This window comes from Peromyscus maniculatus, chromosome 1, assembly GCF_049852395.1.
Source record: "Peromyscus maniculatus bairdii isolate BWxNUB_F1_BW_parent chromosome 1, HU_Pman_BW_mat_3.1, whole genome shotgun sequence".
NCBI lineage: Eukaryota > Metazoa > Chordata > Mammalia > Rodentia > Cricetidae > Peromyscus > Peromyscus maniculatus.
Window position 1 is genome coordinate 164,402,762 of NC_134852.1, and position 144,179 is coordinate 164,546,940.

Here is a 144,179-nt window from a genome sequence, read left to right on the forward strand (position 1 = left end):
TCTGAGTCAGAGCTGTGGTCAACAGGAGCAGGGACAGCGCAGGCCAGCCTGGGCAGCCCAGGAACATGAGTGTTCAAGATCTCCACCCTGTTTTAGCATCACTTTCCACAGCATCCTTGCCTTTCAGTAGCTTCTTGTTCCTAAGCTGCTCCCCTGCTGGAGACATACTCAGAAACTGAATGTTTTCACTAGAGAAACAGACTATGTAGTTAGTTAAATAACTATGGAACTAGGAATCTAGGTTTTTTTTTTATTACAAACCTTGGTGTAATATCATTTACTATCACTCTCTCACTTTTGGTCAGTATCATTTTTAAAAGCCGTGTTAATCAAGAACTGCACTAGTTAGAAATAATTAGTTGAATGCAATCAGTGTACTATTTTGGAATTTCTATTTGCTGAACCCAGTGCTAGCAGAAAGAATATTGAAGTTTTCTGGATCTAGCCACTGTTGTTAGCAGCCGTGAGACAGTAGTCTGTGACTCAGACACCTGGTGTCTCAGATTCCCAATGTCTCAACTTCTTCCTTTATAACCTACAGGAAACAATGTTCACAGAACTGGGTAAAAACAAATCTGATACTCTATGTAAATTATTGGGAATTATGCCTATCACAAGATGAGGACCCAACAAACAGTAATTTGCTAAATTAGTAAAAGATAAATTTTCCATCACACCAAGTACAATTCTAACTCAGAGAAAGGGTTTTGATTTGATCCCACTGGCACAGGCCTATAATCTCAGATCCCCAGGAAGCTGAAACAGGAGGAGCTCAAGTTCAAAGTCAACCTGGGCAACTTAGTGAGACCCTGTTTCAATATAAAAGTAAAAAGATTTCCCGACATCCAACTCACTCACATTCAGTTCAGTGGTAACCGTTTGCCTTGCATGTGCAAGCCCTGGGCTGTCACCCTCAGTAGGGAAAAAAGAAAAGAATGCTTGACATTTTAGTTATGTATGTTATTCTTTTCCTGTGTAAGATCATTTCTTATTATTCACCACCAGGACTATTGTTTTGTGTGCTTCCACCATCACAGAGACCAGAGTGTCAGCTGTGTGAGGAAACAGGTGATGTAAGAGATGTCTTCCATGTTAGGCCTGATGGAATCACAGGAAAGGAGATCCCTCTGAGTTCAAGGCCAGCCAAGGCTACACAGTGAGACCCTGCCTCCCACCTCCCAAAAAGAAGTCTCTCCCTATATCTTTAAGCATTCTCTTAATTCTTACTTCTTCAAAGTCATGTATTTATTATTATGCTTGAACAAAATCTCTTTAAGCTTTAATTTTGTGCTGGCCATTGCTTTTTAAGCAATAATCATCTTAGAAAACCGAACGTTTTATGACCAATCACTGCCGTGAGATACTTGTTTTCCTGTGTTTCAGGCAATCTTCTCCATCGTCTCTAATTTCTGACTCTTTAGAATGGAAAGAAGAATCAGTGAGAGATTTGTGCTTTATGACACTTATCTCCACTTTAAGATAAAACGTTGAGTTAAGTTGAAAAAAAAGTTGAGTTGTAAAAAAAATCAAGAAAGAGACTTACCCTTAAATGGTTGTGTATAGAACACTACATAAATTTACAGGAACATACATACAGTTAGGCACCCATGGGGATGGTCAGCAAATGACTAACTGAGTGTACAATGGTGGTCCCAAAATACTATAATGGAATTTAACAATTCCTATGGCTCCACATTATAGGGGGGCATATTATATTACTCTTGTCTGTGGTGATGTTGTGGTAAACAGCCCATTGACCCGGCAGTGTAGTCAATGCCAATGTGTGGAGTATAAACTACATAATAATAAACAGTTATACGGCTACATTATGTACTAATTGTGCTATGCCATGTCTTGTCATTTTAGCACATACTCTTCTACTTACAGAGAACAGTTTGCTGCAAACAGTATGCATCAATCAAGCAGCAGCTTCATTCATCTTGAATTTACCAACACTCCATTGTCCTTTCTAGTGCTTGACTTAATCTTGTGCTGTTTAACTCACATGGCATAGAGTCTAGCTACGAAGTAACCCATGCCACTGAAGTCTGTATAAATAGACTGTAATGTTTACAAGGTGATGAAACTGCTGAATGGCACACTTTGCAGAATTTATGCACACTCAGCAATGCACAATGGCATATATGTGTAAAAATGCATTACAACATGTATCATGGCTCTCCAAAACACATTGTAAAGCCTAACTAAAAAAAGAAATGGCTTGCCAATTAAAATTAGTCCAAAGTAGGTGCCAAATTTATGATTTTCCTGATTTGTTCTCCCCAAACAGACTAATCTTCTTGAATGTTTTTCTAAATGGCTTCACATTAAATATTTTAAAATTGTGTGTGTGTGTGTGTGTGTGTGTGTGTGTGTGTGTGTGTGAGTGTATTCAGGTGTACCTATGTGTGGAGGCCCCAGGATATCTTTGACTATCATTCCTTGGGTACTATCCACCTTGATTTTTGAGACAGTCTCTCAAATTGGCCCAGTGCTCATCGAATTGATGTTAAATTCTTATGTGCTACAGTAATGCATTAGTGGACATCAGGGAGTTACATTTCCTGACATGTCCTTGGAGGGTCCCCTTGCTTACTGATTCTTTTCTCATCCATTTGAATTGATTTGGCCAATGAAACATCAGAAAATATTGTACAGCCAATAGCTTAATGAACACATAATATTGAGTCTTGCTCTTTGGAAGTCTTAGCTTATTCCTAGAAGAATCTAGATAAAAAGGCTGTGTGGAGAGAAATCTCAGCTATCCCAGTCATCCTGTATGAGTGCCAAAATATCTCAGTGGAATTATATTAGTGCCCCAGTTCCAACTGACAGACAGTGTAGTCACCTCAGTAGACTATCACCATGAAAAGATCTCAGTGCAGCTAACCTGTGAACTATCCAGCCAACCAGAAGGACCTTGAAAAACTACAACTCACTAATTTATTTTTTTTGTGTGCATGCACATATATGCATTTATTCATGTGCCTCAGGACATGTGTGAAGATTACAGGACAATTTGCAGGAGTAGCTCTTTCCACAATGTGGGTTCTGGGATTGAATTCAAATCATAATGGTCAGCTGCAGGTGCTTTTGCTGCCTGAACCAACTGATCCACCTCTCATTGATGTTTTAAGCAAATACATTTGAGTCATTTTAACATAGTGGTATAGGACAGATGTATTAGTTGCTATACTAGTTGAAGTATTTTTAAAAAATTCTTCTTACCTGAAATTATATCAATAGCCTATGGTATATAAAAAACTTATAAATTTTAAATACTAGCAGTGAGATTTTCAGTGCATTAGAAAATGACCCACGTACAATGGGTTTAGAAGGAACTCAAAATTTGTAATAGAAAAGGCTTCCAAAGTGGGTGAGAAAATAAGCTCTAGTTCACAAATTGTGTCTTTCCTTTTTCATATTAAATTGCCTATTTCCTTTGTCTTCTTTTCTGAAAACATATTAAAAAATAGTGATGGATTGTTCCTGGAGCGATTTTAAGAACTTATTTAATCTTCCTTCTGCTGTTTCCCAAATGACAGTCTTATTGGTACCTTGCAGATGTTAGATTTCAACAAACACCATATTATTTGCACAACAGGAAAACATTTTCTGTGACTCCTACATCAAGATTTAATTTGGGTTTCAGTATTAAAGAGAAACAAAATAAACCATTTAGCTCATACGATATGAAATTTTATTTAGAAGATTATGGCATTTTATTATATTATGAGAGAAAGATCACAAATGAAAAGAAAGGACTGGTTCTTTGTCCCTTCACTTTTAAGTACCTTGGTCCCTGGGCCTGACCCCTTGGGCTCTAATCCTATGAAAAATTTATTACTGTTGCCTTTACTTTTTCAGAAGTAGAGGAATGGTGTCTCTGTGTTGAGTAACTGGCTGTGTGCCTTTTTTCAAACTCCTAAAAATTATTTTACATAATTCTTTATTTTTATGGTAGTCTGAAAACATTGTGCCTGTAATGAATTTCCACAGTAAAAGAAAACTTAGAACAATAAAATCAACAATTTGATCCTTTTAAAAAGATTTATTTTTACTTTTTATTTATTTGTGTGTGTGTGTGTGTGTGTGTGTGTGTGTGTGTGTGTGTGTGTGTGTGTATGAGCATACTTATGCAGACAAGCCAGCAGAAGATGTCATATCTCCTAGAGCTGGAGTTATAGGCAGTTGGGAGCCACCTGCTGTGGGTTAGGAACTAAACTTGGATCCACTAGAAGAGCACCAAGCTCTCTTCACTGCTGAGTTCTCCAAACCTGACCTTAATATGCTCTGTTTATACCTCAGTTGACATCATCTCTGTGATACTACATGTGATTAAGTTGTCATCAGGCTATTGGGCCAGCTGATCCGTTTAACTGACTTACAGTAGAGTGAAGGAGCCACATTTACTATGGCATTCCAGAATGTAAATTTCATCTTGAATGGACACCAGGAAATGAAGTAAAAGTAACTGCAGGAACTATTGTGGGAACGTCCTTCCTGTTTTTCCAATTTTGTAGTCTTTCTCCACTGTGGAAGCAGTATCGTCACCAGCATTGTCATCTGAATACCTTTTTATCTTCTCTTCCCATCAGTGAACCAGAAGAGAGATGACATTCATTTGAAAGATTAAAAATCGTGTTTTTGATGTTTTCATTTAAAAGATCCATTCACTTAAACATATGGAAGATAAAAAATCTTCACTGAATGCATTTCTTAATACTTTAAGCATAATATTCAGTTGTCAGGGTTTCCATGACATATGTGTCTGGAGAATAGACTTGAGAAAATAAACCACAGAAGCACCACAGTAATTAGTATTTTCAATGTGTTACCTAATTTCCTGAAGTAAAAGTTCTTTAATAATTCACTTAAACTAGTTCTGTCTTTACTGAATGTGTTTTAAAGATAGGCAGCCCATAAGTCAGTTTCACAGTGGAAGGTAGCTCGGACCTTGATGCGTCCTTCTTATGTACACTGATGAATGGCATGGGTCAATGTAATTTCCTTTTTGTAGTCTGTTAATTTATCCTCTTCTTTGGTTGCTGAACTCATGTTACTATTGCTGTAGTCTATCAGACCACAGTTCTTTCTGTGTGATTTCTCACCACAATTATTGTTTTTATACAGGAAAAAGAGAAAGAGCTACAATGATTTCATTTTGAAACAGAGAAACCAAAGTCCAGAGGTGTCGGAATGACCCAGAGACAGACCTTGGAATCAAGAGCTAGTGTCTCTAGACCCAGGTCCTCCCATCAAGTGTAGCAGTAATGAATTATTAAGAGTTAGTATTACCTCTTATATACCTTCACTTATCAACTTATATATTATTTATCCTTAGACTAATGAAAAGTGAAATGGAGTGTGAATCCTAGTTTTATTTCCTTTGATGGAGTCATTATACAGATCTTTGAAAGGCATGAACATGAGAACCATCAAAGTGATCTCTGGAAAATGAAGGCATGTGTGGCAGTTATTACAATGCTCCATGTCTTACTAATAAAATATGATCCTAACTAATTATAAAATGGCATGGAACTGAACAGGTGGCATGTGAATTAAGATTAAAAATTGAAAAAATGGGAAGTTTGTAATTGATCCTATTATAAAGGTGATTTTAATTGATAGGCAAATCATTTAATTCATTGTAGTGGGAGGAGTGTCAATAAATTTAGAAAAATAACCCCAGATTTATACTTCATGCAATGTATTATTTTTTCAAAAATTAACATAAATATAAAAACTAAAAGAAAATACACATAAGAATCTTATCAAATTATATAAATAAATATTTTTCAGTGTAACACCAATGCAAGGACCATAATTATTGCATGGAGTTGAATAGATAAAAATAAAATTAATGGATATATTAAAAGATTGAATGTTCTTCATACTGACAATGTTATTACAAAGGTGGTAAACTTGGAAAATAATTGTCCAGGTTGGGGGATGGTGAAGTAAAACTATGTATTTGATGGAAAGCCTCATATTCAAATCTAGGAGAAAAAGGGGGACAGTAAATACAAATTTAAAACAATGAAATAAATCACCGGTAAGATTGTCAAAGACTCAGTCTAAATAATTATATGCAATGTTGATAAGAAAATAACAAGAAAAACTGTCATGAAATCTTTATACTAGTGTAAATAAGTGTCAACACTTGGACAAGAATTTGGCATCATCTGTTGTATGTGTAGGAAGAATTGTAAGAATGTAGTTCAAACAGTGAAGTGGTAGAAAGGTTTTCTAGTAATTTTCAGAATAATACTTGTATCTTGATTTTGTTAAAGTTAGTTTGTGGATTGTTTTTCATCCAGTACTGTACTCAAAACAAGAAAGATCCATAATGTTCGACAATCATTTTTAATTCAAGTATCTGTCTACAGGTTTAAGGTTTAAACCTGTCTGTCTGGTTTAAGGCTCCAAGACCATGACCGGAGGAAGGAACAGTACAGCCATCACCAAGTTCATTCTTGTGGGATTCTCAGACTTTCCCAAGCTCAAGCTGGTTCTCTTTGTTGCCTTCTTGGGAATTTATCTCTCCACAGTGGTGTGGAACCTGGGCCTCATCATCTTGATTAGGATTGACCCTTACCTACATACACCTATGTACTTCTTCCTCAGCAACTTGTCATTTTTAGATTTCTGGTACATTTCCTCTACAACCCCTAAAATGCTCTCAGGATTCTTCCAGAAGCCTAAATCCATCTCCTTTTTGGGGTGCACCATGCAATACTTCTTCTTCTCAAGCCTGGGTCTGGCTGAGTGCTGTCTTCTGGCAGCCATGGCTTATGACCGGTATGCTGCCATTTGTAATCCTCTGCTCTACACAGCCATCATGTCCCCTTCCCTCTGTGTGCAGATGGTGGTGGGAGCGTATATCACTGGTCTCTTTGGTTCACTGATACAACTGTGTGCTATACTTCAGCTGCATTTCTGTGGGCCAAATGTTATCAACCACTTCTTTTGTGACCTCCCTCAGTTATTAGTCCTCTCCTGCTCTGAAACTTTCCCCCTGCAAATTCTGAAGTTTGTAATAGCAGTGATTTTTGGGGTGGCATCCGTCTTGGTCATCCTGATATCCTACACTTATATTGTTGCCACAATCCTGAAGATCAGCTCAGCAGATGGCAGGGCCAAGGCTTTCAATACCTGTGCCTCTCACCTGACAGCAGTCACTCTCTTTTTTGGATCAGGACTCTTTGTCTACATGCGCCCCAGCTCTGACAGTTCTCAGGGCTATGACAAGATGGCATCAATCTTCTATACAGTGCTGATTCCTATGTTGAACCCTCTGATTTACAGTCTCAGGAACAAGGACATCAAAGATGCTCTTAAGCGATGTAAGAAGAGGTGCTTTTCTCATTGCCACTGTTAAAGATCTGTCAGGCTAGTGACTCTGTTGACTGGAAGTCTTTATACTTAATGTGATTCAAATATCCTGATGCTGTGGTGGAACTGCAAGTGAGTCACTCCATGGAATTCCAGGGCTGGCACATGCTATGTGAATCCTGTGTCCTGTCTCCTCTTAGTCTTGAAGTTGATTCCTCTCCTGTGCCAGCATGGCCTTATAGAGCAGTTAATACACCATTTCCTTTTTTTTTTTTTTGTGGTAACAGTCTTTTGTTCTTAAGTTCTCAACTCTTACTCTTTCTTTCAGAACTTCAGATCCTAAGCCAAAGAAAACAGGACCAAGCACAAGGCCAATGGTCCTTCTCAGTCACCACATCTCAAACAGGATAATGGCTGCTTTGTCTGAGACTTCAGACTCTTGAGATGTGTCCTGGTTGGTTTTTAAATCAACTTGACACAAGCTGGTGTGATCTAGAGAAAAGAACTGTAATTGAGAAAATGCATCCATCAGGTTGCCTGTAGGCAAGTTTGTAGGACATTTTCTTGATTAATGCTTGGTGTGGGAGGGCCCAGCACACTGGGGGCATTGCAACCCCTGTACTGGTGGCTCTAGGTACTATGAAAAAATTAGACTGAGTAGTGGGGAGCAAGACAGTAAGCAGAATCTCAGCCATGGCCTCTGCTTCAGTTCCTGCTTCCAGGTTCCTACCTTGAGTTCTTTTCCTGATTTCCTTCATGCTGGACTACAAGACATAAGCTGAAATAAATCCTTTTGTTGTTGGTTGATTTTTACTCTTTGATTCTTTTGGGGGCTGCCATCAGCTCCCAAATAAATACAGGCAGAGGCTTATTCTTTCTTATGAATGCCTCACCTTAGCTTGGCTTGTTTCTAGCCAGATTTTCTAACTCAAATTATCCCATCTATCTTTTGCCTCTGGACTTTTACCTTCCTCTAATTCTACATATCTTTTCTTTCCTTTTATTCTATGTCTGGCTATGTGGCTGGGTGTCTGGCCCCTTCTTTTCTTGCTCCTTGATCTCTTCCCAGATTTCTCCTCCTATTTATTCTCACTGCATGCCAGCCCTGCCAATCCTTTCTCCTGCCTGGCTATTGGCTGTTCAGCTCTTTATTCAACCAATTAGGTGTTTTAGATGGGCAAAGTAACAGTTTCACGGAGTTGAATACAACATAAAAGAATGCAACACATCTTTGCATCATTAAACAAATATTCCACAGCATAAACACATGTAACACATCTTAAAATTATATTCTACAACACCCTTTCCTCCCCAAGTCACTTTTGGTCATGGTGTTTTATTACAATAGAAACCCTAAGACATGGTACTTAGACAAGTTCGAAAAATATGAAGATGAGAATGTCGAGAAAGTGTCATTCTAAACTTTGACCTGAATTATCTGCCAAGAAAATATGTAATAGAGGGTTTGTTCTAGAACTTGTATTCTAGGCTTTTATTTTCAGAATGATACATAAATAGCCTGCAAGTGAATGGAGAAAAGGATTTTAATGATATGACTCTACACTTGGGTGAGATCACATCTTTGTTTCAGTCATTGGTGATCTATCTGGAATGATGTTGTGTGACACTGTTACTGGGGAAACCTGAACAAATGTCCTCTCACCTCTAATACAGAACTGAGAACAGACTGAAATACTAATACCAAAGTCCAGCTTGGTGAACCAATGAGTTTTATTGGGGTTACTTACAAGAATATGAGGGATGGACTACTGACATAATCAGAAATGACACAAAGAGAGATGTATCACCAAAACCCACCCCAGCATGGATGACAGATCACAAAATCTGGGAACCTGGAGCATACTGCACAGACTGCAGAGAGCCCACCAAGTCTGAAGGTGTCCTTTCCAGGAGGCACATTTGTTCTGAGCCTCTTCCAGGCAGCTCGGCTAGTCTCTGCATGTTCAAGGAGCCTGGGATTGTTTGAGAGTAACTTTTAGCCATTTTTATTGCTTATAAACTTTTAGTAAGGGATGGACCTAGTGAGTTTAGTCAGTTTCAGGGACATCCTAAAGCTATTTTTTTTTTTTTTTTTTTTTTTTTTTTTTTTTTTTTTTTTGGTTTTTCGAGACAGGGTTTCTCTGCGTAGCTTTGCGCCTTTCCTGGAGCTCACTTGGTAGCCCAGGCTGGCCTCGAACTCACAGAGATCCACCTGGCTCTGCCTCCCGAGTGCTGGGATTAAAGGCGTGCGCCACCACCGCCCGGCAACCTAAAGCTATTTTGAGTTGTTTACTTCCTATATTAAATGAACTTCCCTGCAGAATGAAATGTTTCAATTTCTTGGGAAATTGCTACACAATAGGTGAGTGGACATTTGTTCATGTCTCCCAGAAAATGTTTATAAAACCCTTGGTGCTCAAACATGAGGCATGGCAGAACCCAAGCTTAGTTAGGAGGAGCACTTTCACTGTCTCTGCTGTTGGTGATGAGGCGCTAAACTGAAGCTAAGTTTCCTGAGGGTGGAACAACCATGGGGCAATTCTAATGCAGCCATTCTTCCTAAGGTGGCATAGAATGGCATGCATGCATCTTTGCTGCAGTAGTAATGGCACCATCCCTGCTTTGAATGAGAAGACATGTAACTAAGACAAAATTATCTGAAAGTGGAATATTTGTTGGAGAAAATCCTAGAGTTACTGTCTTCCTATATGTGGAATGGAGTGTCAAGACTCCCTGTAAGTATGAGGAGTGAATATGTGGATGCCTCTCAAATGACTGGTGGACTAGAGGATCTATTACAATCCCTGAAAGTAGCACTATTGGGTGGGATTGTGAGTAAACTGTGGCATCAATTACGTGGACCTTGCTCTTAGAAATAGCACATGCAACCAAGGCTGAACTATCCACTCATAAAGAACTTGCCTGTGTAAGGAATAATTTCGATGAGAAAAAGGCATGCAGATGCTGCCCTCCACAGCAGCCTCTGAACTGACAAGAAAAGGAAGATGAGGTGGAGATGTTGGTTTCATGGGTTCTTTCTGGGAGATATAAGGGAAAGAGAACACAACTTAGATCCATGGTAAATAGACCCTCCTGGGATCCAAAGACATGTAACCCAGGGGAAGAATTGGATAGTGAAGAGGGAGAGAGTGAGGGAGATATGATAGAAGATAATGTAAAAGGGGGGAAATCCATGATACAGCATGCAGAAGCCCTGTACAGGAAACTATGATAATCAGAGACTATTTTTGTCTAAACTGCTTGAATTGGGATAGACTTTAAACAGGAAATTAAAGAGGCTCTTATAGGATATAGTATGTTAAAATCATGAGGATAGATGGGATCAATCTGGTTGCTGTGGAAATGACACAAAAAGTTCCAAAGACAAAGGCTGAATAATGAGTTAACATGAGAGAAGTCAGTATTTGACTGCCTGGCTCATCTGAGCCATGTGGAACACTGGAAAATTCTAGGGCCCCATTTGTTGAGAGCTGTGCATCCTAGTCTCTGAACAGCATATGACTACCTGTCCAGTGGGTTTCCTCTAGGCAAGGCACCTGTGGAAACAGACTCTCACTTGGCAAGGACCAGTAAGTAGTCCATGAGATAGCATAGGAATTTACAAAATTCATTTAGTTTACAGGCTCTTTTCTTTCTCATTATATTGATGATTCTTTGGGTGGTTTTTAGTTTTACTTTGTCAGTTACACATGCAACAGCTGTAATTTTTCCTGGAAATTATGTTCCTTTTCAAATATTTTCCCCCATGTTTCAGTAGGGGACTAATGCTTTTCAAATCCCTTATCTGGAATTACTAACTACAACTCTCAATCTTGGGAACTTTTCTGACTCAATAGAGATAGTTAGGTATATAAGAGAAAATATTTGGAACATTAACCATGTCTCACAGTTCTGGAAAGGAGAGTAATCACAGAATAGAGAAAAGACCTTAGGAATACACATAGTGCCAACTGTGGAGAGGAAGTTCTCTGGACACCAACCACAGAGTCATTGGTAGGATCTGGTATGCTCCAAGAGGAAAAACTACAATGTAAAATGCGGGATGAATAGATCCATCTTTATCATTCATAGGAGCTTATATTGGTGGAAGAAGTATGATATGGTGAGATGGGGGAAAGGTGCTTTATCAAAGCCTGCCTTTTACAGAGAGATTGAGACATGGGACCCGCTTATGGAAAAGGGAATTGTCTAAAAACACGCAGACACGAAAGAATATTGTCTAGGTTTGAATATTGTCCTTAAAGCACTATACTCACGTCTATAACTTTTTAACTTTGTAACCGCAAGGGGCGGCCAGCTGACATAAGTGCTATGAGAGCAGGATGTGTCCGGCTCGATATTCAGTTAAGCTGCAAAAATGCTGAACTCTGTGTCTAGAATAAGGTTATGTAGGGGTGGGAAGGTATATTTGGGGAAGCATAAAGGGGAACAATGGGGACTTTCATAATGATCATGATGTATTCCTTAAATTGTCATGTATTTCTTAAAGTCAAAAATAGAAGTCAGTAATAAAGCTGTTCATGTAACCCTGGTTAAAAAACCCAACTCTGTTAAGTATAAATAAAGATGGCCCAAGCTATTCGGGGCCAGTTGAGTGCAATCCACTTGGTGGTCAGTTTTCCTTGCATCAGTGTCTCTTCCCCATGAGGCTGGACCCCAGCAGGGTGGCACCACAAACAGGGACCTGAAGGTGGTATGTATTGGGACTGAAGGGGATAGGATCTTGTCTAAGGGTGCTGCAGACCTGCCAGGAGAGCCCCTGGTTTAGGGAAGGACAGGTAATCAAAGAACTTTGGAGAAGTGAGTGCCCTGTTCCAACAGAAATGGGACAGTGTGGTTCAAAGGAACTTGCTCTTTATACAGATTTTATTAAGCATATGGTTAAAACAAAAGGTTTAAACGTTTCTACCAGTCAAGTCATCGAGTTTTTACAGTCTATCTAGAAAGTTTGTCCTTGGTTTTCTACAGCGGGAACACCCTTATTTTCTCATTTAGGATCCAAGAAAGAGGCAGCAAAGCATCATAATTCTGATTGGCACTCCCTGCAATGCCTGACTATAAATCATCCCACAGGGCCCCCTGAGAAACTTAAAAAGGGGCAGTGGTGGATCTCTGTGAGTTTGAGGCCAGCCTGGTCTGCAGAGTGAGTTCCAGGACAGTCAGGGCTGTTACACAGAGAAATCCTGTCTCAAAAAGAAAAATAAAAAACAAAAAACCCGTGTGGGGTGGGGGTGGGGGTGGAGTGGGGGGAGGTGGGGCGATGCAATGGGATTTGCTGCCCTTGTGCTGTGTGTCAGGCCCACTAGCAGGATAATTCACTGAGGAAAGAGAAGAAAGAGTTAACTTATGAGATGCTCATGGGTGTGGGCAAATGGCTTGGAATGGTTGCTTGGCTGAATTAACCAAGAAAGCCTTGCTGACAGTGTCTATGGTGCTCTGCCACGACCCTGACACTAAATTAGAAATTCCAAAAGGCGATCCCCTGTTCCTACTTTAATCCCAGCTCTTGGGACAGTCTTACTCATTCCTCTCTCCAGCTGTTTGCTCCCCTTCCTGCTCTAACCACTGGTCTCTCTTCCTACTCCCTGCTTTGTTTACTTTTACTGTGACAGCCAGACAGGAGTGCCAGGAAGCTTCCTTTTGCCCTCCTGGGCTCCCATCACGTGGAACAAGGAGAGGGATTCCTTTACCTCTGAGATTTGGGACATTTCTCTCTGACAAATCTTTCAGTTCCTTTGGAGACAACTGGGTTGAAATTCGCTGCCACTTACATCCTCTGCCTTCGCTTAACTATTCTCAGCTCTTTCCTGGAACTCCTTCATGTCCCCCTAAGAGCTGTCTACACTCTCCAATTCTCATTTAAGCCTGAAACTCTTTCCCTTGTCATTTCTCCCTGCTTTCTCAGGAGACAGCCTTGGCAGTTTGGAATGAACATTTTCCCTTTTCACCTGTGGGGCGACTGTTTTGGTTTCTTTGCTGAGTCCATTTTTCATTCATGGTGCATTATAAAAAGGTCGGTAAGGTTGCCAGTCTCTCTATGGACTGTATCTATGATTAAATGTTTTGTTTTGATACAAAATAATTCAAGATAATTATTTTTAAAGGCTAGTCCTAACAGAGATGGCACATAAAGTCTTGGTATTATAAAAGCTATTAATTTAGTGTAAACTGTTAAGGATAATTAAAAAATACAAGTTAATGGTTAGTCACCTTATAAATGATCAAATTCTTTAATATGTTCAAAATCATGCTATAGTCTTGTTAAATACTAATTTTATTAATTATAAAAATAAGCCCTACTTAGCCCTCTATATATGTTTTCAAAGTTAAGCCTAAAACAAGTAATTAAAAATAAAGTTTCTATTAAAATATATGCTTCAGAGATCTACAAAATACAATATTTAAGTTTCCAATAGTAGACAGAACTGCCCTACTTAGCAGGAATCCTTAAGGTATTCAAAAGGAAAAAAAATTGGGCATGACAACTCTACCTGGATTATGGTAACACTAACCACTGGGTAAAACTGTCCCATGCCTCTCTTGTTGCCAGAGCTTTGCTCAAACTGTGGACACTTTTGGGTTGATCACCCTACTTTGCCTGGTCAAGGTGAGGCCAATGCTTTAAGTTGCTCCTCTGCAGAAGAAAAAAAAAATCTCAGACCTGGTTCTGACAACCAAAGGCCTACGCTGCTCTGTATGACAGCTAAAGATTACAGGTTGTCCTGTATGACAGCCAAAGAACTACAACTACTGCCCCTAACAAAACTATGGAGATCACCAGAGCCTTGGTTAACCTGTCTAAGGAATGTGTCTCAGTCATTTTAATTGATACATAGACTATTTAGATTATATTTCCAGTTATAATTTGTCCTTTTCAGATCTCTGAGGATATTGACTGACTGTAGCTTTAAGAGCATCCAGCACCCAGTTCCTTTTCCAGGACTTCAGGTGCCTTTTCAGTTCTCTTTTTTTGTAAAAATCAGGTCACAAGGCTCATTTCCCTAAAGCTATTGCTAGGTCTTAAAACAGCTTGCTTTAGCCCGGCGGTGGTGGTGCACGCCTTTAATCCCAGCACTTGGGAGGCAGAGCCAGGCGGATCTCTGTGAGTTCGAGGCCAGCCTGGTCTACCAAGTGAGTTCCAGGAAAGGCGCAAAGCTACACAAAGAAACCCTGTCTCGAAAAACCAAAAAAAAAAAAAAAAAAAAAAAAACAGCTTGCTTTGCTACCAGAATCCAAAAAAGAGAACTCCAAACAGGTTTCAAAGTAACTTTTTACTATCCCTTTATTTAAAATAACTTGCTTAACAATAAATATTTTAGTAATCATCCACCTATGTCTCATGGTAAGCAACTGAATAAAAAAGGTGAAAAGTTTATACAAGGTCTAAAGATATAAACATAAGCTATAAAGATCTAAAACACGTTTTTAGGTCTAAATATATATGTAAATACAGGTTATAGATGTCTGAGGACATGAAAGCTTGGTTGATGAGGGTCTGAAAACTGTTTTGAGGTATGTGGATGTAATTTATGAGGGTATAAAAAGATGGCTTAAGGAATATAAAAATGTTTCAGATTTTTTTCCCTCACTATGCTATTTTTACATTAAAACTTCAAAGGTTTAGAGTTCTAACATTAACAAATTAAGTTCTGATAATCTGTTAATCTAGCTCTGGTAAACACTGACTACTGTCATAGTTACAAGCTTAAGATTTTAAATTTCCCTTTGGTTGTTTCTAAATACAGAGTTAAAAATGTTTCTCATTGTACTAAAACATTTTTCTAATCTATATACACCCAGTCTTCTGAAAAATGTTAATGCTTTGAAACAAATTTATTTTAGGTTCACAAACTTTTACTATGACTCAAAGGCATGAGTCTACTGCCTTTCCTACAATGTGAATTTCAGTACAGACTACAAACAACAATAACACTAACATATCTAAAACTTTTGCCTCTAAAAATAAAGGTTCTTTTAAACTTCAGGAGATCGACTTGGGTCCTCCTCTCACAGGTCAAAGTGATTTCAGATAAGTACTGCCAATCAACAACCTATTTCCCCATCTACCTACTCCTGGTGGGGTGGGAACTCTTCTCCTTTCCCTGATTTTGGAACACCTCTCCTCCGGCTGCCAGGACCATGGACCTGGAAGTTTCAAATGTACACTTAAGAAACCCCCTCCCCCAAGTCCTTAACTTTATTCCCTGCCTTTAATATATATCTTTTCCCTATGATTTTGGCCAAACATTGACCTTATCCTGTTCTTCAAAGACATTTATTCAAGTTATTTACAGCCACCAATTATACTTATGTTAGAAGGCCTCTACGATCCTCCACAATCATAAGTGGTCTTCAGGCCTGTGTTATTGCTCCTTTTGCTGTGCTGACAGGTGGAGATTTTGGTTTTTTTGCATATTGTAAAGACTAAAAGACTTCTCCAACTTTGTCTGCACATCCCTAACCTCAGACGGTCTTGCCAGCCTGCTCTTCCAGGACTTGGCCAAAATTCCAGTCTTTTGGGTCCCCAGCGATGCCCCAGTGTCAGCAGGAAGTGGTCACTCATTCAACAGGAGGGCTGGGATTTTGAGTTCCAAACCAGGGACACATGACTGAGGATCTCATGATTGATCAGGGTGGTGAAGTCACTCCTCCATCTCTGATTTTGGCTATGATTGCTCTGCTCCCCATGCAGGTACTGCTATCTTTATTACCAGTGTGTGCTGCTCAGGAACAGTTGTGGACTTACATCCTGGAGCCACCTCTGTTTCACCCTGCAGCTTGGGATTTTGAGGAAATGAGAGTGATGATGGTCCATGACTCTAAGCCGATATAGAGAGGGGAGATAGAGAGGCTGTTGTTCATCATACGATTTCTGTTTCTCCTAAACTATACATGGCCTGCAGATGCCTGGCCTATCTGCTTCTCAGTTGATGTCACTTCTGAACCTGCATATGTTTCCCTCTCTTGTGGGACAAAGGTAGCTGACTCCCCTAGAAGAAATAAGGATAATAAAAGGGATATTTGTTTTAGTCTCTTTTGTCTTGGGGCTGATGAAACCCTCCCAACTCAATTGGCTACCACTAAAGAGAGACCTCCCCAAGGGGTTCTGGATTGCTTGCCCTAGGACAAATACAATTATTCATGGGAGTCTATTGGTCCCATTAAGGGTGTCCAAGTTGGTTTCCTTGTGTTTTTCTGATAGGGGTATTGTTTGTTCCCCTGGGGATGTCCAAAATAAAATTTATAATGGGTCTGTTTCTAGTCCTGCCCATGATTATACATGATATCTAACTATCAATAAACAAGGATTTTCTCAGTGGAACAAACAATTTTTAATAGTGGGAAATATGTATTGGTTTACACCTGAATGGGTTTTCCCTATGTTTTTGGCCAAACATTGACCTCATCCTGTTCTTCAAAAACATTTATTCAAGTTATTTACAGCCATCAATGATACTTATGTTAGAAGGCCTCTATGATCCTCCACAATCATAAGTGGCCTTCAGGCCTGTGTTACTGTTCCTTTGGCTGTCCTGACAAGTGGAGATTTTGGTTTTTTGCATATTGTAAAACCATATATTTCCTGTTATTACTAACTGCATTGATCATACTTTTACTCCAGGTAATTTCCTGATTGTTACACAACCTTTTTTTGTTTTACTTCCTGTAAATTTACCTTTGCCTTGGTTTGATGATCCTGGTATTTATGTCTTAGAGACTGTTTCCCAAGCTCTTTTTCATCCAAAGTGATTTGTTGCAGCTTTGGTTTTGGGCATTACTGCCCTGATATCTATTGTAGCTTCTGCGGCAGCATCTACCACTGCTCTGGTACAGCAAGTTCATACAGCTGATCATGGTAATAATTTATCAAAAATGTTTCTCTGGCACTTGTTACACAGAAAGGCATAGATTAAGTGTTAGTGGATAGGGTTAATGTTTTAGAAAAGGCTATATTATACATGAGCACCTAAATTTGAAATGTATGTCAGACTCGGTCTCTTGTCATGCAGCGTAAAAATAGATTTGTGTTACTCCCTTGCCATATAATGGCACTGATTTTACTTGGAAGCAGATTTAGGCACATATTAAGGAAATTTGAAATAGTTCTGATTTAGATATTAATATTCATGATTTACGTCATCGGATTTCTACTATCTCACATGCTCACTTACAAATTCCTTCTCCAGAAGGAATTGCTGCCTCCTTCATTTCTTCTATCCAGTCTTATGTTTCTTCTGAGGATTTTAGGCCTTTTATTGTTAATCCGGACATTACAGTAGGATTATTTTTGATCCTTGTTCTTTTTCCAGTCATCATCAAACATTTGAGTTCTGCATTGCATGCTGTGACCTGTGACACCTGCCTCATTATTTTAAAAAATAAAAAAGGGGGAGATGCTGTGAGCAGTGCAGTTTAGTCTCAGATCAGCATAAGACTGCCTGTCCAACAGGTTTCCTCAGGGCAAGGCACCCGTGGAAACAGACTCTCACTTGGCAAGGACGAGCAGTCCATGGGACAGTGTAGGAATTTGCAAAATTCATACGGTTTGCAGGCTCCTTTCTCTCTCATTATATTGGTGATTCTTTGGGTGGTTTTTAGTTTCACTTTGTTGGTCACACATGCAACAGCTGTAATTTCCCCTGGAAATTCTGTTCTTTCTTTAATATTTTCCCCGTTAGATTCAGCAGGGGGTTAATGTTTCTCAAATCTCTTATCTGGAGTTAGTTGCTAACTACAACTCCCAATCCTGGAAACTTTTCTGACTCAATAGAGATAGTTAGGTACATAAGAGAAAACAATATTTGGAACATTCACCATGTCCCACACTTCTGGAAAGGAGACTAAGACATGCCTACACAGAATAAGAAAAAGGCCTTAGGACTACACATAGTGCCAGCTGTTGAGAGTAAGTTCTCTGGACACCAACCATAGAATCTTTGGTAGGATCTGGTATGCTCTAAGTGCAAAACTGGAAGAAGTACGGTATGGTGAGATGGGAAAAGAGTGCCTTGTCAAAGCCTGCCTTTTACAGAGAGATTGAGACATGGGACCCTCTTGTGGAAAAGGGAATTGTCTAAAAACATACAGACATGAAAGAACTGTCTGGGTTTGAATATCGTTGTCCTTAAAGCACTGTACGCACACCTATTACTTTTTAACTTTGTAACTGCAAGGGGCGGCCAGCTGACATAAGTGCTATGAGAACAGGATGTGTCCAGCTCGATATTCAGTTAAGCTGCAAAAATGCTGAACTCTGTGTCTAGAATAAGGCTGTGCAGGGGGTGGGAAGGTATATTTGGGGAAGCATAAAGGGGAACAATGGGGACTTTCATAATGATCATGATGTATTCCTTAAATTGTCATGTATTTCTTAAAGTCAAAAATAGAAGTCAGTAATAAAGCTGTTCATGTAACCCTGGTTTAAAAAAAAAAACAACTCTGTTAAGTATAAATAAAGATGGCCCAAGCTATTTGGGGCCAGTTGAGTGCAATCCACTTGGTCGTCAGAAGCTTTCCTTGTACCGAGGCTGCTCCTCCAGCTCAGGGCCTGAACTTGAGCTGAGGCTGGACCCCAGGACCCATGAATATCAGGGACTAGAGAAGAATAAATGAAAAACAAGCATTATCGAGAGAACAGCTCATGGAAGCCACACCTTCTTCAGTGTTGTACCTGCCCATAGTCTTGTATATAATCCTCACCCATGACCCTGCAAGCAGCCCTTAGAAAGTCAATGATTCACAAAGTTAGACTTGAGTGGGATTGGTTCATTGGTCTTTCAGCATGCTCTATCTGGGGTAAAAAGATACTTGCTCATCTTCTCCAGGCAAAGTTCATACACCATAACTTCTATAAAGCAACATAATGGTACTGGGTGGAGTAATTTTCAGAAAATATCTTAAAATATATTTCTGAGCAAACAAAAATGGAAATTTCTAGCACATAAATTTGCATAATGTGAAAACAACAATCCTAAGAACACATATAGCTCTGAAGATAGCTTTCACACATGGGAGGAATCTATTTAACTCTAAAAATATTGGGTTCTGACAGAACATATGGAATTCAAGAAAATGGGGCTACCTGAGAGCCTGATAGGAGACCCATTCACACATCTAAGAGTTCAATGGAATTACACCTCAGTGTGTGACAGAATTAACAGAAGCCTTTGCACAAGAAAGAAAATTGTGATTCTCTCAAGGCTTTCATTTGGGTACAAAGAAAAGTAAGTTGAGATTTTGTAACCATGCTTCCTAGTGGAGGTGTGTGCTCTAATGTCACATGACCTGTCAGTGCACAGAATTTGTAACGGAGAAACTATTTGACAGCGATCTGATAGCGAACATCTTTAAATACAAGACATATTTTAATTTTTATCTAAGTGCTTGTATGTGTGATGACACCTTATGCAGGTGTCTGCAAAGGACAGAAAAGGATGCTGGATCCTCTGAAGCTAGAGTTGCAGGTGTGGTGAGCAGCCTTACAAGGGTGCTAAGAACTGAATTTGGTTCCTCTGGAATAGCAACCAGTGCTTTTAAACACTGAACCTTCTATCTGGTCCCATCTCCTAAGATTCTTATCAGACTTTCTAAGCCTAGAATAAAAAACAGTTCTCCCAAAAATATCTTCTAAAGAAAATTAGATTATGCAAATCTCAAAATGTGTAAAGGCCAAGAAGATATGAATATTAAGCCTAAAAAAAATTTATGAACAAAAGAGATAGTTCAGTGGTTAAGAGTGTGCTTGACTTCATTCCCAGCAGCCATGCTGGGCAACTCACAATTGTCTGCAACTCTAGCTTCAGAGAATCAATCACTTTCTTCTGGACTCTGCAAGTATCTGCACTCATCAATGCATCTCTCTCTCTCTCTCTCTCTCTCTCTCTCTCTCTCTCTCTTTCTCTCTCTCTCAAATAATACTAATAGTAAATAATTTTAAAATTTTAAGATAAAGAGTAAAATATAGTTAAGAGAAAAAATGAGGTTTACTAACGATTTCTGCACCTGGTAGTATTGTGTATATTCATATGTGTATGTATGGCCCTCATATCTAGAATAACTGAAGGACTGGAACTGGAATAAATTTGATATGTATTGTATGTCCTCTGACTTTGTGAAAATGTGGCATAAGCTAGACCCAGAAAAAGCACAGCTGGGCAACCCAGGGAGTAAACAAGTGGGTTTTACGGAGTGGAGGTGGGAGGAGTCCTGACGAAGCTGTAGATTACTAGGCTGAATATGCTGTGTAGACTGTCTGGGTGGTGAAGGGTTCAACACCAAGTCAGAATATGACCCAATGGGTATGAAAGATCACCTTCCTGGAAATTCTAGATGTCCTACAGATTGTGTTCAAGAAATGCAATATGCAGATCCAAATGCTCATAATCAGGAGCCTGGCCATACAAACAGAACTGCGAGACTCTGACTGCCAGAAGGGAAGACCGATACAGGGGGAGAAGAAGGAAGGAGGGATAAATAATACTAATGGTGTTTGACATGAGCCATATGGAAACATGATTTCACATGGACTTAAAATGCACATATATTTTAAATGAAGCGACATCACTTGGGATGATAATGCCAACCCAAAGAGCCATTTAATGACAGGCATAGGAAACCTCCTTTGGATTTGTTGGTCAGGGTAGCCTACGAGACTCCCTAAACAAGATAATCTATTTCTGTGGTCCTTGTTTCCCTCCCAGAATTTGCAGGTCAGACTCTATTGCTGAAGACAACACACACTTCAGATACAGGACTTCGAAGAATTGAACTGGAACTGATCTAGAAGCCTTCTCCCTGAAGACTAGCTCTCATAATATCTGAAAGTGTTATACAAGTTGTCAAGGGAGAAAAATAAACACTACCCTACCCAGCTGTACAGTCTACAAGCTACAGAATTGACCAGTACAGTAAGTTATCCCCAATAGGTCCAGTAGTAGCACATATATCTTGGGGGTAACTGAAAGCCATCTAATTGGACTTAAGGCCCAGTCAATAGGAGGGAATTCATGCAGGGCACTGTAAATCCAGCCAGTTAGCCATGGTTGGTGGGGTCATTGCCGTAGAGGAGAGTTTACCACTGTCACTTACTTCCTTAAGCCATTGTAGTTTAGTTTCTAACTGCATTCTAAATACTTATCCTTATTTCTACAGATAAGTATAATTCTCATCCCTTGTCAAAGAAACTTCTTTGCTTAGTAAACAGAGTCCATTACAAGAATGTACAACCAGAAAAACTGCACAGAACAACTGGCAATGGATTGCCCAACCTCAAACAATATATTTACAACATAGCCCCTACACTTAAAGCTCAGGAAACATCATAGAAGAGGAGGCAGAAAGACTGTAAAAGTCAGAGATTCAGGACTTCTGCTGTGAGATAGTGACACACACACACACACACACACACACACACACACACACACACGGAGTTTTGCCCATGAAATCTCAAAAATATGGTTTCCAAACAGGGCATAAACAATGACAATACCAGTTGACATGCCAACATGGATGGGGAAATCTCACAAGGACCAACTCCTGGATAAATAGCTACCTGCAATTAATGGCTGCCAAGAGAGGGAGAATCAATCTTCTCTAAAGATAAGCCCCTGCCCAATAGATGATTAAATCTGAGGTGTCATCCCTAAATGCATATATATATATATATATATAATATGTAAATGCATATATATATATATATGCAACACTAAATGGACTTAGCAGGCTACATACACATATATATTACATGTAGTAACAATAATTAAAGAAGATGTCATGAACTTGAGAGAGAGTTGGGGGTATAGGAGAAAACGAAAGGAGAATTAAATGGAAATTATATAAATACAGTAATCTTATGAAATTCAAATAAAATGTTATTATAAATCTCCAGATACTGGAATTACCATTAAAGAGAACAAGGCAGTTGAAAATATACAATAAAACACAGAGCAAATATCCCTTAAAAAACCTCATCTTCTCTAACAATGTCTTCCAGACACAACAGGACTGATGTACATATGAACTCACAGAGACTGGCCGCATTCACAGGGTCTGCACAGGGTCAGGCGAGATGGGGTCCTAGCACAGGAAGGGGAAATGGAAACAGCCTCCCATTCCTAACCAAGAAGCTACCTTCAAATGATGCCCACCTGCAAAGGAAACATTAGTTTTCTCCAGTGGACTCTCGCTGCAAAGTATATATCCACAACGGGAAGAAAAGAAGAAATGGAAAAGGAAAGAAAGAAAGACAGGGTGAGGGGAAAGTGAGGGAGGAAGCAAAGGGAGAAAGGAGGAAACCAGGAGGAAAGAAGGAAGGAGAGGAAGAAAGGGGATGGAAAAGCAAGTGGAGAAAGAAGGTAAGAGAAAGAAGAAAGGGAAGGAAAGATTGGACCTGTATCAGACCAAAGGTGTGCAGCTTGGGCAGGTGTCATCCTGAGGTGAGTATCCTTAGAGTTATGGTAACAAGGGAACAAAAAGAAGTAATCTGTGCAAATAATAGATTTAAGCAAAGTTTTAAAATCAAGTAAATTACTAACCCTTAAACCACCAACTAAAAGAGAAACTTCCCTTCATCAGCAGAAGACACATTCGAATCAACCATTCAGAGAAATACACAAGCCACATGTTCTGTGTCACCTGTGGGGCTCTGATGTCTCATATCTCAAGCCTCAGAAGAGCCGTGACCACCTAAGACTATGGGGTTCGCAGCATCCCCCACCTACTGTGCTCTGGAGCAGTCTGTATGTGTCAGGCATTGGAAAAGAGTGTTCTGCCATAGAACAAGCCAGATGAGGAAAGCAGGAGGAGTAGCTAGAAGTAGATATGATGAAGCTAACGTAAGTTCCCCAGAAATAGTCACTGCTTTTTATGAGTTTGAAACATAGCTTGACCTGCGCCAATTTGGATTACTTTTGGGCTATCTCGAGGAACATATAATTAACCAATGAACAAGAAACACTGCATAAAACAGAGCAAGGTTTTCCATACAACTTCTTCATTTGACATAGTGAGCTATCAAAATATGAAATTCTCTCAGTCCTCATCAGAGAAGCATCTTTGTGCAGTGGACAGTGGATAATACAGAACATTATAACTGACCAAAGTACAGGGGACAAATGTCTGTGGAGTGTCCGGTCATAAACTGGATGTCTGTATTGCACCATCTTCCTCACGACTCAGAATCCATCAAGGAAGATTGTAAGAGCCAAAGGTTGAAGAAGAAACAGTGTCTTCTGGACACAACAGGACTGTTGCACTCAGGACCCCACAGTGGATGTGGTTACCTGCACATGATCTGAACAAGATCAAGCTAGTCAACATGACCGCATGGAGCAGGGGCACATGAGCCTCCACTCCCAGCTGAGGAGCTATCGACAGCTGATGGCTGCCAGAGGAGGGAGACTCAGTTTTCTTCCAGGGTGTGGTCCTTGGTAGGCTGACCTAGTTCTAGTAAATGGCCCAACATTCATGCCTTTATGGGCAGCACTAGGTGGACTCAGTGGGTTATATGACATGAAGTTGGGAGAGAGACATGGGATGAGTTCAGAAGTTGGAGAGGGGAGAGAGGAAGGGAATATGATAAAAATAAATTGAATGCATATATGATATTCTAAAGAAACTAATTTAAAAAATTAATTTAAACTCTGTTAGGCTTTTGTTAACCAGTAGAGAGAGGCCCATCCTGAGACTCTCCACTCACAAACAGCAGACAAAGGCATGGGAGTCTGTGTGTAGATAGTGCTCAGTTCCAAGTCTAATGTTTTGTTTTTTTGTTGGTTTTTTGAGACAGGATTTCTCTGTGTAGCCTTGGCCATCCTGGAACTTACCCTGTAGACCAGGCTTCCCTTGAACTCAGAGATTCACCTTCCTCTGCCTCTTAAGTGCTGGCATTAAAGGCATGTACTACCACTGCCTGGCCTAAGTCTAATGTTTTAAATAATACTATGCTGAATTTTATGTGTGTGACCCTTTGGATTTTATATCCACATAGCATCTTCATGACACGTACAGGTGAGGCAGCAAAGGCTCAGCTCACACTTGGTGAGAGTGACCTAGCAAAAGAGCTGCAGATAGTGGTCCAGACACGATTGTGCACCAGGGTCACCCAAGGGGAGAGAGAATATTAACATTCCTATCACATTCATGCAAACAGCATACTATTTTTTTCTAACTAGTTGCTAGTTCAAATGATATTATCCCCACAAATGTCTTAGCATGCATTCCTGAGACACCATGCATATATTATCCTCTCTTCTTTGTGTTGTGTGGGGTTATGATCTCTTATTCTCACATATCTTTAAATAAGTATCAAAACTTGGGCTATAAAAAAATCCTCGAGTTAAGCCACAATCATTGCTCAAATGGCTTCACCCTTTGACTTCCCCAATTCTGCAATGTGAAATCAAAATGGCCCCCTTTCCTGTCTCAGAGGACGCCAAAGGAGGCAGTTTTGTTCTTGAAGTCAGTGTTAAAGCACCTCAATGTCCTCTGCTGCTAAAGTATGTTAATCCATTATAAAGTAGCAGAAAATGTCCCTCATGGCACATTCTGTGACTATTCTTCACAAAAACAACTCCCTCCAAAGTTTGCAGCTGTTTTTTAACTAGAGTTATTGTGGTTTTTTTTTTTTAAAAATTCCTTTGTAGAGTAAAAATCAACACAAAATGGGGTCAAAGATACAAAACTTGGAAACTCCGAGTAGGAAGCACTTCAAGATGTAGGCAAAGGCAAGAACTTTCTGGAAATGACTCCATCTGCACAGGAAATCACCCAGAAGCTTGATAAATGGGAATTACATGAAATTAAAAGCATCTGCTCAGCCGAAGAAATCATCACCAAAGTGAAGATAAAATCCACAGCATAGGGGAAATCCTTGTCAATTATAAGTCAAACAGAGAATTAATATTTAGGATGTACAAAAACTCCCCAAATTAAACACCAACATTCCGATGCTATATCTTCTAGTCAACAAATGATCTAATTACTAGGGTATAACTTAATTCAGTTGTTTATTTGAATTGACATAGCACAAAACTGCCTTCTAAATATGTATAGTTATACCCATAGACAATTGACACTGTCCCTCCTAACTACAGAAGCCTCTTTTTTTCCCAGTGAACTTCAGAAGAAGCTGAGATGCATGGCTGCACAAGGTTCTGAGAATAAGTGACTGCTGAGCTCATTTATACCATCTCCTCTAAGGCTCAGGGAACATTGCAGAGAGAGGAGAGAAAGAATGTAAGAGTCTGAAGACAAGGAGAAGGGCTGTGAAACATCATCCTCTGGGCAAAACGCAGTTCAATAACTGCATATGCCTGCATTGGGTTTTCAGAAGAACTGGCCAGTCAACAGTTGTGCATGGATAGAGAAATTATTTCCTACATAGATAGAGTCAGGGAAATGGAGTCATTGACTTCAATTGTGTACCCCTAATGATGCCATCAGGTTTCAATAGTCCCAATCCAATGGTCACACAGACAGGGCTTAACTGAATGGCTTACACAATAAAACAGAAAGTCGTGCATCTGGGGAAAAGACCGGTAGGGGCAAGTGGGGTGGGAGAGTAAGAAGAGAAAGTAGATGCAGTATATATGTGTATCAAATTGTCAAAGGACTGATTTGATAAAATAAGAAACTGCCTAGATAATTATCTGAAGAAGAAACATAATATATATTTATAAAATCATATAATATCTTTACTCATTAGGGAAATATGAATAAAATTTGCTTCAAGATTCCACCTCACCTCAGACAGAATTGATACTATCAAGAAATAAAAGCCTGAAAGATACTGGCAAGAGAAAGAAATCCTTGTTCTCTGAAGGTGGGCATGTAAGCTAGTGTAACACTATGGAGATCAGTGTGGAGGTTTCTTTAAAAACTAAACATAAAAGTACATATGGCCTGGCTATTCCACTCCTGCGTATATTCCCAAAGAATGCAACATATATCAGAGATACTTACACAACTATGTTTGTTGTTACATTATTCACAAGAGCCAAGAAACAGAATCAGCCTTAGGAGCCTATCAACAGCTGGTTGGATAATAAAAATGTAGTATGTACACAAAAATAGTATTTATATGTCTGTAGAGAAAAATTAAGTGGTGACATTTGCAGGAAAGTGGGTCAAGCTGGAGATGGTTATGTGAAATAACCCAGATTCAGACAAATACTGTGAGCCATCTCTCTTGCAAATTCTAGATTTTAATGAATGTGTGTGTGTGTGTGTGTGTGTGTGTGTGTGTGTGTGTGTGTTGAGACTAGAAAGGGAACCATGAGAGAGGAAGATGAAATCTTAGGCAATGGTGGGAGGGTAATGGAATGCATGGAACATGACAACAAACAGGGGGTAGCTACTGGGGCAGGGGGGTGAAAAGACCCTCTGTAGGAAAGCTGTCCTTTGAAATTCCACATCTGCCTGATGCCAGATACTGTGACAGGCACTGAAATGCAGTGATGAGCAATCAGTCCTAAAGGACCACAAAGAGAAATGGCATACACAGACACAGCTATTACCTGAGCCAGAAATTGATGAGAGGTAACAGGTGCCCTTTAGGAGAACTGAGAAGAAAGGGAAGGCATAGCTAGTTGAGGGGGGGGGGGGTCAAGAAAGGCTATCCTGGGCTCACCTATACTTAGGCAGCACTATATATATATATATATATCCTCCAAGTAGAATCAATACAGATATTAGCTAGAAATAAAGAAAATGTATATATACACAATGGATGCTTTTATTTAAGATTCCTTCCACCATTGTGTGTGTGTGTGTGTGTGTGTGTGTGTGTGTGTGTGCGCACACTCATGTGCACATACTCCTGAAGACCAAAAGAGAGTGTTATATCACCTGGAACTGGAGTAACATGTGGTTGTGAGCTGTTCAGTGTGGGTTCTGGGAACTGAACTTGGTCTTCAGGGAGAGCAGAAAAAGTTTGCAACTACTGAGCCATTGCTTCATCCCCACAATGGAGTGTCATCCACCTACAAAGAATGAAATGATGTCCTTTGCAGGAAAAGAAATGAATTTAGGGATCATAGTATTCAGTGAATTAACCTGACTGATAAAAATAAATATTTTCTATTTTCTCTTATATGTAGAACCTAGAACATATCACACACACACACACACACACACACACACACACACACACACACACACTCGCACAGGATATAAAAATATAAGAGAGACTATCTGGGAAGGGAGGAGTTGGATGGGGGAGGGAGGAGCAGGAGATGAGGAGGAATAAATATAGTCAAAGAAAATGATATATTTGAACAAAGGTCGTTATGATGCCCATCACTTCATATAATAAACATACATCAATTAAAACAAGTGGTTGTGCTGTGCATGATGGCACACACCCTTAATCCTAGCACTTGGGAAGCAGAGGCAGCAGATCTCTATGAGTTTAAGGTCAGTCTGGTCTACAAAGTGATTCCAAGACAGTCAAGGCTACATAGAGACCTTGTCACAAACAAACAAACAAACAAACAAACAAACAAACAAACAAACAAAGAAGAGTTTTGCTAACATAGCTAGGGAGCATGACCGGGGTTGACCAGAAGTTCAAAAGAGCTTGTGTGCAGCAGTGAAGGTCATCTTGAGTTGAGAGACTGTTAAAGTATCTAACCTGTTATGCCGACCAAAAAAACATCCTGACAAAGTTTAATGAAAATGAAAAAAGTACAAAGCCTCTTTGCAGGAAGCTCTTGCAGCAGAGATGATAAGTTTAGGACATTGGAAGGATATAAAGCATGAGAAGTTATGAAAAAAAAAAAGTTCTTGGTGAGATATCCATGATAGGAAAAGGACATCCTAGCAGAGAGACATGGGTTTGAGATCTTAGCAAGTGGTTTCCCACTATGGCGAAGTCTGGGGTGCACCTCACTGGCACGTCCTGCGTCTGAGATGGGGCAGTCTTAAGTCAGTGGAGACAGAGTTAGACAGTGAGTGCCCTGCCAGGGGATTCTGAGAGATGGCCACCTGGAAACATGGGGTTTGTGTTCCTGGTTCCCATCCCACCTGCAGTGTACTGTTCATAGAGGACGTCAAGCCACAGAAGACTAGAAGTGTGCAATAAAATGAAACTGTTCCAGAGAGGAAAGGCAGCTTACAAATATGTGGAGATTGCAATTTGGTCTTGAAGAGAGGACAAGAAGTCATCCTTGGCCAAACCTAATCATGTGATTGCTTCTAAGCTAATCCCCAAACACACTGACGATTAGTTTGACAAGATTAATGCCTTCAGATCATAATCAAAGATACAGGCAGTGCGCAGACAGAAACTTGTCTTTGGTGGTTGCTGCTGTGCCCTGCCCCCCTCTGCTCCATCTGGCAGAGAGAATTTCATGGTTAATTGTTTGGGGCTGGTGACTTTGTCCAGTGAGTGTAAATGTTTGCTGCAGAGGCATGAAGACTTGAGTTCTGCTCCCAGCACCCATGTAAAGCAAGGCTGGATATGGCCACACACCTGCACCAGTAACCCCAGGGCTGTGTCGGGAAGAGACAGGAGGAGCACTAACTAGGTCTTCTTGTCTATCTGCCTAGCTCCAGGTCGGTGAGAAACCCTGTCTCAAGAGAACTATTTGGAGAATGATAGAGCAGGACACCTCAATATGTAGCCCTGAATACACATTACACACATGCAACACACACACACACACACACACACACACACACACACACACACACACACACAGTGACTCACTTTGTATTTTCAGTGCTAATTAATAATTACAAAATAAGCAGATGCTTGAAATGTAAAACTGCCATCTCTCCTTTTCCCTGCTAGCCTTCCCAAACAATCTATCTCCATGTCAACCCAAATGTCTTCCATTTGCCTGGGTCTTTGTGACTTTCTATAGACAAGGCCTTTCCCACCATCTGAGCTCCAGCTGGGCAGGCCTCTCCAGGGACGTCCATTAATGCTTGCCTCCAATCATGGCTGCCTCATCTTAAACTTGAGTCCCACCAGCAAAATGTCACTGTTAAGATCAAGCAAGTTGATGGCCGGGCGGTGGTGGCGCACGCCTTTAATCCCAGCACTTGGGAGGCAGAGCCAGGCGGATCTCTGTGAGTTCGAGGCCAGCCTGGGCTACCAAGTGAGTTCCAGGAAAGGCGCAAAGCTACATAAGAGAAAAGAAACCCTGTCTCGAAAAACCAAAAAAAAAAAAAAAAAAAAAAAAAAAAGATCAAGCAAGTTGAGGGCAGTTGTACTTTGCCAGAGACACATCATGTTCAGCTCTATTTTAGGGGACGACTCAGTGTTGCATAGCCAATTGTGCAATGGAGGCTCGATTCCCAATAGCCACATGCTTGTTGTATTCCTAGTTTCCACATGGCTCTTTAAAGAAAAGTTAAGCAGGCTAGGCTCAGTTGGTAAAGTACCCATTGCAGAAGCATAAAGACCTGAGTTCAGATTCCCCAGCACCCACATAAAAGTTGGATGTGGTCACAGAGGAGACAGGAAAATTGCTAGAGCTCACTGGCTAATCAATCTAGCCAGTCAGTGAGCTCTGGGTTCACTAAGTGACCCTGTCTCAAATGACAAGGTGTAGGGCAATAGTGGAAGACTCTTCAGCTTCAACCTCTGGTCTCATACACATGCACACACATATGCCCATGCACCCCAACACATATACACATACAATGTACACTCACATGCAGTATTCTACACACACAAAAAAGAGAAGTGGAGGGTGGCCTGTCAGTGGGGGATCTCACAGTATTGTGGATTTCCAGAAGAGGCTCTTCACCTTCACTCTGAGAAGGAACAGTCTCTTTGGAGAACAGACAATAGGCACATTGTGTGTGGTGCCACAGATGCTTGGCAGATGTGGCTCGCAGTTCTTTGCTTGGTTTTCCCATGACTGCCTACAGCACTGTTCTGAGCAGATACAATTTCATGGAACTTTTCTCCCTTTCCCCTTTGATTTAGCAAAATATATATAGATGAATTTTTATATTATTTTCAATGATCGGAGACACGCAAAATTCTGAGGAACAGTGTTAACAGCCTACAGATATCTCTATGTGACTGCTCTAGGTCGTTGTCTGATCTGTGTTCTGTTCTTGCTGGTGTCTGTTTTTAGGGAGCCATCTTCTTTCATGTCCAGAGTCACAGGAATTTCTGGCCCTGCCAGTGACAGGATATGACCTAGTGAACAGTGTGGGCTGGCTCATGCCCAAGAGTCCCTCTTTGTGGCCCCTGCCCTTCTCTCCAAGCTTGCTCTGGTTTTGCCAATCTGCACAAACTACTGACTGCACTTACTTTTCCATTTCCTTTTTTAAAAAGATTTTTACTTATTTTTTTTAATCTAGGTATATGAGTGTCTACCACATGTATATGGATGCCTGTAGAGGCCAGAAGAGGGCATCAGCTCCCTTGGAGCTGGAGCTACTGGCAGTTATGAGCTTCCTGAAATGGGTCTGGGAACCAAACTCCAGTCTTCTAGAAAAGCAGCAAGCACTCTTAACTGCTGAGGCGTTGTTCTAGCCCGGCCCCCATTCCCTTCTATTCTTGCTAAACTTACCTGTCTCTTTCTTTAGTACCCAGCCTCACCCAAGTACCCACTGAGCTCATTGCTGCGCCGCTATTTGAGACTGCCTAGCTCCATTCTTCAGTCTATGAACACAAGCTTGGAAGACCACAGTTTCCTAACTTCTTTCCATGTGTTTACACTTTTCTTCTTTGATTTCCTGAAGTATCATTAAGCACCAAGGCCTCTGAGGATGTTTCTGGGACATTCACAAGCAACAGACTAAATGCACATTCTTCAGTAAAGAATAGAAGGCATGGAGAGAGAAGAGGGAGTAAAAAATACCAGTTATGAATTTGTGGAAGACTGTGAACAATCAAATCAAAGTTTTCTGACCCCCTCAAACAATTGCCTGGGGGAAAATTGCATGAGAAGAGATCTCCCTGGTTGAGAATGGATCAAATAGGAAAGAAAAGAAAAGGAGGGAGGGAGGGAGGGAGGGAGGGAGGGAGGGAGGGAGGGAGTGGGAGAGAGAAAGAGAGAGAGAGAGAGAGAGAGAGAGAGAGAGAGAGAGAGAAAGCATTTTTTCTGAAGGGGGAAGGGAGACGGGGATTGTAAACACTACAGTCTTCTACCACCCATACACATTTCACTCTGCAATAAGAAAAAGAAACCAGAAATTTATTTCGGTTTTGTTGTGGTTTTCTTTTTCCTAGAAAATATTTAATTACTTAGAAACAACCACTTTAACTATTTTTTAGTGTCAAGCTTGAAAGAGTCCCCCAAATGTAGGCATAGGGCCAAGAGCTGGGGATCTGGGGGAGAGGATGTACTTGGTTTGGCTTTATAGTATGAGCTCCTGGCCCAAGCAAGGGGAAGCTGCTCAGGCTGTGGGAAGAGAAGCAAACTTGCAGCAGGCTTCTCTCGTCTTCATGGAAGTCAAAGTGAGGCCGACACGAATCGGATGAGTCACAGTCCATGAAAGAAGCCCCGCGTCCCGTGGGTTTGCACAGTGCCCACGTCTATCCTTGCTTGCTCCTCCCTGCAGTACACAAACACTCACATCTTTCCAAGCCAGATGTTTGAGAAGTCAGAAGCAAAGTACCCACAGGAGGGAAGTCCTGTTCTGGTCAAAACCCAAAACTTCTCTTTAAAATTCCCACTCGTGGGTTTTTTAAGGCTATTTTTTGTTGTTCTTGTTGCCGTCTCTCTTTTCAAGAGGCAGTGTGGTGCAGAGGACCAAGAGTGGCCTTTTGATACTGGAAGGATGTTGTTCAAGTTTCTGCTTTGCCAAGAGATGTTTGTGTGACCTTAGGCAAGCTACTTCTCCAAAGTTCCATTTTCTCATGTGAAAATCCACTGCAGATGGCTTTTCTTAGGGGTTCTCTGAGGATATGATGAAGTAAATTGTGCAAGAGATGCTGTTTGCTGTCCATGCAATGAAAAATGTTGGCAACCATTTCTGTCTTTTCCTCTTTATTTTGGTGAATCAGAACCCCAGAATTTAAAAAAGAAGCCACAAAGTCAATTAATTCAGATTCTTGAATGCTAAACCCCTTCATTGGCACACTCTGTGTATACTAATCCCTTTCTGGGACATCCATTTCTCTTTAGGACTATGCTATTGTTTTCCTAAAATCAATCTCTCTCCCTTTCCCTATCCCTCTTCTCCTCTCTTTCTCCATCTCCCTTCTTCTTCTTCTTCTTCTTCTTCTTCTTCTTCTTCTTCTTCTTCTTCTTCTTCTTCTTCTTCTTCTTCTTCTCCTCCTCCTCCTCCTCCTCCTCCTCCTCCTCCTCCTCCTCCTCCTCCTCCTCCTTCTCTCTCTCTCTCTCTCTCTCTCTCTCTCTCTCTCTCTCTCTCTCTCTCCATTCTTTTCTGAGGTTTGCACTAATTTATTCCTAGTTCTGACATTGCACAATTCAAGTAGGCCACAGAAAACACCCACCTTTCTACAAAGGTAACTGTATTATAGGGAGCTGGTGCCCATTGTAGAGCTAAATTAGAATTGTGTTCACTGACTCCAGGGAGCTCTCACTGGAGCCAGATGAGGGACTGGGAATATAAAGAAAGTAGGGGGTGTTGCTGATACCAACTTTATTCAGACAAAGCTGGCATCCTTTTTACTCCTGAGCCCAGGTAGCCAGCCACACTGCCCATTAGGACTCTTGGGGACATATTTCCACCTAGAGAGACTCAACGGCACCAGGAGACAACCTGATTTTCTTTAAATTCCCCCACTCTAAGCCCTTCTCTTGGCAGTCAATTTAACATGGCTACATCCAACGCTTACTTATCTCCTCCAATATGACCTGTCTTCCAGGTTCAGGCAGGAAAGGGCTTTGTTTTCTCTTTGAGTGTATGGCCTCAGTCTGCTAACTGAAGCACAGAGTTGGAAGGTATTCCAGGTGAGTGACCCTTCTGCACTTCCTTGAACTGGTTACCTGTGAATCCTTGGATGGCAAAGCCAGTGACTAAGAGGGAAAGGTGGGCCAGGAAAGATGCTTGGAACTTTGGTCTCACTCTCTGAGTTTAATGAGGGGAGCTGTGCTTTGACTATTTAGGATTTTAGAATTTGGAAAGTGTATTATTTCCTTGAAAGGTTTCTATTACTTACAATTTGAAATGTGAAGAGAAATGAATAAGCCAATACTGATCTAAGTTAATCATTTTTTTTCACCTTCAGAAGAGGAGGAGGTAAGGATTTGGAGAAGGAAATATGCTTTGCAAAGGTCACACAGTAAAGTGTAGGCAAAATAATAATACCAGAATTTAAAAGCCAGTACTTTTTATGTTGCTATAGACTCTTAGGGGTGTGCAATCATGGGTGTGCCCGCAAAGTAAAGGGTCTTTGTGTCTCCCATTGAGACGCCAGGCTTTAGAAGAAGGTGGAGGGTAAAGGGCTCTTCCTAAAGCATGAGACACAAGTTCTAATTTCTCCTCCAGTACTAGTCAGTTATATTGACATTCCCTTTATCTCTTTTGGCTTTAGTTTTAAAATCATAGTGGAGAAAGTCCAAGCTGGCTGATTTCCAGTTATGATATTTTATTAGTTTAAATATATTCTCAATATTTTTTTTGAGTATCCAGGAAGTACTTAAAATAGGGCAAGCCCCATGGTCTTGGGAATAGAACAAGTTTTAAGTGTGGTAACCCTTATTTGGCCAGTGAACAAAATATCCACCAGGCATCTGTAAAATCCAAGCACTCTGATAAATGATGGAGAGAAAGTGATCCATGTAAACACTTTTTCCTCTTGTTGGTCTTTCTGTTTCATTCACCACATCCTACAGAATCCACTAAACTGAGGGGCATGCTGTGTGCCCCTCAGAGAAATCATTTATTTGCAAATGACCATATCACAGATCTATTCCTTTTGATCTTGACACATTAACTTCATTGTTAAAAGTTAATCACACTGCCAAGATTGAGGACAAGAAAACTCTTCATAATCATGCCAAGATTGAGGACAAGAAAACTCTTCATAATCATTTTCAGATACTGGTCCTGTCCAATCACATGGGCTGGGTGAAAGATCACACCTCATGCAGTTGTATGAATGGTAGAGTACCATCAATTGCTCAGATCCACCTCCAGATGGATTTAGACATCAGAAAAGACCACAAACTTGGGAGTCAAGGAATTAAAAGCTTAAATATTGACTCAACAGTTTAATAAATTTTTGTTCTTCCATAATTTCAATATATCTCTTGCCAGCAATATATATTTTAAAAAATTGTAAATTGATGCCATTCAGGTCTGCTAGGTGCAAAGAACTTGGGTTAGAATGCCATCCCATAGCTTATAGTTAAGAAGAAAGGATCCAACAAAAATACAAAGCATGGTAAGTGTTGTGAAATGAACCAATATGATGCTATACAGATTGATAACATGAAAGAAAGTGCCAGTGTAACCATTGCTGTGCTGCATAAATGCACATAGACACAGACACAGACACAGACAGACAGACAGACAGACAGACAGACACACACACACACACACACACACACACACACACACACACACACACACACTTGCATTCAGTCTGCAGATGCAGATAAGAAGTAGGCCATGTAGAGATGGAATGATTTTGGTCAGAATCCTGATAGCGCTGACCATTGGTGAAATAGTGAAATTTTTTTCTATTGCTGCCCATAATTTAAAGTTAAGGGAAATCATAGGAAGAGATTTATGTGTGATGTGTCAGGAGTTGAGGATATAGCTCGATAATAGAAAACCCACCTACTGTGCAATAGGCTCCAAACCCAATTCTCAGCACCACTGGCTTGTCCAGTGTGACAGAACTAATGAATTGAGATGCAAAGATTAGAGACTAGCTCTGCTTTGTATGATTTCCAAGCCCTGCTTTGACTAACCACAAATAGGATAATTGCTGTAGAGATCTAAATAAGCTCAAAACCACAGGGGGGAGACCACTATCAGCACCACAACCACCAACAAAAAAATAACAATTGATGGTAGCACTCAGGCCATGACAAAGATAGAAAGTAGTATTATAAGGGAATTTAGTGGGCCTCGTATACTCTCCTATATCATTGTCTGTAGATAATTTAGGTAAAAACAACCAACCTGCCCACATAGGAATTATATAAATTAATTAGTGGTTAACTCTTACCATATTCTAAACATGTAATCCTAGAAACCATGTCTTGGGGCTGAAATAGGAAAGAATCATATGTACCTGGGTAAAGTAAACCTTTGATAATCACAGCGAATGAATGTTGCACAGGAAAGATGGGCAGGCCTTGCCAAGGGCTTAGCCCAGTGTGGTTTCTTTTTCCTACAGGAAAAGGCTTAAAGGAGCATCAGTTTGTAAATCTGCCTGTCTCGAGCCAACTGTTGTTAACCTTAGCTACTCTATACTTTAGAGCAACTTTCTGGTCGTCTCTCTCTGTTCCCTTTGATTCCCAGTCATCTTCCTTCCTACTTCTGTAAATCTGTTACACTCTGAGTTACACTGAGGTCACAAGTGTTTAGTTGTGTAGTCACACTCTGAGTTACACTAAGGTCACGAGTGTTTAGTTATTTGTAATTGCAGCTAGTTACCTGTTTACAGTAAGGAATCAGAATGTTTAGAAATCCAGAAAGATTCATGTTTTCTGTCTTGACTGCAGGGAAACTGTCAAGCTCTTTAACGTGATATTTGGGAGACCCTGCTCTGTGCTAGGTGTAGGTTTAAGTGTTTGGGGTATTTAGTTAACGAACAAGAAAAGAATTCTAAAATTAACTGTCTTTGCTATGCTTCTGTTCTAGTGAAGGACAGAAAAATCAAGAAACAACCCGAATCTATGCAGCATTCTAAGGTGATTGCTTCTGTCTAAAAATGGAACCACATAAATGGACAGAGCCACATAAATGGATCAGAAGTCTGTAAGTGGAGAGAGGCTGAAATTAAACAGGAATGTACACATGTATGTGATGGCATACGGTTTATGTGATTACATATGTATGTATATTTGCACGTTTATGATTTTTTGTGTTTGAAACAAATGTGTCTTTTCCACCTAAGCTTTCAGTGATCTTTCACAATTTGTCTCCCCACCTCTGGCTTTCAGAACTTCCCTTCTGTGTCTTCTATTCCCCTTTTTATACGCCTTAAATGCTAAGCTTTCTCCCCTGTACTTCTGCAAATGTTCTCCTCCTGCTTAAAATGAATATTTCAGATCTCAGAGCCACTCCACCCCCACTCCCTACCCCCCACCCCCGCCAAGCCTCTCACAGTGTCTTCCATCCTGGGACTCCTTTACTTACCTTTGCAATTCTCCTCACAGGGAATTTTAAAAAAGCACTACCTACTATCTCCAGGCTCCAGGGCAGTGTATAAAGGTTTCTCTAACAGCACTTGTTATGCTGTGCTATTGATCACCTGTTTTTCTGTCAGTGCATTTTTTGAGTGTTCTGCACTTAATATAATGTGTTACTAATATCTCCATCATCAGCATTTAGCTCTAACAAGCACACAGTGCGAGATGGTCAGTTGATAATCTTTGTGCAGGAAAAGCATTCAAGTTTCGCATGGTTAACGTTTTTCACTCTCTGGTTTAGTCAGTATTTTTCCAAGTTTTATCTCTATATGCTTCACTCTGTTGAGATAGAGGGGAGAGGATAAGAAAAACAGAGACACACACACACACACACACACACACACACACACACACACACACACACACGGAGGGGGTCCTGTTCATGAAAGCTGGTTATAACTATAATGATAAAACTGCAACAGGAAAATTAGTTCTCTCCAACAGAGTCTCACTGAGTATATAAAACACATTTAAGGATAGGTCCAATGCCCAGCAGTAGGTGGCCAATACAAAATGAACTTAGTAGTATTTTGTAGATTTTTTTTTTCTCATGTTGCTTTGTTTGGGCATTTTTAAAAACATCCTATTGGTTTTTGTCTTTGTGTATGTTTGTGTGTGTGTGTGTGTGTGTGTGTGTGTGTGTGTGTGTGTGTGTATGTGTGTGTGTGTTTTGTTCTTAAAATTATTTATCCTTTTTTTTTTTTTTTTGCCTATCTGTTTTCTAAAGAAAGAGAGCAAGAAGGTGTGGAGTTGGGTGGGTGGGGAACTATGGAGAAACTGGGAGGAGATATGGGAGGGGAAACTGTAATCAGAATATATTGCATGAATTTTCAATAAAAAACAAAACTAAGAAACACAATTACCTCTGCAAGCATTTTGAGTTTTGATATATTTCTTCTCTTTAAAAAGAAAAGAATACATGTCTAAATCTAAGTGATTTAATAGTCTAGTGCAACATATTGAGCAATCTAAAAGAAGAGAGAGATTGTCAGCTCAAATACTACTAATAAGTAACTCCCTCCACTAACATGGTAGTTGTGATGCTATTGATGCAAAGATTACTATCTTGATATACTTTTACATTAACAAGTTCATCAGATAAGTGGGATAGTGACCTCCATATGTTGTGGAGGGGAATTCTGCATCAGACATTTATTTTGGGGAATGTCTTCTGGTTGTAGGAGTCTATGATTCTTTGACAAAGCAGAAGAGTTTCTTCACCTGGATTTCAATTGCCCCCAGGATTCTATCTCTGGGACTTTGAAGACGGCAGAGCTGATACATGGCTGTGGGAAGGAACATTAGCATGGTGACCAATTTCATCCTTTTGGGATTTTTAGAGCACCCCAAGCTGCAGATTGTCCTTTTCCTGTTGTTTCTGGGGATCTACCTGGTGACCATGGCTGGAAACCTGGGCCTCATTGTCCTGATCAGGACGGACTCACACCTCCACTCCCCCATGTACTTCTTTCTTAGTAACCTGTCCTTTGTTGATGTCTCATACACTTCCTCCATAGCCCCTAAGATGCTCTGTGATTTCTTTAGGGAGCAGAAGACTATCTCCTTTGTAGGCTGTGCTACACAGCTTTTCTTCTTTATTGGAATGGGAGGCACTGAATGCTGTCTCCTGGCAGCCATGGCATATGACAGATATGCTGCTATCTCCAATCCTCTACTCTATCCATCCCTCATGTCACCCACCATCTGTGTGGGGATGGCTATCACAGCATACACAGGAGGGTTCCTCACTGGGTTGGTCCAAACCAGCTCCATATTCCAGCTTCATTTCTGTGGGTCTCGGGTCATTAACCATTTTTTCTGTGATTTGCCACCCCTGATGTCCTTGTCTTGCTCTAGTACTTTTTTTAGCCAAGTAGTGAACTTCCTGGTCGTGTGTGCAGTTGGTGGGACATCAGCCCTGGTTGTCCTGGTCTCCTATGGCTACATCATTGCTGCTGTCATGAAGATTCATTCAATTCATGGGCGGATGAAGGCTTTCAACACCTGTGCCTCTCATCTAACTACAGTGGTTCTTTTCTATGGCTCTGGTCTCTTCTCATACCTCCATTCTAATACTGGCTACTCACAGGACAAAAATAAGGTGGTGTCCATGTTCTATGGTGCAGTGATACCCATGTTGAACCCTATCATCTACAGCCTAAGAAACAAGGAGATCAAAGAAGCATTGAAGAAACTCAAGGAGAGAAAGAAGCGGATGTCCTGTCTCCGTGCTATAATTTCTTAGGTATAAACAGAAGAAAAAACAACTTAAGCCTTTTGTTAAATATAAATAATAAAATAATAGTGTGGCTCAGAAAATTGATAGTAAGTTAGAGAAACTATTTCAAGAAAAAAAAAAAACCCTACCTCAAATTGACATATGTACTGGATAATTGTATTCAATGGATATTTATTTATTTATTTACTTTATTTTTTATGGGCTAGTGTTAGATTTTAAATTTGGTCATTTGGAAGGTAAAATAAATATGGTTTTGATGGTACTCCTCTACCATAGAGTACCAGGTGCTAAGTTCAAGATGCCATGTCTTAGGGATACGAGCCAAAACCTAGTCGTAGGTACATGTAATTCATCAATGTCTTCATTACAATAAAGTATGGTTCTTGCTAATTCACTTACCTATTGGGATATATTGCCTGTTGCTCTTGTCTTGGATTACTACCTATCCAAGGGTTGGTGTTAATGAGAAATATTAACTTTGGATTAGGAACTCCGCTGACATGAATTCAACAATGATGACTCAGAGGCAGTAGAGTAGTAGGGTATCCGTAAACTATGCTTAGGGATAATCAAGGATAATGGGTGTAGTCATAAAGTCTTTGGAGGCCAGATACAAGGAGCTAAGACCACCAACATTTATATCTATACGGTCATGATGAGGAAAGAGTGGGGATAGGACATATGAGGAGGCCCTACAGTGAGGTATACAGGGGTTACCTGCAGCCAAAGATAGAAATTAATATAGCTCAATGCAAAATTGCAAATTTACTTAACTATTATAAGATATTTTTGGAGAATTTTTAAAAATTCAGTTGTATTCTCAATTATGGGTTTTGTAGATGGTTCCATGTTACAATATCAAAAGTTTGGACATACCTGTAAATAGAAGGGCATGAGGTTCATGCTGGAAATCTTGTGACTAAGCATGACCAGTCGGAAAAGAAAAACTTCATCTGCTCACTAGATCTTGATCACTCTTGATCTCATATGGCTGTTAGTCTGTGTCCTGTCTACAGTCTCCCTGAATCTTGATGTCGGGCTTTCTTGCTGTTCTGTTAGCCTTCACTCAATTTCTACATATTCTCTAAGAAGTGTCACCACTCCAGTGGTGACTGCATTCCAGAGCAGGATCCCAAATAAGGCACTTATGTTGGAGAATTTGCTGCAGAATGGAATATGTCACTAAAACCATCTTTAACCACATTTTTCAAGATAATTCTAGAGTAAGTGGTAAATGGAGTCTTATTTCTTTCATGATTGTGTAAATAAACCACAGTGAGTTACAACCAACTCTGAATCACATCTGTCCTGATTATCAGTATTCTGCCTAGTACTCTGGCATTCTACAGTGTTTTCATTTGATCATTTCTATGACTAGCTGAATTATTAGCAATATCTATGTGGGTGGAGATGATTTAGTCAGTATATTCCTCTGTCAAGCCTTCCTTGATTCTAGAGTCCTACAGACCAGGTATAACTACCATGGAAATATATTCTTATAAAATACTATAGGAACCCCCTAATTCCATCTGACACTATGTTTTTTTTTTTTCTGATTATGTCTTTTCCTAAGTTGTTAGCATCCATGCCTAAGCTCTCCTTAACTCTTTCCTCCAAAACACTGGGTAGAACCTTCCACAGACTATGTGCTTAATAAGTATCTGTTCAGTAAACAAATAAATCCAAGTTTACCTGGTATTTAGAGATGTGAAACCAAGGCAAGTAAACAGATTCTTACTAGAAGCTTATGATATGCCAGGCATTATAAACAGCATATTTAAAAGTTGAGTTTCAATTCAACAACATACACAAATCCCTTTGTTAAAAAATTCAGGACTGGATAGATGGCTCAGGGCTTAACAGTACTTGCTGTTCTTCCAGAGAACCCAAGTAGAGAGTACTATGGAGGTAATTACAGGTTAGGAAGGGAAGAGGGAAATATAAAAGAAGTTAGGTAATAAGTCAAGTAGAAGGAAGTTATAGTTCTCTTTACCATGTGTGAAGTTGGTGGTAATTTATGTTTTACTCTCTTTTATTAAAAGCCCCAACATAAAGCAATGGTATGTTTTGAAAGGATGAAATGTTAATAACCTGTTTTGAACATTCAAAATTATGTCTTGTATCAAATTATCATACAATATCTCATAAAAATGCAGTTACTATGTGCCAATTAAAACACAAAGACAACTAAATAACAAGAGTTTAGGACAAACCAGTGGCTACTTAGATGCAATCATTAAGCAATATTCAAGTTATATAAAACCCACTGTCCTAGCCTTAACTGCTAACATTCTTTCCCTGAGTTTCAGATGCCTATCTCTTCCTTGAGTAGACCTTTGCAAGGTTAAGTCACAGATGTTGGTCCCATCACTGAACAGTTTTCATGGATCATCCCATAGATGATGGTCATACCTTTGGACCGTCTGGTTGTGGATGCTTCAGGAGTCTAGTTGTGAATGCTGGCCCCAGCTCTGGTTAACCCCTTTTGAGGTCACATCACAGATCTCGGTTCCACCAGTTTGCAGGGCTTCACATACCTAACATACACCTCCATGTTGGCCGTACCTCAGCTGTCCTTCAGGGGCCAGGCTCTAATGCTCTTCTTCCTACTGTGTGGTCCCTTGCAAGGACAGATTATGGAGTCTGGTCTTGTCTTCACCATCAGTTTGACAATGCTGGCCCTGCCCCTAGGCAGTTGCCTGATGTCTGGCAAACTGATGCTTAGAAGCTGAATCTGTGTTACCCTGCAGACTCCAACCAGGTTTCCACCTACCTGAATACTGTACAGTTCTGATGTAAAGTTTTTTCCTATGGTCTAGAATAATTCTACTGGCTACCCTTTAGCTTACAACGCTGGTGAAATGTGTTCTTGGTTTCCCAGGAGTATGGTTTATAGATAGTCTGGGCCTGCTAAGCCATGACTCAGCAGGGGTCTTTTTTAAAAATGGTGTCTTGCTGTTGATTTGGTAGAGGGCTGAGTAGGGAGGGATTCAGAGGCTTTTCTGTTATTGAGTGCAACCTTTCTTTCTGTCCCTTTCTCTTTAAAATATCTGTTTGGGGGAGTATAGTGTCAGTTTTCTAAGGACCTCTGTCTTAGGCCATAGCTCTGGTTATACTCTTAGTGGGAAAGGAGAGCTAGCTCCCTAGACCATGCAGATTCATCCAGGACAGGCTGGATTCTCCATGTTCTGCTTTGTAAGTTTCCTTCTTTACTTCGATGTTAAACTAGAGATTCCTGGCCATCACCCATCTCTTCTGTCTGACAGCTGCTACCCAACTCTCCCAAGTTTATTCACTAAAGATGCAGGCATGACATCCGTTTTCTTCTGGAAATCGGCCTAGCTTTTTACATAACTGCAAAGAAGCATTTTCCATCACCTTTCTCTTTCTACCCTCCATAATAAAAGGGACTGCAAACCCACTGGGCTCGTCTTTTAGCAGACAAACAGTCCTGGTGGGAGAACTCCTGCTGAAGGGAAAGAGTGGACCAGGCAAGTCCCAGAACATCAAGTTAGGTGTCAGCTATTGAGAAGAGAAAAATGTCACTGCCTCACTGGTACATCCTTCAGTCTAGACTGGAGTTTACTGGAGCTCAAGAAGTCCCGGCTCCCTGTTTTGTGTGCTGAGTTTCTAATGAGCCTCTTAGATTCCTGCAGAACACATAAAATGAGATGATCATGGCCCATGAAATCATCCAAGATGGATGAGGAACTACAGGGATTGGAAACATCTATTCCGGTCCCAAGCCTGCACAGGATGAACATCACACATGAATCATGGTTCCTCATGACATGGTGTCAGAAGCTTGTACGTGGCTTCCAGTTTGTTAGAGGAAATGAAAGTGCCTTTTAGCACCTTAGATGCACACCTTGTGCAGAAGAATCACTTCTCTCTGCTTGAGGCCAGGGTTTAGTGTGTAGCCCCTGGCATTTACTCACCCTGAAAGAATATGTTCTTGCACACATAACTCAATGCAAGAGAGCAGAGGAAATTGTTGGTGGAAGGGGAGAAATAGGAAAATGCCTGTTAAGAACTTACTGCCCTGGTGTGCAGATTTGGGTTGTGTCCCATATTCCCATCATTTATATGATGGGAAAACACAACTCACTAAGCAAAAGAATCACAGAGTCCATAGGCATTTAACAGCCTCAGGCATATGAAAATCCCCAAAGTGATCTGTTTCTTTTTAAAAAGTTATGCATTTCTTGATTATTTTACTGAGTATTGTTTGGCAGTTGCTACTTACTTTTTGCATTATTAAAAACTAAAACAAATAAAAATAAAATTGATAAGAAAAAATCAAAGCAATTGAATAATCCTTACCAATCAGATGTCATTACCATCAATGGGCTGGTGTAGATGCCTCTAGTAGTGGATATTTGTAAATATCTAGTAATATTGAATGCATTTCAGCATTATTTAATATGTTATTAAAATTGTTTGAATAGGTTGTGTTGTAGGGTTGGAGATATGGCTCAGCAGTTAAGAGTGCTTGCTGTGTTCTCAGAATACTGAGTTTTGTTCCTAGCATTCATATCAGGCAGCTCATAACCATCTGTAACTCCAGTTTCAAGGGATCTGATGTCCTCTTCTAGTCTTCATGGGTACACACACACACACACACATATGCACACACACACACACACACACACACACAGAAAGAGAGAGATACATACACATAAATAAAAATAAGTCATTTTAAAGGAATTGTGTTTTCTATAAAATGTTTTTCTTAAAAATCTTAGTGTTTATTTTCTAAACTTTAACTATTTTACTAGCATATATCAATTATACATAATGGGATTCATCATGGCATCCTCATACATAATATACTCTGGTCATAGTCACTTCATCTTGCTCTCTTCCTACTAAAATATTTTGTCATATAACTCTTGCTGGCTTTCATAACTATATTAATTTTCATTGCCTGTGCCAAAGATGAGAAGGAAGACTGTAGCAAAGAAACAAAAAGGCGGACATTAAGTGTTTAGAAACATCTAGATTTAGATCTGCCTACATTTACCTGCTGGTATTCTTTCAGAAGAGTGAGATCAAGAAAAGAGAAACAAAGAATGAGAAATCGCTAGCCTGTCTCCACATGAATGTAGGAGGGAGAGTATTCCGCTACTGATGAGCATCCCTGAAACAGTGTGAAGAGAAAGACTCAAATACAGAATTATTATGATTGCTCAAAGGCATTTGATGGGAGGCTAATACCTCCCTCTCCTGAGGTATTAGCACATAACCACCTGATTATAAACTAAGGACAGCATCCTCTGAGGTGCCTGAGTTTTCCAGCTAAGCATAGCCTAGACATTATTCACAAACTCACCCTTTTTTCTCAGTTGGTATAAGTCAGTTTCCCTAAGCAGGGTTCTGTGCCTGAACAGACACACAATGTGGTATTTCTGTATTTACAGAGCACAATTACGGTTTGAAGAGTGACTAGAGAAACTCAGCTGTGAAGACCAGAAACAGGCCCCATTCCTTCTTAACTTGCTTCTCTGCTACATCAGTGATGACCCAGGATTGTTCAATTCCCTGAAAACTTCAGGTCATACAGGTGACAATATAGATCTATGAATTGAAACATGGCTGCATGTTGGCTCTGGTGTGGTTTGGGGAGCCATGACAGCGCCATTCAAAGTGTTCTTAGCTCCTCTAGGTTCCCTCACAGTGAGTTAATGTACAAAGGCACATTCTAATTATCCTAAACGACTGGGGGAGCTGAGCTTCCTTTAATCCTGATCCTTCACCACTGGGTCAGAAGCATCTTTGCAAATCATTAGTTTAACAGAACCGGCATCAGCACAAAAAGAGAGAGGCAAGGAAATGAAATTATGTTCTTTAAAGCACATAAAGATACATTTTAATTTCTTTAATTTTATAAGGAAAAGCCATATTCATTTTTATATGCCTATGGTGGGTTGAAAAATTTAAAAGTGCAAAAGGTACACTTGCAAATTGAATATACAGAAGAGAAAAAAAGTGTTTGTACACAGGCATACATACTTCTTGGTCACTGTATGTTTTTGAGAAATTAAAACTGAGAAAATGGAGTGGCTTTTGCCTTCTTTGTGATATTTTTATCTGAAAAGAAGCAACTGCTGTGTAAGGTTACTCACTCACATGGAATGCTTAGGACAAGTCAGGCTGAAGTGTCCCAGCATACTGCAAGCAGAACTGTCTTCATCCTTAATCTCAGTCCCAGATAATATCATACACACACCAGGACATGAGAGCTTGTAGCAATGAGACATCATAAAACGTGCATTAGTGCTACTTTGCCCCATTTTTTTCTGGGAGGACAGCCTCAGCCTCAGTAAGCCAATGAGAAACCTAAGGCTTGTCCACGAGGTAGAAATACCCTGGATCTGGTGCAGATAAAAGCGTGTCAAGAAGGGCAGATGTTGCTACTGACCTCTTCATTTTCAGCAAAAGAATCTGGCACTGGAGACTGACAAGAGAACAGAACAGTGAGCCAAGAGACTGGACAAAAAGCCAAAGCAGCCTTTCCAGGTAAAGAATAAGTGAGATGTGGGGTATGCTTCTGAGGACTCATCACTGCGGCAGAGTAAACAGCTGGGTTGGAGAAAACAAGGGCATGAAATGTGGAGATATGTGTTCACATGTATGGTATACTGTATTTTGTTGCATGTCCTAGTGGTCTTAAATACTCCAACCAACTCTCCTTTGCCAATTTCGCAGTTAGAATAGCCTGAAGAGCAACTTATGGTTTTTAGGAGAATTGTTGAATTTTCAAGCAACTACTGTTTAAGCAACTGCTTTCCTTCACATCTTTCTGTTTGTCCCAGGCTTTCTGGTCCAGGACTGGTGTGTGACTGAGATTGTCTGCACCATGAAGAGCATCATTGTCACAATCCTCATCTGGACCACAGCAGCACATGCTGCAACAGACAAGCTTCTCGGAGAGATCAGTGAGACTGGCTTTCGAAAGTGCCAGAATGCTTTGAACATACCAGCTTTGGAAGTGCTACCTGGAGGTGGCTGGGATAACCTGAGGAACATAGACATGGGACGGGTAATGGAGTTGACGTACACCAACTGTAAGACCACAGAAGATGGACAGTACATCATCCCCGATGAAGTCTTTACTATTCCTCAGAAAGAGAGCAACCTGGAGATGAACTCAGAAATCCTGGATTCCTGGGTGAATTACCGCAGCACCACCTCAGCTTCCATCAACATGGGACTCGATTCTCCTTTCAAAATCAACGGCAAGTTCTCTATTGAGTTCCAAAGGATGAAGACCCTTCAAGTGAGGGATCATGCTGTAACTGCAAGAGTTCAGGTGAGAAACCTGGTCTACACAGTGAAAAACAACCCAAATTCAGAGCTCAGCTTGGGGTTTAAGAGGGAGCTCATGGAAATCTGTGACCATCTAGAGAAAAACCAAACAAAGATGGCCACCTACCTGGCAGAACTGTTGGTCCTCAACTATGGCACACATGTAATCACTAGTGTGGATGCTGGGGCTGCACTGGTTCAGGAGGATCACATAAAGTCCTCCTTCCTTAAGAACAGTGAGGGAAATCAGGCCGCTGCGAGTATATCTGCTGGAATTACCTTCAAAAAGATGGTGAACTTCAAGCCTGAGGCAGACGTTGGCTATCAGAATGGGCTGACCATAGGCTACCTTGCTAACAGAACCAACTCCAGGATGCAGAGCATTGGAGGGATTCCATACTACCCAGGCATCACCTTAGAAATCTGGCAGAAGGGCATCACTAACCACCTGGTGGCAGTAGACCGTGCTGGCTTGCCTCTGCATTTCTTCATCAAGCCTGACAAGCTGCCTGGTTTTCCACAACACTTGGTGGAGAAGCTATCTAAGACAGTGGAAACTGCTGCGAAAAACTACTACGCCTTTAACACATACCCAGGCTGCACAAATGTTGATTCCCCCAACTTCAATTTTCAAGCCAATACAGATGATGGCTCTTGTGATGGTAAGGTAGCCAATTCCCCCTTTGGAGGCGTTTATCAGGTGTGTTCTCAACTCACATGGTATGGTGAACTCTGCCCAAAATTGGAGCAGAAGAATCCACTCACTGGTGATTTCTCCTGTCCCTCTGGCTACACCCCTGTCCATTTGCTGACTCAGATCTACGAGGAGGTTTTCAAGCACAGGGTATGTAAAAAGAAGTGCACCCTCAAGATCTTCTGCAAGACAGTATGTGAAGATGTCTTCCCACTGACCAGGGCTGAATTCAAGGCTTATTGGTGTGCAGCCACTGGCCAAGTACCTAAAAACTCAGGACTTCTCTTTGGGGGAGTCTTCACTGACAAGAGCATCAACCCCATGACAAATGAACAATCATGCCCAACCAGCTACCTTTCACTGAGCTTGTTGGAGAACCTCAAGGTATGTGTTTCTATGGATCATGAGTTGGGGCACAAGTTTTCAATCCCCTTTGGTGGGTTTTTCAGCTGTACAACGGGGAACCCCTTGGTTGATTCTTCGACATCCAAAGACTTAGGGGAAGAATCATTTCCGCAAAAGTGTCCTGGGGGCTTCAGCCAACAGCTAGGTATTATCAGAGATGGATGCCAAGTGTCCTACTGTGTCAAGGCTGGGGTCTTTGCAAAGGCATCCCTGGCCCCTGTTAGGCTACCACCTTACACTCAACTACCCGTTATGAGTCAGTCTGATGCCAGCTCCATTGGAGAGGCAAGGAGTGAGAGTGCCACATCCTGGATTAAGGACTCCTCCACCCAGGAGTGGAGGCTGGAGGAGCCATCAAAAGGCATATCAGCAGGAGCCATTGCTGGAATCACAGTTGGGGCGATCCTAGCATTAGGGATTTTAATTGCCTTGGCCATCTATGGCAACCGGAGGCTTAAGAAGAATGAACACAAAGGAATTGCAAGAGCTAGAGCCACCCCTGATGGAGTGTAAGGATCCACATCCAGCTTAATTCTTTCCTAAGAAACCGTTTCTCCCATGTTCAAGCATGGGTTCAAGCAACTCTTTCACTCCTTTCTCCTCCATGTCTGGCCTCCTAAGAAGTACAGCGACAGCTGCAACCAAAGGAAAGTTTTATAACTTTGTGACTGTGTCCATGTCTCTGCATTGGGAATTAAAGAATCTATGCCAACAAGGTAGAGGAAGGAAGACTTGTAACTAATTCAGCAAAAACCAGCCCTGGTTCTCAGTGGTAATGGGAGGTGCTCATTCCCAAACAAGCCACAGGTTGCCTTCATCTGAATCTCTGTGTGAAAAGAGATGGGCTGGGAGCAACAAGATATTTGGGATGAAACTGCATTTGGTCTGAAGTTGGCAGAAGTTTCTGACTTATGTGCTAGAAGACTTTGCCTTCCCTGTATCTTGTTCTGGGTTTTATGCTCCTAGAAGCAGTCCGAACTCTGAAAAGACACAGACAGTTCCAGTGCTGTGGAGCCTCCTGAACTCTGAATTGATGACCGTGTCAAGCCCCTGTGCACCTGGAAGGATTTCGGGCTCATAGCAAGTCCACCTTCTATGTCTGCCCCACAGTTAGGATTTATTTTGCCCAGACCACTTTCAGACTTCTGAGTAGTGTCAACAAGTCTTCAGAAAATATTTTAACTTACAAACTTCTCACAGGAGGTAAAAGCAAAAGGGTGGTGGGAAACCGGAAATAAATACAAAAATGTAAAAACTGAAGAGGACTCCAATGTTCTAGGAACTGCTGATTTCTTCTAGCCAACTGATGTCTACCTTATCATAAATTAGACATTGAAAGGGACTGCTGTTTAGATAGGTCAATTATTATGGTTTAATGGTTTAACCTTCTATGTTACCAAAATTATAACCCTTTCTTCTTCTGTGAATGACATTCACCCTTCATGCCTTCTCATCACAAGTGTGGGAACAAATACAAAGACACATGCATAGATACACCCCATATTCCAACAAGTCTATTTTCCTAGGGGTGAAAAATGCAAAAGTCAAAATAAGCCCCCATTTAAGTATTAATTACTCCCTAAAATTAAAATTAAAAACAAGAAACATTATGCCCTGTCCTTTTAGTTTTGGCATGCTTTCATTTTTAGAAACAGGGCTGATGTGATAAAAGGTTTATGTCATTAAGTTAACTGGAAAAGGCAACCAGTACCACCTGTGACATTTATTTCAATTGCAGGATGACTTCCTTGGGGCATCTGATAGGGTACACAATTGACACCTGGCAGTAGTTGGGGTTTTGCTCAATTTTAATATCTGATTTAATTCTCACAACACAGAAATTCCTCCACAGCTGCTCTAGAAATTATGTATCTGTTCACCACAGCACAAAGATGTTCTCTCCTTAATGTTTACAACCAAGGACTTGTGCACACGGTAGGCCCTTCTCAAGAGCTCCAAGTTTCTGCCTGTGGGAATGTGGGAAAAATTATTCATTTCCAGCTGAGATACAGAGAGGAGTGAATAGCCGAATTTGAACTCTGCCCTCCCAAGTGGGCTGATTCCATAACTTCTTCACCAAACCTGCCCCTTTCAGTATTAAAATGTTCAGTATTAAAACTTTTCCCTCCATGCTTTGTGGGTTCTGAGTGAGTTTTACATGTTTCAGTCAAGCTAATAATTTTTCTTAAAGTACTGACTTTCTTCTGTAAATTCTTTTAAGGATTACTGAATCTGCAAAGCACAGTAGGAGACTCCTAGACATTTAAGGTACAAACTTCCTGTTGAGACAAAAGTATTTCACTAACATATTTCTACTAACAAAAATGTACGTAAATATTCATTAAAATGTGCACCTAGTAACATTCTGTCTGAGTGCTCATCTGTATGATGTCAGCATTTGGGGTTTCTGCTTCACTGTCAAGCCACTTCACAAAGCCACATCCTGATCCCCAAGTGGGATTTTCCTGGCTCTGCTGAGCTCTGGGTTCCTAAGGTTGGAGTCTGTGACAAGCAGGGCCTGGCTTCCGAGAAAGCCACATCCTGTAGGATATTAGAGATGGAGAGAGAATTTGGCAATAATGGAAACTCTTCGTTTCTTTCTTATTGTGTTCTAACCGGTGTTATAATCATTAAAACTAAACATTTACTTGAATGAAAAAAAAATCCACCTACCAATGATGAAAGCATATACTCTATTGTAGTCAAGCACAGTCACTTTCAAGAAGTTAGCCTTCAGGCCCAGAGGGATGACTCAGCAGCTGAGAGCACTTGCTGCTGTCTGAGGTTGTATTACTACCACCCACACAGCAGCTCCCAGCCCTCTGTGACTCCAGTTCCAGGGGACCCACGGCAGGCAAAACACTCATCCACTTGAAATCAAAACAAATAACTCTTAAGAAAAGAGAAGTTAACATTCCTGGTTCTCAAGATAACCATTCTTCCATAGTTCACACTTATTTCCCTTGCCATGTGGTCTGTCTCTTTAAGGGGAATCTAGTCAAGCCAGGTCAAGTGTGTGGGTAGAAGAGACGTGGAAAGTTTTAGAAAATAAAAAGGGAGTTTCCCTTTATCGAGCTATTTGGATTGAGGTTGCCCACACATAGAGGAAGTAACCCACATGCTTCTCAGACAGGTGCCAGAGCACTTCTACCAAAGCAGGCCCTCAGGAGTAACAACAATTTGTGCTTGTTCATTGGCAGTTTATTGTTCTGCACATACACCTCGTGAGCACCAGGGGGCGATGTCCTCTCGTAGAACAACACCAAGAACTTCAAATCACAACAGTTACACACAGAACACCTGACATCTGGACATTCACCAGCCCTCTCCCAGACACCCCCATTCAGATGCTGTTGGTAACAGACAAGCAAAGGAGGCAATAATTGTTCCCTGTGCTGGGTGGATGTGTTCTCAATGCTGTCATGCCGCTGCATGCCAATCTCCTCTGAGGAAAAAAAAATTCCATCTCAGAGGGAAGCTTCTTAAGACACAGAATGTTCTAAGGGGAAAGCAAACATTCCATCTTGTATGTCACACTCATCCCTGGTGGGGAAGTCAGGGCAGGAACTGAAGCAGAGGCCATAGAGGAACATTGCGTGTTAGTGTGCTTCCTATGGCTTGCTCAGCCTGCCTTCAACCGGGACTAAAAGACCAGGGGCAGCCTCGCATCAATATGGGTCCTCTTACATCAATCATTAATCAAGAAAACACTTCTCAGGCTCGTCCACAGGCCAATCTGTTGGGGACATTTTCTTTAAGTTGAGTTCCCTCTTCCCATGACTCTTGCTTATGTCAAGTTGACAAAAAACTAACCAGGACGTTCCCTAAGCTTGGGAAATAAATAACTCAAAAGTTTCAGGAAGTCCCCAGAATTGACCAGTGTGCTGGTTTGAATGAAAATGGCCCCCAATAGGCTCCGGGGGGTGGGGTGGGGTGGGGAATAGCACTATTAGGAGGTGTGGTCTTGTTGGAGTAAGTGTGACTTTGTTGGAGGAACTGTGTCACTGGGGTGGGCATGGAGGTTTCAAATGCTCAAGCCAGGCCCGGTGTCTCACTCTTTCTTCCTGCTGCCTGCAGATCCAGATGTAGAACTCTCCACTACCTGTCCAGCAGCATGTCTGCCTGTGGGCTATCATGCTTCCCACTATGATACTAAACCTCTGAACTGTAAGCCAGCTCTAACTAAATACTTTCCTTTACAAGAGCTGCAGTGGTCATAGTATCTCTTCACAGTGATAAAACCCTAACTAAGATAACCAGGTACATATAAACAGTAAGGACTGGTGAGAGACATTCTCAGACAAGTTGACTACCTAGAAGAGGCTCAGACCAGCCAAGCTGCCTGGAAGAGGCAGGGTGATCCCCGCAGAGTCACCTGGAAGAAGTTCACATCACCTGAACTGGCTAGAAGAGAGTCTCCAAACTGTTGGGCCACCTTCAGGCTGTACACTGTGCTCTAGGTTTCCAACTTCTCTGAGCTGTCACCCATGCTAGGGTAGGTGATGCTGTTGTCTTTGTGTCATTTCTTATCCTACAGGTAAGCCCTCACCCATATTCCTGTAAGAAAACAACAAAATACAAACAAAAAACCCTCTTTGGCTCACCAAGAGGGACTTTGGTGGTATCCATACTTCATTGGTCATTAGTTCCACATTTGAGATGAGTAGACATTTATTCTTGCCTTTCCTGAAACAGTGTTGCACAACATAATCACAAAGCAGAGCAAGACTGGGGCAAGGAATTTTGAACAAGTTTAAAAACACAAGAGGTCCGAAAATTGTAGTTGAAGTTCTCCTGTGTCCTACCTGGTCCACAGCTGCTGAGACCCAAGTAAACATACAGAGGCTTATATTAGTTAAAACTGCTTGGCCATTAGCTCAAGCTTACTACTAGCTAGCACTTATACTTAAACTCAGCCCATTTCTGTTAATCTATATGTCACCATGTTTTCCACGGCTTTACCTATGTGCCATTACATGCTGCTGACTGGGTGGTGGGCTGGTGTCTCCTGACTCAGCCTTCCTCTTCCCAGAATTCTCCTTGTCTGCTTATCCCACCTATACTTCCTGCCTTGCTATTGGCCAATCAGCGTTTTATTAAACCAGTGTACAAAGGCATTATCCTATGGCAGAATGTTACAAAAGGGGAGGGGAATGGAAACACAAAGGCACAGACAACCCCAGATACACCACATAACTTCAAGGGATCAGCATCTCCCAAGCTGTGTCTCCAATTGCATTTGTCATCTCTGGAGTCTCAGAGGGAGAGAACATGGCTGCTGGTGCTGAGACTGTGAAAGGAAAAGCATGGGGTCCCCTGATTGGCCCTGCAGAGCACATTAGGACTTCTTTTGGGAAACAAAGTAGCTAGTGCCCAGGGACTGACCTCCTTAAAATTGAAATTATACTTTTATGGGTTGGCATGAGAGAAGGGGTAAGAGATTCCTCCTGACCCTAAGGGGCTTTCTGAGCCAGGCCAGGGTGCTTGGGGCCTTAAAGGATGTGAGAGGGACACAGGCCACTGGTCTTATGTTCAGTGTTCCAGGGGTTAAGAACTGCCCCCGAAGCCAAGAAGACCTGTATCAACACAGATGTGACTCTAGTTCCCATTAAACCAAACCAAGGAATTAGCATAAGCACCGTGTGAGTGTCTTAGGCCTCTCAGCAAGAGGCAAAGCTAACGACTCAGGGACAGATACCACCACAAGCTGGGCAAACCACCTCACCACAAACGGTTCTGGTGGAAATGAAAGTAAGATTCATAAATCACACATCACACAAAGGAACAAGTCACCAAGAGGAAGTGTTAGCAGGTGCACTAACGGTGATGTACATGACATAAATTAAGAATATCTTCAATTGGACCAAGTGAAGTATCTCAGCTATAGTTTCAAGTGAAGAAGATTGCTACAACTGGCTTGTAGATCCTGGCCCATGGGTCATAGCCACGCTGGAAATGGCCTTTGCAGACTCTGCAGATAGGAAAACAGAGACTCAAAGGCAGAACTGACTTCTTTGGAGCCACCAGCAGCTCAGTGGCAGAATAGGGAATTGAATCCAATCCCCAGGTTCCCAGCTAGCTCTGTGTTACTTTGTGTATGTATTAGGGGGAGGGGTGGTATTCAAGAGTATATGAGTGTGCACAGCTGTGTGGAGGCCAACTGAGGATGTTGGGTATTCTGTCTTTCTCTATTTTATTTATTTATTTTTTATTTTATTTTATTTTATTTTAAATGTGTAGTCCAGGATGGCCTCGAACTCAAGATCCTCCTGCCTCTGCCTCCTTCAGCAAATCCTACCAGTGCGCGCCACCACAACCGGCTTCTTTTTTTTAATTCATTTATTTAAATTTATTTTATGTGCATTGGTGTGTGAAAGTGTCAGACTCCCTGGAACTGGAGTTACAGACAGTTGTGAGCTGCCATGTGGGTATTGGGAATTGAACTCAGGTCCTCTGGAAGAACAGTCAGGGCTCCTAACCACTGAGCCATCTCTCTAGTTATTTATTTATTTATTTATTTGAGTCAAAGTCTCTGACTGAATCTGATGCTAATCATTTTGATAGGCTGGCTGGCCAGTGGGCTCCAGGCATCTACCAGTTTTTTTGTTCTTCACTCAGCATTCAGTTGAAAGGCCTGTGCCCCTTTGCTATTCAGTCTGGCTAGTATAGTATAATAATGAGTGTGGTGTTGCTGTGAATAATCCTTCTGTACACCGTGAATATGTATTACTCTCATTGGTTAATAAAAAGTTGACAGGCTGGTAGCTGGGTAGGGAGTTAGACAGGAAAGCCAGACTGAGAATGACGGGAAGAAGGAGGGAGAAGTCAGAGAGAAGGCAGTCAGCTGCCCAGGAAGCAAGACGTGCTAGAGGATAGGTAAAGCCATGAGCCATGTGGCAATACATAGATGAATAAAAATGGGTTAATTTAAATGCAAGAGTTATCTAGTAACAAGCCTGAACTATTGGCCAAGCATTTGCAATATATAAGCCTCTGAGTGATTATTTGGGACCAGGAGGTCAGGACAGGAAAAGTCCATTTACATTGGGTAGCCAAACTCAGGTTCATATACTTACATGGCAGGCACTTTATTGACAGTCATTTCCCCAACTTACTGTGATATTTTTATGCACACATATATTGAGCATTGATGCACACATATATTGAGCATTGATTGCACCTTCCCAATCTTCTACTCTCCCTCTCCCTAGACCCTTTTCCATTTCTAAAGCTTCCTCCTGTAGAGGTAAGGATATAAGGGCTGAATGATGGAAAGGAGGGCCTTGACACACTGTCTTAGGGCCATGACATGACAGGGCACTCATGAACTCATGACAGTGGCATTTGAACTCATGACAGTGGCATTTGCTAGCATAGGGACTACACAAGACTGAGACAGCAAATATTCGGCCATAAATGGGGAACGAGCTCATAGCTCCCCACTTGAATTCACCCAGGGGAGCAAAGGGCAGCTAAGGATTGCTGAAAGAGAGGAAATAGCTGCTTTTCATGAAGTAACCACTGGCGAGTTCCTGTGCTACAGTGAATATTTTCACACCCAAGCCCACATAAGTAGCCCTGATGAAGCTTGGCCAGTCACAAAACAAAATCAAAATCAAAATCAAAATGGGCCAGGGACTTGGCAGGGGGAAGGAGGAGGACTGGTGGAAGACAAGAGAGGGTATAGGGATGAGTATGACCAGAATGTGTTATGTACAAGTATGACATTGTCAAAAAATGAAGCTTTTACATAAAAGTCCCTCCTAATATCTTCTTGCCCTGCTTGTCTCTGACTCTTCCCATCCCTAGTGCCCCCTATTCATTCTGTGCATCTACAAGCTTGCTGCTTTTCATAAATGATTGAAAACTTAGGTTGTTCATCTTCCATGTAGATTTGTTTACTCTAATATTCTCCAGTTCTGTTCCTTTTGCTGCAGAGGACATGATTTCAGGCTGTCTGAGTCATTACTTTAGTTTCTTTGTTCATTGGTGAAAAGTATTGGCTATTGTGGGTAGTGCTGCAGCAAACTTGAGGTGCAAACATCTTTTCGGTACAAAGATTTCATTTCCTTTGGGTATCATACCTGGTGTGCTAGAGGATACAGAAGTTTTACTTTGAGTTTCTCGAGAAGTATCCATACCGATTTCCATATGGCTATACTAATTTCCATTCTCATCAATAGTGCTTAAGAGTCTCCATTTCTCTGAGTCTTTCTCAGCATTTATTTCTTGTCTTTAATTGTTAACCTTCTTGTTGGGGTGAAATGAGACTTCGTGATAGATGAGTAGAATTGAGGTGTTTTTTTTTCCATGTTTAAGTCCTGACATTTTATAATACAGTTATTCTTAATAAGGGGTCAGTAAGCAACAGAATCCAGGACAAGTCCATTCTGATGCATTTTTGTAAGTAATAACTTACTATAACACAGGCATGACTGTGTTTTTACACATCACATACATTGCACAAAAGACAAAGCTGAAGAGACAATTTTCTGGCACAGCCTGAAATACAAGCTGGTTGGTCATTTACAGGACAACTTGGTCTGCTCCATTCTAAAGGAAGCCTAGAATGAATTATCTGAAAAAGCAAGCCATCAGCAATTCTACTTGGCCTGTGTCAATAACCCAAATGTCACTACAAGCTCACATTTTCCTTTGTTTAGGATATTAATAAAATGTTCAGGCATCCTTCTGAGTTAATATGGTGCTACAGGCCACAGGAATATATTATAAGAACTCAGCTGGTTATGGCAAAGTCACTACCTGAAGAGATCAAGGAATTCCTTCAAAGGAAGCCAAATTCCAAGGAGTATTTGTGTTATTTGGCTTGTTATGTATCAGCTATTGTCTGTTATGAAAAACATGTGTGCCTTCATAATTTTTACAATTGATTTTTCCCTAAGAATTGCTAACAATGTGGACTGATTACTCTTTGGACATACACATTCAAAGTATTTGGAGAACCACCTCAGGAAAGGCTTCCTTTCCCCCTGCCCAACCATTTCTCCCCTTTCAGCACTGGAATCAGATATCTCCCTTCACCACAATCAAGGACTAGCAGAAATAACAGCCCAGGCCACCACATGCTTGTCTCCTGACTTAAGGTAAATTCCACAAGGAGACACTGCCTATGTCTGGTGGACCTTAAGTAATAGCTTCACACAATTTAGCTCAGATCCTCCTTTTCTTACAGTCTTACTAACTTTATAGACTTCTAACTCCTTGCCTAACCACTTCTAGGAATATTTAGATAACCTTCTGCACTGACCGCTATGCACAGTCAGAACCCCAGTTCAAGCCTCCCTGTAATTATCATCATTGGTAGCATCTGGCCAGGTCCATCGCCAGAGGAAAGCACTTTATCAGAGATACCTCTGTACTCTCTAAGAACAGACTTAAGTGTCCAGACCACCTGTTTGAGAAGGCCTGGAGGATGTGTCAATTAAGCTTAACTTCCTCCTTTCCTAAACCTTACCTCCAGTTCTAGATCTCCCTTTAACTATCACCAGAGGCATCTAGCTGTACACAGGTTGCCTAGCGACTGAGCACATTTTCCCCTACCCTGCAGAAAAATGGCAGGTAGCTTGGACAGACAGGAGCCACAGGAAAAAAGAAGGCAGTTTTATTTTCTCCCATTGACCTAGCAATTTATAGATTCTTAACATTTTCTACCAATCACGTTTAAGATTATAACTGAGCACATAAGATCCCTCTTCTTAGATATTATCTGAATTTAGCCTTTAGTTAATTCATTTCCCCATTAGTCATTTCCCTTTTGGGTTGCAAATGATAATTAACAATTACTGCCCCTCTTTGTGATTCTTATCACCCCTCCATTTGACCCTGGAAGCCTGGCTTTGCACTGCTAAGGGATTACTGCTTGTAAGTGTATATATTACCAGGACTCCCAGGGCACAGGAGGATGGAGAAGAAGATTTGAAAGAAGAAGATTTGGAAAAAAGCTCAGTGTGCTGAGATTCTATTTACCAAAAATAGTTCTCTCCGTTCGCAGTTCTCTCTCCTGAGCCTCTGGGATGTATAATATTAAGGCGGGTCCTTCTAATATTATACAAGAAGATGGCTCCCTATACTGCCATAACCAGGAAAAGCAGGATCTTCAGGTCCTCTAACATGCCCTTTTCTAAAACTTGGAAAGAATGAGCTACTAAAACAACCATCAGACTTCCTAGCAAGGTCAGAAAGTAAAAGCTGATGTCCATCAAACTCCCCCCGGTACCATGTGAATGTTCCACTGGTGCCAGAAGCTAGTCCTCTGAGCAGCTTTATCTATTCCTTGCAGACAGGTGCTACTATTTATGTCACTGCTCTGGGGGTGAACGTTTAGGGAAAACCCAGAACTTATGTGATGTCAACTACAGCACTAGGATATTAATGTTATTTCAGTTCTAAAAATCTACCTTTTCACATCCTTATTTGTCAAAATAGCAATTAAGAAACTTGAGTGACTACATAAAACCAAACAAAATCTAGGAACTGAATAAAGCCGCAACCCAGCACACACTGTTAACCTCATTTTTGTTTTACATGCATATACATGCACATGCACACACACACAAACACTCCTCTACTTCAACAGAGGACCCAAAGTTCCCAAGTACCATATATCCTGAGATGGAAGAACCACCCAAGAAAGCCTAAGCTAATGCTCTTGTTTTTATCTTGACCTATTCTTGAATGTTTGGGTAGAAAGAAATATGGTGGTAACTTTGACTTTGCTTCATCTGAAGGCCCGTTGGAGTGATGATAAAAGAAACATTGAAGAAAATGGTATCTCCTCCCACGGGAGCCATGAATAGTCGATGAAAGCTCCTCGGGGAGGGATGGAGTCTCGAGGGCTTCTCTGCTGATGATGGGATGTTGGAGGGCCCAGTCTTATGCAGGTATCTATTGCTGCTGTGTGCTCATGATTGCAAAGGCTGTGTCCTTTCTGGATGACAGCATTTCATGGCATTCTTCCCTGTCCTTTGGCTCTTACATTCTCCCTGCCAAACCTTGGGCCTGCGTGGTGGTGGTACTGATACAAATGTCCCATTTCGAGTTCAGTGCTCAATAAATTTAAAAAATTAATAAAATTTTGCTCACAAAACAGAAAGAAACTATAACGAGTAAAATGCAAAGAATTACAATCCTATAGCAACAAGGTGGAAACAAAACAGACTTGCTGTGGTTCAGAATATTTCCATACATTTACAAAAATTATTCTATATACTTCAAAACCTACTGATTATAACACATGATAAAAATTTTAATTTAAAAGAAACATTGACTGTTATTCTGAATTTTCTTTTGTATTACTTGATAAGAAAACATACATAGAAATATGAAACTTGACAACAGTTAACCCAGAGAAACCCGAAGTTACTCAGTCACCTCTTCTGCCCAAATCTTCCTCAAATGAGAAGTCAAATCGCCAGAAAGAGGTGAGAAGACATGAAGACAGAATAAAATTCTGTGCTGGGTTCCCCAGGCCAAGGTCCTGCTTCCTGCTAAAGGAAGATACAATAGGCTTTTCATAGTAGGCTCTCAGAGCATCACTCAGAAGCCTGAAGAAAAGTGGGGAGGAAAAGGGAGTCAGCTGTACTTGCTCCAGCTTTGTAGACTTGAGTTTGAAGGGGGGGGGGTGAGAAGGAAGTGGGCTGGGGAGATAGAGTAGCTGGTAAAGCGCTTACAATTGTGATGGCTGGAAGTCACATCCCCAGGACCTGCATAAGTGCTGAGAGGATGTGGTGGCTCATCTGCAACCCTAGCATGCAGAAGACAGAGACAGGATTCATCACAGCAAGCTGGCTAACTCGTGTAGCAAAAACAGTGAACTCTGGCCTCAAAAGAAACAGCGCCTCCATAATACTAATTAAGTAGAGAGCAATCAAGGAAGGTGCTCGAAGTCAACTCCAGGCCTCTACACACATGAGTGCGCACATACATCCACACAACACACAAACACACAAACATACCCCACCCCCTCACACACAAATATCTGAAAGATAAGAGGAAGGGGAGACCCTAAGTGTTCACACTATCCTCTTGACTTTTATAATAACATTAAATCTGACATTGGCGACTGCACAATGGCACCTATAATGAATGCTTAACCAACAATACACACTCAGTTTCTGTTTACCTCATAGAACAACGAAAGAGGTTTCCATTAGAATGTTCTGGAAATGTGTATTGGGACTGTGCTGAGGTGGCCTCAGAATACAGAGGCAATCAAAATCTAGTTAGCAATGTCTGCTATTGGAATCATGGAGTGGCAACTAAAAATACCTCTTCAGTCTGTGAATCTAAGTGCCTAGAAAACAAAAACAAAAACAAAAAAGTACCCATGCTAAAAATTCTACAATGCTGATTGATTGTGTAGGAATACCTATGATTAAGGACAGGTAAATGCTACATGTCCAGATCCAAATTATCTTGAGTTATCTTTAGGCTCCTTGGCTGTTGCTTATCATCTATCTCTGTTTTTGACTTCATATGCTTGTGGCAATCAGGTAAAATACTGTTTGGAATGTACACACAGACCACCAGTTTCCACCGACTCAGAGGGTAAGGATGGCAGCATCTTCAGACAGCATCTGAAGCTTGTAGCAAAGACTTCACTTCTCTTGTGTAACCCGCCTATATACCTACCTGATGTTCCTACCAATGCATCTAAAAAACAGCTTTAATTATGACTTTCTTTGTTCTGTCGTTATACAAAGTTCATGAAATCATTATCAAAACGGAACTTAAGGTAAGCTGAATCTGTTTCCCCAGCACATGGTAACTTAGATTTGGCTTCAGAATAAACTTTCATTTTGTTTTTCAAGTAAGAGCTCTGTTTTTGCATGGACAGTTTAACACCTGAACATGAGAACTCAAGGATGATCCATTTTCACTGGAAGAGTCATGCAAACACCTGTGTGTGTGTGTGTGTGTGTGTGTGTGTGTGTGTGTGTGTGTGTGTGTAGACTTTTTAGGGTGAGTTTTGACTGCTCTTTTAAAAACAGGTTTTTCAAGATCCTTATCTTAATCAGACCTAGTTAGGATATAACTCTAAAGTTTGGGGACTAAAGAAAAAAAAAAAACCAGTCATTTAAAACCCTACTCAACCTACATAAAGGCTTACACATGTATGATAAGGCTCACAGTTGATTCCAACATGTTTTACTATTTCATAAATGCAATTTTTCTTTTTTTTTTTTTTTTTTTTTTTTTTTTTTGGTTTTTCGAGACAGGGTTTCTCTGTGTAGCTTTGCGCCTTTCCTGGAACTCACTTGGTAGCCCAGGCTGGCCTCGAACTCACAGAGATCCATCTGCCTCTGCCTCCCAAGTGCTGGGATTAAAGGCGTGCGCCACCAACGCCCGGCTGCAATTTTTCTTTTACAGTGTATTTAGGACAATAACTAATCTCTGTGCCTTTAGCCTTAAGAAAGGAAAAACCACTTGAGTAGAATGCCTATTAAATGACTAATATTCTAACCACAAAGGTAGAAGACAGCTGACTTAAAGTGAAAGAACTGAAAACGGGTGGAGACAGAAATACCTGATTCAAACGAGAAGGACCTCTCCCCCCCACACCTTTTACAACAAAAGCAACTTCTAAATGCCGGTTTTAATAAGATTTAGATGTTTAAGAAATAGCTCATTTAAATTTGTTAAAAGAACACAGAAAAGGCTCACTGTTTTGCCTGTATTTGTAACTTCTAGAATTTAAGATACAATGTATATGTTTTCAGTTGCTGTAATTAAAGGCCATTAAAAATTCCTAAGGTCAAAATTCTATACTTTGTAGAACTGGTACCTGATTTGTTATTTAAAACAAGAACGTTAAAGTATTGATTTTTTCTCATAATGATATTTACAGAAAAACTAGCTCAGAGAAACAAGGTTTTATTAAATAAATAATTTATCTAAAAATTTTTAGATTTATTGATTTTATTTTCCAGATGTTTTGCATGCATGCATGTGTGTGCACCACAGAGACTAGAAGAAGGTGTCGGAACTGCTGGAACTGGATTTACAGACAGTTGTGAGCCTTTATGTGGGTGCTGGGTACCAAATCCAGGTTAAGAACAACAAGTTCTCCAAAGCACTTAGCTACCTCTCCATAGTCAAGGCTTTTACATTTTATCCTTTTATTGAATGGTCCATTTAAAACTTGATTAGATTTTATCCAAATGTGATGTTTGTTATGTTTTCCTATTGAATAAAGCTGGATAAGCACTACCTTAACAGTAGGAATATTTTTATTAAAAAAATGTTCATTTATATAATAATCACGTTATTTTGTGAGCAAATGTTTAAATCTATTTGTAAAATTTGGACTACTGCACAGAGTTGTTATTATGTTTATTATCTTAAATTTTCTACGTTGGTGGATAAATTAAACAAATGTCACTAAATGTCTATATTAACTAAAGTATTCAGCTTCCTTAGCTGAAGACACTTCTGAAGAAGCTAAGATTTACTCTCCATTTGAAAAACGTCCATTTCTCCTGATAAAGTAAGTACTGGGTAGCCTATACATTTTTTAAAGGAATCATGAGTCACCTCTATTAAAAGATGACTTCATAAAATGTTATTAGGGACTTCAAGGTGATCCCTAAAAATTCAATCCACTGTGAACTCCTGAAAGATGAAGAACTTGGAAAATAAACTATGACTAAGCAAGTTAATCAATTTGTTAAAAATAAATACATAACATCAAAACCTTCTTTAGCCTGGAGGGGAAGGGCTGTATTGAACACTATTTTTTTTTTTAATGAAAGAAATGAAGACTGTATTTTTTTTAATCTGTGGAACTCAGAAGTCTAAAAGCAAAGGACACAGTTATCAGAAAAGCAATTTCACCATTTATGGTAATATTTGCAATATTAGAATATAATTAGGTCATGTATGGTCAGAGTCCAAAAGAAACCGATCTTTAGGAAAGCACAGCACACCATGATAATTTTATGAAAGAATACACTTGAACAAAAAGAACACCATGCAAACTTCAAATTTAAGATTATGTAATGAAAGTTTGTCAAGGACTTTAAACACATGCTCTGTTCAAATACAGCTTTTTCTCACATGTAACAAGATGCATTTGTGTCTGCTGTATAAAGCAGTTAAACCTGCACAGACATATGATTTTAGATATGTGCTAATTTAAATATGCACTCTGGATTTATCATTTTCCTTTATCCTTGCTGCAGAAGGAAGGAGAGAAAACAGGCATTAAATACATCACAGTATTTAAGAGCTAAATAGGACAAATGAATCTTTCATCTTCCGTAAACAATTTAAACTCTTTAAAATACAAAGATGTATACTTCAACATGAACTCTAAATTCGAAGTTGTTTCTCAATTTCATAAGTATACCTAAAACCAAAGGGCCTCTTTCCAATGCCTTTTGATACCATAGGAGTTCACAAGTGTAGAATTTTAATATTTAAACAAGCAACCCCATGGGCCAAGTACGATCTGTTACAGGTATGACTTTACAATTACCATATGTACTACATATGAAATTAAACTAGCAATAAATATGCTCCTATAATTACTCTGTGAATGACAGAACTGATGATGTTGTGAAAAAACACCATCTTTAGCTCAAGAAGATTCGGAGGAGGACAAGCAGACCGGGGTATTTTCTAATAGGAAAGGCCATTTTTGACAGAAACATAGAAAGCACTCTTTTTCCACTATGTGGGAATGCTATGGAACATCTATTTGAAACAGTGGACAATGGCAGAACCAGGTGTTCTAACTCCACTGTAACACTTAAGAAATAATACAAACGAAGATCGCCCCTGCAGCACAGTGTAAGATTTCAACGCAGCTTACACAAGGTCAAACAAAACCTAGTATCTGCTGCTGCTCTGTCCAACCCTTCAGTCCTACCCAGGTCAGATCCAAATATTGGTGGTCCCGAGAGATTCACTGAAATAGATCATTTTGAAATAAAACATTAATTTAAAAGAAAGATAAATCAAGATGCTTCACTAACCATATGTCCAACTCAATCAGCTTAAATGGTTTTTATTTGCTTCCCACTAACAAATCTTTATTTCCATTTGTGAGAGCAGTAAGTCGACCATATTCAGCTTCCTTGCCCAGTTATTCAAAGGAAAAATCCCAAAAGATTGGTAAAGAAAAATGTAGGAATTAACACCCCCTAAGTTTTTTAAAAATATGTGTAAGGTTGAAAAGTGTTTCAGGTTTGTACTTCCTAGTAGGAAACACTATCTGAATGAAGACCCTAATGGCAAACCACTGTAAAATGCTCCAGCCGCAGTTGATGCAGAAGGGGAGGGAGAATCTTCAAAGCACCCCAGCTCTCCCGATGAGGTCAGAGGTACGCTGGTTTGTATTATTGTAACATCCAGTAAGGGAGCTGAACTGCTCTTCATTCAGCAAGGGCTCCATTTGGCATGACGCTTGACCTCCAAACTTGGCTGACAGTTTACTGATAAGATTCATAACCTTTGGGTTGCTCTGCTGTTTTGACATATTTGCTGGGTTCTGGGCCACATCCTGGAAAGCCACCATGACTTCTGGATCCTGCATGGCTGCAAGAACCTCTGGATCACTGAGGATTTCATCAAGACCAGGCATTCCTGCCATTCCAGGCATGCCCCCTCCCATTCCAGGCATTCCTCCAGGGAAATTACCAGGCATTCCCCCAGGAGCAACACCTGGGAAAGAGCCATGTTGAGCTCCGGACTGTCTTCTGGCTTCTTCTTCCCTCTGGGCTCTCCCATGCTCTTCTCGAGCCTTCTTGACCCTTTCTATCCTTTTCTTTTATCTCTCGCTCTTCACGCTTTCGCTCATAATTTTCTCCGACGTTCAGCAATATTTTGAGCCCGAGGTTGAACCTCTTTCAGCATTGTACTGGCATCCTCGTCATCATCCAGTTTACAGGCAAGGGCACGATCATGAGCTGCTTCTTCCTGGTGACCCAGGAGTCAGTGTGTTTTCCATCGCCATTTGTGTGGCTGAGCTGCATCAGGGTTTATTTCGATGGCTCTGTCACAGTCTCGGATGGCAGCATTTGGCTTCTGTAACTTGGTGAACACACTGGCATATAGGATTGCCGAGCGAGGATTTAGCTTGATGGCTAAATCAGTGAACAAGTCAATGGCTTTCTGCAGCTCACCGTCGTTTAGGGCTTCAACGGCAGCCCCCTTTCTTTCCGTTTGCTTGATCTGTCATCTCCTCAGTGATCTCTTCATTTTCTTCTCCCATCTCTTGAGGGGCATCAGTGTCTGCCTCAATTACACCCTCACTGTCAATTTCTAGATCACTCTTCTCACTTGACGGTTCATCCGTCTTTGTGTTTTCCTCTGTCTTATTCTCTTTTTTCCTCCTTGGTATTTTCTTCTGACTTAGTTTTATGAGTAGCAGGTGGTACTTTACCCCCTCCCCATGCTCTCCACCTACTCCCTCAGGAAATGCATTTCCTCTGTGTGCAGGAGGCTGGGATCCTGCTTACACATCTTCACGAAGGCCCAGAAGCTCACTCACTTTGCAGGGATCCGTGGTCGGGAAGCTGGAGGCTGGAGGCAGTGGGCAACGGTGGAGGCGAGAGGCCAGGCCTGGTACTGGGTACTTTTAACTAACTTTTGTGCTGTAAAGCTTCAAGAGATAAATTCATAGACTCATTTGTCACACCTCAAATTGTGCCAATTTCTGAAAACACGTCCACAGAGACCTCAAAAACGCTGAATGACACCTGTCTTCGACTGTACTGGCATTCTTGTTAGAACTGATTATTTACCAGTAACTCTTACCTTACTGAAACAATGTTATCATGTTTGAAAAGACTCAAGTATTTTTACTACCTTTGTAAAATAGTGTCTCTCATTGTTCAGTATAATTCAGATTTAAATTTTTAGTTTATTTTTTTTATTGATAACTTATTTTAAATCTTCCAAGAGGAACTCCATCCATGTAAGTACCTCTATTTTGACTCAAAACTCTTAAATCAAATTCTTCATACTTAGGAAAAAAAGAATACTAACTAGATCCAACTAATTGGATTATAAGTATCTTAATATTGAGATAAGACATTAAGATAATACAAATTGAACTTAAAGCATTAAGACAAATTGAAGGCTCTAAAAGCCCTGCAGTATTTTTAGATATTTGACTACCTGGAAATAGCTTCAACTTTTAAAACTGACTCCTGTTAGACATATTTGGATTTAATATTAATTGTCCAAATTACAAAAAAAAGCAATCAGTGTCCAATGGCACAATCTTAGAGCCCCCCCCCCCTTTAATGTAATACTTTTATTAGTTCTTTGAAAATTTCACACTGTGCATTTTGGTCATACTCAACCTCTACTCCTCTGCCGACTTCTCTCAGATACACACCCCCCTCCCTACACTCCTCCACTTCCTGTTCTCCATTTCCTTCCTTTTTGGAAGTCACTACCTCACACTGTCCTAGCCCTCTGCAACACCTTCTTCCCTCTTCGGCAATGTCCTCCGAGCCTTAGGTGTAAGAGTTGTGTTGTAGATGTATCAGCGGGGGTTGGGCATCCCACAGTCAGTTGTTTTCTGTGTTTTGTCCAGTTGTGGCTTTCTGTAATGGTGTTTATCTGCTGCACAATGAAGCTTCTTTGATGAGGAATGAGGGAGACACTCCCCTGGGTATATAAAGATAAGTATTTAGAATTCAGTTAGAAAACAGAAAATGTGACTTTCCATTTCTTTTCCCAAACTATTTCTGTCACAATACCGAAATAATAAATTCTCCTTTAGGTTCCATGGCTTCGGCAGGCATAGGTAGTTGGCCAAGTTTATAGCATCCGGTGTGAATTCTCTCCTATTGAGTGAGCCTTAAGTCCCATTAGGTGGCCGGTGATTGCCTCCATGATATCAGTGCCGCTACTGGACCTTTCAGAATATCTTGCAATGATGATCATTGTGGTTTGTAGTTCTTACAGCCACAGAAGATGACTGATTGCTTTCTTGACATCTTTCATAGCTTCTTCTAATGCTGGAACAGCTACTCCTCAGGGTGGAGGCTTTCAGATGAGATGCATATCAATTCCTCCAAGTTCTGTGTCCAACATGTGTGGTATCTTTAGTAATAGTCTTACCTTCTTTTTCTGGAAGATAACTGAGGGCAACAGCAATAATCTATATCATTTGGGGTGTCTCTTAGACTCTCCTAACAACACATTTTTGAATAGATGAATATTTAAGGTATCCTATAGAATAATTAGAAAGGATTTTTAAAACTGAAACAATATTTTTTATTTTTAAAATTTTATGTGTATGAGGTTTTTGCCTGTATATATATAAATGTACCATATACACGCAATGTCCACTGAGGGCCTCAGATCCCTCGAAACTGAACTTCTAGCCAGTTATGAGTGGTCATGTAGGTGCTGGGAATAGAACCTGGATCCTCTGGAAGAGCAGCTAGTACTCTTAACCTCTGAGCTATTTCTTCAGCCCTCCCATTTTAATATGGTAGAAGCTCTGTGAGTTCAAGTGCTGCTTGGTCTACACAGAGAATCCCAGGTCAGCCAGGGCTACACACTGAGACCCTGTCTCAGGAAAATAACAGAATAAAATGGCTTGGGCTGCCAAATTCTGGCCTCGCACTTAACATGACTATGCAGAATTTCCCACATACCTTCTGTTTTTGCCCCCCAGAATAAAGGAAAGCATGAAACCGTTGAGTTCTTATTTCTTTGTGGTTAGTAGACAAACAGTCTTGACGCAAAGAATTTCTTCTGAGTTAACAAAGCAAAGCTCAGACTATCAGGTGAGAAGTCAACTGCTCAGACATAAAAAGATGTCACTGTGTCTGGGCCATACAGACCTTCCGTTTTCATCAACATTTACTCCAGGGTCTACAAAAGTCAGGGTTCTAGGTTCCATTTAGCACTGCTCTGTATGTCAGGTTTCAGACTGGTCTCCTAAATCCCTGGCAAACAAAGTGGGCTGACCCTCGCTAATGTAACCATCTTAGACCACTGGTGACACCTGAGCAGGCCGCAAGCCCACACAGAAGTGAACCTCAGACGTGAATCATGGCTTAACTCCTCATGACGGTGTCAGAAGTGCCGCACGTGTTCAGACTGGGGAAGAAAGCGGACATGTGACTTCCCTCTTGCTGGAGGAAGTGGAACTGCTTTTCAGCACCACAGACGCATACCTTCTGTGGAAGAATTGCCTCTCTCTGCTAAAGGCCAGAGTTCAGTGGCTTGCCTCAGCCCTTCACTCCCTCAGGGGAGCCATCTGGAGAGAACATGTGTTTACACGCATATTTCAGTAGGAGAAAAAGCAAAGAGAGTTGTTGGAGGGATTAAAACAGAAAAATGGGGGTGAGGCACAGTAGTCAAACCCAACTCTGCCCATTCCGAGCCCCACTCCCCAGGCCTGGCATAGAAATGGAGGCTGTGCCCTAAATTCTCCCCGTTTTCGCTTCTCCTCTCCTTGTTTCCCACCAGCTGAGAACTTCCTTGAGCGAAGAGATCATAAAATCCCTGTGTTCAAACCACCCCAGCACATGAAAATGCTAAAAGTAATTTGATGCTTAAAAAAAAAAAAAATAAGGACACACCAAATGGTTGTCCAAGTGTCAAATGGTCATCCCCGAAAATACAGACACAAGTAACATCATACGGATTGAGCAGGTTATGTTTAGGAATATTTATGTATACACATATACATATTTGCATGCAATAACAATTAGTGAAAAAGAGGCCATAAATTTGAAGAAGAGTTGGGAAAGGTATATGGGATGGTTTGGAGGAACGAAACGGAATGGAGAAATGTTGTAATTATAATCTCAAACCAAAAATTTATGAATATACGTGTTATATTCTGAATTATTTTACTTAGTGCAAAATGATATCCACTGTTATTTGGTACTTAGTAAATACTCAGTAAACACAAAACAAAACAAAATAAAGAAAAATCTCAAATAGGTAAGACATTCTCTTGTTGAAAAATCAAGAAAACCAAAGAACCTTTGGAAAATTAAGAGTAAAAGAATTATTTAAAAAAAACAAAAACAAAAAGCCCAAAACCAACTCTATTGAGCAGATGTAGCTGCTGTCAATGGGCTGGTGTTGAAACCTCTAACTTTATATATTTGACCAAATCTGGAGTCATGCTGAAGGCCTGTTACTGTTTTTGTACATCATGATAACACAAGGATTTCTCACTAAATCAAAATTGTTTGAAAAAAACTGTTAGCTGTAGAATATTCTGTCATATAATTTCTCAGTTTTATGTAATATTAGAGTGGAAAACTGTACTAAAAGTAAAAAGAATAAAAAGTGATAATTTAGAAAGACTTGAATGTAGAACTGCTGGAGGTAGACTGAGCAGAGTTTTCCAGAGAGCACCACTGGACTGCACCTCACCTCTCCTGGGCCCTGAAACCTAACCCTTTATTTATGTTACCCCACAAAATAAACCTCCCTTTTAACTACGTGGAGTTGCCTTAATACTACAACCAATATCAAAACTCTGCTCAGTCTACCTCCAGCATCCAGGATCCAGGAACCAAGAGAGCAGGCACATCCGGATCTCGGGTCTTAAGGGCTCCTGTCTCAGCGGCCCTGCCTTGTAGACATGACAGTTACCGAAGCCTCAGTGTGGGTAGTACTTCCAGGTCAAAGCTGGAACAGCTACCCACTACAGTGTGTGGTGTGGTGTGGGTGTGTGTGTGTGGTGTGTGTGTATGTATGTGTGTGTGTGTGTGTAGTGTGGTGTATGTGTGGTGGGTGTGGTGTGTGTGTGTGTGTGTGTGTGTGTGTGTGTGTGTGTGTGATATACAGGTGGATATGTCGGTGAGCCACCCCATGCCAGCACATATGAAGGCCAGAGGTTGCCATCAGGGTCTTTTCTGAATTGCTTCCCCACTATAAGGTTTTGAGACAGGGTCTCTCGCTGAACCTGAAGCTTCCCATCTTGGCTAGACTCACTAGCTAGCAGACTCTAGGGATCCCCTAGCATGAGGCTACAGGCATGCACTGCTGTGCCCACATTTTAGGTGTTATCTGACGATCCCTATACATAAACACTGCACCCACAGGACCACACTCCCAGCTCTCAACAGGATCTAGAAAAGAGAGAACAAGGAGAAATTGCTAGACTTTCTTCAGATGAGTATACATGAAGCAAACAAACAAAAAATGAAGAGTGCAAATACTGATTTATTCCAAGTACTAAAGGGCATTCAACTTTCAGCTTTTTAACTCTGGACTCTCTCCTTAGGTATAAATAAATATATAACCCCCGATTAGTTATAAACTAGAGCATTCTCTGCAGTCGCTGGGCTCTGTTCTCCAGCTTAGGATAGTTTGGACATTGTTTGCAAGGCTGATGTGAATTGTTTTCCCTAAACACCTTGGCATCAAGAGACCCACTGCGAGGCCTTTCTGGATTTACAGAGCATCACTGGGGCCCGAAAAGAGCCTAGGGAAACTCAGTCTATGAAGGGCAGCCTTGCTCCTTCTAAAAAATGCTCTCTGCTGTTTCATTGAGAGCCTGAGATAGTTCAGTTCTGTGGGATCCTCCCAGCCTGTGCGCAGGTGACAGTAGCAGCCTGTGGCTGAATCAGGGTTCTTTTTTAAAAGTCTTAGCTTTGCATCTTGCTCATAGAATGATCTGGGGTGTCATGAGGGTGCCATGTGAAGCTTTTTAATCTGTTATGGACTCCCTGGCTGCCAGTAAAATGTACTGAGACCACTCCAATGGTTCTAAGTATGTATTTCATCTGAGTTCCCTTAATCCCGATACTTGATTACTGGGAAAGAATACATCTCTCTAAATTATAAATCCAAAGGAGCTAGCATCACTAACTCCCAAAAGGAGGGGAGAACAAGAAAAGAAAACTCCTAAGATTATGTTTTCCTGACAATATAAGAAACGAATGTTAATACTTTTAACATGAGTCATAAAGAACAGCTTTCTTGATTATATATACACTCAATAAAAGGGATGGAAAAGTTAAAGGCATGGTCAGTTACCCCTTACTTTAAAATTGTACACCCGGGGAAGACCAGACAAGTGTGTGGACACATTCATATACCCTCCTGAGCCACTTTATGCTTTTAGTAAAACAAAATTTATAGTGTGGCTTTTGTCTTCTCTGGAATATTTCTATCTGAAAGGAGAAAAACAGCCCAGTGTGGGAGCCCTCACCCTCACACAGGATGCTCAGGACAATTCAGGCTGAGGTTTCCCAGCATATGGCAAATGGAATGTTTTTCTAGATCGCTGAGTTCAGCCCCTGATAACTTCATATCCAAAGCAGGACTGTGAAAACTTGTAACAATGAGACCTCACAAAACAAGTATCTGAGTTTCTTTACTCTTTCCGCCTCAGAGGACAGCCTTCGACTTCAGTGTGCCAATGAGATACCTAAGATTTGTCCTTGACACAGAGTAGCCTGCTTAGGGGAGGCGGGGTATGTAAATAAGGGCAATGTAGCTACTAACTACTGCATTTCCAGTAAAAAGAAACTAGTAAGGTGATTCCACAAGAGAACAGTCAGGCAGTTTTGAAATCAGTCAGAGCGAACAAAAAGCCAGACCAGAGCCTTCTGATAGAGACACGGTAGGTGTTGGATCCATGCTTTTACTGGGTATCTGTCACTTTGGGCAAAAGAAAGGCAGGGTGGAGGTCATGGGGGAGTAAATGGTAAAGAGTCTATGTTTGCCTATGCAGTGTAGAATAATTTTTACAAGGCCCTAATGGTCCCTAATATTCCAAACAGCTTTCGTTTCTCTATTTTGTAATTAGAGCAGCATAAACAGGAACTGATGGTTTTAGGAGAACTGTAGAAATTTCTGTTTGAGCAACTGCTTTCTTTCCCATCTTTCTGTTGGCTCCAGTCTTGTCGGTGAATGCCTGGGGCTGGAACATGGCTGCAGCTGTCTGCACCGTGAACAGTTTCATGGCTCTGGTCATCATCTGGACCATGACGGCACATGCTGAAACAGACAAGCCTCTTGGAGAGACGGCTAAGGCTGGATTTCAAACATGCAAAGACACCTTGAAACTACCTGTCTTGGAGGTCTTACCAGGAGGGGGCTGGGATAATCTGAGGAATATAGACATGGGCCGGGTGTTGGACTTGACGTATACCAACTGTAAGACCACAGAAGATGGACAGTACATCATCCCCGATGAAGTCTTTACCATTGCCCAGAAAGAGAGCAACCTGGAAATGAACTCAGAAATCCTGGACTCCTGGGTGAATTACCAGAGCACCACCTCATTTTCCATCAACACAGAACTCTCCCTTTTCTCCAAAGTCAACGGCAAGTTCTCTACTGAGTTCCAAAGGATGAAGACCCTTCAAGTAAAGGACCAAGCTGTAACCACCAGGGTTCAGGTAAGAAACCTGGTCTATACAGTCAAAAACAGCCCAACTTCAGGACTCAGTTTGGGGTTTACAAAGGCACTTATGGACATCTGTGACCAGCTGGAGAAAAACCAGACAAAGATGGCCATGTACCTGGCAGAACTGTTGGTTCTCAACTACGGCACACACGTAATCACTAGTGTGGATGCTGGGGCTGCACTGGTTCAGGAGGATCACATAAGGGCCTCCTTCCTCCTGGACAACCAGAACAGCCAGAACAAAGTGACTGCCTCTGCTGGGATTGCCTTCTTAAACATCGTGAACTTCAAACTTGAGGCAGACTACACCTCCCAGAATGCTTTGACCAAGAGCTATCTTTCTAACAGAACCAACTCCAGGGTGCAGAGCATGGGTGGGGTTCCATTCTACCCAGGCATCACTCTAGAAATCTGGCAGAAGGGCATCACTAACCACCTGGTGGCAGTAGACCGTGCTGGCTTGCCTCTGCATTTCTTCATCAAGTCTGACAAGCTGCCTGGCTTGCCAGGTCCCTTGGTGAAAAAGCTGTCAAAGACAGTGGAAACTGCTGTGAGACACTATTACACCTTTAACACCCACCCTGGCTGCACAAATGTCGATTCCCCCAACTTCAATTTTCAAGCCAATGTGGATGACGGCTCATGTGATGAGAAAGTAACCAACTTCACCTTTGGTGGAGTTTACCAGGAATGCACTGAACTTTCAGGGGATGTTCTTTGCCAAAACCTGGAGCAGAAGAATCTGCTCACTGGTGATTTCTCCTGTCCCTCTGGCTACACCCCTGTCCATTTGCTGACTCAGACCCATGAGGAGGGTTACAGTCGCCTGGAATGTAAAAAGAAGTGCACCCTCAAAATCTTCTGCAAAACAGTGTGCGAAGATGTGTTCCGAGTGGCCAAGGCTGAATTCAAGGCTTATTGGTGTGCAGCCACTGGCCAAGTACCTGAAAACTCGGGACTTCTCTTTGGGGGAGTCTTCACTGACAAGAGCATCAACCCCTTGACAAATGCACAGTCATGCCCAGCCGGCTACATTCCACTGAGACTGTTTGAGAACCTCAAGGTATGTGTTTCTCTGGATTATGAATTGGGGTACAAGTTTTCAGTACCCTTTGGTGGGTTCTTTAGCTGTATAATGGGGAATCCCTTGGTTAATTCTAATGCATCTAAAGATATAGGGGCACCATCTCTGAAAAAGTGTCCCGGGGGCTTCAGCCAGCACCTAGCCATTATCAGTGATGGATGCCAAGTGTCCTACTGTGTCAAGGCTGGGGTCTTTACAGGAGGGTCTCTGCTCCCTGTGAGGCTCCCACCTTACACCAGACCACCCCTCATGAGCCAAGTTGCCACCAACACCGTCATAGTGACCAGTAGTGAGACTGCCAGATCCTGGATTAAAGACCCCCAGACCAACCAGTGGAGGCTGGGAGACCCACTGGAGCTGCGTAGAGCCATGACAGTCATCCATGGAGACAGCGGCGGTATGTCAGGAGGAGAAGCTGCTGGAATCACTTTGGCAGTCACTGTGGCACTAGGGGTAGTCATTGCCTTGGCCATCTACAGTACCCGGAAGTACAAGAAGAAGGAATACCAGGCAATTGAGGAGCAACAGAGTTTGGTTGGAAGTTTAGCCACAGAGGCATCCGATCCAAGTCCAGCTTAATTGTCTCCAAGGGAAACAGTCTGTGTCGTTTCCAACCACAGCTTCAAGCACGTTTTTCTTGGTTTTCTCTGTTTCTGCCTTCCTGAGTACTGAAGTGAAAGTTCCCAACAGAAAGCAGGTATTACAGCTGTGGGACTTCTTGTTTAGGCCTCTGCATCAGGAAATTAAAGGGGCTGTTTTAAGGAGGTGTGGGGGAAGGGGATGATTCATTCAGAAAAAGCTGGACTGGGACGGAGGCGCGAAGTGGGTGTGTATCCATTCTCGTAGATGTCCTTACCTGAATGCGTGTGTATGAACAGAGCCGGGATTTGGAGATTAGGAATTTAGTCTGAATTCGAAAGGCTTTCCAGTTTGTGAGCAGAAGGGGTTTGTGCTTTAAGTACCTCATTACTTCTACTTTGTTGTTAAAGAAGCTCTCTGGGTTCCACAAACCAAGAAGCAGACACGACCCTGAAATGCCACAGGAGGTCTACATGGCCACTACTCTTCAGCTTTAAGGGCTGTGTTGATTTACAGACTTTCCTCTCACAGAGTCATCCCCAGGCATGCAAGGGGCTTATACAAATTCCACTTCTCCCAACTTCCCCACAATTAAGACTTTGTCTAGATCAGTCTTGGGCTTCTGAACAGTGTTAATACGTCTTCAGAAAATATTTTAACTTGTAACTTTCTGCTGAGTGAAGGACGAACGAATGTAGGAAAGTAACACATGAAGGACAAAAACTGGGGTTCTTGAGACGATGCCACCGTTCCAGAACTGATCTGTCCACTGATAGCATTATAAATGAGGAACTGAATGGAGCTGTACTTTGGGTAGATCAAGCATTATGGTTTCATGTTTATGTTTCAAAAATATAATCCCTTCCTCTCTATCCTTCATCCTTCCTCCCTATCTCTTTTTCCTTTCTGCCTTCTCATCATGGGTGTTGGTGTAGAAACACAAACACTCCCTATATTCCAACAAAAAGCTTTTACTTTCCTAGGGGTAAAAAAACGCAGGAGTCAAAATAAGCCCCCATTAGAGAATCACTTCCTCCCTAAAACTAAAACTATAGAAAGTTCCATCTTCTGTTCCTTTAGGCTTTGTTTTTTTAATGCTAGAAACAGGGCTGATATGATTAAAAACAAAATAAAAAACTTACTTCATTAGCTGGAAAAGGCATTCAGAACCACCTGTGACATTTATTTCAATTGCAGGATGACTTCCTTGGGGCATCTGGCAGGGTACATGATTGACACCTGGCAATAGTTGGGGTTTTGCTCAATTTTAATATCTGATTTATTTCTCACAAAACAGAAATCCCTTCACAGCTGCTTTAGAAATTATGTATCTGTTCACCACAGCACATCATCAATGGGCTATCTTCTAGGAAAGATAATGTGTTCTCTCCTTAATGCTTGCAATCAAGGACTTGTGCACACAGTAGGCCCTTCTCAAGAGCTCCAAGTTTCTGCCTGTGGGAATGTGGGAAAAATTACTCATTCATTTCCAGTTGAGATACAGAGAGGAGTGAATAGCTGAATATGAACTCTGCCCTCCCTACTGCCAAGCCAAGGGGGCTGATTCCATGACCTCTTCAACCAAACCTGCCTCTTTCAGTATTAAAATGTTTTCTGTGCTCTGTGGCTTCTGACTCAGTTCTGTATGCTTCAGGCAAGCTAACAACTTTTCGTAAAGTACCAACTTTTCTCTGTAAATTCTTTAAGGATTATTGAGTTTACAAAGCAAGTCACAGCAGGAGTCTCCTAGACCTTACTGCACAGGCTTACTACTGAAAACTTTTAATGTTTGTTCCATAAACATGTAGTTCTACTAACAAAAATGTATGCATTAAAATGTATATTCAGCATCATTCTGTTTGGGTGTTCATCTGTATGAAGTCAGAATGTTGGGGTTTCCAGTTCATGCTCAAGTCACTTCACCGAGTCCTGAGTGGGGGCTCCAGGGCTCTGCTGCGTTCTGACTTTCTAAGGCTGAGACTACAGGAAAGACCAGGGCTGGTCTCTGAGAAAGCCGCACTCCATGGGATATCAGAGATGGAGACACAGTTTGGTGACAAAGGAGGCTGGACATCTGCCTCTTATTTTTGTGTTCCTATGATTACTCAGATGCTCAATAATAATTATTTGGAAAAAAAAGTGCCTGAAAATGAAGGTCAGTGTTCAGGGATAAGAAAATGGTTCAATAAAGTGCTTGCTACTTAATCATGAGAATCTGAGTATATATCCCCAACATCCATGTAAAAGGTGTATGGTGGCATGAACCTGTAACCCCGCACTGGCAGGTAGGGTCAGGTGGCTCGTGGGGCTCATTGGCCTGTCAGCCAGCCTATCCTAGTCAAAATGGCAATTTTTAGGTTCATTGAGAGAAAAGCCTGCTTCAAAAGGTAGAAGAAAATAGAGGAAGATCCTGATATCAACCTCTGACCTCAGTATGTGTGTACAAAGACCAGCACACCTCTCTCTCTCTCTCTCTCTCTCTCTCTCTCTCTCTCTCTCTCTCTCTCTCTCTCTCTCTCTCACACACACACACACACACACACACACACACACACACTCCCACACATCTTCTCTCACACACATGCATCCCCTCACACATATGCACCTCCTAGATACATCCCCTCACATACAATGCATCCCCTCACACATATGAAGCCAATGTCCATGTGTTTCAGGATCACCCTTTCTCCGCAAAGTTCATACACTTATTTCCCTTGCCATGTGGTCTGTCTCTTTAAGGGGAATCTAGTCAAGCCAGGTCAAGTGTGTGGGTAGAAGAGACGTGGAAAGTTTTAGAAATTAAAAAGGGAGTTTCCCTTTATCAAGCTATTTGGATTGAGGTTGCCCACACACAGAGGAAGTAACCCACATGCTTCTCAGAGGTGCCAGAGCACTTCTACCAAAGCAGGCCCTCAGGAGTAACAACAATTTGTGCTTGTTCATTGGCAGTTTATTGTTCTGCACATACACCTCATGAGCACCAGGGGGCGATGTCCTCTCGTAGAACAACACCAAGAACTTCAAATCACAACAGTTACACACAGAACACCTGACATCTGGACATTCACCAGCCCTCTCCCAGACACCCCCACTGAGACATAGGTGACCACCAACAAGCAAAGGGGGGCAGTGGTTGTTTCTTGAGCCAAGCTCGCCTCCTCCCAATCCTCTCACGCACACAATGGTGCCGTACCAGGGCAAGGACTTTTGACCAAGTTTAAAACCACAAGAAGTCTGAATGTTACAAAAGGGGAGGGGAATGGAAACACAAAGGCACAGACAACCACAGATACACCACGTCACTTCAAGGGATCAGCATCTCCCAAGGTGTGTCTCCAATCGCATTTGTCATCTCTGGAGCCTCGGAGAGGGAGAACATGGCTGCTGGTGCTGAGACTGTGAAAGGAAAAGCGTGGGGTCCCCTGCTTGGCCCTGCAGAGCACATTGGGGCTTCTCTTAGGAAACACCCTCGGTCAGAGTAGCTGGTGCCCAGGGCCCAATCTCACTGAACTCAATTCTGTAACTTTCTGGGTTGGCACAAGGGAAAGGGCAATAGTAGCCATTGCTCTGACTGACAGTACACTGTTTCCAAGGTTCCTTCAGGCCAGAAAGTTGGAAGAAAGATGAGGGTGAGGTAGCCCCTCAGAGCATCCTCGGAGAAGAAGGAAATGAGGCACAGACATTTCAAAGTCCTCTGCGGAAATTCTGGAAGGCATGAAGACTAACTTTTCCTAGAACAATCACTCCCTTCGATGTCCCCTGGGGTCTTGTCTTCTGCCTTGTGCTACCCCTTTCCTCCGCTTTGTGAGAACGTCCCCCGCTGTCCATTTCCACATCTCAGAGCCTGTTTTCCATTTCTTGGCTTCCCACTGCCTCATTTTCCTACCCATGGACTCCCATCTATCTTCTCATCCCTGTTGCCAAGAAGCAGGGCTGGTAGGTAACAAGGGTACTGAAGACAAAAATGACTTTACACCCTCAATGAGGCTCTGATAATTTCTGAAATGTGTTGACCAGATAAAAGGCATGGGTGTGACTTTAAATCCCATGAGATGTGCCTTCCATTCAGTTCTGATGCTTCTTTCTCTGTTGTGGCAGAAGCTTTGCCCAGGCTCAGTGAGCTCTGCAGTCTCCTGGTCAGCTAGTGAGACAAAATGGCCTCCCCGTGATAGGAGGGCTTGGATTAAAATGGCTGAACATTGTCTCCTACCACTGCGCCCCCTAGTGGGAAGCAATTAAAGTTCCATTAGTCATTTGTAGAGAGAAAAAACTCAGCACCAGCATGTTCCAGGGAACTGGATGGGGGACACCGGAGTCTACTGGCCACAGCAATATCAACAACGCTGGAGGCCCAAAAGGAGGTGTCTCTGGAGCAGGGTGTTGTGAAAGTGTAGACTCCAGTTCTAATGTAAGTACCATTGTAAAAGGTTGTTTTATTCCTTTTTTTTATACTCAAGCATCAAAACCTTTCAAATCTTATACATATCTGTATATATATGCATATATCTGTATATATATGCATATATCTGTATATATATACATATATGTGTATATATGCATACATATGTGTGTATATATGTATATATGTCAAGCCCTCAAAACATGAGGTATACAAATTCAAATTAGTATCCAGAGGAACTTTCCCCAAACACAGTTCAAAGAACCTACTTCCAAAGGGGAATTGGTTCCCTCTTGACTCTTCATTCTCTTACCAGACACCTAATCCATTCTTTAATGGAGCCAAAGGTGAGAAGGTGTTGGGGATAGACTGGATCTTGGGACAACACCTAGATGCAGGTTAGAGAAGACTAGAATGTGTTTCTAACCATGTTAGGAATGGACTAAAGAGGTTTCCACCACCATGCTTTTGGTCAATCTGTACTGGATGGGGGCTGGAGAAAGGGAGGCCAGTAACATCTCTGGTCTTGAATTAGCAAATCTGCATGGAGATGAACTGAGCTCTCATATACACAAGACTGGATGGAGGTTGGCTCCGATCTAATATTAATAAGAAAGAGAAGGGTCAACCTCGCTCCCACATCAACACATCTTCCCAAGTACAGGTCTGTGGACATCAGGGTCCAAGTCTGTCATGAGATGGGCTGGCAAAGGGTGAGAAAAATCAAAGGGCCACACATTTCCTTTTGGGTCCACATCAGAACTGGGATTTGGCATGTGAAACAGAATTCGGAGACACGGTGGGACTCTCCCAACAACCTAGCCCAGTGACGCACACACACCCACACAAACACATGCACAGATGACGACACAGAGCCCAGAATGGGCTCCAACTCACAGTGACTTCATGAAACTGAGCTGGTCTGAGATGAGCTGGGAAGAAGGCTATGGGCTCCTCTCCCTGAGGATACTGCAGATGCTCAGTGGGATGCAGGCTCTGGTTTGATCAGAGAAGGGCTGGAAACAGCATCACAGGATGCCACCCCAGAGAGGAATCCCTGAGTCCTTCCATCCGCTTGAGACAACCAGATGCCCATGGACAGGTCAATGGCATGAGGAGGAGAGGAGGGCCCAGAGAAGCCAGGGACTATAAGGAGAGCTGAACATGCTCCCAGAGGCTTTTGACTCTGACCCTCTTAGCAAGAACTGCCTCCTTACTCCACACCAAGGCATCTGACTTCTGATGTCACAGCTGTCTACACCTCTCTCCCCGATCTTGCACAGTGAGAGCTCCCTGACTCTAGTGGAGGGAAAAAAAATGCAGAAACTCTGCTCTCCAAGCCCAGGGGAAGCATCAAGAAGCCAGATGAGGCGAGGGATCTCAGCTTCACAAGGCCAGGGTATGGAGTGCCTCAACACTGCCCACACCTTAAGTGTGCTGACCATATCCCTACTTAGGGGAGGGGAGAGGTGCAGGTTCTTGCCTACCCAGCACTGAAAACTCCATAGGGACGAAAAGGGGGTGATCCTCATCCCACATCCTGTTTGTGTTGGATAAAATTTATGAATGACATCACCTTAATCTAGTCCTTTCTGTGACTGAGAGGGATGAGAGATGGAGACAGAACAAGAAGGGAAATGAGGCAGTCAGGAGGCATGGCATCAGCGTCCACCTCGAGTCTCCACTTCCTGCCATGACGTCCCCAGTGCCCTCCCACCTCAGTCTTTTTCCGGGGCAGTGCTGTCTTCAGAGATACCCTGGGCAGCTAGTTCAGCCAGCACATTATCCAGGTAATTGGCATCCGGGTAGCCATGGCCAGTGAGATTAGAGCCGAACTCTGTCTTGTGGTGCACCTCATTCCAGATGACAGTATCAGACTCGCCCGTGGTGCTGGAGGTCCCAATGGCAAAGATGAGACGGCGATCCCAGGCCACCAGAAGCAGCTTCAGAACCTAGGGCAACAAAGTCGAGAGACCAGAGGCCGATGTTCAGGACTGGTCTTCAGATGGTGGATTCATCCCAAGGTCCCCAACCCTTCCTTTATCATGATGCTCTAAACAACCCAGAAGAAGAGAAAGAGATTTGAAATTGGAGTCTGGGCACTACTGAGTGAATCTTGGCTCTGTCACTGAATAACTGTGTAACTTCTGACTACTTCAAACATCTTTCTGAGCTTTAATTTGTTTACTTATAAAATGGCATTTGGATCACCCACCCCAAAGGCTGTGTGCATGTGTAGCATTTGCATGTGCACATGTGTGGGGGCACACAACTGTATGTGTGTGCACCTGGAGGCCACTGATGAAGCGGTGTGTTTTCCTGGAGTGCTCTCCACCCGTTTTTTGTTTTTGGAGACTGGGTCTCTCACTGATCCATCATTAGTAAGTGGCAGCACTAAAAGTGTGATGCAGCTTCAAAGACCTTGTTTGTATTATACCCAGGCTACAACAAAGCCCAAGGTTAGGGTCCCGGACCTGTGGATATGGAAGGCATTTACCAGTAATGGTATTGCTAAGGGGATTGTGGAGAGGAGATGGTTTCAATCCATACTGTAAGGTGGAGACTTTTTAGGCTAAGCCAAGACAAGTATAGTTTGTAAAGGAGAAAGGGCAAGGCCATTGAAACATCTATGTGTTACTTTAAGTTTTAGTTACTTTTAAACAAAGGGGCTTGATGCCAGAAACTGTGTTTTGGGATAGCTGACATGGTGTTAGGAAAAAGGTGAAGCAGCCTCCTGGAGGATTAGCAGAGGAGTAAATGGCTTGGGAGGCAGGGCAGGGAGGGATGAGCTGAGTGTATCTGGTCACTGAAGGCAAGAGCTCAAGACGGTGAATGTGCACAGCGTGGGTCCCAAGGACTCGGGGTGTGTTGCTCTATCAAGAGGAAGGTCCAGAAGGAGCAGTCCTCAGCAACAGGAGTGTAGTCTTGTGCTTGTGTGGGACAGTCTCTGTATCCCACCCTGGCCTCAAACTAAATGGGTTCAGTGCCGAGATTACAGGCAAGTGTAAAGTGTTGAGGATGGAAGCCAGGGTTGCCCAGATTCTAGGCACGTGTTCTACCCACTGAACCACTCCCCCAGCCCATGACTGCAGTCTTAACAGGAGGCTTCACAGTGGAGACATTGAGCTGCAGATCTTGGGCTGAGCGAGACACCGAAAGTTGTCTCTGGGTGGAAAACAGTTGCCTGCCTCACTTTTCACTCTCAATTTGAGAAAAGGGCACTAGTGCATCTTTCTTGATGTTGTCCTTGTTACAAACTATCCTTTTCCTTCTTGGGAGGATAGAACACAGCCACACCCCTGACACTGAAGCATTATGGAAAGATATGGCGTATTATGAGATACGGGGAGGAAACGGAAGCCTCCACTTTGGAGTCTGGTTGAAACCTCTGGCTAGCTGAGAATCAAGAATTCCGGTACAATTTACATTTGATGTAAAGGTTGCACAAACAGACATATTTCAAATAAGAATGTTGAAATAGCAATAAATCAGGCTTAAGGTTGGATGTACATGACCTGGAGGAGGAATCTTTTCCTGACTATTTTCTGGGAACCTCAAACTGCTAATTTTGTTCACCATGACAACACCCTGCCTTCCTGTATCCTTGTGGTCTAGAGTTTTCCTTATTTCAACTGGAATTTTGTCAGATGCCCCAAAGGACCAACCCATGGTCTCATTTACGTTCCTTGGAAACCCTGCAGCCTGGCTTCCAAAGCAAGGACACATGGTGAGTCTTGGGGTAAATGCACCCCCTAAATTCATGTGAACTTCTCACCCCCTCCAAAGTGAGTATCAGAATATGGAACTTTCTGAGGTTCATTAAGTCATGGAAATGAGTGTCAACGAATGAGATCCACACTCTTATAAAAAGGGACTGGGAAGAGAATTCTTGTCCTTTCTTCCTGGCGAGGACACAGAGAGAAGAGGCTTTGTCTATGAGCAGGAAGTGAACCCTTGCCAGATTCTGAATCTGCCAGCACCTTGATCTTGGACCTCCTAGACCCCAGTACTGAAAGAAATAAACATTTGTTGTTTGTGAACCACTCTGCCTATGATCCGTGGCAGATTGCTGGAACTCAAATATGCTCACATATGCTTGAACTTCGTCTCCACGGCAGCAGCAGCATAGCCATTAACACTCAAAGCACAGAAAGACAGACATGTGCATTTCCCCAACACATCCCCAAGACTAATATTCTTAGTCCTCTTGACATCAGGCAAGAGTCTGAAAACCCAGTCATTCCAATTAGAATATTTAGAAGTCTTGATCATGAATTACAAGGAATCCAGAAAACCAATAAAATAATTTCCCACCAATTAAGATCCCAGAACACTCTGCTCGTGCTTTTGTGTGTATTCAGATTAGACCAACCAGGCATCCTGTTGCCAGAAATGGGCTCCAGTTCTGAGTTTCTATTGCTCTTAGGAGTCAGCACTAGTGTTTCCCCAGGACCAGCATTGAACAGCAGGCTCTAGATATGGATCCTAAAACAGGTGAATTATAGCCAATAATACTCCGAGGACAGGGAAAAGCCATTCCACTCCCAGTCGCCTGATTCTAGCCAGGCTGGTGGGACGGCCCAGTGGGTGAGAGCATCCGCCACGCAAGGCTGATGAGCTGAGTTCAGATCCCAAGAACCCACGTTAAAAGCTGGATGCGGTGGTTCACATCGTAATCCCAGCACCCCTGTGGGGAGATGGGTGGTAGAGACAGAAGAATCACCTGGAAGCTATCAGGCCAGCTAGTCTGGAGTAGGTGATACAGCAGCAAGACACAAGAGAGGCCCTGCCTCAAAACAAAGGTGAGAATTGACTCCTGAAAGTTGGCCTCGGACTTCCATATGCACTGTGGTACAGGAGTGCCTGTAATCCCATGTAACATGTAACTAGCGCGCGCGCGCACACACACACACACACACACACACACACACACACACACACACAGAAAAAGAAATCAAACAAAAAAGCATCCTAATGATACCAACTCTTATCTATGATTGACTCCACTATGACCTCATTACGGCATATACACAATTAAAAGAAACCAGTTTCCTCTACTCTGTTCATTGTAGAAACAAAAATCAACCCCTATCCCTACTATGGAACATCTGCTCTTACTTTTCTCCCTTTCTCGCTGTCTGGAAGGTAGCAGTGTCGTGGGAAGCCACGGGCGCTGAAGCTCTTCCCAGGATTTGGGTGTTCTGGTCCCTGAAAGCAGAAAGAAAACAAAGGCATCTTAAAAAACATTTCTGATGAGAAGCTAGTACAGACTTAGTGGGACACTAACAAGAGCCACAGAGCTCAGACAGAGGACAAACGAAAGAAAAAAAATCGGCCTAAGTTGTCACCCGTCATGTGACCTGAGTTTGGACTGCAGCTGCTAGCTCCCTGCTGGATCGGATGGAATTCCCCTTTCTGACTCACCTTATGGGGTGTTACCAAGGCTCAAGGAACTTGGTGCCCACACTCAGGAAGAGCACAGTAAATTTTATCATCCGTACCAACACCACCTAGTCTACCATTTTATGAATGATGAAAAACCACGGCCCACGGAAGCTAACTGGCTGCAAAGTGTTACTGGCTTTGCCAAAAACGAACTCAATCCAAGGTTTTCTGAGGCCTGTGCACTGAACTTTTAAACCAGTTACTCAGAATAATAAAGTTCTCTGAGCTACAAGCCATGCAGTCAGAGCAGGCTTCTTGTGGATTTTCTTCTTTGTCTCCGTGGGTTTTGCTTCCCTAGGCAACCACACAGAGTCCAGTGTTGAGGACAGAAAATCCTGTGGCACTTGAGCTTTCCTCACCCAACACTTCCTTACACCAGCCATCTCAGGACACTGAGTGGGAAAGACATGAGAGGAGAACTGAGTCAGAACCCAGACGCTGTGCTACCGGGAATGATTTGTTCCTCCCAAACTCCTCCACTGCGGCCTCGTGGGCAGCTGGGGCATGCGAGAGGCAATGAGGTTGTCAGAGGGGATGAATGCCTTTCTTCCGAGAGTTCTCCTCCTGTTCTCAAGGGACTGGGTTAGCTGGTGTGAAAGCATGCTGCTTCCAAAGCAAGGCTGCTGCTTCTGTTCCCCTCTTCTGAACACTTCTGCCTGTCTATTTGCTGCCATGAGCTGAGGTACTCTTGCCTTCTGCTTTTTTTAGGCATCTTAAAAAATATTTCTGATGAGAAGATCCTTGCCCAATGCAACCAGACACAACTCCTGGACTTCCCATCCTCCAGAACCATGAGCCACATTAACCTCTTTAAAAAAAAAATTATTCAGCTCAGAGATCCTGTTACAGCTACAGTAAAAAAAGAACAAGAAACGAGGCTTCTCAATTGGTGTTTGTCTTAGTCTTGTTCTTGTTAATATGGCAAAATATCCCCAACAAAAGAACTTAAGGGAAAGCGGTTTATTTGGCTCATGATTTCAGGTTAGAGTCCGTTCTTGTGGAGAAGTCAAGAGTAGCAGGAACTTGAAGCGGACAGTCACATTACATCCAGTCAAGCACACAGAGCAATGATTTAAAACATGCATGACAGACTCACTTTCTCCCCTCTTACATATTACAGATCCCCCTTTCCTAGGGAATTATGTCACTCACAGTAGGCAGGTCTTCCCATCTCAATTAATATATTCAAGAAAATCCCCCAGAGTCATACCTATAAACCAAACTAATCTATGCAATCTCTCATGGGATTCTCTTCCTGGGTGATTCTTTTTTTTTTCTTTCATTTTTTAAAAATTTATTTATTAAATTTAATTTTACATATCAGCCACGGATTCCCTTGTTCTTCCCCATCCCACCCCCCACCCCTGCCTTCCCCCCAGCCCATCCCCCATTCCCATCTCCTCCAGGGCAAAGACTCCCCCGAGGATTGAGTTCAACCTGGTAGATTCAGTCCAGGCAGGTCCAGTCCCCTCCTCCCAGGCTGAATCCCCCAGAGTCATACCTATAAACCAAACTAATCTGTGCAATCTCTCATGGGATTCTCTTCCTGGGTGATTCTAAGTTGTGTCTCATTGACAGAGCTATCACAGACCTCAACAGATTCATTGGTCCCTTTGCGAAGTTTATGAAGGTTGACTCAACAACTTTCCACCCATACAAATGCTTGTCTATAATTTCTGAACATTCCTGACCCCTTGGAAGTAGACCCTTATTTAAAACTCTTTGTAAGTGCAAGCCATATAATATTGACAATTCTATGTAGTTGTTGGTACATGCTCTCCCACAGATCAATAAATGCATACCAGGTATGTAAAAAGTGAGCAAACAAATGAATGGATGAAAGAAAGAAATTAAACTCATTGGCTCAAAAAAAAAAAAAAAAAAGAAGAGGGATTGTTGGGGGCAAAGATTTGGTAGGCGAGCGGGAGGGGTGTGAAAATGCTCAAACTCAGTGCACACATGCATAAAACTGCCAAAGAGTAAAACTATTACAAAATTTTAAAGTATATTTTTATTCTTTGAGAATTCTATATGTGTACATAGTATATTTTGATCACAGAAAAAAATGTTAGAAGATATACAAATGTCACTGTGAGCTAAAAGAAGCAGTGAGGTTCTTCTGGAGCAAAAGAATCCGACAGTTGTAACTTCACATTCAGACTAAACCTCTACAAATGTACAACATTCCCATGGCCATACTTCTCAGATAAGGCAGCCTTCAACACTGAGGGATAAGGCAGCCTTCAACACTGAGGGACCAGGCCTGACCTTAGCTCCAACTGCTTCTCTGATGCCTGGGGCTGCTGGGTGTGTGTCCAACTCAGCCTGTCTGGCAGTGACCCAGTAAGGCTGTGCATTCTGGGCCTGTCGCCAGGCAAAGCAGTCACGACTTTGCCTCGGTCTGGCCCAAAGCTTCTCCCAAAGGGACTCACTCTCTGCAGTGAAAGCGGCGTTTGAAGACCTGGGCTCACCGAAGTCCAAGCCTGCACTGTCCCTGGAGCTTCAAGGGACACAGCACGGATCGTCTTGCTACTGACTCACAGTAATGAGTCTGCAGAGCACCTGACTGTTTAGAGATGTATTTGCTTCCACAAGCCAGCGTGTTGCTGGAGGTGGTAGGGCCCTGCACAGGCTGCACTGGCCCCTCTACAGAGGCTCTCTCTGTTCCTTAACTCTGGAGGCTTAAAAATGTGGACTTCTCAACGGATGCCCCACCTTGACCTTTGGTTCTACTTTCACCCTCCTGGACTTTTTTTCATTTTCTTTTTAACAGTGTGTGTGTGTGTGTGTGTGTGTGTGTGTGTGTGTGTGTGTGTGTGTGTGTGTACATGCACGCACGCACTCACGCACGCACACCACAGTGCACGTGTGGAGGTCAGAGGACAACTTGCAGGACTCAGTTCTTTCCTTCCGCTCATGGCTTTCGGGGATTGAACCTGGTTTATCAGGAGGGGCTCTCAGTTGTCAGGACTGGCAGCAAGCCTCCTTACCAGTGGGCCAAACCTCCAGCCCACTCCCCCATTTTCATTCTTCCCTACCACTCTAGAAGCCACCCCAGAACCATTCGACAAGCTTCTCCTGAGCAACAGCCAACCACATCTTACTTTCTTAGCCTGGCCCTCCCATTATTCAGAAGCCTGGCATGCTGCAGTGGTCTTATTTCCACTCATCTCCGGTTCTTAAGTCACACTGACTTCGTAAAGCATAATATCAATTACATGATGTTTTATAATCCTAATCAGACGGGCAATCTCCAGGGCTCCCCATAGCCTAAGTCTCCATGCCTGGCCCTGGCATTCAAGGTCTTCTGTGACTGTGCCCTACATGCTCATCATGTTCTTTCTTCCATGTCTTCTGCAAGCCTTAGCTCCCAACCTCCTAACTGAGTACATGCTATTGTCCATACCCATGCAACTTTTTTCAACAACTGTTACCTCTTCCAGCTAAATATGTACTCTGCATTTTTTTAAATGTCTTCCATAGCTTCACTAGAGAGTGTCCTGCACCAGAAATTCTCCTCCCACCTTCCGGATAGACCACACATAAACAACTCTTCCTCACCCTAACCTATCAGCCAATTAGACAGCAGGAAGCAAGGTCCTGAGCCCCTTGGTAGTGGGCCCTGAGATGTGCACGTGGATTGCATCTCCCACCCTTGGCTCTCTGCCTAGCAGATTCCCAGCAATACAGATGGAAAAGATGCAGGCACCTTGAAGACAGGAAGTGGGGCCCAGGGTCATAAGACTTTGAAGCCCTGCACTTCCCTTTGTCTGCTCACTTTCAATGGTGCATATCCGTTTCTGCTCTCCAGATTAGAAGCGAAAGGTATTTATCTTGCTCTGCCTCGTTACCAAGGGCCCCAGGGAAGATGCATGTTTTATGAACTATCACACTTCTCTGTTTTATTTCCTCATAACTTGCTATTATATGGAAGTGCTCTGTCATTTATTTGCTTATCATCCTCCTGGCCCCAGTGGGGACTTCAGGGATCAAAGGCTGAGCCAGTTCCAACACCAGTTTCACCAGAACCTAACACACACCTGGGCATAACCCACATGCAAACATCTGTCAGACACAAGACAACAGGAAGCCACAGGTGGGAGCGAGAGAGGGCGAGCTAACCAACGTTTGCTAAGGGATGACTCCAGTCTGCTCCTGAGGACACCTAGGAGAGGCTCCACCGTAGGAGCGAAGGGCTACATTGCACTGACTCACGGGATTATTATTCATAACGTTCCTGAGGGCTGACTGTCTTAAACCAGAGAGGACAGAAATGCCACCAAAGACAACGCCAAGCATAACCGTCCGTTTTATTTAAATGCAAATAACTGACCAAGAATTTCTGCCTCCAGGAAATTATCCCACAGACCATGGTCACAGGTGTACTAGGTTATTAGTGATAACATGATCTGCTCTAGCAAAAGATCACAATCTCAGCAGACAGCTAATGGAAGTGTTGGATTAAATTATATATATATATACAAACACACACACTAGATTATTACACAGACATAAGAAAGAATGAAGACATTCTATATGAACACAGAAGAAAAGCTAAGGTCCATATTGTGAGCTGGAAAGGGCAGAGTGTGAAACAATGTGCCTAAACGTAGCCCTTTGTGCAGAAATGGGAGGGGGGGATGCAGCCCGCACTGAGTATCTACAAGGAATGCTGGAAGGATACAGAAGAATTAGAACAATGGTAGTGAAGGGGGAGAGCCAGGGGAGTGAGACACATGATGGGGACAGGATGGGAAGGAGGCTTTTTCTAAAGGATAACATTTCACCCACAAACATTCAAAGTTGAAATGATAAACGTCGCCACCCAAGGGTGGGCTCACCTGAATGCCAGGTGGGATACTGTAGATAATCCGGATGGTCTTGCAATCCGGGTGGCCGGGCAAGGAGTGGGGGATGAGGTGGTACTCCATCTTCCCTGGAGGCTGGGTGCCTGTCTTGACACCATAGATGGTCTTACATGTCGGACACTGTAAACTCCCATCCTAAGGAAACAAGTTCCAGGACAGCCAGATTAGGAAACTACTTCGGTCATGACCTTTCCCTCAGCCCCACTAAAGCACCAGAGACCAAGGTCTCCAGACGAAACTCACCCATTGGATAACAGACCTGAAACCCTCTCAAGCTACTTAAGCCATTTAGGCTTTCTCTAAAACAGGAAGAAAATGACACCAGTAGCTGAGGCACACAGATGAGACACCCCTGTCCTTGAGAGGAAGCGCTAACTAGGGCAGGAAGCCTAGACAGGGAACTGAGATTTAACTAATACCCACGTGGGCGGAACACACAGTAACTGCTCCAGAACAACAGCCGCCCAGCCGAGGAGCCCCAGACTCACCCAGGGAACTGCTAAAATTAAAGACCTCCAGACCCCACGTCAGGCCTGCTGAGTCAGACCTGGGAGCCTGAGAAGTGCAGAGGTCCGGAGGGTAAACTCTAAAGTAAAGCTGCCTGGATGTGTGAGTCTCAGCTCACCGATGAGCTTCTGTAGAGTGACTGGATAAGGAGGACTCAAACCTCATCAGTAGATGAAGTTATTGGTGGAGTGATGTGATGGCAGCCAGGAGGTGCAAAGGACAGGAAGAGACGGAGGCGACAGAGTGGGGGAGGGGCAAGGCGGGCACGCACAGAGGCTACATGATATACCCACGCAGGGCTTGCCCTCAGTGATGGACTTCCTCCATTCAACCCTCATGGGCTTGTTGCCATGGTTTGCCTCATTGTAAGCCCACAGCAAAGAACTCTGTCAACCACAGACTATCTCCCTGAAGTGACGAGCCAAAACCAACCAAACAACAAACAAAAACCAACCCATTTCTCCCTTTTCTGCTGCTTTCTCACGTGTTTGTCATAGCCATAAAAATGGACTTGAATGTGGGTTGTGGAGACAGTAATGCAAACAGCTGTAGTTTCACAGGAGGAGCTGGCGAAGCATCACCTGCTAGGGCTGATAATAACCTGCAAGAGGTCCCAGACAGCGAAGGAAATTCTCAGGTTCAGAGAAAAGGAAGCACGCATGGGCAGCAAGCACATGTATGCAGAATGCGATGCTGCTCAGCTGGGACCAGGGCCCTGGCAGACAGACACCTGGAGGCTTTGTAAGAAGGAGAGGAGGCCTTCTTAGGGTTATTTAGGCATGTTTCTAGCCAAGCTTGGCTCGTTTGAAATAACAGCTCATGTTCATAGTCACGGCTCTCTGAAACCAGGGCTCTGATTTCTCTACTAGCCTTAATTTGCTTCAGGACCTGGGGCGAATGAGTCCATTCTCTCTCATGTTTTTCTTCGGTGTGCTTAAGAGAATTAAAAACCGCTTCAAAGTACTGTTGAAAGGGAGAACAAAGGACAGTGGCTTGAGAAACATGTTTGGAGCCCTACAGACATGTAAGTGAGTTACCGGGCAGTCTTGAAGCGTTAGCATTTCAGCCCTACGTAAAGATGAAAGGGGGAAATGAGAGCCATAATAAAAAGGAGATACCATTTTGAGTAACTACAGTCATAACATCTGTGATATAGCCACTGGTCTGGAAGGATGGCCCAGAAGGTAAGTAGTCCGTTTACAAGCACTGAGTTTGACCCCTAGAACGCCAGAAGTGATGGCATGCACTTGTAACCCTGGTGCCTGAGAGACGGAGACAGGAGGATCCCTGGCACTTGGTGGCCAGCCACCCTAGCCTAATTTGCGAGTTATGAGACATCCTTGTCTCAAAAGAGATAGGTAGTGTTCGAGACGTAACACCAGAGGTTGTCCTCCAGCCTCATGTGCATGTTCAAACAGGAGCACACACACACACACACACACACACACACACACACACACACACACACACTCGCATACATGCGCACACGCACACGCACATGGGGATGGGGGGAGGAGCAGCAGCTACTGTGTCATCTCTACTTTGGAAATGGAAAGTGAAATCTTGAAGAGGTTGTGAGTCATTCAGCTCCTAAGCCCAGACTTCCACACAGGTGTGTTTCCTGTCATGCCTCCCCCACGCTTCCCCACTACACATGACATAAGGAGCAGTCCCTAAAGCCCAGACATGTCCTTGGGTAAGAAGCTGGGAGACATCATGGAAATCTCAGACACAAAGTGAGCTGAGTCCAAAGACATGAGTAGTACTCAAACTCCCAGAGAAGAGGGTGAAGGCGGTTCCAGACATGGGCAAGAATGCAAGCCAGTGACTTCGAAAAGCCCAGCTACTGAAAAGCGAAACACCCAGATTTCTGAAGCCAACTATGATGAGGGGCACCCTATGTCAGTTAATGGAGAGAGGCCTCGTCTCAGTCTCCAATAGTTGATGCTTATGGCAGGGATTACCAGGTGCTTTGATAATGCCTTTGCAGGGACAATCAAAGGTGTTTTGACTTGTCCAGAGAAGATGAATTTCAACTTCAGCCACTGGCATGAAGAATGAAGCTATTGAGAACCCACTTACAGTGTCATGAGCGAACAAATGCTCACTATGGACACAGCACTGTGATCCAGGCCTCCTTCCCTCAGAACCTTCATGGACAAAGCTCACCTCTGCTAGACCACCCTACATACCCAAACTAGAGATGAGGGGAACCTGGCCCAAAGGGAAAATGAAGAGAGATTTTGCAATGTGGGGGCTAATCCTGAAAACAGCGAAGATGAAAACAGCGAAAATGCTCATTCCTGATGTGCGCTGATGTGAAGGTTAAATCCGACTGTCAACCTGATGGGATTTAGATTTACCATGGAAACACATCTGGGAGGGAGTTTCTGGACTGGGCTGTAGCAATCTAAATGTGAGCAGCTCCATTCTATGGGCTGAAGTCCTGAACTAAACGAAAAGGAGAATGTGAGCTGAGCACCAGTGTTCGTCACTCTCTGCCTCCTGTCTCCATCTGGATAGGACTTCAAGCTCCTTCCACCACTGCGACTTCCTCACCATGACAGTCTGTCTTAAATTGTGAGCCAAACCAAACCCTTACTTCTTTAGATGGCTCCTGCCAGTAGTTTGCCACAGCAACAGGCAGAGTGTGGCACATACCTGGAGCACCCGTTACATGTTCCAAAGCATTGTGTGGGAGAACAAGGACACCGAGGAACAAACCATGGCTGACCACCACCCTGTCTCCCGCCCCATGGACACTAACCTTGTTCCCATTGTTGTACATGGCCACCAGGCAGTAGATGTGGTAGATGTGGCCACATCTGGACAGCTTCCCCACCAGGTCAGGCTTGACTGTAGGCTGCGGGCCCTTGTAGCCAGAGGGGGCTGTGAGACGTTCCATGCAGATGGTACAGTCCTGGTAGATGAAGAATAGAGAGGGGTCAACTCTCACCCAGGCAGGGCAGCCAGGGCATGAAATGTTCCTGCACCATGGCAGGCATCAGAGAGTGGTTCACCCCTCTTCTAGAAAGTCCACAAATCTGGGGTGCTGTGTTCGAGGCAATTCTAACTATAGCGCTGTCTTGCTTAACACAGCGGAGAAATTCCTCAAATAATTCCCGCACATGCCAACTTGGACTCCCTGACTACATTATAATCGTGACGCGACATTGCCTTTGCTTGGAGTCTTCCAGTTGCTTGTCAACAGATACTATGACAAGCTTTCCTTGTGCTGCACATCTGTAAAGGTATTGTATTTCAAATGTGTTAGAGGGGATTTGTATCTAGATAAATCTATGGCCTATTTCCCAACCTCATCACTGTTGACATCGTGGTAGGGCAATTCTTTGCCGAGGATACTGTTCCAGGTGCTCAGAAGGGTCTCTGGTGTTTACCCACTAGATGCTAGTAGCACACTCCCTAGGCAATCACCACAACCGGACAGAATCCCCACACAAGGCCACATGTTCCTTCAGGGGCAAATCATTTCAGATGAGAATCACTGGTCCGTATCAAATCCTTTCTAAAGGGAGTTCACACGGCTTGGCACACTGTTTGGCTTAAACTCAGACAAGCATGGGAGGTAGCTTAGAATCATTTAGAATTCTGCTAAATAGGGCAAGTTAAACCATGACTGCAGCTTGAAACCTTGAACCTTGAAGGGAAGGCATCAGCTAAATCTGCTCTGTGCCAGCCAGGACTTAGAAAGCGTCACCAGACACATCCTGCAGAACACAGAGACAGAGGACACACTCGGTGACCAAGAAAGTGAACCTTACCCTGTAACTCCTGAACTCACCTCTTCTGGGGGATGCCGGACCTTCTGCAGATACTTCTTTAGCACTTCCTCTGGGGTTTTACCTATGGAGACAAGAGAGTCACCATGTCACCCAGGCAGAGGAGATGGGATCCACCAGCCTTGCCATCCTATGTGTCAGAGAGGAAAAGTGAGAAGCAACTTCAAAGAGAAAAGGGGCTGGGAGGCAGCTGAGTCAGGAAAGTGGTTGCCTTGCAAGAACAAGGACCTAAGATGGAGCCCCAGAAACTAAGTGAAAAGCCAGTGTGGTGGAGCATGCTTATAATTCCAGAGATAGGGAACTGAAGACAGACAGATCTCTGGGGTTTGCTGACAGCCACTCCAGAGTAACTGGCAAGCCCCAAGCAAATGAGACCCTGTCTCAAAAAACAAGGTAGATGGCATCTAAGGAACGATGCTGAGGATGACCTTTGGGGTCTCCACGTGCATACTTACATGCATGCTCACACACACACACACACACACACACACACACACACGAAAAGGAGGTCAAATTATATGGCAATGATTTAAGGGGCATGAATGAGAACAGAACTTCTCCCATATCAATCATAGCGGCCTGAGGAAGGATGAGATGCTCCTGTCTGCCTTGACCTCTTGCAGCCCACTCTCTGACATGTCTGCCTATTTCAGCAAACCTGCATTTTAACTGTGATAAACTGAGTTTCTCCTCCTGATAATCCAAGAGCCTAGACTTGCCTACACGATCCCTTGAGAAACTAGAAATGAAAACACTTTGTCCCGCTCCACAACACCGGCCGGTTGGTCGGTCTGCATTCCTTTTACAACTCGCTAAGCCCTAGCTCAGCTTTGTGACATGGTGTCACAGTCAAATTATTTTTATGGGAAAGCAGGAAGTTGTGACCCCCCGTTTCAGGACAATCCTCCCTGGCTTTAGATAAAGCTGCCGCCGCCGCCAGCAGATGCAGTCCAGCAGTGGGGAAAGGGGAAGGCTGTGGGAAGCATCCTAAGAGCCAGAGAAATCAAGGATCTTCCGGAGCAGGATCCTTGGGAAGTAAGCTAACCCGAAGGCATAGGATAGGTTCACATGGGTTTATAAGGAGCCACAGAGCTTAAAAAGACCGATGGAATCGTGGGCTGCAACCCTGACTTCTCCAAGCTGTTTTCTTACCCATACAATAAGGACGCATTGGTAGTACCTACTGCAGCGGGTGCTTTGACGACTAATTAGCTGATGGATGCACAGCCCGATCGCACTCTGCCAGATAAGGAGACAGTATGCGCTATTAATAGTGCCAGGAAGAGGGCAGAAGTCTAAACCCCTGCCTGACCCACTGGGCGAAGAACAAGGCATGCGAGTTCACTGAAGCATGGAAATTGAAACAGACAGGAAAAGTAGGGCAAGGGTTTGAGGAAGTTTAGCGGACAACAGCCAAACGCGGAGATGCAGGCCCTTCCTTCCTAATGCCTTCCTATTGTCCTGCTTCTCTCGAAAGAATCAGGCGTCTATTAATTGAGAGCCTATTACCTATTGCCAGACCCTGGGCTAAGTGCTACACACACACATTCTGACTCCAATTCCATGAGACGTTTGTAAGATGAAGGCTGGGGAGGAAGCAGCAGGTCCTTTCATAACCAACAGCAGCTAGCAGGACGATCAGCCACAGAAGCAGCCAACCCAGAGTCTCTGGGGTCAGGGGAGGTACCCTTTCCCTTAGTCGCTGGATGACGGACAGGTACAGAGTTCATGGGGCCAGCGGTCCAGTGCTGGCTTTCCGGTCGCCATGGGCACATTCCAGGACATACCTGCTGGTCACGGGTACTACAAAGACGGCAAAGCGGAAGCTGCACCCAACACGCTCGTGACAAAGTCAGGACCTCTTGGCTCACGGCGTCTGTTCTGACACCAGTTCCGTTTCTCTCCTGACACACTGTCCTTGCACAGCACTCAACACTGGGATGCCTCTGCCACTGTAGGCTTGCGTGTTTATGTGTTTCCGGGTAGTTCTTTCTGACCCACACCCAAACCACTCTGGTAGACTCATCAAAATCTACGAGTGAGGCCTGCCTAGCAGACGGGGAAGTGACAGCCCAGGGGAGTAAGCCACGGCTTTGACCGTGGTGGAGGCAGAGCCGGGGCCAGAGGCCCAGCCTTTCACTCCAGAGATCTAATCAGAAGGAGAGGCCTGTACCTTTCTTGGCCTGCTTTTTGGTGGTCTTGCGGCTTGTGTTGGACACCCCTGGGATGGACTTTATTTCACTCTTGCTGACAGGGGGTGGGTGGAGGACCAACTTTGGTGGCCGAGTGAGGCACACAGGCAATCCCGCTGCACTCATGAGGATCCCGGTGATTCCTGGAAGGGGCAGGGCAGGGGTGAGGAAGGGCTGAAGAATGTGCTCCCAAGACTCCCTCCCTCCCACGTGTCCACTCCCCTCCTCTCCACGGACAGTTCTCCTAATTCATGCATGCATTCTCTACACACACACACACATATGCAGTAGCATGCTTGGGTGCATGGGTGGATGAAGCCAGAAGACAGCTTTGGAAGTTGTCCCTCAGAAGCTAACCACCTCACTTAAAAAAACACCCCCACAAAAAAAAAAACCCATTAATTAGACATACTTTTGCTCTAACTCTTACCCTGTTAACTCCTTCTCCCTTTATCTAAAAGTCTCTGCTCCACATTCGTGCCTTTCTGTTTTGTGAATCATTAATTTTGACCGGGGCTTGTGTGTGACCATGGGTATGGAAGTGGCCGTTAGAGCTTGGTGGGGCCCATAAGTGAAGGCAACGCCTCTTCCTTCTCTCAGAATCTATCAGTAGCCATCAGTTCAATAGGGACATACAGGGCCCTCTGAGGCCCCTCCCGGTCCATGCCTGACCAATGACATTCTTCTCTAGGCCCGGTGTAGGCCGCCACAGCCAACGTAAGATCATGATTAAACCGTTTGTATTATACTGACAAGGTGGAACTTTACAGCCCTTATCCCCATCTTTCACATCTTACGTTCTTCTCACCCCCTCCTCCATGATGTTCCTTGAACCTTATAGGGTCACCTTGTGTTTAGAGTCAAGGTATCAGTGGCCTGGACCTCACCAGGAAACTGGTGGCCAGAAACCTCCAGGAATCTGCCTATCTCTGCCTCTCAAGCAGTGGGATTATACCCATCCATCATTATTCTCAAACTGTTTTTCTTTTCTTTTCTTTTTTAAACAGGGATTCTGGGATAGAACTTTTGCCACAGTGCTTGCCTGTCAAACACTTTATTACATGAGTTATCTCCCAAGCCCCCTGACATGCTCAGCTTTTAGCACCACCCCAAGTCTTCCTGTTCAACTCCTAAGATCTCATTTTCTTCAGCTAGCACCCACATTCTCTCCTCTTTATAAGTAAGTGTTCATCAGCTAGTCCACGACTGATTTTTCAGCCAAAGCCAGTCCAGCCCAGGTTAGTTAGTTCTTACCTGCCAAGGCAGGGTTGACAGGGCTGGACCCATTCAAGTTTTTCACAGGCACAGTGGGGACCCTGTGGAAGGAAAGGACACATATAATATGGCTTTCACAAACGGAACAAAATGAACCCGTGTTTAAACCTACCAACGTGCAGTAGGTTCTTAACACATCAGTGGGAGGGAAGAGGTTCAAAACTGAACTCAGGTCACAACACCCTCCACTCAGAACCTGAGAATGCAGAATGGGTCCAGTCAAAGCAAGGGCTCCTGGCCCTGCATGATCCACCAGTAGCTCCGCCCTAATTTCCTTAGTCCACCGCCAGTCTCTCCTCAGCACTTTTTACTCTCTGTTCCTGCTGGTCCTAGCACCTGCCTAAGCCCCTTTATAAATGTTGTTTTTTCTACCTGAGATGTTCTTCCAAGTCACTGCCCATTTCCACCTACACTCCCTTAGCGTTGGCTAAAACACAGATCTTTAGCCAAGATCAGAGTCATAACTCTTCCCACAAATTCATGCACCACAGGAATCTGCATCCCCCCCAGCCCCCCGCCCCCCAAGCTTCTCAGAATGGAGATGTTGCAATCCCTGGTCCAGGACTTGGAAACCACTGCTTGAACAGCTGTCACTTCTCCTTGTCCCAGAAACTTATAAACACAAGCCGAATCTCCTCCCCTCCCTGTCCTCCCCAGCTCTGGAGAGGAGCCCACACAGCTGCCTGGGAAAGGCGAGGCCGCCCACAGCGAAAGCACCGACAGAGAAAATACAGGACACGTAGAGATGGGACTTGTGCCATTCCAGGCTTCTTCCACCCGGGCTTCCACAGCTGGCTTGGAGAAGCCAGTGGGGCTAGTGATAGATGCCTGGGAACGAGGCAGCCTGAGAATCCAGCTGGGCTAGGGCTGTGCTGGGAAGTCAGAAGTCAATATTTATTTATTTATCTATTTGAGAAGAACTTGTTGAACCCATGTTGGGACAATTATGCTTAATGTTGGCGGTGCAGCTGTGAACATGACACCCCATGGCTCTTACTCTATGGGCTTTGATTCACAGAACTCAGATCTGGCTAGGGGGCCGACCATAACTGCCCACAACAGATAAACCCACCCAGTCCTCCCAACAATCTATGTAAGAGGTTCCATTGTCAATCTCACTGCATGGGTAACCGTGTTGGGGCACACAGAGGTTAGGACGAGGCCAAGATTGCAACTAAGAGTCCAACACAGTATCGGGCTCCAGGGTCCTTCCACTGTGCCTCCCATGAGGCCAAGCTCTCCACTGCCCCATGCTGTAACCAACAAAGCCACCATCAGGACAGAAGAGAGACCCAAGAACCAGGTCTCTCTGCCCCACAGAGGCCCAGTATGATGCAACTCCTCTCTTGCCTTTCCATGGCCACAGAAGCCATGAAGCTCATAAATGGATGTTATGTTTATCTATCTGGCCAAACCAAAAGGCTACTTTTCTTTCTGAACTGCTCCCTGAATAAAGCAAGACCGGATGTGGGCAGGGAAAAAGATGTCTTTAAATAAGAGTCACCAGACCAAGGAAAAAGGAGCAGTCTTGATTCCGGGTTCTGTAAATGACCAAACACTGCAAATAATATGAAGTCGGCCAACTGCCCCAATGGTGTGGGGCTAGAACACATCCCCTTGGCAATTTCCCATAAAACTACTTGAGGGGAAGGTGACTCAGAGGCCCTGGACCCCCTCCAGGGCAGATTCACCTTCCAGACTCTACCTGAAAAGGCTTGAAGAGTCTGCCTCCCGTGGTATGTTCCCTGGCTCCCCCCCCCCCCCCGCCCCCGGGGGGGGGAACAGCATGAGCAGAGCAGCCTTGCACCTGCCCCTTTCACCCTCTCCACAGCCCCCTCTTCAGCTGATAACATACTGTGATCTGAGTGACAAAGGCCACCTTTGTTCCCACAAACTGGACTGGCAGGTTTCCACATGCTATCTTGTCAACCCGGAAATACTCCAGCCCTCAGAGCAGTCCAAGAATTGTGGAGTGTGGGGGTCTAGAGGGATATAGGGGAAGTCCGCTTATGGAACCCCTGGACACTTAGGAAGATTGGGGTCAACCGGTGGGACCACCCTGCCCCTGTGGGTCAGGAAGGGGGCCCTGTGGTCCCTAGTCTGTGGGCAGCAGTGGAACTCAGGGCAGCCCAGGACTGTGTGCTTTCCCAGACACCCAACACGGAGGGAGAAATGCAAAGAGCCTGCCCCATCTGCACTCAGCCTGCTTTGCCTTTGGCGGTGCTGGCCAGCTCCTCTGTATTCTGTGACCACATCTGCCTGCCTTTACCCCAGCTGTAAACAAGACCTGATAAATGTCTGCTCCCTTGGGGTCCCTGTGAGGCTGTAGCATCTAGGTCAAGTAGTTGGTAAACAGCGGAGCCTTGTGCAAATTTGGGCAACTGTTTACACTTTTATTTTCCAATTGTCGAAGGACTTGCTTTCTGCCACTTCCTGCTTTAATAATCCAGTTTTCTCACATTCTTGAGCACAGGGTATCAGGTATAAAGGGCAGAGTTGAAAGCCCTGCAGTGCTCGGGACTGTGAGCAGGCAACACCTGCCTACCCTTCCCCCACAGTTCCAGGTTAAAATGAAAACCCCAGAAAACCTGTCCTCTGCCCCTGGGGCCTCAGCTATCTGAGCATGAGCCCCTCCTTCTAGGAAACAGCAGTCCAATCACAAGCCTGCTTCTCACATCCTCCAGGCAACTCAGCCAAAGCCTTTGGACCTAGTCATGTGCTGGCCAATCAGAAGACAGCCCTTCCCCCATCCTCTTGGGCTGCTACCAGTTATGGGAGGGTCGAAGTTTTTTTATTTCCATTGATGAAATAAAACTGAGGAAAGAGAGGTGCTAACAAAGCAAAGGGAAGGGGCCTGAATGAGGCGAGGGATATCCCTGCAGACCCCATGGTGAGAAAGCTGGTGTTTCTGAGTTATTCACCAACCCAGGAAGCCCCATGAAGGACAATGGCCTTGTCTCTAAGGCAACCAACAACCATGTCTAGCTGGAGGTACAGAAACCTGGACTCTGGGGGGAGAGGGGTGGTCACTGCCCTGCATAGGCCTCCCTACCCCTTTTAAGAACCTCCTGCTTGTGTCTGAATAATTCACTGCATCTTTTGTTCCCTGCCAAGACTTTCTCTTCATCCCACATTGCCTGATCTTCTTCTTTTTTTTTTTTTTTTCTTTTCCTGTGGGAAAGTTGCCCGAAGAGGTCATGGGCAGAGAGGATGGGACTGGCTGTGCAATGACAGAAGGTTGATGGTGACGCCAGACAAAGGGGGCGACACACGCTCATTAGTGGCCAAGAAAAGCTGGAAGAGATGGCAGAGGGGTGTGGGAGGTGGGAAAAGGTGAGAAGAAAGGGTTGGAAGACAGACAGAGGTGGGAGGGGGCTCCCTTTCCGGAAGACAGAGCAAAAGCGACTCATTTCTATAGCCCCTTTGAAAGCGTACTGCCCCACACCTTCCTCCAGCTTAGGAGAGGAATAAAGGAGAGAAATGAAGCCTGTTGACTTCCTCAGACTCACTGCGGTTCAAGGGGCATCTGTCTCCGTGATGGCACAGGGCCACTGGGGCATTTATCAGGGGGGACAGAAATGAGGTGCAACCTGGATCAGTTCAGCGTTGTCTTCAGTGCAGTAACAACACAAGTGTATAACCGTTAGATACAGCGTCATCCATAGCTAACGCCCACTGGGTTCCATGTCGTCTCTAAACCGAAGGCCTCACTGAACCCGCGTGGCAGCCCTAGAACTGAAGCTCTATTACAACGCTACTCAACAGCTAAGAACACTGAAGACAGAGGATGCCAATCTCACTCCAAGTGGCACAGCAAGGAACTTGGGTTCAAGCCCAGCAATCAAGGGCTCCTCTTGTGTGCCAGCAATCACCCTGGAACTCTGCTGTGATCCAGGGTAGAGGAGCAGAGGAGCAGCAGGATCCAGGCCCCTCTTCCCCTGTTCCACACTTCACCATGGAGGAAGTCATGAGCGTACCATGCCTCTGACTTGCATGATAAGCTGCCTTCACCGTCACTGAGGCTTTAGTCAAAACAAAGATGGAACAGTGGACAAAATCTTGTGTCCCAACTTGTCTGCACCACATGAGCTGGGTGACCCTCCAAGGAAAGATAAATCTTAGCAAAGTGCCCATCCCTAAAATATATCAGTGAAATCAATGGGACAATATGGGCAAGCACATCTGGGACTTGTCAAGGAGTCAACTCTATCCATGGAGGTTTTTTCAGTGTTCCCATGAACAGGTTATATAAACTTGGAATCATCATTTGACACAAAAGGACTGACCCTTGCAAAGATCCCAGGGCTTATACAAGTGAGAGGCAGGAACAGGGGCTGTTCCAGCCTAGCACTCCCCCTCCAGCTGCATCCCTTCTTTCATTTCCTTTCCCTGTGCTAAGATGTTTGCAGACCCAGTTGAGCATCTACGGCACTGCCTCGGGGTAGCCTGGGTTTTCAGTCTAGGGACCCATTCCAGCTCTAACGCCATCTCAACCATTTGGGGTACAGGGCAGCAGCAGGGCCAGACCTCTGGGGACAAAAGGAGGGCAGTTGGGGCTGATGGGCTGACAAGAAGCCAGCATGTCAGGCAAAGGCTGCAGGGCCCGGGCACTCCTATTTGGTGGATGAGGGATATCAAGAACATAAGAATCAATAATGGCACCTCCAACAGCACCAGCATGTCCTAAGAATGCTAAGATGGGGCATGGAAGAAGCAATCCATGCTTGGCACCTACTGTATGCCTGTACTGAGATAAATGTCTGGTAGGGAATGGGTAAGACCAGACTCCTATAATATACCTGATTTTCTTTATCCATGAAATGAGATAATGTCTCCAGAGTCATTTTAAAGATTATAAACGAGATGGTAAAACCATTAAACCAGAACACAGTGGAAATTCAACCAATGCTAACTAAGACTTCCTAGCATGGTCATCTGTCCTCACTTGGGTTGTAACATGGGTATGTCTGCAGCGTTTGCTAATGATGAAGTCAGAGCTTCCTGTGCAGGTCTTGCCTCAGATCACATGCCAACTAAGAAGCAAAACCTCAGTCATATCCAGACCTCTTGGTACCCCAATGTGAAATCCCTCCCTGTCCACACTCAGCTCAGCCTTAAGGAGACGAGGTATGCCTGCCTTAGCCAGCCCCCTCTAGCTGTCTGACCCAGAGGTGAGTCATGTGCTATCTCTGAGGTGGGTCATTGCTCTGTGGCAGCCATGGGAACACCTACCCCGAGGCAATCAGCACCCGGGACTGGGCAATGGCCAGTCGCTGCAGGTTGGACCGATTCAAAGTGGCCAGTGCCACCCTTCCAGTCTTCCTGTCGTTTCCTTGTGGGCTGGCGGGGGAGCCTATAGTCGCCCCAGCTGGTGTATTAGAGACTTGTCTCCGGATCACCTGTGATGGGGCAGACTTCCCTGGGCCCCGGATGGTGCCTGCAGTGTCTAGTGGCTTTGCCCCAGGGCCCGGGGGCGGGGGCAGCTTGCCCACTCCAGAGGGAGCCGTGTTCTTGCGTGTTCCTGGAGGCTGAAGGGGCCCAGTGCTTCCGTGGACCACAGCCGCCTTGACACTCATCACCAAAACACATTGTGGACAGGAACAGGGTGGTGCAGGGGGGGAGGTGGCCGTGCCAGGACTGACTGGCCAGGACTGAGCCTTAGGCATAGTGCCTGTGACCATCGGGTAGATGAGGTCTAGTCGGCGGCGGACCCGGCGCTGGCGTTGGGTCTGCCTGTTGATCTGGCCCATGGTGCTGAAGTCAATGATGTAGCTGAAGCCAATGGAAGTGAGGTCGATCCAGGGGTGCTGCTTCTCATAGGCATGCTGGATGGTGATACCCACTTCCATGTCATAGGGCGTCCAGGAACCATTGTCGTTCTCCCACTCCCACACCACACCCTTCCCAGGGGCTGAGGATGGGTCGTAGTAGCTGCGGCGGACTGGTCGTAGGGTCCCTGTCAAAGTAAGGCAGAGGAGGGGTCAGAGCTGGTAGAGAATGCCACTGATTTGTATTAGATTCACAGGTAAACATCACAACAGTCCTACTGTGTGGCCAGCCCTGGGCTGCCTAGCAGGGTTTTGAGTAAGACTCATTTGGGAGTCTACAACCTCTCCAGAGCAGAAGCAGATGAAGGCACGTGGAGGGCATGAGAAGCATTGCCAAGCAGCAGAACACATCTCCAAACCTAAGGGTTCAGGTGTATTGATTTGCACACCAATCAATTCACCTTCCAGCTAATAAGGATACTCCATCAACTCTTGCTCAGAGAAATGGGGTAACTACTCCCTGGGAGTTTTGGTAAACAAACACTAAGGGTGGTTATATAGTCAATGCCTAGGAATTCACATGTCTGGTAACTCTCACTTGGCAGAGAAATGACCTCACACAGAGAAGAGCTCATAGGCCATCTCTGCCTCTCTGAACAGCCCTGCACTCAGGGCTATGGAGGAAAAGAACACAGAACCATCCAAGTCCAGAAGAAAAGGCCAGAGGTTATGGCAATTAAGCTGACCATAGCTCTTTCAGAGCACATTAAAAAGAAGGAAGAATTGGGATGATGAGATGGCTCAGGGGCCAAGGGAACTTGATTCTAAACCTCATGACCCGAATTTGGTCCCAAGGACTCACATGGTGGAAGGAGAAAACCAACTCCCACAAGTTGCCCTCTGACCTCCACACACATGCCATGGCTCAACCCATCCTCTACCCTGCCAAAACAAATAAATGTAAAAAAAAAAAAAAAATTAAGATGAAAGTATGTTATTGGGAGATGGGGCATCATCTTGAGAGAACTCTCACCCATTTCCCACAATTAAGTCTTTTATCAGTAATAATAACATTCTCAATGGTCACGAGAATCATTTCATAATTATCTAAGGTTTTCTTCTAAGAAACTCAACCCTTCTAAAGATAGCATCCTCTTCATTTTAATGGTCTCCCTGTGGGTTTGGAAGAGCTAGGGAGATAACAAGATAATGGGACAGCACAGATGACCCAGCAAGCCCACAAGAGATCTGGACTCCAGAATTGCTGCCTCTTTTTCCTCTCCCCACCCTAGTCCCAAATTCTATCTCCAACCAGGACTCATTTCATGGCATCAACATCAAGGCTCAAGGTTGAAGAGGGCTCTGAGCTGCTGGGGGTCCTTGCATCTGCCAGCTTAAGCTCTATCTGAGGAAGTGGTGGGAAAAGGCTCCCCTTTCCTGGCCTCTGACCCGCCCCCTCCCCCGACCCAGAGGGAGACACCATGACTGGGACAGAATCCCATTCAAGGGGGAAAGAAAGGAACAATGGTTATTCAGGCCTATGCCAGGGTCATAACCTACTCCCCACCCCATCTCCAAGCCCCTTAATAACCCAAAACATCAACATTCAAAGGCACAAGGGAGAAGCGGAACAATTCTCTATTCAGTGCCAGGACCTCTGTTGGGGGCCCTGGGGTATCAGGACGGAGGGGGGAAGTGCCCGGGTGAGCCTCTGTTTCCTTCCTCGGCAGCAGTCTGGGGAACAAAGCCCAGGGTCCACGGAGGAGGTTCCATCCCTTCCTGCAGTGGGAGGAAGACTTCTTTCCTCCTCTCTTAGGTCTCTGCACGGCTCTAACAGGTGGATTTGAAGACTGAATGGAGGATCCAGTATAAAACTACAAACAGGAACCTGTCCCACAGCAACGGCTCAATCAAATGGTGATTGTGATTGTAGTTCACCCTTGGGATGTTATAGGAAAAGTGCAGTTAGAGGACACAGTGCACGTGTGTGTGTGTGTGTGTGTGTGTGTGTGTGTGTGTGTGTGTGTGTGTGTGTGTTTGTGTGGGGGAGATACGGAGGAAGAGAAAAAATGCATCACCCCAAAATATTTGCAGTCTTTACTCTTGGTTGCTCACAGATACCCATTCTATACAATTTCCATGTCAATCCTATAAAACACCTTTTACAGATAAGAGAATTAAGTTCAGAGAGTTTGACGACACTTTTGAAAATTCCCTCTAGGGAATAGGGGCAATGCACTTCATTAGTGCTTACAACTGTACTTACAAGACATTTTTGTTTGTTTGAGCAATTGGTTTTTAGACAATAAAGTTATCAATCCTGGAAAAGTTTGAACATGGTCTCTGAACTCTCTAGACCATGCCCTGGCTCCATACACACGTTCCTAGTTTATCATCTCCTATCCTTTGCATTTTCCACTATTTCTGTCAAGTCCAGAACCCCTTAATTCTCCTAACTATATATCACATCTCTACACAACAACCTTATCACTTACAACTCCTTGTCATTTTCACTTACTGAAATTCTCTTTTGGGTTCTTAGGCCACTTGTTCATCCATTTTTGAAATGTTTTAGTCCCAGCCTCACCCCCGCCCCTGCCCCAGGAAGTTTTAGATGCAGAACTGGACTGATTGTTTTTAGATGTCTAAGCTTACCCTCCTTTTAGGTGCTGAGTGGGGGCAGGGATATAGCTGTGTGGTTCTTTGTATTCCACTCCCCAACGCAATGTCTGGCAGTTATAAAAGCACCATAAACTGTGCCATGATTGATTGAACACTCTGGCTACTATCATATTTTTCTCATTGATCGAATATTGCTCAGCATCCCATTAGTTGCTATGGAGAATGTAAAACTCAAGCATTCTTAAGCCGAGTGCAGTCTCAAAAGGAGTTAGAAGGCAAATGTGTGAGTGGTTGTTTATGATGCAAAATGAGCCAAAGGATGTCAAGGAAATGCAAGTTGTCGGGAAAATGACTGGACCCTTCTCTGCTTAAATCTTCCCAGAATTTTTTTTCTTCAGCCAGGATCCAAATCCCCGGCCTCACCCACCTCCACAGCTCCCCCCCCCCACACACACACACACTCTGCACACATTTTCACACTGGCCTCCAGTCTCTCCTGTTGCTATTCTCTGACTCTGGGACCCTTCACCATGCCAGGTTCCCCCCTCCGAATTAACAGCACTGATCTCAATGTGCAGTTTGCACATTTACCTATGTGGCTAGTTAGAGGATGACCTGCCTCCCTCCCAGATCCTCAATCCGGTGACAGTAAGCATAAACTGTTTACCCTAGCACTGTCCCACAGGCCTGACATTTATTGAGCCTGAGGGGGCGGGGCCCAATAAATAGTGATTAATACATGAAGTGGTGATGGTTTGCAGAACTTTTGAAGAAACAGATGATAAGTAAGACTTGAAAGATAAAGAGAATGTCAATAGTCAAATAGAAAGAAAGGGCATCCCTTTTAGGGGGAACCATGTGAACAGGTAGGGTGGAGAAAACCTCAGAACTACTGAGGACACAGAGGACCAACCTAGAGCTAGGGCATGGAAGATCAGGAACACCAAGCTGTGATGGCATTGTTTTTGAGTAAGGAGGAGATAGTGAAGGGTTTTAAGTATAAGTGACAAGACCAAAGCTAATCAGTTCAGAGTGGCGGATGGATGTTAGATAAAGCAAAAAGAGAGGTGGGGAGACCCTACAGAGAGGACTAGGAAGGACTTGAGCATGGGCAGCTGGATTCTCTGAAAATGATGTTTCAAGGTCATTTGTTCACAACCCCCAGGGCCCCAGCAATGACCTCAAGACCCAAGAGCCTTGGTCTGGGAATCCAGTTCTCTTCATGCACATTAAAATTTCAACCAACGGGCTACACATTTTGCAATCCTGGACATATTAGCTGCCCAGGCTCCCAATAAGAGAATGAGTCAAAGAATCCTGAGGATGACCAGGAGGAAACTGCAAAGTGGCAGCAAACAGAGGAATGCAAAGATGAGCTAGTCTTTTGGAGACAAAGTTACTGAATTTAGTTCAGCCCTACAGAGTAGTCATTAAAAAATACACAACCTCAGAACCAAAAATTTGGGAGAAGAGAGAAGGTGAGATTGTATTCCTAGAGACTGCTCTATTTGGAATAGTCTAGCCCTGGGCTATTCTAGAATCAGGACCATGGATTAGACAGTCTGGAGAAATTCCATCTTATACTATGGTGTGACGACCCAAGGAGACGGTTTCCAATATGGCAGGCATAGAGGATGTTCACAAACCAAAGAGGAAGGAAGAGAAGGAAAAATGGCTTTCTCCCAGCTCATCAGACACCAGCACTCAAAAGCATCAAAAAAGTTTTGTCTTTTGGGAACTAGAAGGCATGGATTGAGTTCTCTGACATGTAACCCAGACCTGCATTTTTAGTCTACACTGTCAGATCCACAGCTTCTCTGACCAGCACGACTTCACCTCACTGTCAGTGTAGAAAGCTCCATGAGGGTAAATGCTTGGATGCTCTATTCCCGATAGGCCCCACACTCCTGCCACTGCGCATGAAATTAGTCCACAATGTTCACAAATGCAGGAAGCAGACATGGGACACTCCACTGGACTCTTAGCTCAGTCACTGACAAAGTAACTTGAACTCCTGACCAACTTAAGTTCTTTCAGCTCGTTCCTTTTTCTATAAAATGGGAATAATTAGTCTTTGTATAATCCTTATGAAAACCGATTAAGACACCTGTGAACTTGCTTGGCATGTCATAGACACATCTCCTCTATACTGAAGCATCCACATGGTAATCATAATGTCTGCCTCCTCCATTCCTGTGCCCACACGAGGTGGGAAGCAATAGGAGAGATTTTGTCAACTCTTGTAATCCCACTCACTCCACTGGACCCTTTACATTGAGGATAAAAAGAGACAGGATAGTACTAAAAACTCTGAGCTGGAAACACTTTACTCTTGCATCCATCTATTTTCATTAGCATTGTTGTTGGTGCAGGGGGTCCAGGCCATGCACCTACAGATGCCTATGCTGGAAAAGAAAGGGATCTGAAGGCTTCTCTTCAGTCTACAAGGGAAAAGACCTGAACCGTTATGGGAAGGCCTCACTGCAAAGGAAAAGGAAAATGGCAGTAGAGGACTTTGGATGGAGAGGCTCCACTAAGGCACACAGACTGCTCGCGAACCTCCTCCCTCCTTAAATATTCTCCAGCCCAACTGCCCAGAGAAAAGTAGCCTAGAATGCAAACCAGCTCCTATCTGCAAAAGTCTGGGGAAGGAGAAACCCAGGGCAAACAGAAGCAGGCAGATGGGTGTCTGCAACCTCCCAGCCATCTCCCTGGAGACAGTCTGGATGCAGTCAAGAGCTCTGAGGAATGGAGAGACCAAGCTCCCTAGGTATCCAGGCATGCAACTCTGAAAAGAGAACGCTCTCATGTCAAATGCCTATAAAACAAGACAACCAAAGAGAGAGGAATTGCCTCTAGGCAGGGAACTTCCAGCTTGTCTGTCTCTATAGGGATTTTTTTTTCTGGTTCCCAGCTTTACAGTGTGGCTTGGGGACAGTGAGTAATTTAATTAAACATTGCCGGGGCTTGGCTGAGGTTGCCTGGGAGCTGGTGGCTTAAAGTTCTTACCACATCACAGTCTCATCAATGGTCTATATTGAGAGGAACTGAGTTCTTGTCTGGACGAGGAAGGGAGCAGAAGGGGTCAGAGCTGACATGAAGGGATTCTAATCTGCATTGACAAGCTCCTTGGCAGGCCCAGCCTTTCTAGGAAATCAGCCTTATGTATGCCTTCAGCATCCCAGCCCAGCACTTGACATGGAAGAGAGAGGTGCCTAGGAAAGCGTTCTTGATCCAGGAAAGAGATGAAGCCAAAGCTGCATGGACGTGACACCCACGAGGCAATCTTTAAAAGGATTCAGGCTGGAGGAGGAGGGCACGCCTGTAACCAATACCTGCACTTGGGAGGCAGTTTGGCCAGTTTGAGGCCAGCCTGAAGCAAAGACCTAGATCATATTTTTTAAAAGGCAGAGGCAGAAGAAACAGTTCAGTGGCAGAGTTTTGCCGAGGATCATTGCTATTTCTCAGCCTCAGACATAAACCAGAAGACGCTCCAGTGCTGAGTGATCTGCTATAATCACTAGACAACAGGTTACTGCCCGGAGAACAGCCGCCCTCGGACAGACCCTGGGAGGAGACACTGTCATTCACTCCTGGTTCTCTAGAACTTCACTTTTGTCAAGAGCATCGTCTAGGTCATGACTACTCCTAGTTCGACGTCCATCTTAAATAGCTCCAAATGCAGCTGAACCCTCTGACGTCCTACCAGTGGGGCAGGGTTGGGGGCTGCCCATTGCTAGAATGGCTCTCCATATGCTGCGCAGACTTAGTCTGAAATAGAAAAGCTAAACTTGCTGTTTTATTTTGAGCAGGCCTGGAACTCCCTGTCAGGTGGTCTGCTGAGCCCACCTCCACAGCTCAGCTGCTTCCTCCACACACACACACCCCACACATGCTCGCCCTCCATCTGAGGCCTCGCTCGCTCCACTCCTTACTTCCACATCCTGTACTCAAATGCACAACGGCATCTTATATTCCTAGTCTCGGGCCACATTTCATTCTCTTCCCCTACTTCCCTTCATTCCTCTTTATTCTCTCCCTCTCAGCTCCTCCTCCTCCCTGCTTTCTCCATCAAGGCTCAAGCCCGCCAGATGCTAAAACTTCTGGAATTTTTTTTCCCCCCCGAAAAAAAGTTTTCCTCCATTGGCCAGGGTCATACAGTTCTTGGCAAAGCGGTTGTTCAGAGTTATGACTACAGATTACAAGAGGAAGGAATAGACTTCTTTCCCATGACAATTCCAATTAGCACACAGGATGCGAGGGTTTTCCTAAGCCCTTCAGAGGACCTGTCCAGCAGCTGTTCCCTGGGCCACAGGGCCCTCCTCCTCACACCCTCTTCCCCCTCCCCACCACACCTGCTTCTCCGGGGCTCTGCAGTTACACCCTTGGGAAAGGCCAGCCCAGAATTCCAGAAATGACCCCCAACTGAAAAGATTACTCTCTGGAGACACAAACTTTTCCCAGGTCACCTGTTAAACTTGAACACACTGGACCCAGAGGAGAGAGCAAGTGCTTTCCTTCTCTCTCCACACTCTAACTTCTGCAGCTCCATTCCTGGCCAGGAGCCACAAGGGCCGCACAGCTGGGAGGCTTGGAGTGGTCCCGCTGGCAACTTGGTTTTTATGTCAAGACAGGAGTTTCGTGCCTGGGGAGGCCGCAGTGACCCTTGTGTGCTGCTTTAAGAAAAAAAAACCCGGGGACAGTTTCTTCTTAGCCTTCCTCCTCCTCCTCCCTCCCCCCTCCTCCATGGACAAAGGGAGCAGCTTCCCTGGCAGGCATTCCAGAGCCCCGTCCTTCCCCCTCCTCTCTCCATCTGCTCTGGCCTGTTGCTTCAGTGCTTGGAGGATACAAGTAGAGGCATCTGTGGATGCCACCACATCCAGGGTGTTCCAGCCCTGGAACCCCTGGCTCCATTCTCTCTTCCCAGTAATGTTCCCGCACTTCCACACACTAGACTGACTGTAATTAAGCCAGGGGAATCCCTCTGCTCCCCAAGTCTTACACCCAGGAGCAGGCAGTGGGAAAGCTGGGTCCATAGAAGAGAGCCAGAGACAGTAAGGTTAAAAGGGACATGTGGTAGCCCCAAGGGTGCCTGAGACAAAGCAGGGTCAGCCAAGGTGTGAGCAGCCAAGGGGCTCCACAATGTCTTGCTTGCTAAGCATTGCTTGGGGGCTGCAAAGTCCTAGAGTTCTTGCACAAAGGGCTACTAGGGGCAGAAAGGGGGTCTCCTGCTGCTAGGCTGCAGCTGGGTTTGCACAGTCAAGACACTTGGATCAACTACTTGGAAGGACATTTATTTGGTGGTGGTCATGGGATCCTGAGAGGATCTAGGGAAGGGAAGCACCTGCCCTCAACACCGATCGCTGACACCAGTAAGAGAAACTGCCCACGACCCACGACCACGAGGGCCGTAGCTCCCGGGATAGACAAGGGATGTGGGCGGCTCACCCGTGTCTTGGCGGAACTGGTTCATGGACTGCAGGTCGATGATGTAGGGCGCCAGCCGGCTGTCCACCTGGCCCAGTACCACGCTGCCCCCGGCTCGGGGACCCGCGCGCACCACCGCCTCGATGTGGTGACTCACGGCCGGGCTGTAGGGACGCCAGCGGCCGTGCTCGTTCAGCCATTCCCACACCACCACGGCCGAGGCCAGGAGCATGGCGAGCCCGGGGCCGTGGCGCGGCGCTGCCCGCCTCCCGGGCCCGGCCTCCTGCGCTTCCTCCGGCGCCGCCGCCTCCGGGCCTGGACCGCGCCCCCCGCCCCGCGCCCCGCCGCCGCGGGCAGCCTCAGCTGCGGCCCATGGGGGAGTCCGCAGCCGCGCAGGCACCGGGACGCGGACCCCGGGGCCGCCCGCCTCCGACCGCGTGCCGCCGGGCTCCGCCGCTGCTGCCGCTGCTCCGAAGGGTCCAGCGGCTTCATGCAAAGGCCCGGCCCTGCGCACTCGCCGCCCCGCCTTGCAAAGCCACCCGGGGGCGCGCGGCCCGAGCGACGCTGCACCCGCCTCGCACCAGTTGCGCCTGGGGCTCCGCGGGCGCCCGCGTGGATCGCGCTGCACGGTCACGCCCTCCGCCCTCTCTCCGTGCGGAGCGTAGCGACCGCGAGGGCACAGCTCCCCCTCCCTGCGGCTCCGCTCAGTGATTTCCAGAAGGAGTCGCCCCTCCCCGGCAGTGCGCCAGGGCGAGCTCGCGCCCGCGGACGCTTCCCTAGTCTCCGTGTGCGGAGAGCACGCGCGCCATCCCGACCCCAGCGGCCACGGCCCGGCCTTAACTTTGCAGTCTCTTTAAAAATGGAACTTTTGTCTGTCTTTCTGTTTTCAGCGCAGAGCCGGCCGTGTCCGCGGTGCGAGCTCCAAGGCTCGCATTTCTCTCCGGCTCGCGCACGCACGGACACACTGACACTCGCGCGCACACACACAAACACACACACACTACACACACACACACATGCACGATCAACCCCACGCCCTCCTCGTTCTGCCTGCTATTACCTCATCCTCGCCTGCATCCTTCCTTAGCTGTCCGTCAAGGATGCAGAAGCCACGCCCCCTGGCCGCTCGCACCAGAGCTCTAGCGTTTCCACGCCCCCTGCTGGTCGGAAACCTCATGTGCAGGTCAAAGGCCACACACTGGGTGACCACTACGTTTATTTAAGCTGCCTATGCAGAGAGCGGAGAAGTTAGAGGGCACAGACTAAACTGGTTCATCCTGCAGTGTCTCTGAGTAAAACTATGAGACAGGAGAATAAATACAAGCTAGACTCGCTTACTCTGATCATTAACGGCTAAAGAAGAAAATATTCTGAAGTGCATTCTCACTAAAGGGGTTTGAAGTCTGGATTGCACATTATTGCTGGGCATTGTATGTCACGCTTGTAACTGCGGCACCTGAGAGGCTGAGGCAAGAAGATGAGAATTTCAGGCCACATATCCAGTCCAGGTCTCAAAAAAAAAACCCAAAACATTCCATTTTTAAGAGAATTACATATGAACCTTGTCAGGCAGGGAACACACACTTCGTTTCTCTGTGGGTGAAACCACACATACAATGAGTTCATTCTGATAAAGTGAAGACTGAATTTGGAATAATTTTATATTGGTAATGAGATTATGAAACTTTTTTAGAATAGCTTTTTCAGAGTTTCATATGCTCTTTTTACGTTTGAGGAGACAAGCAGAAAACTGCTCCTGAGCAGATAAACTAGGAATTCCAGGGTGGAGCAAGCTTAATCTAGGCAAGGGGGGAGTATTAAGAAATATTTAACTGGCTGGATCAAGAACAGAGAGGGAGAACAAGGAATAGGAGACCATGGTAAATGAAGACGACATGAGAATAGGAAGAAGCAAAGTGCTAGAGAGGCCCACAGAAATCCACAAAGACCCCCACAATAGACTGCTGGCAATGGTAGAGAGACAGCCCAAACTGACCTACTCTGGTGATGGGATGGCCAAACACCCTAATTGTCGTGCTAGAAACCCCATCCAAGGACTGAGGGATCTGGATGCAGAGATCCACCGCTATGCCCCAGGTGGAGCTCGGGGAGTCCAATTAGAGAGAAAGAGGAGGGTTTATATGAGCGAGAATTGTTGAAACCAAGGTTGGAAAAAGCACAGGGACAAATAACCAAATGAATGGAAACACATGAACTATGAACCAAAGGCTGAGGGGCCCCCAACTGGATCAGGCCCTCTGAATGGGTGAGACAGTTGATTGACTTGATCTGTTTGGGAGGCATCCAGGCAGTGGGACCGGGTCCTGTGCTCATTGCATGAGTTGGCTGTTTGAAACCTGGTCGCTAGGCTGGGTCTGGGAGGAGGGGACTGGACCTGCCTGGACTGAGTCTACCAGGTTGATCTCAGTCCTCCGGGGAGGCTTTGCCCTGGAGGAGGTGGGAATGGGGGTGGGCTGGGGGGAGAACAAGGGAATCCGTGGCTGATATGTAGAACTGAATTGTATTGTAAAATAAAATAAAATAAATAAATAAAAAATAAAAAAAGAAATATTCAACTGACTGCTTGAAAGACAAACAGGAAGAAATAGACTTCTACTTCCTGTGTCCGTGCTAATTTCGCACTTACTCCTCTTGTGTCTGCCATGCTAACACGGCAGGGTAGGATAGCAGAATTTAAATGAATAATCACACAGGAGAGCATTTGCAGCCTGGGTAATTTGCTAGAGGGAGTGAATATACAGGTAAATTTACATCAGTAATTAGTTGTTAATATTAATTGTTAACTAGATTAACAGTATCTAGAGTCACTCAGGAGAAAAGCTCCCCAGCATGCCTGGGAGGACTTACCTAGAATCTGTTAAATAAGGTTGGAAGACCCACCATAACTGTAGACAGCACCATCTCAGGGCTGCAGTTCTGAATAAAAGGAAGAATGAGAGCTGAGGGCCAGTATCCATCACCTTTCCCCTTCCCTGTCACAGTGTGGCTGCTCCCTCAGTTATCTCCCAACTGTACCCTTGAACTATGAACCCAACAGCAGGGCTTCCGCCCTTCTTTCAGATATTTTATCATAGAAACAAGCAACTGATATGCATTTTAATGAGCCACGCTAACTTATAGTTCATAAAACCAATTTTCAGAACAATAATTTCTTTGTGGTTGTTGTTTTATTCATTAGTGTTTTGCCATGGGTTTTGGATCCCCTGGGAACTGGAGTTACAGACAGTTGTGTGAGCTGCCATGTGGGTGCTGGGAGTTGAATCTGGATCCTCTGGAAGAGCAGTCAGTGCTCTTAACCACTGAGCCATTTCTCAAGCCCTCAAATAATAACTTCTAATTTTAAGTCAATAATATGGATACGTCAATATCTTAAAAATACTTCAAAGATATCCCAATTTCAGCTAATCTGGCCACAAACCCCTAAAATTCAAACAACATCTCACTTGAATGTCCTATCTATCTATCTATCTATCTATCTATCTATCTATCTATCTATCTATCTATCTATCTCTGAAATTGTGTCTTATTGCCATAAGTGGTATAAAACTCCTTAAGAAATGACATACTCAATATGTAATTTGGAGTTATGGTGGTTATAATGAAACCTCCCTGAGGTTTAATGGAATGAAGCCAGGCTAGATTGGTTCAATTTGGTGATGCTTTCCACAATACCATTGCTCCCACAAGTTTCAGTAAAGATACACTTCTCTTTTCCCATGGAGTATTCATAGCAAACGTCACCTTTTCCTCATCATCCATCACTGTGTAACAAACCACTCTGAAATGAGTAACTAAAAATAGCAGCAAGCGTTTCCTTCACACCAAATCTGCAACTCGGGGGAGGCTTCTGAGGACACTTAGTCTGGCTCACGCCGTGTTAGCTGCAGGCAGCTGGAAGTCAGGTGGCTGGGACTGGAGTCGTCTAGGCTTGCTTACTCACAGACTGCCATCTGATTACTCACATAGAGCTTTCAAAGCTCTAGGGCCTAAGCAATGCCCATGGCATCCCCACTGCTAAGAAGTTGTGTTCCAGCTATGTGAGACCCCAGATAAAAAGCCAGATAGAAGCTGAATTACCCATTTGTTATTTAAATTTTGTTTGAAAAATCACTGTAAATCACCTTTGGTTGAAAAGACAGAGGGATTCCATGTATCCCCTTTCCCCTTATTATCAAATTATAAATATCCAAATGCTTACAAAACTATGATATACATTATTACTGATATCCACACAATTAAAATACAGAAGTTACTACATGATTCTTTATTGGTCTATCCTTGTGTTATACACTGTACGTTTTATGTTTTGCACCCAATATGCAGCAGATCCCTCATGCTGTACTTCTTCCAGGTTGCAGTGTTCAAACCACACCTACTTCTTTCCCACTGTCATCCTGTCTGTGACTGTCACCAACACACTACACTCTCCGTGTGTATGATTTTGTTATTTTAAAAAAGATTTCATTTTATTAATTTTAATTATGTGTAGGGGTGTGTGTGTGTGTGTGTGTGTGTGTGTGTGTGTGTGTGTGAGTGCAGGTGCCCAAAAAGTCTAGAGGCATTTGATCCCCAGAAGCTGGTGTTATAGACAGTTGTGAGCCTCCTGACAGGTGCTGGAAACCAACACAGGTCCCCTGAAAGAGCATCAGCTACTATTAGCCACTGACTCATCTCTCTAGCCTCTGGTTTTGTGTTTTGTTTTGTTTTTTAAAAATGTTAAGTAAATGGAAACTTGCGTGCCTAGTCTTTGAGGGGCTGGATTTTTACACTAAGCTCAATTCCCTAAAGATTTCTTTGAGTTATGTTTATCAGTTATGCGCCTTTTCATTGCCAAATACTGTTCAATGGTATCAGTATGTCAGTTTATTTTTCTGTTTATTCATGCAAGAACTTGTGAATTGTTTCTAGTTTGGGCTACTATGAATAAAACTTCTTCGAACATTCTCATACATGATTTTGAGTGAACATTAAACTCCATTTCTCTGTGGTAAATATTCAGGATTATAATTTGCAAGATAATAAGGTAGTTGCACCATATATATATATATATATATATATATATATATATATATATGTAAATATATATAAACACTGTCAGTTTTCCTTTTTGTACTTCCTCCTAACAACTAATTTATAATGCCTCTACATGCTCACAAGTATCATTTAATGCTAGTGTATTTTGTTTTAGCCTTTATGATAGGTGTGCAACTTCTGCAACCTCTCCCCGTGTGTGTTTAACAGTAGGGGTATATAACAGCTCCCTGAGGGACTGTTTACCATCTGTATAGTCTCTTTGATGAGATGTCTGTTCATGTCTTTGGCCCTTTTTGTTTGCTTTTTACCATTGAAGTCCTAGAGCTTTAGAAAATGTTCTAGATTTGAAAAAACCACCAGATACATGGGTTGAAAATACTTATCAAACTGTAGCTTATCTTCCACATTCTTTATGGAGTCTTTCCCAAAGTGAAAGTATTACTTAGATTTTCAGCACTATGCTGAATCCAGCGGTGATAATGGGCATTTCTGCCTTGTTCTTAATCTTACAGTGGTAGCAGCTGGTCTTTCATCATTAAGAATTACAGTATGTGTGGGTGTTTCTTTTAGAATCTTTTTTTTTTAAATCAAACTGAAGAATGTTTCCTCTAGTCTAATAGTTTTAAAACCATGAATAGGTATTGAGTTTTATGACATATTTGTTGCATTTATTAATAGAATCATGTGATTGACTTTGATATGATTGCTTTCCAAATAATGAAGTGAAGATTTGCTTCTCTAGAATAAAACTTATTTAGTCATAGAGTGTAATTTAAAAAGTATTCCTGAGTTCTGTTTAATATTTTACTAAGGAGTTGGGGGGCATGCATTTATGAAAGATACTTTTCTGAAATTTTTTATTTCATTTTTTCCTTCTTTGTACTGTCTTTGTATGGGTTTACAAATCCAGGTAATATGAGCTTCATAACATAAGTTGAGAAATCCATGATCTTCTAATTCCTGGAAGAGCAATGTGACTTCTTTAAAATATCTAGGTGTGGAAATTTCTTTTCAGAAACATTTTAGCTATGAATTAAATTTTTTCAGTTGTTATAACATGAATCATAAAAGGTCTTATAACAAAAAAACAAAAAAACAAAAAACTCAGAGCCAGATTTTGGGGTGAAAGCTGAAAGATCAGAGAAAGAGAACAAGCCAGCCACGTTCTTACCTCTACGAAATCCTCAGTCTCCAGAGAGAGAAAGTTCCTGTTTCCTCACGCCTTATATACCTTTTTGTGTCCTGCCATATTACTTTCTGTGTTTAAAGGCATGTGTCCTTCTCAAGCAATGACATGAGATCTCAAGTGCTGGGATTAAAAGTGTGTGCCACCACACCTGGCTCTGTGTCTAATCTAGTGGCTGGCTCTGTCCTCTGATCCCCAGACAAGCGTTATTGGGGCACACAATATATTACCACAAGTTGTCATAGGTTAATCCAAGGAGTTGTCTTAGATTGTGCATTTTAAAGACTTGGTTCATTTCTTCAAAGTTGTGGAATGTATGTGTGTGGAATTGTTCACAGCCCTTCTTTGTTATATGTATGATGCCTTCTATGCCTATCATGGTCTTCCATTTCATTCATGATATTGGCATTGGAAATTCATATCTCTTAATTTCCTATCATCATCATCATCATCATCATCACCATCAAGTAGTACTAGTAGTTCATTCTTCATATATCCATTTTGTTATTCCCCTTTTCCAAGCTCTGTGTATGTGTGCATGTTCTTGTTCCTTTGTGTGTGCATTTGTTTTTGTGTGTGTGTGTGTGCTGTGCGTGCGTGAATGTGGAGGCCATAGGCTGATTTCAAATATCTTCCTTAATCATTTTTTTTACCTTATTTCTGGACACAAGTTTTCTCACTGGCCCTGAAGCCCAGCTATTTGGCTGGGCTGTCTTGTCAATGAACTTCAAAGATCTACCCGTGTCTGCACTACCACTGCTGCTGCCCATTGCTGTTCCCCACCCCCTCATTGCTGGAGTTATGACGTGTGTCATCATGCCTGACTTCAATATGGGTGCTGGGGATCCAAACTCAGGTCCTCATGCTTGTTTTACCCACTGTGTCTTCTCCCCAGCTACTGTTTCCACACGGTCAGTTCACTGTCAGATCTGGGGAAGGGGAACCCAGAGAGAGACTCATATGCATCACCTGAGTGACAGTCACATCCTTTCTTCCCTTCCAGTGTCACAGCAGCTCTACATCCTACTTGTGAGCTGGGTTGGTCATCTGCTGCTCCTTAAATGCTAAGTCTGTGAAGTGACAGGCAGAGGCTACAGCTCCTAGAGTTAGTGATCTCTCTCCATGTCTCCTGGTAGAAGACTACCAGGACCTGGTAGTCTCTCTACTGGGGGCCAGGACCTGGCACCCTGCAAATCTCTGCACTAGGGAATAGGAAGAAGGGCCAGGAGTATGTTACTGCAAGCAAAGGTAAGTGAGTCTCTCCTCTCTTTATCTTTTGCTACCCAGGGATATGTCAGAAATCCGATGTGGGCCTCACCAGGCCAAAATCAAGATAACGGATGGTTACATTCCCTTCTGGAAGCTCCACCATGCTTATACGGTGCCCATTCAGCTACCCAAGACTGTCTGTCTTAAAGTGCATTGTCAATTTCATGTCTGTCTTAAAGTGCATTGTCAATTTCATTGGCAACCTTATTTCCTCTCTTCTATGAAGCCTAGCATACTTGCGGGTTCTAGGGATCGGGTGTGTGTCTTGAGCATAGAGTTTCTTGTGCTGCTCTTGTTCAGGGCTGAGAGCTCACTGTCCATCTTCTAAGCGATTGTGTTTTGGCCATTCCTGACATTATGACTTGGTAAATCCTGCCACAAAATGGGTAGTTCTGCATGTGTGGTCACCTGATTTCTCTTTGTTAGGAGAATCAAACCAAGCCTAAATACCCATGGGTGCTATGTAAAGAGATTTGGCTCTACCCTGTAGGGAAAAAATAGCCTTGCTTCAAAATCCCAGGAATCTGCTGAGATTTTTTTCCACTTCATGGTACTCTTAGCGACATCTAATAGTTTTAGTACCTACAGAGCAGCAAGGCTGCATGACCAAAGTGGCAGGGCTGTCTCAACCAATGCCTCTTCTGAAGAACTCCTTTATAATGTAGGTCCAACTCAGTGCCAAGAGGTGTGTGTGAACCTGCAAATGGATGCGGCAGCACCACCCCCCATGAGCTATGCTGCTTCCAGACCCAAAGAAGCCAGTCAGAGGGCATACCTCCTTCCCCCAGTGAAGTATATGCCTCCCTCTTCCTGGAGGGATATGCAAGATTTGATAGTTTATAGTCTGCTATGGATAGGAGGTCCCAGCATGTCTCTGACTTACAGAATTTATGATGATTCTTGGGGTTCTCTTCTCACCTGTCCTGAGGTGCATGCAAATTGGGGGCTCTGGTGCATTCTGTTAACAATATCTAAGTAAAATAGAGAATAAAATTTCCTCCAGAAAGACAGCTGTCTTTTTGTTTTGTTTAAACAAACAATTCTAGGAACTGAGCTCTTGAGTATATTATCTGCAGTTAACTACCAAGATCTTTTGGATGCTCCTTTTGCTAGTTGGTGAGTCTCAGTTAATTCATACCAAGAAAAGGATGCATGGAAAAGAAGGCTTCCTAGGAGTTGATTTCAACAGGTTGTTCTACAGGAGGGCGGATTTTTTTTTTAAAGGGTGTACTTGCTGGTTATCTCCCCCAGGGGGAGATATTGTGCTATAAATAACCTGTGAATACACTTGCCTCCTTTAGGTCTAAGCACAGCTGAACTTTCCAGATCCTCTTTGTGGCAAATTGCTCTTTAGAGTTTACACAGAGAGGCAGTGGACGATCCATACATCCACAGGAACCCGATGGTAAACAGGAGGATGTCTTCTGAGATGGAAAAGTGAAGCACATAACACAACATCCCACAACAGCGACTTGAATCCATCCATATGGCCCCATTCATAAGATTCCCGTGGTTTTCCTTCCCTGCAAATCCCAGGTAAGCCAGTTGATTTCTAATTGTTTTCCCAAACTGGGTCACTGGGAAAATCAGAAATTTAGAACAACACCCCTTCACAGGAGCCCAGGGGATGCAGAGATGCTGGCAAAACACAGCTAGGGTACAGCAGGATGGACAGCAGAGAGGAACAGAGTTTGATTACAACCTCTTTTCTCCCTTAGCTCCTTGCTCCAGAGTTGGCATCCAAGCACAAGCATGCATTTCAGACTTTCAATATTCTCAACATATGGAGGGTTTATCAGGATGTAATCCCACCTCTACTCCATTCTCATTAATGACTTCCTCCCTCTCTTTTGTTTTCCCTGTACTTGAGAGGGTGCTTTTGGTGAGATTTAGAGCCACACAGTTAATTCATGATCACCTAATTTCTAGATCCTCAATTATATCTGCAAAATCCCTTTATCTAAATAAGCTCACTTACACACATCTGATCTTGGAACGTGGTCAAAAGTATTATGCCTTGGAGAACTGTGAGAGAGGCTCCAGGGAAAAAAAAGGCAGAGGGTCTTTTACATCAAGTGCATTTGTTCCCAGACTGTTCTTGGGTGTGATTTTGTTCCTCCTATAACAACCATTTAAATTCAGTTTGTAAGACATATTTATTCTTGTTGGATGTCAGAACATTGCTATAGACCCTGAATCTGGTCAGTGAATCTGCACATGGTCTTCTGCCTGGCTTCATGCTTTCCCAGATATAACCTATTGTAAATGCCAGGCTATTGTGTTTAAATTGGTCTGTCCTGAGAAAGTTCTGGTGAAGGGCTGCTCTGTTAATATTTAGTATGTGCTTATGATGTTTATTTACATGTTTTTCTGATCTCCAACAACCTTCCTTGGATCATTACTTTCTTTGTTCCATCCATGTATAAAAGCACACTGAAACTGAAGTAAGGTTGTCTACGGCATTAGACTGTAGTCCGCCCCATTCTTTCAGATCCTCATATCCCACATCCAGCAGATAAAATCTGCATAGGTCGACCAAAAGTAGACAGTCCTGAGTTAGAACTCTGAAAAACTTCAGAGGGTGTATGATTCTACACAATACAATCCATTTCTTCCAACTATCTTGATTCATTTATATATATATATATATATATATATATATATATGTGTGTGTGTGTGTGTAAATATATACATTTCATATACTAAGGTTTATTTTTATATTAAGATTTATTTTCTTTTTAATTGTGTGTATATGTGTGGAAATGAGTGGGTATGTACACATGTGAGTGAGTTGCTTCAACATGTATGCATTTCCCTATGAAGTAGATAAAAGTCACTATTTTGTTAGGAACACTAGGCAAAATTTTAGGATTATGCATTGAAACCACTTAAACAGTAAAATCATCAACAAAAACATCATAAAAATGCAGTGACTGGTTACAAAATCTACAAGGAGAAGGACAGTTGTTCCTAGTCAGAAGAAGTTATAATGTAGTCTTGTTTCATCTCCCCTGGGAGACTGCATTGGGCATCTCAGTCTTCAGTTCTATTTGTAAAATTTCAAATGAGGAAAAACACCAAAAGAAGGATTTGATTTGGCTGATTTTAGGGAGTTTAATTAATTAATTAAGATTAATGTTAGGACATGAGTGAACTTGAAAATATGGGATCTGAACTGAAAATCCCAACTATCAGCTGCCTGAGATGCTCCTTATTGGGTTCTGTCTAGCATTTCATGAATTGCCACAGTGGCTGCACTGTATTTGGATTGTGCTCCAAGAATACAGCCTCTGGTGATGAGAGAGAGTAGGAGAAGAGATGAGGAGAGTAGCATCTCATACACTAGCAGATAGTTTGAAAATAAATGGAACTGTGGGAAAGTGAGCTTGTGATTGCTGGGTGAGTCTTATCTCTTACCCACCTCTTACCTACCCTCCCCTTTTGCTAAGGTTTGCGAACAAGCAACTCCCTCAGTGTAAACAAACATGCCTTCTGATGCTTTATTATGGTTGTGAGATTGCTTCCAGATCACATATCCTTCCATTCTCCCCAAAAAAGCCAGACTTCTGAGAGCACACACATGAAGACTTCAAACTGAAAGAATTTTTTTAAAGAAGTGCCTACCCTATAAACATGCTTCATGGGTTTGCCTGTGTGTGTGTGTGTGTGTGTGTGTGTGTGTGTGTGTGTGTGTGTGTTTTCGAGACAGGGATTTTCTGTTTTGGATCTGTAGACCAGGCTGGCCTCAAACTAGAGATCCGCCTGGCTCTGCCTCCCGAGTGCTAGGATTAAATTCGTGCACCACGCACCACCACTGCTGGACCAGTTAGCCTTTTTTTTTTTTTTTAAATCATGTTTGTTGTTGCTGATTTCTTTTGTAAATTACAGATAAAAATTTTAAGTAATATGGGGTATACAGATTGGGATTATTTTCAAATTTTGAAATTTAATTTTTTTCTGGTTATCTTAAAAATTGTATAAGGATAAAAACTGGCAAAAAAATTAAGGTTATGTGACTCAGCATGAAATGTGTAGAGGGATAAGGTAGAGAAAGTAAATATTTTGGAAATAATAATGGCAGAAATGACAAATGAGAGAAAAGGTCATATTTAAAACATTTGTATGTATATTAGATGGGAATAAGTGTGGGCAGAGATCTGGAAATCAGAAAGGGGTTCTTAGGAAGAGAGAGTTTTAGGAAAGAGGGTTGGGAGAGTAATAGAAAATGTGGTATAAGGACCCCTATGAAGTGCTCAGCAGGTAGAAGCACTTGCCACCAAACCTGAAGGCCTGAGTTCAAACCCTGGAATGAACATGGAGAATGAACCACTCCCCCTCCAAGTTGTCCTCTGATCTCCACCACCACCCCAGTATGGTATGCATATGACCACACACGTACACACTACTGTATGTGTGTGTAATAAAAATATGTTCCAAAAAATACACAATGTAAAAGCAGAAGGGGAAATGTAGAAGGCATGGGGCAACTGGGAGTGGCAGGGAGAAGGAAGGGAGGGGTGTGAGGATAAGAATCAACCAAAACTTAGTATGTATGAAATGTCCTTAAAAAATTTGCTACTGTGTGAAAGGAAGGAAGGAGGAAGCCGGAAGAAGGAATGGGGAGGGGAGGGGAGGGGAGGGGAGGGGAGGGGAGGGGAGGGGAGGGGAGGGGAGGGGAGGGGAGGGAGGGAGAAAGCAGGCCTTTGGAGACAGTGGGGCATATGTAGCTCAGTTGGCAGAGTGCTTGCATAACAAGCACGAAGCCCTGGATTTGATCCCAGCACCTCATGAACTGCATATGACGGCACAATCCTCCTCCAGTCCCAGCACTTGGGAGGTAGAGGCAGGAAGATCAGAAGTTCAAGCCCTGCTGAAGAGGAAGCAGAGTGATTAGAAGTTCAAGGGCTGGGGAGAAACTCAATTTGTAAACCCTTGTTGTATAATCGTGCGGACCTAATTCCCATGCACCAGAACTCCCATTTAAACAAACAACAAACAAACAAACAGACATACAAAAGCTAGGTGTCCCCTAGCTTGCCTGTAATCCAAGTGCTGGGAACACTGATGGAAAACCCTTGTGGCCTGCTGGATTAGCAACACGAGCAGCCTCCAGGTTCAGTGAGGGGTCCTGGACCAAGCAAATAAGGTGAAGAGTGGTTGAAGGCGACACTGGGGCCAGACTTCTGCACCCCACCCCACCCCCTGCCACAGGCACAAACACAGTACCCAGAGAAGTTTAAGGTCACCCTCAGCTTGAAGCCTGCCTGAGATTTAGCCCCTATATGAATAAATAATACACAAATCAGTTAAATAAAATGATAGAAAATAAAATAACAAAGCCTTTAGAGTTCAATTAAAATATCTATGTAGAAAGCAATCAAAGACATAAAATAATTAGGTCATGTATTATTTCAGTAGGAGAAAGGAAGGAATGGATGTGTGTGTGTGTGTGTGTGTGTGTGTGTGTGTGTGTATCCAGTATATACATACATATTTCAATTAGAGTGATTTTTTTTTCCTTTGGTGTTTCTAAACATCCTTAGTATTTTTTTCCTCCCCTGTTTGCCTTAACTTCCCCTTTCCATTTGAAACTATCCACTTCATTAGTATTATATACTTTTCTCATTGGCATATATATGCAGATTATATACACACACACACACACACACACACACACACACACACTCACACACATACATTTATCTGGAGAGATATACCAAACTGTGTGTGTATGTGTATAGAGAGGTTTAAGTGGAGTCACCCCACATATGGACTAATGCTTCTCCCAGAAGCCATAGTTTGTCAAATAAAATGCCAAGTGCCAGGTGTGAAAGATCTCCCTCCAAGTTGATCAGGGAGTTTCCAGAGACCCCTAAAAGAATACAGGCGTTTGCCATTGCTCTTGGTTACCTGAAAACACTTGATAAGACTCTACTGCTAAAGACACAACACACTTTGCTCATAGGACATGAAAAAAAACAAACTGGTGTCAGCCTGGAAGCTTAGTTCTTGGTGGTTAGCTGTCACAGCACTGGAAAGTTTCAGGCAGGCTTCTGAGGGTGGGTGGGGAGTCAGCAACATTCTCATTTGGGTGAGAACCACATGAGCTGCAGCAATGATTGGCCTTGCAAGACATGCCCATGTGTGCAATGGTGGTATGAATGTTATGAGTGTTATAACTAGTTTCTGGTTTGGATTAAGACGTGTTTCATAGGAAGAAACTCATGCCTGGTACTGTAAATTTGACCAAGAACCTGTGGTTGGGGAAACTCATATGTCTTCGAGGAGAACTGTGTATCTTGCTAAACTGATACAGTACCAAACTGTCTTCTAAACTTACCTCTGTACCCACAGATAAAACCAGTGGTCAGTCCCGATCAGAGAGAAGCTGCTTTCAACAGTGTGCAGCAAGCAGTTAATGCAGAGACTTAACAAGTTGACAAAGTGCAGAGTACAAATGTCTGTGGAGTGCTCAGCCCAAACGGGACATCTCTATTATATGCCCTTCCTCCAAAGCTCAGGGGTACCGTGGAAGAGGAGCAGACAGAATTAGATGCCGGAGGTCAGAGAGGACTGTTGTGAAACAGTGTCTTCGGGACATGACATAGCTGTTGCCTTGATGAACTCACAACAGCTATGGTTATTTGCACAAGAAATGCACAAGTTCAAGGCAGACAATATGCAAGCATCAATGAGAGAGGGGTCCATGAGCCCCCGCAGAGTTGAGAAACTGTTAGCAGTTGATGGCTACTGGGAGAGGGGGCACACACCATACAACTCCAGTGATAGGACATTCTGAAAAGGTAAAACTACCAAGACAATAAAATAAAAGGACAACTGTCAGGGTTGAGAAAAGAGGGAAGAGAGAGATGCAAGAGGCATGGTTTTCTTCAGTGATGTAGCCCTAGGTAGACTGACCAAACTCTAGTGCAGTGGTTCTCAACCTGTGGGTCTCGACTCCTTTGGGGGTTCAAATAACCCTTTCATATATCTGATATTCTGCATATCAGATAGTCTCATTACAATTCATAACAATAGCAAGATCACAGTTATGAAGTAGCAACAATTATGAAATAATTTTATGGTTAGAGGTCACCATAATCTGAGGAACTGTATTAAAGGGTTGCAGCATTAGGAACATTGAGAACTATTGGGGTAGTGGATAGTTTCAAATCCATGTACATTTTGGTAGTGCTAATTTTGGACTTGGGGTCTATGAAAACAAAAATAAGAAGAGGGGGAGGAAGAATGGAAGGAGAAGAGGAGGAGGACACATGAGGTTGTGAGAGATCCAGAAAGAGTTAAATGGGCTTGTGGGTGTGGATATGATAAAAAATACTTTGTATTTGTGTGTGAAACCCTCGAAGAATAAAGTAAACACTAAGTTTTACAAAAGAAAAGCAATGTGGAAGATAGAAACAAATTATTTTTTTGGAAGATTATGGGTGGAAGCTAGATAGGAGTTTATAATATCTGTCTTGTAAGTTGGGTCTAAAGTGATGGCTTTGCAATTTCTGCATACATTGCTAGTAGTGTCATAGTGACAAGACATGGCATCTCCGCAGACATCTACACCTCTGTCAACAACTTTTCTCCCTGCTCCAGGGCTTTGGGGTGACATTCTCTAGTTGCAGTTTTATAGAAGCTATTTTTTCCTGCTCCTCTCACACTCCAAGAGCCTCTGATTCTGGTAATGTCTATGACAGTCTAGCTTCCCTAAACTAGCCTCAATTCATTAATACACCTTGTAATCCTCAGAGGGTCTCCATCCTTCTCAGTGCTGTGCCTCAGATCCAAATCAAATAAACCACAACACAGGACCAGATGATACCAAATGTTGGAGATGGGGGAGAGAACCTCTCTCATTTGTTATAACTGAAATATGCAAAATAGTAATTACCTTGGAAGAATTGTGGTGGATTTTTACAAAACTAAATATTGTCTTAGTATAGATTCCAATTATACTCTTTGGCTGGTTGGTATTTGGCCAACAGTGTTGAAAATGTGTGTCATAGAAAAACCAAAACACAGAGGTTTTGTAGCAGTTTTATTCATAAACACTGAACATTGGAGGCAAATGAGATCTCTTGAAAAAGAAAGTAAATAAACAAATTATGGTAAATCCATGCATCACTATGCAGTAATGAATATAAATGAGCTATATATGCAGGCAACTTCAACGGGTCATTGATAGTCTTGAGAGGTAAAAATCACACTACTCCACTTATGTGACACTCTGGGGAAGGTAGAACTACAAGGACTATGATGAGCTAGATGATTACCAGCATTCGGGAAGAGGAAAGGACAGAGCAGGGACTTGGAAGGACAGCCAAAGGACTCTGTAGATACTTTAGTAGATGTGGGACATTACACATGTGCTGAATCCAGTAAGTGGCACACTGTGAAGTTTAAGTTACCCAATTTTACGAAATAATCCAGGAACTCAAAGGCTCAAAAGACAGCATGAATATGGGATATCCCAGGAGAATTTATTTTTTGTGTAACTACTCCAGATGTTTAAGGAATCTCACCCAATGTGTGTAGGGTATGTGTAGGGTGGGTGGAAGACCTGTCTCAACTTTGGAAAAGAAAGGCATATGTCAGATTAAAGCAAAAGGAATTGCACAGGTGCATATTATTTAGTTGATAAAATGTTATTTCTCATCCAAGTACAGATGAACAATTTTGCTATATATGCTATTGCTCTGTATCTATCATCTATGTATTTAGGCATATATCCATGTAGCTACAAATATCTATCTATTATATGTCTTTATAATATATATACACATTTATATGTATATATATATGAATTTACGGCTCTGGATTTATAACTATGCATTTGTTTATCTATATCAGCTAATTATCTATGGATCTCTATCTATGTATTTATCTATTCACATATTATACCTATGTATATATCATCATGTATATATGCATTATGTATATATCTACCTATATATGTATCTATCACCTATGTATCTATGTGATTATCTATGTAGCTACTATCTATGAATCTATACTTTATATATGTATGTATGTATATACGCATGTATATATGTATGTATGTATCTATCTATCATCCATCTGCATGTCTATATAATCTCTGTATTTATCTATCTATACTCTGATTAATCAATTAACTAAATGACTGAGATATGGTAAGCTCCATATTTCCCACAGTTGGAATGGGGATTTATAGAGATGCACTGAGAAGAGGCAGAAATGGTCTGTGTAGTTATGAATCAGATTTGGTAACATCCATGATAATTCTGTAATTTATTGTAGATATTGTTATTAATAACAAAAAATAAAAAGAAGACATGAAAGTGAGATAGAGATAAGGGTCCTAGAAAAGTTGAACGAAGGTGGCAGTAGATGGATATGATCAATATGTATAAATGTGTGAGACTTTCAAAGAATAAAAATGTTATTCTTTTTTGGGGGGGGGTTTCAAGACAAGGTTTCTCTGTGTAGCTTTGGAGCCTGTCCTGGATCTCGCTCTGTAGACCAGGCTGGCCTTGAACTCACAGAGATCTGCCTGGCTCTGCTGGGATTAAAGGAGTGCACCATCACCACCTGGCTAAAAATGTTATTCTTTAAAAAGGAAAAAGAGAGTAAATGCTCTCCAGTCCTAAGGATCTTGACTAGGCATTTCTACATCCTGCTGATTTACACATTCCATATCATACCATGTTCTATGGTTTGTCTTAATATAAGTGAAGATAGGTTCCATAGCACAGCCAAACTCTATAATACTGGAAACACCACTTTCATACTCACAAATGAAGCCAGCAGTGTGCATGGCTATGAGTGATCCTTTAGAATCGAATACAGGAGATCCCGAAGACCCACAATAAAAAATGTTGTCCCAGGTAAGCACACCAGGTTCATGGACTGTTTCTTGGAAACTTCTCTGGGTGTACATATAGACATACTGTGGAGGGTTACTGCCACCCACTGCTTCTCTTTCCTGAATGTGCTCATCTTGAGAAACCAGAACACAGCCATCACTAAGCTTCTCTTTTGTATCAGGATGACCAATCATATAAATCAATCCACTGGATGGTACAGGAGCTATTCCATTAAATAGCCCTGCAGGGACTTGTTGTTCATTTTCTTCCAGTTTCAGGACAGCGAAGTCAAGGGTTTCATCATATATCTCAAACCAAGATTCAATGGAAAAGCAGTTGTCTTCATTTGCATCAAATGTGACTTTTGCACATTGACTAATTTTTTCTGCCCACTTACTTAGCTCTGTGCCTTTACCCACAATGTCATTTATCATATGCATACAAGTGAAAACATACAATCCTGTAAAGACGAAGCAGGTGGCATAGCCCTCATTTCCGTTGTTGTTCCAAACTATGAGCCCAACTGAGTCACTGAACTGTGAAAGAAGTTTGAGCACTCTAGTTGGGGTGGAGTTTTTTGTCAGTTTCCTGAAGTTTGCTCTGTGCATTTCAAATGAGGAAGTTTTCTTACTTTGTTTTACACTTTCTTCCTTGATGTATGCTCTGAGTTTTTTACACTCTCTCTTCAAGGTGGGATACTCGTTCACAATGTATTCTTTTAACTCATAGTAAGATGGCTTCTCTAAGTCAGTGAAGTCTGCTGCCTGAGAACAACTTTTTCTCTCAAACTCGACCTGAAAGAGCTTGTCCTCTAACTCATCAACTGGCTGGGTGTTTTCTATGATGGTGTCCAGGTCATTAATGAGCTTCCAATGGTCACTCTCCACAAAGGAGTGAAACCTGCCATCCTTCCTCAGAGTATCCTTAATGCTCTCTCCCTTGAAGCCATAGATACAGAGTTTGTTCCCCTCTTGGTGAAGATCTCTGCACTTGAGAATCCTTTCGTTCCTCTTCCCAACTGCGTGAATGTAAAATTTGACGCAGTCTGCATACACCTGGTCCTGTGAACCAAACACTTGCTTACTTTCTCCCTGCTCACTTTCGGTTTTAGAGAATGTAATGATCACGTGGCTGCCTTCTGGAAAACAGCAGAGAGGCATGCCAAGATTTATATACCCTTTGATTCCTTCTTTCCCATACACCAGCATTTCTTTGCCTTGTTGATTTTTTATCTCTTCTTTGACAGCATCGAGAGTGTTGAGTGCTGTGTATAAGCTATCTGTCTTCCTATGTGTGAGCAAGTATTTCATTTTTTCATTTTTCTTGTGATTTCCATCTAAGGTGATGCTAACTGTCTTATATGGGGAAGTGATCTGATCTTGCCGACATTTCTTAGTTGAATATGCCCATTGTTCCTGTGTGTTGGTTTGCTCATTTGCTCTTTTTCTAGATTCCACTTTACTTTGATCAATATTGCAACCACTCTGTTCTCCTTTGGGGACCTAAAAATAAATGTTAGATAATCTAATGTTTCCATTTTTGTGTGTATGCAAATTCACAGAATTCCTGTGGGAAACTCAGTACCAACCTCAAAAGACCAATGAGTAGAAATACTCAGAGTTTAACTTGGAATCCAAAATACAAGCTCAACTTCCTATCAAATCAGTCAGATAATCTCCTCACATTGTGTATGGTACATTTCCCAACCAATAAGAGAAAAGTTATCCAGATATTTTAAATATGCTAACTTCCTGATGGAGCATTTTAGGTCTTGCTTATTATTTAAACAATAGAATTTTCATCTTTGCCAAGCACAGTGGTATATTGCACTGGCAATTGTATTCATTTGTTTGTTAATGTTTTTCTGTTATACAGCTTCATTGTGTATGCAAGGCCTCCCTGGAACTCTTCAGTTAGTCCCTGTTGGCCTCAAACATGTGATTGCCTTGCTTATGTCTTCCAGTGCTGGGATTTTAGAGATACCTCACCGTGCCAGGCTTTATAATTTTTAGTTTAAAAACCTCAAAATCAGAAAGAGTTCAGTGCAATGATTTAGTATCAGGTATTCAGCACTAATACTAAAAAGATCATTAATTAATTATTTGCTCATAAAAATAGTTATTTTTGGTAATTGATACCTTGACTCACCCAGCATCTAACATGCAAGAACCCACCACAATCCATCATTACATCAATATCCAAATCCTATGTGGAATATTCTTTCACATTATCTGAATAGATGATGCTGTGACTGGTTTTATAAAGAAGCTGAATGGCCAATAGCTGGATAGGTGCAGTTCTGGCAGGACTTTCAGACAAAGAGAACATGAAGAAGAGGAGGAGTCTAGAGGTCTTGAGGAGACACAGAAAGAAGTAAAATGAAACTTGCCATGTTTAAAAAAAAGGTACTGCCATGTGTCAGACTGTAGATAAGAAATATGGGTTAATTTAAATTGTAAGAGTGAGTGACAACCTGAGCTATCAACTAAGCATTTATAATTAATAAGAAGTCTCTGTGTGGTTATTTGGGAACTGGCTGGTGGGAAAGAAAAGTCAGTCTACCAATGGTGATCCAGTGTAGGGCTGGAATTTCCTCATAAGACCTATAAAAGCTTAAAAAAGATCCTAAGCACACAAAAACAGAGCCAAATGCCTCCTCCTGATAACCACATTTTCTCAGGTAGACTTGGTGCTAGTGGCAAAGAGCTGCTCAGCTCCTTAAAGAGGCAGCTTCCTGGATCATTGCTATCAGCAAACATGGGTACAGCTCTTTTAAGAGGCCCTGCTACCAAACACTTAAATGGGATTTATGAGTAGTGGGTGGCAGTGTGGACTCATCAACTTCCCAGAGCTGGGGTGGTAAATGTGGCTGCCACCAATACCACTGCCACGAGGCTAAGCTCCCATGGAACCAACAGGGGAGGAGTCAGCAGCCAATGCCTCGTGTCAACACATGAGCTAAGCTGAGCCATGATGGCAACTAACATAGCAGTTTAAGATTTGTCTCATGTGAGCAAAAAACAATACAGATAAAGACAGATCCAGATGGAAAAAACTCTAAACCGGCTACAGTGTGTTTAAAATATACATAGGCTTGGGAGAGAAAAGATGATATATACAGTCATAGAATAAAAAATAGTGTAAAATTAATGAAGTCCTTAAAAAAGGAGTGAAGGAAAATTTTATATGTATGTATGTATGTATGTATGTATGTATATGTGTATATATGCCATGTAAAGATAGGAAATACACAGAGAGTCTGTATTCTATATATTATTGTGTTGTCTTTAGATTTCCTGATTGCTAATGATGGAACAACAGCTAAGACACATTGGATTATGAAAACTGCTGGATTAAACCAACCTATATATTCTAAAAATATCTTGACTTCAAAGTGGAAATCAAAAGGTATGTTGTTTTGCGGGGAGAGGTTATGCTTTTATTTCCATAGGAAATGAGAGGCTATGAATTCATTTCATGTTGATATGGATCATGTTTGATTGGGGAAGACCCCCCCAAAATCCTGGCTACAGCCATAAAGAAATAAACCTAGGAAAACTACAAAACATGTAATATATATTTTACAGAAGAACTTTGGATGACTGTCCAGACAGCCAGCTGTTTCTGTCAACTCTTAGTTTTGGAAGTCATTTGCTCTACACTTCCTGTTTACTTGGATATAATTATATCCTTCTCAGGTTTTTGATGGGATTGAAGACTAGATAGTTACAGTAACAGTTCTCCCTAATCATGGCAGAAAGAAAATTAGGTGCAAAACTCTCCACTCTTGAGGAGAGGAGAGCTGATGAAGTATTTTCTCTATTTTGCCAAATACAAATGGACTGGATATTGTAACTGTAATTCTTACTCGATAACTGTTTTGTTGTACATGATTGTACTTTGTTAAGGTTAAAACTTTCCTTTTTAATTGGACAAAAAGGGGCAAATGTGGAATATTCCTTTCCACTATCTGAATCTGTGTTGCTGTGATTGGTTTTATAAAGAAGTTGACTGGCCAATAGCTGGACAGGTAGAGGTTAGGTGGGACTTGCAGACAAAAACAGAGCTTGAAGAAGATGAGAAGGAGTCTAGGAGTCTTGAGGAGACATGGAGAGAAGCAAGATGAACTTGCCAAGTTAAAAAATAAAAGGTATCACCATGTGGTAGAGCTTAGATAAGAAACGGGTTAATTTAGGTTATAAGAGTTAGTGACAAACTGAGCAATCTGCTGAGCATTTATAATTAATAATAAGTCTCTGTATGGTTATTTAGGGAGCAGTTGGTAGGACAGAGGTGATCAGCTGTCTAGATGGGAAATACCTACAATAAATGGGGAAGAAAAAGACATCCCTGAACTTTTGATAAACATATTGACATACTGAACATTTTCTTTTTGAGTTCCTTTCCTATTATCACATAATAACTAGCAAAGGAGCTGATCATGTGAATGTTAATACTGTTTCCAACCATCTCCCACTGGCCTATGCATTCTTTTTTGTAAACTTTGTGCCCACAATTTCTATTTTTATAAGATGTTATCTGAAGGACTGGGGAAGTGTGGTGGTTGGATTAAGGAGGACTGATTCAAACAATGTAAAGCGAAAGCATCTGCCTCCTGTGTTTGGAAGGTTCATTTTCCCTAAGTCTTGTTATCATGAAAATGATGCCAACAGTCACCGTTCATATTCCAGCAATGATACACACTGGTAGTAAGGATAGCAGTGACAAAGCATGGTAAAGATTAAACCTGTTGTCATTTGAAATAACACTAATATTCCCAGATTTAGAGATTAAGAAGAATGTAAGATAACATAAATTTACTCTGGCCATTCCTAGAAATTCCCCTAAAGCATGCCTGCAGTCTAAGTGCTGTCACCAGCAATATTGTTGTCATGCTGTGTAGAGTGCTGTAAAGGATTTTCAACTTTCCAAAGACATTTGGGTCAATTTAGATACTTTACCCTGTGAGTGTGTGGTGTTGTGGTTATTGCTATTGTTTTTTGGAACATTATACAGCCCTGATTCAGCAGGAATGTGAAAATTCCCTTCCTGCTTACAGAGTGCTGGGGTTACAGGTCTTGCTTAGCCTGAAACTTTTAAGAGAAAGGGAAGTAGTGTGTGTGGTTATCAGATTACTGCTCTAAAATAGAGCAAGACAGAGACATATCCAGGCTTGACATGGATTTTCTAGCTATTTGGGTCTTCTGGCTTTCTGGAACCTGGATAAGAAGAAATATGGCAGAGGCTTTGAAGCAGCATCCTCAAATGCCTGTCAATACTCAACCTTTTTGGTATGTTCAAGTGAGCTTTATAAATACAGAAAAGGGTCATTTTTATAGCCAAGCCTGGAGAGTAGTAGGAGTTCTGATTTCACATCAGAAAATTTACCCAAGTCTTCAGTTTTCCTTCCAGCAACTCCCGTTTCTTCCTCTCCGTAAAAGAACAGCAAACACAGTCTTCCTCATTTGCCTAACAAGATCACAGTAAGAATCAATATACAAAAAAGAAATCATTTTATAACTCAAGTAGTATAAGACTATAGGTTGTTCTGATTCAATAAATCATCTGTACTCAGAACATTTCCATGCTGTGAATTAGTGCTGTTTTCATTTTCCCAAAGTTTACCTTGCATTTGATATTTTTGTTATGATTATTATTGCTGTTGTTTTAGGCAAAATTACAGTAGTTTCCCTTAAGTAAAAGACTACTTTAATGTGATTTAAACTTGAATTACAAATCCCTTCCCCAATTCCGTGCACTAAAATAGAAAGAATCAGGTAAATGGGGATGATTTCACAATACACAAGGAAGCAGATTCCTGGCAGGAAGAACTATGCAATTTAGGACCAAGTATGGCCAAGTCTATTATGTGTATATTTTGTAGCAAGATATACAGACATACCTGAGAAGAATGGTACATGGTTTTCACGGTTCTCCTTATATTACAAAGGTTGCTCTGTGACCTGCAGATGGTCCACCTGAAACACTAATTTCAAAATGATTCAATGTGTGGCAGAATCTATAGAGAGGAAATGATTAATTAGGGTCCGTCCCGTATCACACGTTAGCTCTGGCCTTGTTTGCTCCAGTATGCTAAATTAGGAAGCAGCTAGCTAACTGACCAAGCATAACCAAAAAGAGAGTATTCTGTGTCAAGCACTACCCTAAAATTTTTTAACAGAAATTACCTCTAATTGTTAGGCCCACAATGATCATGAAAGCAGGCTTTCCTTAGATTTTGTTTGGGGGAAAGAATACCATCGACAAGAGACATGACATGCCAAGCCTAGAAACTGAAGTAAAAACCAAATTCAAACACAAACAGAAAAACCCCGCATAGCAGTTTGCAGTCAGGGAATTCAAAGGTTTTTCTACCTACCTTGATGTCAAACCCTGGTTTTCCTTTAAGATGAAGGTAGTAAAGCTATGGTAAATTTGCAGAGCAATAAATAAGTAGGCAGAGAACTTGGTAGTATCCTGAAGACAAAAGAAAGAAGGAAAAATATCAAAATAAGATCTGGAAAAAATATCCAAAATGATAGCTTAAATGACTGCTTCAGTTTTTTTTTTTCTGTTCAAAGAGGTGTTCTTCCCTTTTTTTTCTTTTATTCTCTCTCCAAAAGAGAACATTTTGAATTAAACATTAAAATCTTTATTAGAGCTAAATACCACCAGAAAGATCTATGTTTCTTTATTATCTCACCATCTAGACAATACCCATCATAGGGCAGACCCTTCTGGTACATTCATAAAGAAAGATACATTCATGGAATGGGAGGAGGAGACCTGTGATGTGCTGGGCCATATTCCAAAAGCTTTTCCCCAAATAGGTCACACAGCTCTTGCAATCTGAGATGGGTAATAATAGCCCCATATTAGCCATAAAACAGAACATTTTTTGATAGAAAAGACCGAAGAAGGTATCATGAATTTCCAAATATGTATCACATGGCTAGTAAGTAGTGTTCTCTCTTTTTGAACATCTATTTTGTCTTTCATTTAATAGGTGACAGAATCATCATGACATTTAAAACCCGTCACTTTCCATCTCTAGAAATGAAGGACTTTATCTTCTACAGTCACAATGCCAATTTATCTATGCCAATAAAAATAAACAGAGACATAGAAATCATCTTTAGTTAACCATTTTAAGGAATTGTTTATTTATTTTATGTGCATGTGTGTGCCTGGGTACGTATTTCACCATGTAAATGAAAGGCCCATGGAAACCAGAAAAGGGTGTACAATTTCCTGGAACTCAAGATACAGGTGGTTGTGAGCCAATATGTAGGTGCTAGGAATGAATCTGTCCCCTGGGGAAGAACAGTGAGTACTCTTAACTACAGAGTAAACCTTTTTTAAAAAAAACACACAAAAAAAACAAACAAACCAAAAAAAAGAACAAAAAAACAAAACAAAACAACAACAAAAAAAAACCCAGGATCTTGCCAAGTAGCCCCATCTGACTTCAAACTTGTGATCACCTTTTCTCATCTTCAGTGGTGGGACTATAAGTGCATACCACCAACAAGACATGACTGTGCACTTTAACAGTTTATCATAAAGTTATTAGTCTATTGAAAAGAACAGCGTGATTGACTCAAGAATTGTCACCTCTAGGTTGTTTCTTCACACTGTTGTGTAACTGATGCACTAAGTCAAGTGGGAGCCATCCAGAGACTGTAACCAACTATCTTAACCCCTCCATTATGGAACCTGAGCCCTAGAGTTCTGTCAATAACTAATACTGATGAACGATGATGATAGAAATCTATGTACCCCATCTGGACCTAGTTTCTCATTGGTAAGAAGCAGCAGTAACTGTAAATGAGACAAGGACATCTTATGAAAACATGCACAGCAATGTCAGTGCCAACAAGTCTGGGCTCAGCTCAGACTGCACTCGCCGGTTTCCTGACCATGAACACAATGGCTATCTTCTGTGTCTTCCTTACCCTAAGATGAGTGGTATAGAATCAACATCGACTATTGTGAAGGCTAAAAATATGTCATGTAGCTGGGCATGGTGGCACACACCTTTAATCCTAGCACTCAGGAGGCAGAGACAGGAGGGTCTCAGTGAGTTCGAGGTCAGTTTGGTTTGCAAACCAAATTCCGCGACCGCCAAAGCTGTTACACAGACAAACCCTCTCCTCAAAGCACAGCAAAGCAAAACAAAACAAAATAAATAAAAATAAATAAAATGTGGATGAAGGCTTCAGACAATGGCCATGTGTCACAGATTGCTCAGGGAACACTACTGCCAGTGCTGTAATCAACACCCTTAACCAAGGACATTCTTAGAACAGTGGAGACTCTCAGGAAATAAAAGTTGGAAAGTAAGTGGGAAACTGGACTATGCTATAAGATTTCTGAGGGCACAAATGTATTCCTCAATCAGTCAGACAACTTGGGAATTACCGTTATCTCCTGAAGACTCATTTGATGGACTTACTCAGAAAAAGAAAGTGAACAGATATGACAGGACAACACAGTGCAGATGTTCCTCCATCTTGTAGTCTTGCTGAGGCCATTTTAGGTTTAACTCAATTTGATCTCTTAGCTGGAGAATCCCATGGAAAATTATGCAACTATTCTAGGATCCAAGGCCAAGATGCCCCAGCTAACATAACTTGTGTTGAACTGCCTGCTTGTACAAATTTCCTCTTTCAGCTGCCGAACAAGATAGCAGGTTATGGTTCTCCTCTTTAAATGCCCCTTAGTCAGCCAGGCAGTGGTGGCACACGCCTTTAATCCCAGCACTTGGGAGGCGGATCTTTGTGAGTTCAAGGCCAGCGTGGTCTACAGAGTGAGTTACAGGAAAGGCTCAAAGCTACACAGAGAGACCCTGTCTCAAAAAAACAAAACAAAACAAACACACAAACAAAAATAAAAGTCCCTTAGTTTAAATACTCCAGGCTACTATACTTGGGTCCCAAATAGTTGAATGTAGTCTTAGCCAGCTGTAATAAAGACTTTCAATTGGCTACACACTATGTCTGAGTGGTCCTCTCTGGTGGGCTCCCCTTAACACAGAGAGTAACCTGAAGTTTGCAGTTACCTTGCAAGTTTTTGAGCAAGAGTTAAGAAGTTAAGAAAATACTCCATATCCATTTCCCCACCTCTGTCTTTTCCAGAATTCAGACAGAACCATGTTATAGCAGATTATTCAATGCTTACAGGTATCCTGTGTTGTGATGGGAGAAGCTAAGATTCCACACTCACCTTGATAAAGGACTTGCTGTCTCTTCTTTATTAAAGTAACCAAGTAACAGAGCCTTTTAAGAGTCCCTGCTCCAGCTCCCCCTCCAACTCTCCCCTCTCCAGCCCCACCCCAACCCCCTCAGGCCCCCCCACAGATCCCCAGTCACTTCCCCTGCAATTTCTCTTTGTTGCACTTCTGTCCTTTTCTTTCTCTGCTTACTTCTTACTTCTAGTTCATTCTCCCTCCCCCTCCTCTCCCCCACCATTTCCTGACCCTTAAAGATCTTTAAAGCTTCCTAGCAGCTGATTTTTTTTTTCTCTCTCTCAGTTTCGATTTCCCAGGCTAGACTTTCCAGAAGCAAGATGGACAGTTAATCGACGCCTTCTCCTAACCCACCACATTGTTCCCTCCAGGACACAGTGGGTCAAGAAGCAGTCACCAAAAAACTTGTGCTTTCCTGGTCCTCCAAATGAATTACACTTCTGGCTCAGTGCTTCAGAGCAGACAATCCCAGCCTTTGCAGCCTCAGGGGCTCAGTGCTGCCAAGCTCTTGCCCACCCCAGAGAGTCCCTGTGAAGCCTGGGCCCTCACCTATCTGCCTGATGTGTTGCTCACAGCCAACACCTGCTAGTGTCCACTCCAGCTCCTGGCTCAGGCCAGCTCTTCTAGAAGGAAGACTCAATCATCCATCTCCCAGAGACAGAGTCTGGCCAATAACAAAGCATCTAAGGGAGCCTAGAAAGCAGTATGGGAGAGCAGGTGAAAGAAAACTGCACCCTTAGAAAACTACCGTCTCTGGTCAACGGGTTTGTTTTATTTCATTACTGCTTTGATTTTCCTTTTCTCCATTTTATTTCTGGCTTTTAGGAAGGAAGGTGACTAGCTCACAAACTACTAAGTTTCTTTAGGACATCCAATTGGTTATTTCCTTTCTCTTCCAAACCTGCCAGGGTTTTCCTCTATTCACCTTCTCACCACCTCTCAGCATTTCCATTTCCCCCAGAATAACTGTAGAAGAAGGAGCCTGACTATTTCCTGTGTTGCTAACAAAGGGGCTGATTTTGTCTGTCAAACATAAAAGTATTTCAAAATGTAATCATATAAAAGAAGTCTTCTATAGCAGGGCATGGGGGTGCACCCCTTTAATCCTGGCACTCAAGAGGCAGAGGCAGGAGGATCTCTATACGTTCAGAGTCAACCAGATCAATATAGCAAGCTCCAGGACAGCCAGAGCTACGTACATAATAGAGAGAGCCTGTTTCAGAAACCAAAAACCAAACCATGCCAAGCCAAAAAATCTTTAAAGGATACATTTACCCATTTTGCCAAACACAACTAAAGCAAACTGAAACTATTGCACCATCCTTTTCCTCGCCTCTGGGGGTAGAGACACCCACAGAGAAGATCTTAGAGCCCTGTACTGGTTCTAGCTGGATGCTGTTCAAATCTCAAATGGTCTTATAATAAAAAACACAGAGCCAGATATGGGGGTGAAAGATCAGAGAAGCAGAGCAAGCCACAGCCAACCTTACCTCGCCAACTCCTTGACTGAAAGCCTCTGAGTCCTCCCCCGAAAGGGTCTCAGTTGAACTGCTTTAGTTTCTGTTTCCTCATGCCTTAAATACCTTTCTCAGACTCAGAGGCTTTCAGTCGAGGAGTTGGTGAGGTGAGATTGGCTGTGGCTTTCTCTGCTTCTCTGATCTTTCAGCTTTCACCCCAATATCTGGCTCTGGGTTTTTTATTATAAGACCATTTAAGATTCAAACAACATCTGGTACCCAATGTAGGGCATGAATTCATGAAAAAGTCACTTGCCTGTGGCCTTACAGGCCCCAGCTCAGGCTTGGAGCTGGAGTCCCTAGCCCACTAACTAAGTTTCTGTTGCAGCCTCTGCAGCAAACTTTACAGAATTGGCTACTTTTGCATGTTCCCTGGTGCAGAAAGCTGGCTTTTTAGCTTCTTTCCTCTCCTGGTGGGTTCTGGCTTTCTTTGAGCCCTCTCTAGGGGCTACTGCCACACCATCATCTGAATTGTCATTGTCAGCAGATTTGATAAGTCAATTAAGATTTCTCAAAGGAAGGAATTAGTTAAAAGAAAGTTTTTTCCCACATTAAAAAATGAGGAATGCTTTTACAACAGAGAGTGTTTGGTCTCTATTTGATAATAAGATTGACATTCTGAAAATGGAACAATTAAATCAGAGGATAATTAATGTTGATGGGATTTATGTAACATAAATTATAAATATTATTTGTTTGATCATTTTTGTTTTATCTTTAAAAAAGTTGGTTAATATGAGTACCAAGACAAAAGTTTTAGAAAAACTTGTTAAAACAGATCATAGAGATATTCAGACCCAGACAGAAAAATTTAAAGAATTTAAAGGTATAAAGGTAAACCAATTTCAGCATTACATTATAAGGTTACAGAGAAACAGCCTAAGGCTTTCAAATAGCCAGCCTTAATCTATCCAGTAACCTTACAGGAACTGCCAAGTGCCTAAGGCTGTCTTAAGAGCTGACTGGACTCCTGTGCAAATGTTAGATTTGAGGAGATTCAAAGAAGCTATAGTGTCATATGGTATGCATTCCCCATTTGTGAAACTGATGCTAAACTCATGGTCAACTTATAATAGAATTATCCCTCAAGACTGAAGAGATTTGGTTAAAGCTGTTTTAGAAGCTGGTCCCCAATTACAATGGAGGACCTGGTGGAAGGATGAAGCTAAGACCATTGAACAATGAAGTAGGGCTAGAGGTATGGAAATCTCCCAAGATCAACTTCTTGGAGAGGGAGATTATGCTAATGTAGAAAGTCAATCTGTATATGATGACCACACCCTGGTTTTATGCTGAATGGTGGCCTTGAATGTGTGGGACAGAATTGAAGAAGTAGGAAAGAAAACTGAGTCATTTACAAAACGTTATACAGGGCCCAAAAGAAACCTTCACTAATTTCATACACAGGCTGTCTTCAGCAGTAAATAGAATGACACCAAATTCAGAAGCTAGACAGATAATAATTGAATCTCTGGCTTTTGAAAATGCTAATGAACAATGCAAAAGGATAATTAGGCTGTTAAAGGCAAGATCAGCACCCTTGGAGGAATGGATCCGAGATAATACAAATATTGAATCTCATGATCATGATGATGCTTGGATAGTAGAGGTGATTTCCAGATGTTTGAAGAAAAATAGTAATGTCAGATGTTTCAAATGTGGTGAACAAGGTCACCTAAAAAGGGACTGTAAACAGGGCATTCCTAGAAACAATGGTTTTTCAAGGAACAATGGCAACAGAATGCTCATCTCTTCTGGATTATGCAAAAGGTGTGACAAAGGCAAACATTGAACTAATGAATGCAGATAATAAGAGACAGACAAGGTAATCCTTTGCCTTTGCCATCATGAATCTCCCCGAGGGGCCTCTCACAGGCCCACGTGTCAAATTGGGTTCAGTCCTTTCCTGTCATGGAAGAAACTCCTTCTCAGAGCAATTAAAGAACCAAATGCCTATTGTAAAAATCCATAGTGCTCTAGATGATAAAACACCTTTAGAAACTAAACCAAAAATTTAAGGAGAAACCATAAATCAAAATTGATAAAGATCAGATTTGGAAACTCCCCAAAGTTAGGGTTGGGGAAGGGTTTTCTTTTTGTCTTTCAGAAGAATGAAAGCATCCAGCTAAGAAATCTGAAAAACACTGGACAAATGATACATCTGAAGAAAAAGGACAAATCATCCAGAAAAAATGTCACATGAGAAAGATTTTCTGCAGTGAACCATGACCACAACTAACAGTGACATTTTTAAGTCTCTAAAAAGGTCATGTGACCCCACAATGATGATTCCCACCAGGATAATACCACTAAGATGACAAACATCACCCAAAGATTGGTTTTGGACTACAAACTGCTCATGACAATTTCTAGATAGCTAGCTGAGAGGATCCAGTCTCACAGACTACTTGAGACAAGCCCTGAACTTTCCCATTATGTAGAGACTGGACAAATGATAAAGCTAACTGGATAAATGATAAAGCTAACTGGATAAATGATAAAATTCTCCCAGAACTTGACAATTAATCTAAATTTTTTCTTTTCAAGATTCCCTAAAGATTCCTTTGTCCCAAGACAGCAGGAAGTAATTTTAAGAACACGACACCCACATTCCCAAGAGATGGGACAGATGGTTTTTGGTCATTCAATGGGTTATGGATAATTGTCATTGTTTAGGGTGATTGGTTACAAGTTGTTATTGTTAATGGTCAGGAAAAAGGCTAAACAAGGGAGATTAGATTCAGGATTCTTGTTTGAGAAAAAAAGAAAAAGAAAAAAGAGGATATAGATAAGAGATTATTGAATCTACTCTGGAAAAAAGAGATATAAAAATGGTAGGATAAAAGGGTAGATTATTGAATCTACTGTGAAAAAAAAGGAAAATATAGCTATGATAAGATAAAAGGTAGATTATTGAATCTACTCTGTAAAGAAAAAAATGGAGAATATGGATATGATAAGATAAAATGGTAGATTATAGAATCTACTTTTATAAAGCAACTACTAGTTTTTAATATTTTACATTGGATTGGATTTTTATATATTGCATATAAATTTTGTATATTGATTCAAATTTGACATTGATTTTGTTAGTAAATACTGTACATATATTTCTAATATTGTTCAAGGTATTGTACCTATACAACTCATTTAACAATGTAATGCAAATTGCTAGTCCTTGAAAGTTATTATTTCCAACTAATTAGGATATAAGAAATGGAAGGTAATAGTCACTACAATCAAACTTGTAGTCATATTAGGTGTGTTTTCAAGGTCAAACAGAAATATATTTTAGATAGACAGGTCATCCTCAAACACTTCAGAGATCTACAGAATATGGCATTTAAGATATTTTAGTAATATAGTTTTTTTTTTATGACTATGAGACATGTCTGCTCCTGGTAGCACCAATCTACTTCAGAGAAGATGATGGGCATTAAAGAAACGCCATATAGAGTTTTACTTTCTTTGTGGCAAGTTAGCCACTGGGCAGGAAAATGCCCTTGCCTTGACTGCTGACAGTATGCTGTCCAAAGGACAAGCAGGGCACAAAAGAAAGGACTGCTGAATCTTGCCAAGACAAGGTAGGAAGGCCCTTTAGAAAATCCTGCTTCACAGATAAGTCTGTCAGATATGCTAGACCTGTAGGCTGAAGATGGATGCCCCAATGTTGCAAAGGGACCTTGGGTGTCTGTCCAGGAAGCCAGCTGTTTCTTTCATTGCTCACATTTTTTGGAAGTCGCTTGTTTGCATTTCTTTCTTACTCAATTAATATTATTTCCTTCTCAGTTCTCTGAGGAAGTTGAAGATTAGATGGTTATAGTTTTCCCTTTACTCACTCAAGAGATGTAAAGTGTATAAGATTAAAAGACATCAAAAGATATTTTTGGTTGACAATACAAATTAGGATAGAACATGAATTAGTTACAAGACTTTGAACTCACCAAAATAGGATAAATAATGGAGTATTTTCTTTGAATTTGTCAAATGTTAATGGACTGGATATTGTTATTCTTGACTGTATATAATTGTACATACTTACTGTACTTATTGTATATAGTTTTTCTTATATTAATTATAAACTTTTATTATTGTAGACAAAAAAGGGGAAATGTGATGATATATTGTGTACCCTAAAAAAGCTTGCCTGAGGATCAGAGGACAGAGCCAGCCATTAGATTAGACATAGAAGCCAGAGAGTGGTGACACACACCCTTAATCCTATCACTCTGGAAGCAGAGATCTGTCTGGATCTCTGTGAGTTCAAAGCCACACTGGAAACAGAGCCAGGCAGTGGAGGCACACACCTTTAGTCCCAGTACTGGGAAACACACACGACTTTAATCCCAGGAAGTGAAAGCAGGGTGGAGGAAAGTATATAAGGCATGAGGAAACAGGAACTAAAGCAGTTCAGCGGAGACCCTTTTGGGTGAAGACTCAAGGATTTCAGTCAGAGGATTTAGGGAGTTGGTGAGGTAATAGGTGGTGGTGGCTGTGGCTGCTTCTCTGATCTTTCAGCTTTTACCCCAATATCTGGTACCAGTTTTTTTTTTTTTATTATAAGACCACCTAAAATTCGAACAACAGCTGGAGGTTGATAACATTAAATGGGGGCTTCCAGAAATCTGTTGCTAAATAAAGCTCAGCTTATTGCTCTTTGGGTAGTGAGAACAATCACTTCACAGAATCGTTATAGTCCTGAGGGAGAAAGGTAAAGCTGAGCTGAGACAAAGCACTCTGGGATGCTGAAGTCTGGTTTACTGTGGGAGATTGGTTAAGACCTGGTAGTAGAGTAGATTTGTAGATACAAGAAACCTGACACTTTGAGACACAGAGTGAAGTAATCTTGGTTTGTAAGCTGTTTCTTATGTTTTCTATTGAAGGATAGTTGGATCTTTGAGGAGCCTACTGGGTAAAAAAGATGTTTACAACTTTTTAGTCCCTGTAGAACATGCCTAGGATAATACATTTGTGTTGATGGAAACAGTGGGAAAACAGTCATATTAATGAAGTAGTCACCTAGGGGAGTGTAGATGTTTCCCACTCCTTAAAACACCACACATGCCTGAGAAAGAGATAAATATTTGCCACTTATTCTGTGACACTCAAGAAAACACTGTGGGGCTGGAGAGATACCTCAGGAGTTCAGCAGCCCACCAGCTGCTCTCCCAGAGGGTGGGGGATCAAATCTCAAGAATCACATTTTAAAAAAATTGCAATATTTGCTGTACACAATGTTCTGATGGAGATCTCACTAGGCATTTTCATGAAGTGGCCAGAAGGTTTTACAGAAACCCATTTTCAAAAATCTGGAGCTGGTCTCCCTTGAGCAGTGCTGAAGAAATCCTTACAGTGTCTAACTCTGAAGAGCAGTGTCTAGGCTCTTCTCTTCTGAGCACTGCCAACAACACACAAGTGGGGCTGCACTCCCCACTCAGGAACCACAGCACAGGGATGCACAGGTCTGTCCCACACGGTCTCTAGCAGCCTGAGGCTTTTCTTCAACCTTCTATTGCTAGTAAGTCTCCCAAGCTCCAGGCCTGGCCCAGAACCAAAGGGTAGCTCAGAGTACCTCTTCCAAACCAAGCTGTCGCTTTCCTTGCCACACTGCAGGACCTACCTTGTTCCCCAGCTGCAGGAACCCAGCTACTTAAGAAAACAGAAACACTAATGAACTATACATCTGGCCAAAGACAGATAGACCTCTGGATTGGCCTTTTTCGGTGGCTAGCAAACTCCCAAGCAGAGGCCTATTGGTTGAGTTTGGAGGTTCCTTGGAGTCTGGGGGAGCCTGCACCACCTCTGTGGGCCAGTGAGAGCTCAGCTCCTGCCTTTGTTACCCGCACAGTCACACACAATTTGACATTAATTGTGCATCACTTAAAATTGTTAAAACAGACTTAAATTATGATAGCTTCATGAAACTAAGGCATTAATTATTATATGAATCATGAACAATTCTCTATCTAATATTAAAATATAGATTGACATGGGAAATCAACTTAGCCCTATAATTTCCAAAGATCTGCATTCCAGACTGCACTTAACCATCAGCCAGATATAAGAAGACAAACATGCGGTGGAGCCTGTCTACATATGTTGTCCTTTTCTCCTTGAGGTCATCACTGAGTCCCTTAATCAATGGAAGGAAATACATTATTCAAATTATTTTTTATAGCACAAGACTTTGCATGTCCTTCTTGACAGTCTTATACTAACCAGGCTACATGAAGAGCACCTCTGCACATTGAGATCAAGTTTACCAAGCCTCAGCCATGCTCACACTTAATCCTTTTTTAAATATAAATAACAGTTTCTCCCAGATCCTCTCCACCTCCCCTCCCATCCAAATCCACACCCTTTCTTTCTGTCTTATTAGAAAACAAACAGGCGTCTAAAAATTATAATAAAGTAAA

The 144,179-nt window shown here is 42.8% G+C and overlaps 6 protein-coding genes and 1 pseudogene across 9 annotated transcripts; 4 read left to right on the forward strand and 3 right to left on the reverse strand.

The window, feature by feature from the left end:
* Positions 1-6,433: 6,433 nt before the first annotated feature.
* LOC102920612 (olfactory receptor 5AN6) lies at positions 6,434-7,381 on the forward strand. Its single transcript, XM_006996744.1, has one exon. It carries the CDS (start codon positions 6,434-6,436, stop codon positions 7,379-7,381), a length of 948 nt encoding a protein of 315 aa, XP_006996806.1.
* A 30,557-nt stretch (positions 7,382-37,938) lies between these two features.
* LOC102920919 (olfactory receptor 5A1-like) lies at positions 37,939-38,901 on the forward strand. The gene has a single exon (XM_006996745.2). It carries the CDS (start codon positions 37,939-37,941, stop codon positions 38,899-38,901), a length of 963 nt encoding a protein of 320 aa, XP_006996807.1.
* Positions 38,902-45,286: 6,385 nt separating this feature from the next.
* LOC102927204 (macrophage-expressed gene 1 protein-like) lies at positions 45,287-49,651 on the forward strand. The gene is made up of 2 exons (XM_006996763.3): positions 45,287-45,414; positions 45,711-49,651. The coding sequence occupies exon 2, from the start codon at positions 45,755-45,757 to the stop codon at positions 47,813-47,815; it is 2,061 nt and encodes a 686-aa protein (XP_006996825.1). The 5' UTR covers positions 45,287-45,414; positions 45,711-45,754; the 3' UTR covers positions 47,816-49,651.
* A 13,960-nt stretch (positions 49,652-63,611) lies between these two features.
* On the reverse strand, positions 63,612-66,220 carry LOC143271171 (hsc70-interacting protein pseudogene; annotated as a pseudogene).
* Positions 66,221-70,724: 4,504 nt separating this feature from the next.
* Mpeg1 (macrophage expressed 1) lies at positions 70,725-75,185 on the forward strand. Its single transcript, XM_006996746.4, has 2 exons — positions 70,725-70,880; positions 71,159-75,185. The coding sequence occupies exon 2, from the start codon at positions 71,188-71,190 to the stop codon at positions 73,330-73,332; it is 2,145 nt and encodes a 714-aa protein (XP_006996808.1). The 5' UTR covers positions 70,725-70,880; positions 71,159-71,187; the 3' UTR covers positions 73,333-75,185.
* Positions 75,186-76,260: 1,075 nt separating this feature from the next.
* Positions 76,261-110,730, reverse strand: LOC102921521 (E3 ubiquitin-protein ligase DTX4). Of its 3 annotated transcripts, none has more exons than XM_006996748.4 (9): positions 110,696-110,730; positions 101,051-101,774; positions 95,798-95,859; positions 94,525-94,686; positions 92,354-92,415; positions 91,319-91,471; positions 88,018-88,179; positions 82,850-82,939; positions 76,261-79,683 (listed from the first exon to the last, which is right to left on the reverse strand). In XM_006996748.4, the coding sequence occupies exons 2-9, from the start codon at positions 101,665-101,667 to the stop codon at positions 79,450-79,452; spliced, it is 1,542 nt and encodes a 513-aa protein (XP_006996810.1). In that variant the 5' UTR covers positions 101,668-101,774; positions 110,696-110,730; the 3' UTR covers positions 76,261-79,449. The 3 variants fall into 3 exon arrangements, with proteins under 3 accessions (XP_006996810.1, XP_006996809.3, XP_076416485.1); XM_006996747.4 differs by lacking the exon at positions 110,696-110,730 and adding an exon at positions 109,657-110,474; XM_076560370.1 differs by lacking the exon at positions 110,696-110,730 and adding an exon at positions 102,449-102,471.
* A 14,451-nt stretch (positions 110,731-125,181) lies between these two features.
* On the reverse strand, positions 125,182-133,532 carry LOC102927805 (serine protease FAM111A-like). Of its 2 annotated transcripts, none has more exons than XM_006996764.4 (4): positions 133,379-133,532; positions 132,902-132,985; positions 132,388-132,468; positions 125,182-128,501 (listed from the first exon to the last, which is right to left on the reverse strand). In XM_006996764.4, the coding sequence occupies exons 2-4, from the start codon at positions 132,917-132,919 to the stop codon at positions 126,780-126,782; spliced, it is 1,821 nt and encodes a 606-aa protein (XP_006996826.1). In that variant the 5' UTR covers positions 132,920-132,985; positions 133,379-133,532; the 3' UTR covers positions 125,182-126,779. The 2 variants fall into 2 exon arrangements, with proteins under 2 accessions (XP_006996826.1, XP_076416496.1); XM_076560381.1 differs by having other exon boundaries at positions 132,902-133,018.
* Between the last annotated feature and the right edge of the window lie 10,647 nt (positions 133,533-144,179).

Excerpts from the sequence above, each read along its gene's own strand:
- LOC102927805 (XM_006996764.4), bottom strand. Across the intron at positions 128,502-132,387 it reads AAGGAAAACTGAAGACTTGG|GTCCCCAAAGGAGAACAGAG; the intron begins GTAAATTTTCTG and ends ATTTATTTTTAG.
- LOC102920919 (XM_006996745.2), top strand. The coding sequence starts at position 37,939 with ATGGCTGTGGGAAGGAACATTAGCATGGTGACCAATTTCATCCTTTTG.
- Mpeg1 (XM_006996746.4), top strand. The coding sequence starts at position 71,188 with ATGGCTGCAGCTGTCTGCACCGTGAACAGTTTCATGGCTCTGGTCATC.
- LOC102927204 (XM_006996763.3), top strand. The coding sequence starts at position 45,755 with ATGAAGAGCATCATTGTCACAATCCTCATCTGGACCACAGCAGCACAT.
- LOC102920612 (XM_006996744.1), top strand. The coding sequence starts at position 6,434 with ATGACCGGAGGAAGGAACAGTACAGCCATCACCAAGTTCATTCTTGTG.
- LOC102921521 (XM_006996747.4), bottom strand. The coding sequence starts at position 109,867 with ATGCTCCTGGCCTCGGCCGTGGTGGTGTGGGAATGGCTGAACGAGCAC. Across the intron at positions 94,687-95,797 it reads TGTCAACCCTGCCTTGGCAG|GAATCACCGGGATCCTCATG; the intron begins GTAAGAACTAAC and ends TGCCCCTTCCAG. Across the intron at positions 82,940-88,017 it reads GTATCCCACCTGGCATTCAG|GGACCAGAACACCCAAATCC; the intron begins GTGAGCCCACCC and ends TTCTGCTTTCAG.